At 37.2% G+C, this 122981-nt stretch overlaps 1 protein-coding gene across 2 annotated transcripts; it reads left to right on the top strand.

Moving 5' to 3' along the window:
* Nucleotides 1-41731: 41731 nt before the first annotated feature.
* Nucleotides 41732-113568, top strand: LOC115217326 (serine/threonine-protein kinase PAK 5). Of its 2 annotated transcripts, XM_029786979.2 has the most exons (10): nt 41732-41918; nt 73198-73408; nt 82839-83393; nt 94937-95083; nt 99331-99519; nt 103875-104008; nt 105512-105638; nt 107061-107186; nt 108207-108341; nt 111075-113568. In XM_029786979.2, the coding sequence occupies exons 2-10, from the start codon at nt 73208-73210 to the stop codon at nt 111234-111236; spliced, it is 1776 nt and encodes a 591-aa protein (XP_029642839.1). In that variant the 5' UTR covers nt 41732-41918; nt 73198-73207; the 3' UTR covers nt 111237-113568. The 2 variants fall into 2 exon arrangements, with proteins under 2 accessions (XP_029642839.1, XP_029642841.1); XM_029786981.2 differs by lacking the exon at nt 94937-95083.
* The last annotated feature ends 9413 nt before the right edge of the window (nt 113569-122981 follow it).

Genomic DNA, 122981 nt, shown 5'->3' with positions numbered 1-122981 from the left:
CAAAATTTAAACGAATATATTTTTATATATAAAAGTCAAGTTGTGTGTCTGTCTACGATGAGTCTACGATTTAAAAAATAATTTACCATAATTTTTTTCCATTTTAATGCATTTTTCGCTATTATATAAGGGAAGTAACTCTCTAAAAATGTTTATATAGTTATTTCCCTTACAAATCCGAGCAACGCCGGGCGATACTGCTAGTTTTATATAAATGTTTTTCTCAGTGAAATGGATTTGGTGCCTTTCGCTTTCGATGTTCTAATTGTAAAGTTTCTTCGCATCAGTTTATTTTATTGTGAACTATTTTGATAATTATCATTGATAGTTCTGGAGTTATAAAGTAATATTTTACGGAGATGTACTTGCATAGCAAGTGACTTGATCTGAGATCGTGTGCTGGAACGAAAACAATTGCAGCGTGGAAGGTGTTTATAAGCCTTGTGTGTTTCTTAAATGGCTTATAAACACCTTCCACGCTGCAAAGTAATATTTGTTTTCAGGCAATTCGATGTGGTATTTGTCTTCAAGTAACCCCAAGAGAAAAGTAAGGAACAAAACAGAGAGGATATTTGGTCGACTTTAATAAAGTGTTCGACACTGTGAGAAGGAAAGGTCTGCAGGAAATCATAGAACGACTAGGATGACGCTTCGAATTCCTAAACATGGTCATCCAACTCCCTGAAGCTCAGCGTAGCCGAGTTAGGCACTACGAACTCTTAGGGACCTTCCGAATAACAGTCAGTCTAAAAGCAAGCATGTGCAAACTTTTTCGTGAAGCAGCCCCCATGAAATATGGCACATCATTAGGCAGGCCGCACTGCTAAAGAATTTCAAGGTAATTTTTCTTAAGGTGTGCCATTCAGAAAGTTCCGGGGGTCGCAGATGCCCGTGATAGTATTAAGTACTGCTACGTATTCGCGTTGACTCTCTTCCCCATTTTTTTCAACATGATATTCGTAAGGGCCAGGTCATAGGCCTTGATGAAGAAGGTGACCTCTGATACTGCACTAATAAACAGCCTGTTCAACTTGAAGTGACTACAGTCCCTCCCTGGGACACTGGAGCAACTCATCCAGTAATTACGTACAATTTATCGACGAAGCTGCCCTTATTACACCCACTGACTGCCCTGCATCAGCCCAAACTTGAAGAAGATCGCCATCCTCCCTGCATTACCTTCGGCGAGAGAGATTTGGAAACAGTCTACCTTGGTGGGTACCCCCACATCTTCAGATTTTGAGAGCGACAAGGAGGTTGACTGGTAAACAACGTATTCCGCGGGCTGTTTAAAAGCATATAGTATAACAAGTATCCTATTGTCTTTTTTAAAAATGTACATTTTGGACCATGCAGTCCCAGATATCCAAAATAAGCCGTTCGTGTCCGGATTGTCTTTGATCATACGTCTGTGTGATGTATGCTGACTTAGCACAAAGCAAGAACTTTCACTGTATTCTTCGATGAACACCTTGCGATAGAGTAACATTACTTTGTAATTTGGATGAGAAATCAGAAGAGAAACTTCTGGATTCAACGATCTTAGTTTCTACATTCACCATGTACAGTGGGTTTTCTAGGAAACTCCAGATTAGAAAACTGTCAAGATTTGTCTACCTTCTTACACACAACAGGTATTTTAGCTTTGAGACGAAACAGCTGGATAGCTATATGCATTAAGACCGTTAGGTATAAGTTAATATTATTCAGTTCTATGTTTCCTTGATAAAAGGGAAAAAAGGAGCTAAGTGGAGATTTTTTTTTAGAGTATCTCTAAAAGAGCATTAAAAAAATGAACTTTATATAATAACCACCTGTCATGATTCTACGTTAAGTTGGTAGACTTTCTCGAATGAAATTAGATATTGGCCTTTTATTGAACATATTTGAGTGACACTTTAGTTTATCAACCTGGAAAAGTGAAAGACAAAGTTGATCTCTTCAGGATACGAATTCAGGGCATTAAAAAGACCCTTAAGGTTTGATGCTCCAACGTTTCCTAAATTAAGACGGGACGATGTAAGGGCGATAACTGTAGTTAGACTATAGAAACGTAATTTTTTTTGATTCCGTAAGGTTATGAACGAGAAGCAACTAAATACTTCGTTATTATTTCTTAAAACTTAATTTCGATTTACAGTAGCAGTTAATTTCGTTCCTAAAAGAATTGGAATCTGTACGAAATATCTAATTCTCAAATTTTCATCCTCCTGGGGTCGATGAAATATCAGTCAAGTACTTGGGTCAATTAATATCTCTATACAAATTTCATTTAATCTTTATGGAGATAATAAAATGAACAACCAAGTCACGGTTGACTAAGTTTCCACACTTAAAATTTGTGATTTTGTAACAATAATTTCTTTTCTTTCTTTTTTTTTTACTCATTCAAGTAAATGTATATTTGTATACTTCCTTTATTTCTCTTTCACTCCTGCAGCATTAAAGGGTTTATTTTCTGACATTATGGTTATTTGGATGGTACTGAAAAATTCCATGTTATATTTATCCTTCTTTGAAGAATGGGAAATGATGCTCAAATCAACTTCTTTAGCAAAAATCTTACCATTTCCATCTTGGCAAATGTTATAAGTATTGAGACAAATCTCTCTATATATATAAAGCTGAAGTTATCTGTGTATGGCAGGTTTGGTAGCCTTCAACTAACACTATCTCCTCCGAGACCCTGCGGCGCAAGTTGACCAAAATTGAGAGTATGATAGAAGAAGGCTTGCTCTTCCTTCCGGAGAAGAAAAAATTCAAATCAGACCATGTTAACACCAAAAATTATTTACATCAAAACAGTGCTTTTTTCTGTGAAAATCCCTATTTTTTACAATTTTTTGACTGCTGTGTCACCATTTTTCAGTGTATTTCAATCAGAAAAATGTTCACTTAAAGAGAATAACAAGCTACATAATGCAAAATTTTTACTTTTTAAAAATTCCAATTCTAAAGGGTCGAAACAAACCCAAGCGGTACTGCTAGTTAAATGATAAAGTGATGGTTATAGATTGCTCGATACATGACATCTAGTGTCGGGATTTTTTTTCTGGCATAATTTGGACATAGAATCATCATCATGATTGTTTTTCATTTTAATGAGCATCTTTACATGCTTGCATGGGTTGAACCGAATTTGTTGAGGCAGATTTTCTATAACCAGATGCCTGTTGCTAACCCTCACCTCTTGTTTCTAAGTAAGGGGTTATTTCCCACTTGCATGTCAGTGATGCTCATTTACAACTATAATGTGATATCAAGACAAGGAAGTTTATGCCTTCCTTGTGAGTGAATTTGGTAGACAAAAAAGGGTAAAAGCCTGTCATATATTAAAGAGCTCCTTCGACCAAGGAACATCTTAAATTCCAGGATGGAAGTCTTCAGAGCCTGTGTGAATTACTCTTCTCTTCATTCATGTGAACTCATTTCACCCTTTTTGGATAGACTTGTGACTGGTGATGTAAAATGGATCTTCTATCAAATGTTAAATGTTGTAAACAGTGGCTTGGTAAAAGGAAAAAAGCTCAACCACAACCGAGAAGGGAACTTCATGGGAAAAAGCTTCTTCTCTCTATCTGGCGAGATTGCAAAGAGTAATTCACTTCAGGCCATTCTTATTGAAATCCTGGGACTTGCAAGCTGGCTGGGTGGATTCTTTATAGTTGAGTTTGATGATAAACTCCTTGAGGCATTACTTGAAGAAAATCTTGCATTATCAGTTGGAAAATTGGCAATAAAACTTAGTTCAAACCATACAGCTGTTCATCGTCATCTTCAACAACTTGGAAAGGTTCCTAAACTTGGAAAATGGATGCCTCATGAATTGTCCGAAAGCAACTGCAAATCCTGAGTTGGTGTCTGCTTTTCTCTCCATTCATGTGAACTCATTTTACCCTTTTTGGATAGACTTGTGATTGGTGATGAAAAATGGATCTTCTATCGAAATGTTAAATATCGTAAACTGTGGCTTGGTAAAAGAAAAAAAAGCTGAACCACAACCGAGAAGGGAACGTCATGGGAAAATGGTTCATCTCTCTATTTGGTGGGATTGCAAAGAGTAATTCACTTTGAATTGTTACCACCTAATGCAACAATCAATGCTCAAGTCTACTGTCAACAATTGGAGCATTTGAACCAAACTTTGAAGAAAAAAAAGACCCACTTTAGGAGTGATGTTTCATCAGGACAATGCGCAACCCCACACTGCAAAGATCACATCACAGAAGATCGAAGAGCTTGGTTGGGAAAAAATTCCTCATCCACCTTATTCTCCTGACCTTGATCCTTCAGACTACCATTTGTTTCGTAGTTTACAGAATCATTTGGTGGACTTAACTTTTGCAAGCCAGGAGGAAGTCAAAACTGACATGTCAGAGTTCTTCGCTTTGAAACCGAAAGAGTTTTACATTGATAGGATTAAAAAGCTTGTAAATAGATAGAAGAAAGTCACAGATAATCAAGGAAAGTTCATTGATAATCAAATTCCAATTAAATATAACATTTGATCACTTGTTTGCTTTATTCAAAATTCAGACAGAACTTATGGGATGACCTGATATACCAGTTGAATAAAGTTAAAACATGGTCTGGTTTTTGCGGTTTTTATTATGATATTTTAACATTAAAAAAATAAATTTAAATTAGCGCTTTCATACATTCGGGCGAGGTCGTTGCCAGTGCCACTGGACTGGCTCCTGTGCAGGTGGCACGTAAAAAAACGCTATTTGAGCGTGGCCGTTGCCAGTACTGCCTAACTGGCCCTCATGCCGGTGGCACGTAAAAGCACCCACTACACTCTTGTTGTTGTTGTTAAGCAACAAGACGGGTAAGGGTGATTAGGTGATGGTCTAGGGCTTAGGGGGCGGGAGACCCCAGACCTGGGAAAAAAAAAATTGGTCATCTTGTTGTAGTCGAAGGCTCTTCGTTAACACCCGACACCACTGGGAGGTGGACCTCGAAGTCGCTGGAAATGGAGATCTCCAGGTCCAAATTCTTGAACGGCCCCACTACACTCTTGGAGTGGTTGGCGTTAGGAAGGGCATCCAGCTGTAGAAACTCTGCCAGATCAGATTGGGGCCTGATGCAGCCATCTGGTTTGCCAGTCCTCAGTCAAATTGTCCAACCCATGCTAGTATGGAAAGCAGACGTTAAACGATGATGATGATGATGATGATGATGATGATACGTTCGTAGTAATCATCAAATTTCAACTTCTGTACTTCTTAGAATGCTCCAAAAAGCTAAATTTTTAGAATACCTTTTTGACCAATCCGCATGCATCTTAAACATCACGGTTTGCCAGGCGGGACCGATATTCTGTAACTTGTTTATATTTATATGCTAGAGATATTTTTTAATCCACATCATTAACTGGTTGTTATATTTTGCTTTTATTTCTGTTCAGAACAGGTTTGAACATTTTAATAAACCATTTTTCTTTATACATTCACACAAATCAAAACAATTTGTATGCATGTATGTTTGTATGTATGTGTGTGTGTGTGTGTGTGTGTGTGTGTGTGTGTGTGTGTGTGTGTGTGTGTGCATGCCTTTGTGTTCCTGTTTGTCCACCCCCACTGCTTGACTGATATTGGTTTGTTTACATACCCATGACTTAGCAGTTCAGCAAAAGAGAGTCCAATAAAAAAAAGTAGCAGAATTAAAAAAAAAATTGTACTGGGTTTGATTTGGTTGACTAAAACCTTCAATGTAGCGCTCCAGTATGGCCGCAGTCCAATGACTGAAACAAGTAAAAAATAAAAAATTATATGTCTACTCATTTTTTCTACACCAACTTTATTCAACATTTAACCCTTTTGATACCTACCCGGCTGAAACTGGCTCTGGCTCTGAGTACAAATGTCTTGTTAGTCACAATTTATGTTCCTAACACTAGCTTAATGATAACTAAGTTATTTTACTAAATTCTTTGTTATATTTAGAATAATTGAAAGAAACACAGAACATCTCAAAATAAATACAGTAACGAAAGGGTTAAGGCAGAGAGCTGGCAGAAACGTTAGCACGTCGGTCGAAATGCGTAGCCGTATTTCGTCTGCTGTTATGTTCTGAGTTCAAATTCCACCGAGGTCGACTTTACCTTTCATCCTTTCGGGGTCGATTAAATAAGTACCAGTTACGCACTGGGGTCGATATAATCGACTTAATCCCTTTGTCTTTCCTTGTTTGTCCCCTCTGTGTTTAGCCCCTTGTGGGTAGTAAAGAAATAGGTATTTCGTCTGTTGTTATGTTCTGAGTTCAAATTCCACTGAGGTCGACTTTGCCTTCCATCCTTTCGGGGTCGATAAATTAAGTACCAGTTATGCATTGGGGGTCGATGTAATCAACTTAATCCGTTTGTCTGTCCTTATTTGTCCCTTCTATGTTTAGTCCCTTGTGGGCAATAAAGAAATAAGAAAGGGTTAAAGACAGTTAAAAACAATATTATTTTCTTTCTATAATATGTAGCATATACCTTACCATATTGATAATGTTCTCACCAGCAATCTGTGTCATTTAAAAAATCATCGTTATCCTTAGTATTATTGTTGTTGTTGCTGTTTGTCTAACAAATGCCTAAAGGTACTTCTGCCTGACAGTTTCATGTGTCATTAGTTTGAGAAGCTTTGTTGGCTTTTTGTGGGATAGGCTGTCAGCCAAGCACACAGCTCTCATATATCCATAGAAGGGCATTAAGTCAACACTGCATGCAAACAAAACGTCGTCTACGTCTATGGCAATGAAATGTTCCACTGTGTTTTGAGTCATTCACTTAGAGTAAAGTGTCTTGGTCATGGAAACAGTGCAGTATTAATGGCAATGTGCAAACAACTAAACCTTCAACCGATTGTCTGATACCCTGGCAACTCAGCCATCTTGAATTTGGAAGGAATTTCAATGGTTGCTACTTCTTTTGTATCTCAGGATACCTTGTTATTTTCTAGATCATATCTCTACTGGAAAGATTACGTAGCAAACAGTCATATGAGAAACGTAGACATGTAATAAAATGTCAGGTCTAAGAAAGAAGCCAAGAATAGGCTTGCTGATGTTCTGCACTTTGAGAAAAAGAAGCATAAGTCTTTTCTGCTCTAGGCACAAGGCCCGAAATTTTGTGGGAGGGAGAGGCAGTCGATTAGATCGACCCCGGTGCGTAACTGGTACTTAATTTATCGACCCCGAAAGGATGAAAGGCAACGTTGACCTCGGCGGAATTTGAACTCAGAACGTAAAGACTGACGAGATACCTATTTCTTTACTACCCACAAGGGGCTAAACATAGAGGGGACAAACAAGGACAGACAAACGGATTAAGTCAATTACATCGACCCCACTGCGTAACTGGTACTTAATTTATCGACCCCGAAAGGATGGAAGGCAAAGTCGACCTCGGCGGAATTTGAACTACATTTGAGAATGGTAGAAATATCTGGCCCACAATCTGACTCATCAAAGCTCATACTATTGTTGAAGAGTCTTGTCACCTACATTGGTGGGTGACTCCAGGCAGCTCTAGTGTTACAGTGGAAGGAACTGAAACACTGCTTCATCGCCTGATGAGACATCGACTCCTACATTCGGAGATGGAGTATAGTGACTACCCTAAAAGTAGCCACCCAACATTACCCTTAAGAAGTTTATAGTATTGGTGAAGGCATGATCTTGTTGAACAGTAAGCAATACGAAAGAAAGCATATCTATTACTCTTTACTTACTTGTTTCAGTCATTTGACTGCGGCCATGCTGGAGCACCGCCTTTAGTCTAGCAAATCGACCTTGTGACTTATTCTTTTGTAAGCCCAGTACTTATTCTATCGGTCTCTTTTGCCGAACCGCTAAGTGACTGGGACGTAAACACACCACCATCGGTTGTCAAGCGATGTTGGGGGGACAAACACAGACACACAAACATATACACACACATACATATATATATATACGACAGGCTTCTTTCAGTTTCCGTCTACCAAATCCACTCACAAGGCTTTGGTCGGCCTGAGGCTATAGCAGAAGACACTTGCCCAAGATGCCACGCAGTGGGACTGAACCCGGAACCATGTGGTTGGTAGACAAGCTACTTACCACACAGCCACTCCTGCGCCTTTTATCTTTTTCTTCCTTTTTTTTGTTAGTTTTTGTCATGTAGTGTCCCACATTTTGAAATACTTGCAATTTGTATTTTTACTGCTTATGTTAGCTCTGCTTGATACATTTCCAAAATTAAACATTTTAATATGCAAAATATACTTCACATTATTACATCTATGCATTAATGCAAAAAATATTGTATTTATAGGCTATCTTCAAAATGATCACACCATCAATGGAAAATTTCAATGCCGACTTCCTAAGGCAGTTATGAAAGGCTATCAAGACCAAACACCCAGAAAAACTGATGAATAGGGTCTTGTTTCATTAGGACAATGCTTCAGCACACAAGTCCTTGGTTTCAATGGCTGCTGTGTGTGACTGGCTTTGAACTGGTTGATCATCCTCCCTATGTTAGTGATTTGGTTCCTTCTGGTTATTATCTATTTCCCAACATAGAAAAACACTCAGCTGAGCACCAGTATCACTATGATGAGAACATTTTATCTGTTGTTGATGACTATTTTGATCAACAGAAAAGCTTCTTCACCAGTGCGACCTAAGCACTGCAACTACTAATGGAAGTGTGTGGACAGTAAGAGAAACTGTGTTAGAAAATGAACTTCATTTGGTCACATTCCATTGAGAGTGTCTTGCTCGGATTATGAACATTTCAGCCGACCCTCATAATAATAAAAATTATTATTATACCTGCATTTGTTTTAATATTAACATTGGAAAAATCCACATTTTTCATTAAAAAATTAGGACCTGGGTTTGAAGCCCCCTAGGCAAATTTTGTGGCTGGGTCACTGGATGTGATTATAAATCTCATTTTTATCTAATCCTAGACTGTTTATAGTGTTGGTTTATTACCTCATTTTAATTCTGAAGAGCTCTATGATCAAAGGCATTCCAGCTATGACCAACCCATAGAACATAAGTCTAAAGTTTACATTACCCAATGTATTCTTTTTTAAGATGCTAGGGTGTGGTTTGAAGGGTTTTGGCTATTATTACTAACAGTCAAGATACCATGTAGAGGCTCCCTCATAGGATTGTCTAATTCTAGAAAATTTGCAACTCATGTAAAAAAAAAAAAATCAAGGAAACACCTGTTTGTAAATTTAGAAATGCTTCTACCTGTGCTGGGAAAGGCAATTACAATAAGATACATGACTAAAGCATTCTCAATCAGTAATGATGAATTTATTCTTAAACCAAGGTGTGATTAATTAGAACAACAAATAAAAAAAAGGTGATGGAATAATTACATCGTTTATCATCGATTCCAGAGCAACATGTAATTTAACCCGGCCGTAGCAATTATCCTGCTATGCGAAATCACACCTAAAACTAGACCGAATCACCTTTATTCATTGGGTGTTTGTCACCAAGTCTTTGAGGAGTGGTCGTGGTTTATTGAGTAATAAGAAAGCTTTTCTTGGTTTGGTTCAAACAAACTTCGTTGATATTTTATCAATAGTAAAAGGTGATTTCATTACTAATCGATTCTCTAAAGTATTCGAAGGCATTGTGAAAGACTTTGTTAAAATTATCAATCAACCGTGATACAAAACCTGAAAGACAGGCTGTGAAACAAATATTGTTTCGTGCAAAGAAATAATTAGAAGAAACTGAACATGCATTAAGACTGGATAGGATTGAAAATGTTAATGGCTTTCACAAAGGGGGTCTCACCGTTAGTTGCTGCTGCTCTACAAAATAATAATAATAATAATAATGAAATTATTGTATATAGCGCTCAGGTGCACCACAACAGATCTTTTCGGTTTGAACGGCAGTTTTTTCTAGCGGTGTCATATGAAATTGTCACCCATAATTATGACCCTAGTATTGATCTATTGCATTTCAATCTATTTTAGGGTTAGAGTTAGGGTTAGTTAGGGTTAGGGTTAGGGGTAGGGGAAGGGTATCTTTTTTTCTTCAGAAATGTAAATAAACCCAATCTATTTCTTAAACGAGGGATATATTCATACGGCACAGAATGTTTTTTACCTCAATAGACGTCATTGATTGGTTGAAATTGCAGAAATTGAAGAAAAAAACTACAAATATCTTACAAACTATAGAATTTTCTCAATAAAGCCAAGAGAAAATGATGTTTTATAAGCTCATTCTACCAGTATACGAAGTTTAAATGTGTTTAGTTACGTGGAAATTATTTTTAAAAACTGCCATTCAAACCGAAAGTGCATATAAAGCATATGCAGTAATGTACAAATGTCTGGAAAGTGAACAGTGTATGAGTCAGATACATGCTTGGGTGTGTATGGAGGGGAGAAAAATCAGGTGTAGTGTTGGCGAATCTCAGGAAGCATGGAAGTTTTGGAGGATGCAGTGCTCCGACAACTAACAACTGATGCCGGCAGTTTGTTCCATGCTTCAGCAACTCTTAGCGTGAAAAAATATTTCCGAAAGTCATGGGAGCTGTGCTGTTTTCTGACTTTGTAAACATGTCTACGAGTGTTAGACAGGTGGAGTTTGAAAAGGTGCTCAGAGTTATTGTTTGTAAGATGGTTAATAATTTTATGGGTGTCTGCCAAGTCTGCTGCCAGGCGTCGGAGTTTCAATGTATCCATGCCCAGGGAAGTAAGGCGTTCAGAATATGGCAAATGCCTGATCGAGGGTATTCTCTTGGTTGCACGTCACTGAATAGTTTCCATTCGATTAATATCCTGGGCAAAATAGGGGTTCCAGACGGGTGATGCAAATTCCAGGTGAGGTCGTACCATAGCTTTATATATAAAGCTGCAGATAGATAGCCGGAGAGCGACTCACAAAGGACTTGGTGATGGCTGCATTTAATTGCGTTTGAACCTACACAGAGCAAAATCAGTTAGCCAAAGTAGACGAAGATCAATACCTACTGTTGAAGAGATACTGGAAAATTTGAATGGATTAGCTTCTTTTCGAAACTTGATCTTAATATGGACTGTCGCCAAATAGAATTATATGAACCATTGCGTCATGTAACATACTTTGAATCTTTTCGGTTTGACTGGCAGTTTTTTAAAATAATTTCCACTTAACTAAACACTTTTAAACTTCGTATACTGGTAGAATGTGTTTATAAAACATCTTTTTCTCTTGGCTTTATTGAGAAAATTCTATAGTTTGTAAGATATTTGTTGTTTTTTTCTTCAATTTCTGCAATTTCAACCAATCAATGACGTCTATTGAGGTGAAAACATTCTGTGCTGTATAAATATGTCCCTCGTTTAAGAAACAGATTGGGTTTATTTACATTTCTGAAGAAAAAAAGATACCCTTCCCTCACCCCTAACCCTAACTCTAACCCTAACCCTAAAACAGATTGAAATGCAATAGATCGATATTAGGGTCATAATTATGGGTGACAATTTCATATGACACTGCTTGAAAAAACTGCCGGTCAAACCGAAAAGATCCCATACTTTTCCCAGCAAATATCTGTAGCAGAGGTTGGTTATTGGAATTTCCTCAGCATTTGAAGAATTTCCGGAATGTACTAACCTTTTAAAATCTGAAGCTAGTAGAAGTAATATTGCAGATAATATTCCAGACTAACAAATCGTAAAAATAGTAAAAAGGTTTGAAATGACGGTCGGTATTTGGATGATAATGTGTAACAGTGACCTTTCATTAAATCCCGTGAAATGTACTTAGGTGGGAAATAAATACAATAATTTTAGCTGCCACTAAAATAGACTTTCTATTGATATAAAAGGAACGAAAAATATGAGTAGGTAATGTACAATAGGAAGAATTATAGGAATTAAAACAATGCATAACATCACGTACAATAATATTACATCGACACCGGACACAGCTTTTAATGTTGATGTCAATCCTGTCGAATTGGACGCCATGCTGGTGCATGACTCCAGATGCATCTAAAAGCACTTTCGCAAATCGAACAAGTGTTGTCACATTAATAAAGGAAGGTCTTCCTGTGTTAATGGCAAGCGAAATATTCCACACATATTTGTAAAACAGAACATTCAATATACTCGGTGACCATCGACCAGTGATGGCCTTATTTAACTGTTGTCCAAAGTAATTAATTGTTAAGAATGAAGTTTGTGTTTGATTTGCCTAGTTTCTTCGTTTGTTTTATGTTTGATTTCATTCCTTTTGCTACATATTAAAGAATGTATATCTGTGTTTTAAATTCAGAAATGTGTGTTATATAGTAATGCTTATATGCCAACAGAATGTGGCAGCCCTATACAGGACGATGTTACTGTTCTTATAGCCCCAGGGAAACATCTTTTCCAGCGGGCTTTGCAGAAAAGAAAGATCAGATTTGGGGGCAAAAAGAAAACAAAGGAGCTATTTCCTCAGATTTGGGGGCAAAAGGAAAACAAAGGAGCTATTTCCAAATAAATAAATAAATAAACAAATTTTAACCCTTTCATTATCAACCTGGCTGAAACCGGCTCTGACTCTGTAATACAAATGTCTTGTTTTCATAAGTTTTGAATTAAAACCTTCCACCAAACCTTAGTCACAATTTATGTTCCTAACACTAGCCTAATGATAACTAAGTTATTTTACTAAATTCTTTGTTATATTTAAAATAATTGAAAGAAACACAGAGCATCTCAAAATAAATATGGTAACGAAAGAGTCAAGTACTAATCTTGTGAATGGTACCACTCCCAGCAGATCCCCAGGGTCCCACTCAACATGTCTTGCACTCAAGCTTGATCTTTTCATCTTGGGGGAATGACAGTGACATTGGTACATACAACTGTTTTGTGATCTGCACCCAGCAATTTCATCTGCTTCAGATGAAGATGAAAATTCTTATGTCTGGCTATGTGATGTTGTGTAGATCTCCCGCTTGTAATGGCTCTAAACCTTCCTGAAAGACCTTCAACTAATTGTATTTAAAATTTCCATCGTGGTTTCTTTCTATTTTCCTGAGAAATATTGGCAGAATCATATGGCCCAGAATGTTCATGTTTACCTGCCATCAACGAACACATATTGGAGGCACATGTCCTAATGGTAAGAGCAGCGGACTCATGGACGAGGGATCGCAGGTTTGAATCTCAGACTGGGCGTTGTGTGTGTTTATGAGTGAAACACCTGAGCTCCACGTGGCTCCGGCAGAAGGTAATGGTGAACTTCTGCTGACTCTTTCGCCACAACTTTCTCTCACTCTTTCCTCCTGCATCTTGCAGCTCACCTGCAACGGACCGGCGTCTCATCCAGGTGGGGAACCTATACGCCAAGGAAACTGGGAAACTGGCCCTTATGAGCCAGGCATGACTCGAGAAGGAACAAACAACAAAACGAACACATATATGTCACTGAGGTTATTCAACTCAGGTGATTGTTGCATTCTTCAGCAATTTCTGGCTTGAATTTTTCCCTTCCATATTTCCAGATAACTGCTTTTAAGTTTGCAGAACCTACTGATGACCAGAAAACATATTTCTTATCTTCATACCCAACAGCAAGTAGTGGATGAGATTGTGAACTGCACAGATAGTTCTCCAGCTGTTATGGTTAGTTTCTGTTGCCTAGGTAACATGATCAGTGTTGAGAGATTTTCTAATCATTAGAGGTATTAGCTGATTTGCTGCACTTGTGATTGTAAACCAGCCCTTATGAGCCATGCCTGGCTCATAAGGGCTGGTTTCCTGGTTTCCTTGGCATATAGGTTCCCCACCTGGATGGGACGCCGGTCCGTCGCAGGTGAGCTGCAAGATGCAGAAGGAAAGAGTGAGAGAAAGTTGTGGCAAAAGAGTCAGCAGTAGTTCACCATTACCTTCTGCTGGAGCCAAGTGGAGCTTAGGTGTTTTGCTCATAAACACATACATCGCACGGTCTGAGATTCGAACCCTCGATCCCTTGACTGCAAGCACATATGATACAAATAGATGATGAATACTAAGAGACAAAGATCTCAATAGAAGTCCTAAAGAAGGTTAAGTTGTTAGGGCTCCAAAAGAAGATGACAAAAGAATATGAGTAGAGAGATCCTGTAGAACATTCTTGTTTAAGATAATGAAGATAATTAAGGTAGCGGAAACTCCCAATGCTGTTAATTCATTCGTAGAACTCTAAGTAATTTGTTATGTAGTAATGGAGCTTTTATAACTTTTTTATGCCCTTACTTTTTCTATTGATCTTTACCTGTCTACCTTGGCTGATATATACCTGACAACAGACCGAGCACCTGTTATTCTGAGATTTCTACTCAGTAACCACTGTAGTCAGTCACATTAATCACCATTCTTTGATATACGTGCATATCTATCTATCTATCTATCTATCTATCTATCTATCTATCTATCTATCTATCTATCTATCTATCTATCTATCCATCTATCTATCTATCTATCCATCCATCCATCCATCCATCCATCTATCCATCTATCTATCCATCCATCCATCCATCTATCCATCTATCCATCTATCTATCCATCCATCCATCCATCCATCCATCTATCCATCTATCTACCTATCTATCCATCCATCCATCCATCCATCTATATATCCATCCATCTATCTATCCATCTATCTATCCATCTATCTATCTATCTATCTATCTATCTATCTATCTATCTATCTATCTATCTATCTATCTATCTATCTATCTATCTATCTATCTGTCTGTCGGTCTGTCTGCCTATCTGTCTGCCTGTCTGTCTGTCTGTCTGTCTGTCTATCTGTCTGTCGGTCTGTCTGCCTATCTGTCTGCCTGTCTGTCTGTCTGTCTGTCTGTCTGTCTGTCTGTCTGTCTGTCCGTCCGTCTGTCTGTCTGTCTGTCTGTCTATCTATCTGTCTATATATATATATATATATCCATCCATCCATCCAGCTAGCTGTCTGTCTGTCTGTCTGCACAGGTATGGTTGTGTGGTAAGAAGTTTTCTTCTCAACCATATAGTTCTGGTGTCACAATGTGGCAACTTGGCTAAGTGTCTTCTACTGTAGCCCCAGGCTGACCAAAAGCTTGTGAGTGGATTTGGTAGATGTAAACTGAAAGGAGTCCATTGTATGTGTGTGTGTGTTTGCAGTTGTATATGTTGGTTTGTTTATGTCCCTGTAACTTTGTGGTTCAGCCAGAGAAACCATTAGAATAAGTGCTAGACTAAAAAAAGAACACAACTACTAGGGTCAATTGGTTTAAGTAAACCCTTCAAGGTAGTGCCCCAGTATGGCTGTAGTCCATTGACTGGAACAGATGTAAGATATATATATATTATATATATATATATATATATATATATATATATATATATATATATATATATATATATATATGTATATATATATATATTACCTTAGATATTAAATATTTAACATAATAAATGTGTTGTAAGAAATAATCATGTTTTAAGTTTCAAATTTAGTTAATAGAGTTTCTTCTATAAGAAAAATCCTTATTTTATTTATTTTTTAAATAAATATTGTTTAACTCTATTTGCTTATTTATTTAACTATTATTGTTAACCTGAAGATTGACTATAATTTTAAATTGAATTTATTTAAATTAAATTTGAATTTAATTGTAATTCGAATTTAATTGTAGCCATGAAACGTATGTAGTTTTTTTTACTTATTATATATTGATTATTCATTTTTATACTTTTTGAGATCTAGTTATATGTTTTATAAAAATATATTTTATTTGTTATTTATGTTTTGGTTTGTGTCTATCACTGTCTGAGTTGCATAATAGTGGTTTTATCTCATTTATATTTTATATATATATATATATTAATAATAGCGATCACTGTTCAATGACTAAGGAAAATAGTCTAATAATGGGGCATATAAGCGCTCGCTTGACAAAAAACGTAGGCTTTCCTATCTGCATGGGATACAAACCCACATCCCTTTGTTAACATGACTAAGTGTGTTACCATATCACGCAGATAGGAAAGCTTACTTTTTTTCTGTCGAGGGCTTATATGCCCCATTATTAGACTGTTTTCCTTAGTCATTGCACGGTGATCAATATAAGCTTTAAGCTTATATAAATACCATTATCTACAGGATTGTAAAACATTGCACTGTATAACAAAACCATTCACATCGAAAGCATATATATATACCTATATCTATCTATCTATCTAATCTATCTATCTATCTATCTATCTATCTATCTATCTATCTATCTATCTATCTATCTATATATATATATATATATATATATATGGGAGAGTTCACAAAAAAAAAAGACAAAGACAGGTGGTGTACAAAACAAACAGATGAATTGAAAAAGTCTTTTACGTTTTGAGCCTACGCTCTTCTACAGAAAGGGACACAGAAAAAAAACAAGGAGAGAAAAAAATGTGTGTAGTGGCTAACAATCTATATATAGGGAGAGTTTAGGTAAAAAAAACAAAAGACGAAGGCAGGTGGTGTACAAAACAAACAGTTGTATAAGTATAATGCTCAGGAATTGAAAAAGTCTTTTACATTTTGAGCCTATGCTCTTCTACAGAAAGGGACACAGAAAAAAAACAAAGAGAGTAAAAAATGTGTGTAGTGGCCAACGATCTATCATGGTGACTCATGATAGTTTATATATATATAAATTCTAATCCATTTTGCCTGCACAAGATCTTTGACTTAAATCACTTTAGTGCTTTTAATTATTATCAACCCGTTTATGAATGTACAGATTAAGTTGGTCACATAAGGCTTTGATCACTAATGCTTTCAATTGCTCAAAAGAAATCAATATTAAGTAGATGAATGCAAATCAATATTTGCGATAGAACCTTTAGACAGTTCAAGACTAACATAAACTGTAAAGACGTTATGCATGTTTCAAGTTATTAAGTGCTGTCCATCATGCATTTATAAATGTAGTCTTTAAAACATCATAATCTGCTTATTCTTTGTAATCCATGGTGAAGATTAGCTTGGAAGGAATGCTTCTTATAATTTTAATAGTATAAAATATTATGGCTAATGTTTGACAGGGATAGACTGTTAAGGCAAAGCCATATGTTCAAGCTCAGCAACACTGCGTGTTTAGCATGTCTAGAGCAGTGGATCCATTTTATTCTTCTAATTCTTTTATTCTTTTACAAGTTTCAGTCATTTGACTGTGGCCATGCTGGAGCATCGCCTTTAGTCAAGCAAATTGACCCCAGGACTTATTCTTTGGAAGCCTAGTACTTATTCTATCCGTCACTTTTGCCGAACACACCAGCATCAGTTGTCAAGCGATGTTGGAGGGACAAACACAGACACACACACGTATACACACACACATACATACATACATACATATATATATATATATATATATATATATATATATGTACATATATACGACGGGCTTCTTTCAGTTTCCGTCTACCAAATCCACTCACAAGACTTTGGTCTGCCCAAGGCTATAGTAGAAGACACTTGCCCAAGGTGCCACACACTGGGATTGAACCGAGAACCATGTGATTCGTAAGCAAGCTACTTACCACACAGCCACTCCTGCAAGAAAAAAACAAAATATGCATCTTATATGCCATCAAATTCAGTAATTACTGAAATTTATGACAGAAAATCTATAATCTTTACATTCTGGACAATCACAGATTTTAATTTGATGGCTGTTTAATCCACAAACTGTGTAACTTCCTCAAAGATTGTTTTATATTGGTATATAATATATTGTTGATGTTGTTACTGCTGTTGTTCTGTTGCCGTTGCTGTTGAGCGAAGCGGTTTTTGTCTCAGTGGGAGAAGTCCGAAACGTGGTCCTTTGCTATTCGTAAGACGCACAGAAGAGAGAAAGCAGGCCAACCCCTGACACCGAGAGTATCGACGGATGGATGAATGCGCATCCAGGCTCAGCGGTTACGTAGGAAGTCAGGGACAAGAAACAGGAAGAAAGAGTGAGAGAAAGTTAGAGCGAAAGAGTACAACAGGGATCACCACCACCCCCTGCCGGAGCCTCGTGGAACTTTAGGTGTTTTCGCTCAATAAACACACACAATATCCGGTCTGGGAATCGAAACCGCGATCCTCCGACCACGAGTCCGCTGCCCTAACCACTGGGCCATTGCATCTCCTGTTACTGCTGTTGTTCTGTTGGTTATGTATCCCCCACAACTGACATGATTTATTAATTGTTAACGATGTCTTTGATTATTAGTGGTTAATTATGTGTTTGTTGCTGTTAGTTTGGATAGTTTTAACAGTACTAATTGTATTGGTGGTTTTACTGATATTGTTGAGATAAGTACTACTGCTGTTGATATGGCTTGTTCTTGATGTTATTGTTGGTATCGGTGACATTGTTATATTACTGACAACTAGCAGGCACTCTTAATACAGCTGAAAAAGTTGTCATGAACTATAGAGGTTGGTAGCTTGGCTGGTCTGAAAAATACAAAAAAGCACTAAATACTAGATATTGTGATTAACTGACACGGTCGTCCAAGTATGTAGGGGACTATAATGAATGCCATTAAACTCCTTTTTATCATAGGCACAAGGCCTGGAATTTGTGGGGAGAGGGATAGTCGATCACATCAACCCTAGTACTTGACTGCAACTTGATTTATTGGCCCCAAAAGGATGAAAGGCAAAGTCAACCTCTGTGGAATTTGAACTCAGAACATAAAGACAGATCAGCATTTTGCCCTGCATGCTAATGATTCTGCCAACTTGCCACATGTAATACCATTAAAATAAAAGGTAAATATGAGGAATGGGATCATTTATTACAAGGGGCTAACACAGAGGGGACAAACAAATGGATTAAGTTGATTACATCAACCCCAGTGTGTAACTCGTACTTATTTAATCGATCCCGAAAGGATGAAAGGCAAAGTCGACCTCGGCAGAATTTGAACTCGGAATGTAGCGGCAGACGAAATACCTATTTCTTTACTACCCACAAGGGGCTAAACACAGAAGGGACAAACAAGGACAGACAAACAGATAAAGTCGATTATATCGACCCCAGTGCGTAACTGGTACTTATTTAATCGACCCTGAAATGATGAAAGGCAAAGTCGACCTTGGCAGAATTTGAACTCAGAACGTAATGGCAGACGAAATACTGCTAAGCATGCTAACATTTCTGCCAGTTCGCCACCTTATTACTTATCTTTTATTGCTTACTTGTTTTACTCATTGGACTGTGGCCATGTTGGGACACCACCTTAAAAGGTTTGGTCCAGTAGTTCTCAGCCAGGGTCCACATGACCTTTGTGGGTTCATATAAGATTTGGTTGTTAAAAATAGGGTCTGATAAAACTGGTTGTACTTCTACAACACACAAAATATTTTAACAATTTTTTTTCTATGCAGTTCCTGGACAATTTCTATCCCAAATCATTTCTAGTGATTTATTAATTTATTCTTTTGTGATGTTAAATGTGTGAGGGACAAATTTCCACATGTATTGCATGATTTCTTTCACAAGTTAACTTCTCACATAAATTGAAATGTGTTTTCAACCCTGAAGAATAAAACTGGCACCCCGTCAAATACGATGGCAATGATTCCAGTTGATCTGATTAACAGAACAGCCTGTTTGTAAAATTAATGTGGGGATGATCTGGAAGAAGAGGGTCATGATGTCAAAGGTCAAGGGGCTGACTGGAAGAGGAAGCACGAGGGGAGAAGTAGGGGCAGAGGGGCAAGCATCGGCCTCTTTTGCCCCGTCAGAGACATCATCGATGGACGTTAGTGAATTCGCTCCCAGGTTGGTCATATAGCAGCTGGAGGCACATGGCCTAGTGGTTAGAGCAGTGGACTTGCAGTCGAGGGATCGCGGATTCGAATCTCAGACCGGGCGATGTGTGTGTTTATGAGCAAAACACCTAAGCTCCACACGGCTCCGGCAGAAGGTAATGGTGAACTTCTGCTGACTCTTTCACCACAACTTTCTCCCACTCTTTCCTCCTGCATCTTGCAGCTCACCTGCAACAGACCGGTGTCCCGTCCAGTTGGGGAACTTATATGCTAAGGAAACCGGCCCTTTTGAGCCAGGCATGGCTCGAGAAGGAACAAACAACAACATATAGCAGCTGATTATACTGGGTGACAGGGGTAGGGCAGGATCATCGGAGAGATTACCACTAGACAGGTGTCAACAAGAAGAAGGTAGGTGAACCTCTTTTCATTTTCCCATGCATGACAGTTAACATGCAAGTGGCTGAATACTCCACAGACAAAGCATAAAAACATACATACATTTTTATATATATTCCTCTTGATGTAGTTCTCAGGGAGATTCAGTGTGATACAGAATGTGACAAGGCTGGCCCTTTGAAATACAGGTACAATTCATTTTTGTCATGCTAGCATGGGTTGGATCATTTTGACTGAGGGCTGGCAAACCAAATGGCTGCACCAGGCTCCAATCTTGATCTGGCAGAGTTTCTACAGCTGGATGCCCTTCCTAACTCCAACCACTCCAAGAGTGTAGTGGGTGCTTTTACGTGCCACCGGCACGGGGACCAGTCAGGCGGCACTGGCAATGACCTTGCTCGAATCTTTTTACACATGCCACTGCCACAGGTGCCAGTAAGGCGACGTTGGTAACGATCATTGAAATATCAAAGCTCTGTGATAATACAGGATTAATTCAAAACTATATGAATAAGAATAAATAAGTATTACATTTGACAGAATAACCTGAATACTAAAGGGTTAAATATGTTTTTAAAAAATGCTCTAGTTATTTTAGTTGTAAATCTGAAGGTTTTTGCAAGTATTTTTAAAGTGTATTTTTTTTTTCTGATATATTCGGTGGATGATTCCTAACACTAGAATGTTCTGGAAGAGTAAACTTTAAGAATATATTTCTCAGCAATAAATAACCTCATAAAAACTTCAGCTATAAATAGAGAAAAAAAAAAAAGAAAAAAAAATGTCTTCAAACATGATATGTTCAGATTTTTGTATAAAAACTATGTCAAGTCTATTCGAAACACCTTAATTACACAAAAAAGCATTTTAAAAGACCTTCTGGCTCGTATTGTATGTTGCTTGATTTCTAAGCAGTAGTTGTTTGTGTAGACAGATTAAACTTGAAATACTACTGGTGAGAAAGAGTAGTTGGCACAGCTAAGAATGACAAATAGGGTGAGGGTAAGAATAGGAAAGGAGAAATAAATAAATGCGTGAATGTGTGTAGGTATGCCTCCATATATTTGTATGTACAGATATATTTTCATATGTATGTATGTATGTGTGTGTGTGTAATGTGTGTGTTATATAATATACAATATATATTATATATTTTGTATAATTTGTACATTGTGTATTATACAATATCATACTATTTTGCTCTTTTACTTGTTTCAGTCATTTGACTGTGGCCATGCTGGAGCACTGCCTTTTTTTTTTTTTAGTTGAACAAATCGACCCCAGGACTTATTCTTTGTAAGCCTAGTACTTATTTTAACGGTCTCCTTTGCCGAACCGCTAAGTTACGGGGACGTAAACACACCAGCATCGGGACAAATACAGATACACAGACATACACACACACACACACCACACACACACACACACACATATATATATACATAGATACGACGGGCTTCTTTCAGTCTCCGTCTACCAAATCCACTCACAAGGTTTTGGTTGGCCCGAGACTATAGCAGAAGACACTTACCCAAGGTGCCACGCAGTAGGACTGAACCCTGAACCATGTGCACACACATATATATATATATATATATTATTCATATCTCTCATTTGGCCATTTGAAGGTTATATAAACACATATGTAGAATGTATTGGGTTGTCCTGAAAGTTCATGCCGATTTATAGTAGCTTACCTTTCAACTTATTTTAGAACATGGTTGAGTCCATAAAATAGGATTTGACTACACCTCCATTTAGAGCACAGTTTAAGCTATTTTTTCGTGGAAGAAGGTTTATGTTCCTATAACCTCTGATAAATTATGTCACCCTTTAAAATGGAAGATAAGAAAGTTCATTTTCAGCACTTGATGCTTTGGGAACCAGACAAAAATTGCTGCAGCTCAGCTGGGATGTGTTACCCCACCCGCCATATTCGCCAGATATTGCTCCTTCGGATTTCCACTTATTCAGGTCTCTGCAGAATAGTCTTAATGGTAAAAATTTCAATTCCTTGGATGACATAAATTGATACCTTGATGAATTCTTTGCCATGAAACCACCTCAATTCTGGGAAGAGGGTATTTTCAAGTTAAAGGAAAGATGGAGATGCACTGTGCAATAAAATGGTTCATATTTGGTTAATTAAAAATGTAATGGCAAGTATTTATTGACCTTTTTATTTCCCTTAAAAATCGGCATGAACATTCTGGACAACCCAATATATATGTTTATATGCTTTGCCATGTAAAAATTAAAAGAGAACTTGATATGCACATGCATTGAAATGTATCTAAAATATGAGGGCCAAAGGTCCTTTCCAAACCATAGGCTAATAAGACCGGTTTCCTGGATTCTGTGGTGTATATATTCCCCCTGAATGATACACCAGTCCATCACAGAGTTTACTCACTTACAGTTGCGTGAACTGGAGCAACATGAAATGGAGTGTCTTGCTCAAGAATACAATGCATTACCCAGTCTAGGAACTGAGACCACAGTCTTATAACCATGAATACAATACTCTAATCACAAAACCACATGGCTCTACTGGGGAATGTATAGCCAACTATATGTCTCTCTGTGAAATGCTTATTTCTGATATATGTGTATTTATGAAGTGTATAGAATCAGTTCTGTATCTGTTTATGAGATGCACAGAGTATGTTATATGTTTTTACAGGAATGTTTCTTTGACTTGTTTCTGCCATTTGACTGCAGCCATGCTGGAGCACTGCCGTTAGTCGAAGAAATTGATCCCAGGACTTATTCTTTGTAAGCCTAGTACTTATTCTATCGGTCCCTTTTACCGAACCCCTAAGTCACTGGGACGTAAACACACCAGCATTGGTTGTCAAGCCTAGCAACAGCTTGTCTCCTACCTTTCAAGCTTGGTCTTTCTGCTTCTTCCCTTCTGAACCAATGAATTTCACTGAGTTAGAAGGGAGGAAGAATGCTATAGCTTTTTGTTTTTTTTAAAAGGGACATCCTTTATATATGTTTGTATAGAAAAGAATTATATATATATTTGTGAATAAAAGCATCATTGATTTATAAGTTTACAGTGAGCCAATAACTGTTTCATGGTATTTCCAACAATGAGAGGGACAAGTGAATGCATGTGTTTGTACATGCATGTGTGTGTGTGTGCTGTGTGTGTGTGTGTTGTGTGTGTGTGTGTTGTGTGTGTGTGTGTGTGTGTGTGTGTGTGTGTATAACTCAGGTGGAATAAACACAACAGGATATTTTTTGTTTGATGCAGCAATTTATTGGCAGTTATTTATTGATGTGTATAATTTTCATTTATATACACCACACATGCAACAATGTGTATGTATGTGTATGTATGCATGTATGTAACTATCTATGGATATATATATATATATTATATATATATATATATAAGCGAATCTGAATTGACAGTACCTTGGTAGTTAAAGCAATCAAGAGTATGAGGACAGGGAAAGCCCCCCGGCCCATCAAGAATCACTGCACAGATGCTCAAAATATCTGGCAGTGTCGGCTATAGCTTAGTCACCCATATAGTTAACCAGGTGATACACAAAGGAGTCATACCCAATGACTGGTGTAGCAGCATAATAGTCAACTGCTACAAAGGTAAAGGTGACGCTTTAGATACAAATAACTACAGAGGTATCAAGTTGTTGGATCAGGTTATGAAGGTCATGGAGAGAGTCATAGCACAACTGATTAGAGAGAGAGTCAGTTTAGAGGAGATGCAGTTTAGGTTCGTGCCAGGGAAAAGCACCACTGATGCCATATTTCTGGTAAGATAGCTGCAGGAGAAATACCCAACCAAAGATAAACCTCTGTACCTGGCTTTCGTTGACATGGAGAAAGCCTTTGACAGGGTCCACCGATCCCTTATCTGGTGGTCAATGAGGAAACTAGGGATAGATGAATGGTTAGTGAGAACTGTGCAAGCCATGTACAGAGACACTGTCTGTAAGGTGAGGGTTGGCAATGAGTACAGTGAAGAATTCCATGTAGAGGTAAGGGGTCTACCAAGGTTCAGTCCTCATCCCCCTCCTATTTATGATAGTCCTCCAGGCAATAAAGAGGAATTCAAGACAGGATGTCCCTGGGAGCTCCTCTATGCTGACGACCTTGCTCTAATTGCTGAGTTACTATCAGAACTCAAGAAGTTTCAAGTGTGGAAACAAGGATTAGAATCGAAGGGCCTTAGAATCAACCTAGCTAAAACCAAAGTCCTAATAAGTAGGATGGCAGGCAAACCACAAATCCCTTCAGGTAGATGGCCCTGCTCGATCAGTAGAAAAGGCATAGGTAGAAACTCTATAAGATGTACCCAGTGCTATGGGCACATAAGAGGTGCAGCAATATCAAAGGATGGCTAACTGGGAAGATAGTTTTTGTATGTGGCAGATGCTCAGGGGCAATAAACAGTGAAAATATGCAGAGAACAACTTCCGCCACATTCCAAGGAGAAAAACTAGTAAGCTTAGTACTTATTCTATCGGTCTCTTTTGTCGAACCGCTAAGTTATGGGAATGTAAACACACCAGCATTGGTTGTCAAGCGATGTTGGCGGGTGGGAGACACACACAGACACACAAACATATACACACACATACACACACATATATATATATATATATACATATATACGACGGGCTTCTTACAGTTTCTGTCAACCAAATCCACTCACAAGGCTTTGGTTGGCCCAAGGCTATAGTAGAAAACACTTGTCTAAGGTGCCAAGCAGTGGGACTGAACCCAGAACCATGTGGTTGGTGAGCAAGCTACTTACCACACACCCACTCCTACACCTATATGTGCATTTATATTTTATTAATATGGCTGTGTTTGCTTCACAAGCATAAAATACAAGGTTTAAACCCATTGGTTTCTTGAGCAATGATCTATTTAGCTTCCTTTTTTTTCTCTATTGAGTCCATATCTTATTAGCATATATAAGTGTATGTATGTATGCATGTATGTATGTATGCGATATACATATATAAAGATATAACCATTTACACACACACACACACACACATGTATCTATGTGTGAGTCCTACATATATGCGTCCCACATCCATAAATGTAGGACACAGCATAAAATCAAAACCTGAGACATGTGTAACGCAAATAAATTGACAATTATTTATTTATGGAGAATGCTGATGATGTAAAAAAAATTCTCTTTGTTCTCTTCAGTAGGCAGAAAAGTAGCTGATGATGTTTTTCCAGGTAAATGACTATAGATTTATCTACATTAAATATTCCAGGTATGTGTGTACAAGTGTGTATGTGTGTAAGTGTGTGTATGTGCATGTGTGCGAGTGTGTATATGTGCGAGTGTGTATGTGTGTAAGTGTATGTGTGTAAGTGTATGTGTGTAAGTGTGTGTGTGTGTGTATGTGTGTAAGTGTATGTGTGTAAGCGTGTGTGTGTATGTGTATGTATGTGTGTGTGTGTGTATATCTGTGTGAGTGTGTATGTGTGCGAGTGTGTATGTGTGTGTATGTGTATGTGTGTGTGTGTGTGTGTGCGAGTGTGTATGTGTATGTGTGTATGTGTGCGAGTGTGTGTGTGTGTAAGTGTGTGTGTGTATGCGTGTAAGTGTGTGTGCGTGTGTGTGTGTACACCTATATATAAGAAATAAATGTCTCTTGACCCCAGACAGAAGACAAACTGTTTTTATTTCAAATTGTTATAGATTGTTACTGATATTTGACAAGATTAGATGCATCGAAACCGGGAATATTTTCTTTATATGACTTTTATTCAAATTCCCTCCTAAATTGAAATGTCTTATACTTACTTCTGTGCTGTTTCCACCTCCATCTTTTATATATAAAAATTTGATTTGTATAGATCTCTTGTCTTTTCCAGCACTTCAGCAAAAGAAACCGATAGAATAAGTACTAGGCTTACAAGGAATAAGTCCTGGGCTCGATTTGTTTGACTAAAGGTGGTGCTCCAGCATGGCTGCAGTCAAATGACTGAAACAAATAAAAGAATAAAAGAATATATATATAACTTGCTTACTTTAAAAACAGATAAGAGATAGTAACAAGAAGGACATCTAGTTTTGTTTATAAAAAAGAATATCATCATTATCATCATCATCATCGTTTAACGTCCGTTTTCCATGCTAGCATGGGTCGGACAGTTCGACTGGGATCTGGGAAGCCAGGAGGCTGCACCAGGCTCCAGTCTGATCTGGCAGAGTTTCTACAGCTGGATGCCCTTCCTAACGCCAACCACTCCGTGAGTGTAGTGGGCGCTTTTTATGTGTCACCGGCACAGGTGCCAGAGGAGGCTGGCAAATGGCCACGATCGCTTAGTGCTTTTTATGTGCCACCAGCACAGACGCCAGTGAAAACGGCTCTGGTATCGGCCACGTTCAAATGGTATTTTTTATGTGCCACTGGCATGAGTATCACAACTACAATTTCCATTTGATTTTCATTTTGATATTGATGTTGACGTACTTGACACAAATAGGTCTCCTTAAGCACAGCAGGTCACTTTATGATCCAAGGTTAGCACAGCAGGCCGTCCTGCGAACCACGAACTCACTTCATTTGTCGGGTCTTCTCAGTCTCAGCATACCTCAGAGGTCGCAGTCTTTCGTCATTTCCTCTGTGAGGCCCAACGTGCCACCGGCACGGGTACCACATCTACAATATCCATGGTAGTACAGACAAGGCAGCAAGCTGGCTGAATCATTAGCATGCCAGGCTAAATGCTTTGCAACATTTCATCTGTCTTTATGATCTGAGTTCAAATTCAGCCAAAGTCAGCTTTGCCTTTTGTTTTCAGAGTTGATAAAATAATCACCAGTTGAACACTGCAGTTGATGTCATCAACTTACCCCCTTGCCCGAAAATGCTGGCCTTGTGCTGAAATTTGAAACCAATATATGGTATCATGTGGAGATGCGTGGCTTAGTGGTTAGGGTGTCAGCACCATGATTGTAAGATTGTGGTTTCGATTCCTGGACTGGGCGACGCGTTGTGTTCTTGAGCAAAACACTTCATTTCACGTTGCTCCAGTCCACTCAGCTGGCAAAAATGAGTAACACTGTGATGGACTGGCATCCCGTCCAGCTGGGGAACACATACGCCATAGAAACCGGGAAACCGGGCCCATGAGCCTGGCTAGGCTTTAAAAGGGCACATTTATATTATTATTTATATATTACTATTCATATGGTATCATAGATAAAAATATTTAAAAAAAAAAACAAAACAAAAAGATGAGCGTTAAACAAACAAACAAAAAATACACCCACACTCTTGCCACATGTCTTTCTGATTAAAAGCAAAAAAAAAAAACATGAAACCCTTTCAGCCATGTTTGCATTTAGTCATCACTCATTCTATAAATCAGTGAATGGGAAGATCTGTTGTATTGTTCTAAAGCTACATTGTGAAGTAGGAAGGGCCAAGCATTTTATGATATCATTGGATGCCTTCATCAGAGCAAAGCACATTAATTACATTGTGTTAATATTTTTATTATGGGTTAATGAACATCAAGGAAGAAGGGTGGTATGTTGTCATTTGTTGAGTGGGTGTGCACTGCAGTGTTCTGAGATTCTTTAACAAAGGTTAATGTGTTGTTGTTTAAGTCCAGCTAAGTAAGCTCTGAATGAATAGATCTATGTTATGAGGCATTCCAGCCATGACCATCTGCTCTTTGTTTCAGGTGCTGTCTCTATAACAATGGTATCCAAAGGCTACAAATTTTAAAACTATCTCTCTTTTACTCTTTTACTTTGTTTCAGTCATTTGACTGTGGCCATGCTGGAGCACCGCCTTTATAGTCGAGCAAATAATCGACCCCCAGGACTTATTCTTTGCAAGCCTAGTACTTATTCTATCAGTCCCTTTTGCTGAACCGCTAAGTTACAGGGACGTAAACACACCAGCATAGGTTGTCAAGCAATGCTGGGGGACAAACAGACACACAAACATATACACACACACATATATATATACATATATATATATATAATATATATTACATATATATATATATATATATATATATAATATATTATATATATATATATATATATATATTATTATATATATATATATACATATATATAATATATATATATATATATATATATATATATATTATATATATATTATATATATATATATATATATATGCATATACGACGGGCTTCTTTCAGTTTCCGTCTACCAAATCCACTCACAAGGCTTGGGCGGCCCGAGGCTATAGTAGAAGACACTTGCCCAAGGTGTCACGCAGTGGGACTGAACCCAGGACCATGTGGTTGGTAAGCAAGCTACTTACCACATAGCCACTCCTATGCAAAAAATTAAAATAAGATAAAATAAAATAAAAATAAGTAGGTACAGGTGTGGCTGTGTGGTAAGAAGTTTGCTTCCTAACTACATTGTTCCTTGTGAGTATATTTGGTAGATGGAAACTGAAAGAAGCCCATCATTTGCATGTATGTGTGCGTGTGTGTGTGTGTGTGCATAAACGCACGTGTTTGTGTCTGTGTTTGTCCGTCATCACTGCTTGACACCTGATGTTAGTGTATTTATGATCTCATAAATTAGCAGTTTGGCAAAGAGACTGATAGAATTAATACCAGACTTAAAAACAGTGCTAGAGTTGACTAAAATTCTTCAAGGAGGTGCCCCAGCATGGCCACAGTCTGATGACTGAAACAAGTTAAAAAAAGTTAAAAAAAGCAACAAAAAAATGTGTATTTTATGCATCTTCCTTGTTTTTAAAATTCCAAATTCAAATGTTTAATCCCACCAAATATTATGAAGTGATTATCTCCCTTGTATTAACTGTCTGGTTTGGGCACTCCACATAGAGGTAAGGTATATTTGAGGAAGATTTGACCGCTACCTTCTAGCCGATCTTGTGACCTTGTAGTTCTCTCTTAGAGGTCTTGTTCATCAGCATGAAGGTTAACGTGTGTGTGTGTGTGTGTGTGTGTTTTCTTGGTTGGGGCGAAATGAGAAGCAAGGCGTGATTGATTTGTTTGATGTAGGATATGAGACAGACAGGTGATGGAATGAAAAGGAGCAACGAAGACAGCAAATGAATTCCTCGGAGAGACTTTAACTGAAGCTAATTGGAAGATATTGTTGAGGTGATCCAGGACAGAGAAGTGTGTTACAGAGAAAGTGGTTTCTTTATGTTTGCAGATATCACTTTTCAGAGGATAGCATGTAACCTGATCATCAGGAAAGCGATTAGATTTCCAAATCAGAAATGAATAACATCTGTTGTTTTTTGTTATAGTTATGTCATTGGTCAACCCTAATCAAGATTTGCTGTAAAGAAGCCTACCAGTAATTATCATCCCGTCCTTTAGTAATATATAGTATTACATTATATAGTACTACATATATATAGTAGTACATAAGGCGGCAAGCTGGCAGAATCGTTAGCATGTCGGGCGAAAGGCTTAGCAGCATTTTGGCTGCCATTATTATGTTCTGAGTTCAAATTCTGCCGAGGTCGACTCTGCCTTTCATCCTTTCGGGGTCGATAAATTAAGTACGAGTTACGCACTGGGGTTGATGTAACCGACGTAAGCCCTTTGTCTGTCCTTGTTTGTCTCCTCTGTGTTTAGCTCCCTGTGGGCAATACAAAAATATATATAGTACTACATAAATATACAGGGGTTGGACAAAATAATGGAAACACCTAACATCATAGCATCATAATTTCGATATATCTATAAAACTGTCAAAAGCTTGTTTATTTTTGTTGTTTGATTTATTATTAGTGTTGCTTAATGTTTTGCTAAAATTGCAGTTTCGTTTCAGATATCATCAGAAAAAGGTAATTAAAATTCATTAAAATTACAAATCTATTGGACCTTCAAAGAGGTCAAATTGTTGGTTCTTGCATGACAGGTGCTAGCATAACGAAAACAGCTGAAATTTTTAGTGTATCAAGAAGTACTGTCTCGAAAGTAATGACAGCCTTTGAGAAAGAGGAAAAAACCTCCTCGTCAAAACAAAACTCTGGAAGAAAACCAAAACTTTCAGATAGGGACCATCAGACTCTTACACGAATTGTTAGAAAAGATCACAAAAGTACAGCTTCCAAAATTACTACAGAGTTTAATGACCACCTTGTGAACCCAGTTTTCACAAAAACTGTTTGACGGGAGCTGCACAAAGCCAGATTTCATGGAAGGACTGCAATCATAAAACCACTACTTTCAAAAACAAACGTTGTAAAGCGTTTAGAGTGGAGTAAAAACCTACAGTATTGGTCTCTAGAGCAGTGGAAGAATGTTATTTTCTTGGACGAATCATCCTTTGCTTTGTTTCCAACCACCAGCTGAATATACATGTGGAGACAGCCAAAATAGGCATTTGATCAATGTACTTGTGCTGGGGCCATGTAAAAATCATAGATGCTTGTACCATGTAAAAAGCACCTGTGTTGGTGGCACATAAAAAGCACCCAGTACACTTTGTAAAGTGAATGCTGTTAGGGAGGGTATCCAGCCATAGAGACTTTAAACGACACTTGCATTTACTTGTTGTATACACAAAATATTTCACTACATCACATTAGCAACTTGCTTTGAGCTGGTCAAGAAGAAATTAACAGGGTAAATACTGTGATGTGATAAGGTAGAACCAGACATGTTTTGTGTCTGTGTGTGTGTATTGGTCATTCAGTGGTGTGTGTTTATGTTCTGCGACTACTGCTGTCGGTCATGTTGAATATCTGGATCTGTGTTGCCTGCTTAATTGGTGAAGTTACTGGCTGGCTGTTTCTTTCTCTTTCTTTGACTGTATCTCATCCTTTGATGGACTGCTGTATTTATTATGGTCGTGACAGCTAGAAGGACAGATATACCTATAAGGGGCTAAACACAGAGAGGACAAACAAGGACAGAGAAACGGATTAAGTCGATTATATCGACCCCACTACGTAACTGGTACTTATTTAATCGACCCTGAAAGGATGAAAGGCAAAGTCGACCTCGGAGGAATTTGAACTCAGAACGTAATGGCAGACGAAATACCGCTAAGCATCTCGCCTGACGTGCTAACGTTTCTGCCAGCTTGCCACCTTAGAAGGACAGACATACCACAGGACAAATTCCTACCTATGTAGGTCGCCTCCGGTCCACTTGGACCTTAAATGACACAGCTGAGGTTGAAGGTCAAAAGGAGACCATCCATAATTTTTTGACAGGAGAAAGAAATTTCTTTCGCACCTGTTTGGTCAGTGGTGGATCAGATGAGCGAGAATCCTTAGATTTGGTTTTGAATCCCAGCTTGGAAAAAAGAAGAGTTAGTTTTCACAAGACCATGCCAAAACAGATAATGGAACCTGGTACAGCTCCTGTCAAACCATCCGACCCATGCTAGTATGGAAAACAGACATTAAATGATGATGCTGATGCTATATAGATGAACAAGCAGAGAAACAGAGACAAACAGAAAGACCAACATGGATTCATGGACAGATGGACAGACAGACGAACAGATGGATGGGCAGACAGACAGACAGACAGATTGGTTAGTAGGTTAGGAATACTAGATAGACTTATTCATTGGTATCACAAATGAAATGCCATTGATTGAGGTCAACTTGTCTTATCAAAGTGTAGGTCATTAAACTGCACCAAAATTGCTAAATACCATGTAAATTTAGTGAGGCAGTCTGCGGCCTGGCTTTTTCTTTTGCTGTTCTGATATAATTAGGTCTTCCTGGGTTGCCGCAGGAAGATTTGTGAAGTGAAACTCGATGAGATAATTGTGTATCATTGTGGCTCTTCCTAAAGTCCAACAATCAGCGGATGGTTAACCATCATCATCATCAGCATCATCATCATCATCATCAGCAGCAGCAGCAGAAGCAACAGCAACAGCAGCATCAGCAACTGTTTTCCATGCTGGCATGGGTTGAACAGTTTGACAGGAACTGGCAAGTCAGAAGACTGCGCCAAGCTCTGCTGTTTCCCTTTGGCATGGTTTCTACAGCTAGATATACACACATATACATATGTACATACATACATACATACATACGTACATATATAATATATATATATATATATATATATGTGTGTGTGTGTGTGTGTGTGTGTGTGTATATATATATACATGTATGTATGTGTATATATATATGTATATATATTATATATATATGTATGTGTATATATATATATAATATATATTTATATATATAAATAAATATATTTATATATATATATATATATTTATATATATATATATGTATATATATATATATATATATATATATATATATACATGTATGTGTATATATATATGTATGCATGTATGTGTGTGTGTATATATATATATATATACACACACACATATATATATGTATGTGTATGTATATGCATACACACACACAGACACACACATATATAATATATATACACACATACACATGCAGATATGTGAAGATGATGATGATGATCATCATCATCTTCATCATCACAGTTTATTGAGGTAGATTTTTTATGGCTAGATGTATGTGTGTGTATCATTTTGTTACGTTTGAAGATTTAAAAAAAAATATAATTAATAACTTTTAATTTAGAAAAAAAAAATTGTCTTCAAATATTATGACTGTATCAACAATCTTTTCTTAAAACATTTTTTTCAAATATATGTGTGGGTGTGGGTCTACTTGTCTATGAAAATATGCAGATATGCAATATGTGTATGTGTGTGGGGGTTATGCATACGTGTGTATACATATATATGTATGTATGTCAGCAAAGTTAAAAAAACGTTACTGTGGTTGAAGTTAGTTGTTGTTTGGCAGTCATAAAAAATATCACTTCCAAAATAAATAAAATATAAAATTCTTAATTGACAAACAAGAAACTTGAAAATGTTAAACTCCAAACTGCGTCTTCATATTTGTATCATCTTCACCAGTTGGAAGAGCCTAAAGGTTATGGGCACACACCCACCTTCTCTTACTACGTGATAATTAATTTTAAAAAGAACCAAGCTAAATGTTTCAACCTCCATGTTGAAATGTTAAGCTTCGCTAAATTCACTCTGTGAATAAAATTGCCGGTGGCACCTAAAAAGCACCATCTGTATGTGGCTGATGCCAGCGCCGCCTTGACTGGCTTCCGTGTTGGTGGTATGTAAAAACTGATCGTAGCCGTTGCCAGCCTCCCCTGGCACATAAAAAGCACCATCCGTATGTGGTCGATGCCAGCACCACCTTGACTGGCTCCCATGTAGGTGGCACATAAAAGCCACCAACTGATCGTGGCCATTGCCAGCCTCCCCTGGCACCTGTGCCAGTAGCATGTAAAAATCACCATCCGTACATGGTTGATGCCAGCACCACCATGACTGGCTTCCGTGCCGGTGGCACGTAAAAAGCACCAACTGATCGTGACCGTTGCCAGCCTCCCCCGGTACCTGTGCCAGTGACACATAAAAAGCACCAACTGATCGTGACCGTTGCCAGCCTCCCCCGGTACCTGTGCCAGTGGCACATAAAAAGCACCAACTGATCGTGACCGTTTGCCAGCACCACCTTGACTGGTTTCCATGCCAGTGGCACGTAAAAAGCACCCACTACACTCACGAAGTGGTTGGCGTTAGGAAGGGCATCCAGCTGTAGAATCTCTGCCAGATCAGACTGGAGCCTGGTGCAGCCTCCTGGCTTCCCGGACCCTGGTCGAACTGACCAACCCATGCTAGCATGGAAAACGGACGTTAAACGATGATGATGATGACACTACTGTGTGAACAGGTTTGGATGACACTCTCTTCAATTCCATGCAAAATTGGTTATTATCTGACATTAATTTTGCTTAGGCAAGATGCATGGCAAGGTGCAGGCATAGCTGTGTGGGTAAAAAGCTTACTTTGTAACCCATAGTTTCAGGTTCAGTCCATTGTATGGCACTTCTGTTATATCCCTGAGCCAAGCAATGACTTGTGAGTGAATTTGGTAGACGGACACAATGTGAAAACAAGTCATATATGTATGCTGGCCACTGATAAATCATTAGATAATGATTTTATCCTAATTTCGTATATGTGTGTGTGTGGAGGTGCAATGGCCCAGTGGTTATGGCAGTGGACTCGTGACTGTGGGATCATGGTTTCAATTCCCAGACCGGGCGTTGAGTGTTTATTGAGCGAAAACACCTAAAGCTCCATGAGGTTCCGGCAGGGGGTTGTGGTGAGCCCTGCTGTACTCTTTCACCATAACTTACTCTTACTCCTTCTTCCTGTTTCTGTTGTACCTTTATTTCAAAGGGCCAGCCTTGTCACACGCTGTGTCACGTTGAATCTCCCCAAGAACTATGTTAAGGGTACATGTGTTTGTGAGGTGCTCGGCTACTACACTTACCGCACTCAGTTGAGGTGTCTTGTCTTGTAAGTTACTTGGTGACCTCTCTGGTGCTGGTGCCACATAAAAAGCACCCTGTAGACTCTGTAAAGTGGTTGTATTTAGGAAGGGTATCCAGCCTTAGAAACCATGCTAAAGCAGATATTCGCCTCTGCAGTCAATCGGTCCAACTCATGCCAGTAAGGAAAACAGACATTGAATGATGATGATGACGATGGTGGTGGTGGTTGTGGTGGTGGTGATGATGATGATGATGAAGAGGAGGAGGATAATGATGATGATGAAGGGGATGATGATGATGGTGGTGGTGATGATGATGATGATGATGACGATGAGGATGATGATGATGATGACGACGACGATGATAATGATGATGATGGTGGTGGTGGTGATGATAACGACGATGATGGTGGTGGTGGTGATGATGATGATATTGACGATGAGGATGATGACGACGACGACAATGATGATGATGATGAGGAGGAGGAGGATAATGATGATGATGAAGGAGATGAAGAAGCTATTTTATACACATATCCAGCATGTAACTCTACATTGTTGCTGTAGTCTTAATCTTAATAAGTATCATTGTTTCTGAAGATTGGTTTCGTATAGAAATGCAAAGATTATAAACTGAAAAAGCACACAAGCACAGAGAGAGAGAGAGAGAGAGAGAGAGAGAGAGAGAGAGAGAGAGAGAGAGAGAGAGAGAAAGAGAGACGTAAGAAGATAGGGAAACAAACATTCAGACATAGATGTACTGGCAGATTTCCATGAAATATATCGAAAAGATAACACTTCCTATGATCTTGTAACTCCCTGACAAGACTATTTCCAGCAGAGTGTGAAAAAGAACTCTTCATATCAAAAGATCAAGTTGTTCGTTAGCTGAATAAATAAAACAACAGAGGCAAAAAAAAAAAAAAGAGAATGTTCTTTTGTTTCTCTTGAAAAATCGCCTGTAAACCTAGAACTTAGAAAAATGATCTTTTGCCATCCAGAAAGTCCATTATGAATCTCACGAACAAGAGAAATAGACAAGAGAAATAGACTTGGCTCTTGAACCTTCAATGAGAATTGTAGTAATTACTATGTGAAGATAATGACAACAGAAGTATATATATTTTTATTGTGTGATATTTATAGTAAGGATTAGTATAAGATGTGTGTTTGTATGTATGTATGTATGAATGTATGTGCATGTATTTGTGTGTGTATGTTTGTATATATGTATGTATGTATGTATGAATGTCTGTATGTATGTATGTATGTGCGTGTGTGTGTATGAATGTATGTATATATGTATGAATGTGGGTGGGTGTGTATGTATGTATGAATGTGTGTGTGTGTGTATGTATGTATGTATGTATGTAAGAATGCGTGTGTATGTATGTATGTATATGTATGTATGTATGTATGAATGTATGTATGTATGTATGAATGTATGAATGTATGTATGTATGCATGTATGTATCTATGTATGTGTGTGTGTGTGTATGTATGTACGTATGTATGTATTAATGTATGTATGTGTGTGTGTATGTGTGTGTATGTATGTATGTATGTATGTATTAATGTATGCATGTATGTATATATGCATGTATGTATGTATTAATGTATGTATGGATGTATATATATGCATGTATATATGTATGTATGTATGTTTGTATTAATGTATGTATGTATGTATGTATGTATGTGTGCATGTATGAATGTGGGGGTGGGTGTCTTTGTGCGTCTTTATTATTATTATCATTGTTGACCCAGTGTCTTAAGCCTCTTGATTGAGTGAAGAATCGTAATGGCCGGACCGGTCTTCATCCATCCTACTTCAGTGATTACAGGTATTAATTTAAGTTTGTGTTCATACATAAAGCAATAGATACACTTAGTTATGAGAGCTGTAGCCGTCAGAGACAACAGGGAGCCAACCTACCAGTTTGAGTGTCCTTGGTTTGTCAACAGTCCTCACCACAGCTCTGAATCCCAAGGAAAGACAATAATTTCCCACTAAACAGTAGTAAATAGATATGAGGTAAGCAGCAGAAGCACTGCGTGATTGATGCATGTGTCATTGCAAATGATTGTCCCAATCGGCGCAGGAGTGGCTGTGTGGTAAGCAGCTTGCTAACCAACCACATGCTTCCGGGTTCAGTCCCACTGCGTGACATCTTGGGCAAGTGTCTTCTGCTATAGCCCCGGGCCGACCAATGCCTTGTGAGTGGATTTGGTAGACGGAAACTGAAAGAAGCCTGTTGTATATATGTATATATATATATGTGTGTGTTTGTATGTCTGTGTTTGTCCCCCTAGCATTGCTTGACAACCGATGCTGGTGTGTTTATGTCCCCGTCACTTAGCGGTTCGGCAAAAGAGACCGATAGAATAAGTACTGGGCTTACAAAGAATAAGTCCCGGGGTCGATTTGCTCAACTAAAGGTGGTGCTCCAGCATGGCCGCAGTCAAATGACTGAAACAAGTAAAAAGTAAAAGAATGGCTCTAAGTACTGTGAGACAATTTCCTGGTGCTGGTGGTACCATAAACATAATATCTTGGTCGTTCATTTTTATCCTTTATCTTTTACTTGTTTTGGTCTTTGGACTATGGCCATGCAGGAGCACCACCTTGGAGGGTTTAGGGAAACAACTGGACCCCAATGTTCAGGTTTTCGAAGTCTGGCACTTAGTTTATGGATCTCTTTTGTCAAACCCCTATATACATACAGCTTTAGGTGTTCTTGCTCAATAAACACTCACAACACCCAGTCTGGGAATTGAAACCACAATCCTATGACTGCAAGTCCACTGCCCTAACTAGTAGGCCATTGCACCTCCACTCTGTTATGTACATATGTATGTATGTACGTACGTATGTATGCATGTATGTATGTATTTGCATACATACGTACATACATACTCACAACATTCACCCTTACATACTTCTGATCCCTTCTACCATTATTACTATACACCTCACACTCCCTTCCACTCACTTTACTCACCCACCTGCATCTGTCTTCTCCCTATCTCTCATCCTTCCCCTGTCTATCAACTGTTTTATTATTAGTCTGCTGCTCTTCACCCTTTCTGTACTGCCAGTCATCACCTCCTCTCCCCTGGATCATTTTATTTGGCATTCGTCCTTCATTGTTACCACTTTCCCCAACTCATGTTGACCGCATCAACAAATGATCCCCTCCATCCTGTACCCCAACTCAAATCACCCCTCACTCTCACTCACACACACACATACACACACACACACACACGCACGCACGCACACACACATATTGGTCAGTAGTTCATATATCTGGAAAAAAAATTAGACTCTAACACATAAGTATAGAAATATTTAGAAGGTTGCGTGTTATGGCTGGTCAGAGAGTGATCATTAGTTCCGCTAAGCACCTTTATATGTGTGAAACCAATGGTCATTTACTGACCAGCCATAACATACAATCTTTTAAATATATATATATTAGGCGCAGGAGTGGCTGTGTGGTAAGAAGCTTGTTTCCCAACCACATGGTTCTGGGTTCAGTCCTACTGTAAGGCACCTTAGGCAAGTGTCTTCTGCTATTTCTACTATAGCCTTGGCCCAACCAAGGCTTTATAAGTGAATTTGGTTGACAGAAACTGAAAAAAGTCTGTCATATATATATATAATAAAAAGCTCCCAAATAAGGAAGCTAGTGCTAGAGACACAAAAAGGGATAAATTCAAGGAAGGAATGAAAATCAAAAACATTTACCATTACAGATAAATGTTTTGATTTTCATTCCTTCCTTGAATTTATCCCTTTTTGTGTCTCTAGCACTACGCTTCCTTATTTGGAAGCCTTTTATTATATATATATATAATATATATTGTCTGATGACTAATTTGTCTTTTGTGCTAGGCCACTGGTAATAATAATTTGTTATTACCCTATTTGATTATATATATATATATATATATATATATATATATAATATTATATATATTATAATATATATATATATACATATATATATATATATATTGGTAAAAACGGTAAGATAACAAAAGAAAGAAAGAGACCTCAATATTAAGTAAATAGAGGAAATTTATCTGTAAATATAATATGTGACATTATTTGGTAGCCAAGGTAAAACTCTGAGTTTTGGATGCCTAGGTGGAAATCCACGCTGCTATCCCTTCAGTTATCTGGCCATTTGAAAAACACCTTTTTTCCGATGGCCAGATAACTGAAGAGATGGTGGTGTGGATTTCCACCCCAGCATCTGAAACTCAGAGTTTTACCTTGGCTACTGAATAATTGTCACATATTATATTTACAGATATATATATATATATATATATAAATAAATCAAAGAATGGAGTCGAACGACAATTTAACAAAATTCCTTTATTCTCGACATATGTTTCGAAGACTGCATATTCCCAATTCCGAGGAATAAAGGGTGCACGTGATCTCTGCCCTTGGCATGTAGCTTCAACCGTGTTTTCTGACGTGAATTTGCCACCCGGGTATCGGTTAACCGAATATCCATACTAGGATAATTCATTCAACTACTTAAATATATATATATATATATATATATGAATATGTATATATATATATATCTATATATGAATATGTATATAAATATATATATATATATAATATATATATAATATATATATATATATTATGTATGTATGTATGTATGTGTATTTGTGCTTGACAACCAATGTTGGTATGTTTACGTCCCCGTAACTCAGTGATTTGGTAAAAGAGCCCAATAGAATAAGTACTAGGCTTACAAAGAATAAAGCTTGGGGTCAATTTGTTCAATTAAAGGCAGTGCTCCAGCATGGCTGCAGTCAAATGACTGAAATAAGTAAAAGAAGCTCGCCGGCTTCTTTGCCTCTATCATTCTTTAACTTATCATCTGGCACAATGCCACCTCCCTCAGTATTACTCCCCCCTCTTAGTTAAGGGGTCTTTGTCTTGCAAGCTACTTTGGAGACTTCGACGGTGCCACGTGAAAAGTACTCAATACACTCTGTAAAGTGGTTGGTGTTAGGAAGGGGATTCAACCTTAGAAACCATGCCAGGCAGTCGGCGGAGGTAAAAAAATACGCACACCATCCGTTTTCGGCATAACCCTAACTCTAAACCTGACCCTAAACTTAACCCTAACCCTAAACTTAACCCTAACCCTAAATACCGAAAGTGGGTAGTGTGCGTATGCTTTACCTATTTCTTCACTACCCACAAGGGGCTAAACGTAGGTGACGAACAAGGACAGTCAAACGAATTAAGTCGATTACATCGACCCCACTACGTAAGTGGTACTTAATTTATCGACCCTGAAAGGATGAAAGGCAAATTCGACCTCGGCGGAATTTGAACTCAGAATGTAACGGTAGACGAAATTTCGCCTGGCGTGCTAACGTTTCCGCCAGCTCGCCGCCTAAGCGTGCGTATTCTTTACCTTCGTCAGACATCCGAGCTTGGTGCAGTCCTTTGGCTTGCCAGCGCCCGTCAAATTGTCCGACTCATGCCAGCATGGAAAACGGACGTTAAATGGTGGTGAGGATGATGATGTGTATATGTGTGCGTGCGTGCGTGTGTATGTCTGTGTATGTATATATATATACATACATTATGTAACTATTGTGTTTACAGTACATGTAAAAAAAATTATAGTTTACAGTGCACTGCCAGTTTCACACACATCCATACGCACAACCACCCACACGTACGCACGCACGCATTCACACACACCTAGATTATTTCAGTGTAAAACATGTCTATATAAGTTTGGAGCGTTTGGCTTTCTTTTTCCTGATTTACTTATATTTTAGAAAGTCTGATTGTAAAACAATGTTTTCGAAAAGAACTTGTTAAAGCTGGAAGGGAAAAGAAAGCAGACATTCCTGAGTGCCGAGGGAGAGCATTTTCCTCGGAATGTGTAGAATCTTTCCATACAGGAAACAAGAGTGGGTAAGAATGAGCAAGTGCATAGAAAGCTTATTACAAGTAAAGATTTAAGATTTAAAGAAAAATAAGCAGAGCAAAAAAAAAAAGGTATCTAAATATAGTTTCTGGAGACTGAAAGAGGAAACCTCAGAGGAAAAGAAGTCGTGTAGTATTTTCCTAAAATGCATTTCAAGGTAATGTATGTTGTAACAATTGGGTAAGAATGAAACAAGAGTAACACCTAGTGTAGGAAGGAATGCAAAGCAATATAGATGTAAGATTAAGAGAGAAATTAAATAGGGGCGATGTGGCGGCGATGTTGGTAGTGGTGGGGGATACTATACAGCGTTAGAGTAGGAATGAGGAGGAAGGATTTGATTATATCGTAGGAGGATGAGTAAGAGATAGAATAGGTGGGATTAGGAGTATAGAAGGAGGGGGAATGAGAGGTAGAATAGATAGGATTGGGACTATAGAAGGAGGGGAAGTAAGAGGGGGAAATAGATAGGATTAGGAGTTTAGAAGGAGGGGGAATGAGAAGTAGAATAGATAGGATTAGATCTATAGACGGAGGAGGAGTAAGAGGGGGAAATAGATAGGATTAAGGTTGTTGAGAAGTAAGAGATAAAATAGATAGGCTTAGTAGTATAGAGAGAGGAGGAGTAAGAGGTAAAATAGATAGGCTTAGTAGTATAGAGAGAGGACGAGTAAGAGATAAAATAGATAGGCATAGTAGTATAGACAGAGGAGGAGTAAGAGATAAAAAAGATAGGCTAAGTAATATAGAAAGAGGAGGAGTAAAATAGATAGGCTTAGTAGTATATAGAGAGAAGGAGTAAGAGATAAAATAGATAGACTTAGTAGTTTAGAGAGAGGAGGAGTAAGAGATAAAATAGATAGGCTTAGTAGTATAGAGAGAGGAGGAGTAAGAGATAGAATAGATAGGTTTAGGAGTATAGAAGGAGGAGGAGTAAGAGGTGAAAATAGATAGGCTTAGTAGTATATAGAGAGGAGGAGTAAGAGATAAAAAGATAGGCTTAGTAGTATAGAGAGAGGAGGAGTAGGAGATAAAATTGATAGGCATAGTAGTATAGAGAGAAGAGGAGGAGGAGATAAAATTGATAGGCATAGTAGTATATAGAGAGGAGGAGTAAGAGATAAAATAGAAAGGCTTAGTAGTATAGAGAGAGGAGTAAGAGATAAAATAGATAGACATAGTAGTATATACAGAGGGGGAATAAGAGTCAGTTGATAGAAGGTGGAGTGACGAACGTCAGTCACGCCTCTCCCTTCATAACGAAGTTTGTTCGTCAAAAGTACCCGGATCAAAACATGGCGTCAATATCATTTTCCCAGTCCTGAGACAAACAGATAAAAAAATAATTGGATTTATAACTTAAACGTACTTAATTACAAAGTAAGTTTGGATGTTCGTAATTAATTTTCCACGGTTACAGCTTACCTTTTTTTCAATTCTAAATATTTTATTTACCCTTGTTTATGTTTTTTTTTCTCCCTAATTTCGCACTGTCCGAATGGCGAGTCTGTATATGCAGGTATGTGTCAGAAACAAATGTCCCACTTCGGATCTAGGTTGTTATTGTTTGTTTTCTTTCCTTCTTACTGTCATTGCTGGGATGTTAAACAGAATTTTCATCTCTCTTCAAACCAAATACAACCTCAAATGATTTACTACACCACCAAACCACATATATATATATAAATATTCATAAATATATTACAAAATTCTGTCCAATTATTGTGACCGAGGACAATTAATGTTTTGACCTACGGCTATTAAAACGGGACTCTTTGCTCTCACGACTATTTTATACCACTTATGGGACTATTTTTTATCTCAATTTTTCTTTCGTTTAAATCGTATTTCTCTTCTTTTTGCATCAGACTAGTGCTTCGCAAACCATGTGTTAATTGATGTTTGTATCTTTTAATTCATTTGTGCGTGGCATACAATCGACGTCTCCAAACATTCTTGCAGGTGGTTTCTTTTCGAAATATAGACCCGCGATAAACCCCTCCTAAAGCTGAACTATCAAATATCTGCCTGGATTTAAGAGATTTATTTAGAAAAAAGAAAAAAATTAATATTAAAACTGACTTTTTTAACACACAGATCACCAAATTATTTAAGTTTTCATTATTTTAGTTGATATAAGATTTAATTTGAACACGTTTCTAAAGAAGAACTGGAATGTATTCGTGTAGCCCCCATACCTTTTACTAATTATTAAATACCACATATTTGAGGTTTGGCTTTGTATTTTAACTCATCTCAAGTGCCGATCCCATAACAAAATCACTTCAAAAGGTAAGATAAAGATTGTGTGTGTGTAAGCAAGTGGTTAGCAGTATAGAACATGTTTTGAGTTGTCCGTGAAATTAATTGTCCTAGAAGTAGATGCAGGTGCGCTGGTCAGTGTCTTGTAATTGATGCTACCGCCTTTTTTCTCTCTCTTTTTTTTTAACAGGTGTTCTTAACATATACTTTTCCAGAGCTGTATTATTATTATTTTTCATTCTTTCAAAATATAGAAATAGTTCACGCTGGGATCCCACGATTAAACAGGCGGCGATTAAACTAGTTGTCAATACTTTACTTGTAATTTCAATAAGATACCTATTCGATTGACCTCACCTGACATATTTATTTTCTTTTCGGTTGTTTTCTGTCAAGGTAAGACATACGTGTGTGTGTTTGTACACACATTCACAATAAGTAGGCTTTGTGTACTACTAGTGTATGTATTATATAAATGTATAATTAAACAATCTTTCCTCCCGTGAAAGTATGTAAGTGTGTGTGTGTGTAAGCAAGTGGTTAGCAGTATAGAACATGTTTTGAGTTGTCCGTGAAATTAATTGTCCTAGAAGTAGATGCAGGTGCGCTGGTCAGTGTCTTGTAATTGATGCTACCGCCTTTTTTCTCTCTCTTTTTTTTTAACAGGTGTTCTTAACATATACTTTTCCAGAGCTGTATTATTATTATTTTTCATTCTTTCAAAATATAGAAATAGTTCACGCTGGGATCCCACGATTAAACAGGCGGCGATTAAACTAGTTGTCAATACTTTACTTGTAATTTCAATAAGATACCTATTCGATTGACCTCACCTGACATATTTATTTTCTTTTCGGTTGTTTTCTGTCAAGGTAAGACATACGTGTGTGTGTGTTTGTACACACATTCACAATAAGTAGGCTTTGTGTACTACTAGTGTATGTATTATATAAATGTATAATTAAACAATCTTTCCTCCCGTGAAAGTATGTAAGTGTGTGTGTGTAACAGTCTTTCTTACTGAACTCTGACTGCAGTTCAGTTGCTGATTAATTTCTACCTGAAATTAGCTGTCGTTGGTCACTAAGCAAATTTAATCTTTCTCCTTCGGATCGGCCATTGACTATTATACTTGGGATAAAAGCTATTGTGGAATATCATTCACTGAAGTCTTGTGGATCACAAAGAACCGACCAAGACTTCTAAAAAGACCTACAATAAATCTTAAGTGTATATTACGTATTGCGTACGGAGGGGGACGAGTGTAGGATGAAAAAAAAAAAGGTGTTGGGCTGTCTGATCTAATATTTCCGAATAGAACCCTTTATACTGCGCGCAAATACATACACAAACACACGCACACACGTGTGTAAGTGTATACTTATGCACACACACTATATATATAGTATGTGCATAGATACTTAGATATGCCCTGCATAGGTGGGTGCCTTTTTTTTCGTGTATGCCTATTTATGTATATTGCCTGGGGATCAGTATAAAGCCCCGTTGTGCATGTCAGTATATGTTTATAGACAACCTGCATACCTGTGTATGTGAGTGTATATTGACGTCTGATGTTGCAGTGCGTTGTATTGTATTTCAATTACATGTGTATATTTATACAGTGTGCGTTTATAAAATATATTTGTTGTTTGTCTGCATGCACACACACACACACACATATATATATATATGTGTGTGTGTGTGTATGTGTATATATATATATATATATATATGTGTGTGTGTTGTGTATGTGTGTGTTGTATATGTGTATGTGTGTGTAATATATTATATATATATATATAATATATATATATATATATATATATATATACATAGTCGTGGGGGTGCATCTTTGGTTGAATATGTTCGCTCGTTGGGCACTCATTAGGTTCTGAGGGAGGTTAATCCTGTTACCAGGATCTGTCTGATTTTACTTGGATCGATGCAAATCTTAAATATGGAAGGACAAAAAAAAATAAATGAAACTTGTCAGGTAATTATGTGTACCTGTAATTTAAAAAAAAAGTTCGTTACACTTCGTCAGGCAGAATTTGACAGAGGATCTCCATAAGAGTACAAGTGTCTTTGTATAATACAACGAGTAGATACATTGATCGACTTGAGATACACTCATATATATATATATATACATGCACACCCTCATGAGTGTGTATACATACATACAGCGAGTCCGTGTATATGTTGTTTGTTTAGGCCAGCCAGTCATATTGCCCATACCCTAGTTTTAGGAGTATCTAGGACTGGGTGTACTTCCTTGATAAGACGGTGATTGGGTGGACCGTGTACAGGTAATTTGAAGATATTTTGCTGCTATTTCGAACGACCACGTAGAAGTTCCCTCGCACATATATAGAGTATTTTGTTTTTGTTGATCTTATCACGGAACAGTACACTATATATATATATATATATATATAGTCAATAATAAAAGGGTAAAATTAATTAATTATTAATTAATTTTACCAAGTATGTTCAGTATGTAAAAATTATTTTACTGAACCCTAATTATATAACGTAATGTTTTATATATATATATATATATATATATATATATATATATATATTAGGTTTGGAGGTGATGTACAGGTATTTTATATTAGAAGAAATGAGGTACTCAGAAATTCGGATGGTTTTTATATTTACAGATATTTATTTGTATATTACATGTTTTTAGACATCATAAATAGCGCTTTCGTCCATTCTAGTGGAGTTTTCAAACTGAACTTAGTTCTTGGGGGAAAATTTGACCATTTTTATAGTATTATTGAGTGTGTAGTGGTGGGGAGGGATATAAAATAGTACAAGAGGGTGATGGATGGACTGGCATCCCGTCCAGCGGGGGGGGACACATACGCCACGGAAACCGGGAAACCGGGCCCATGAGCCTGGCTAAGACGAAGAAAGAAGAATGGAGTGGTCGTGTGGTAAGTAGCTTGCTTACCAACCACATGGTTCTGGGTTCAGTCCCATTGCGTGGCACCTTGGGCAAGTGTCTTCTACTATAGCCTCGGGCCAACCAAAGCTTTGTGAGTAGATTTGGTAGATGGAAACTGAAAGAAGCCCGTCGTATATATGTATATGTATATATGTGTATATGTTTGTGTGTCTGTGTTTGTCCTCCCCCAACATCGCTTGGTGTGATTGCGTCACCGTAACTTAGCGGTTCGGCAAAAGAGTACTGATAGAATAAGTACTAGGCTTACAAAGAATAAGTCCTGGGGTCGATTTGCTCGACTAAAGGCGGTGCTCCAGCATGGCCACAGTCAAATGACTGAGACAAGTAAAAGAGTATACGTATATGCATTCTTTACACACACACACATATGTATAAGTGTGTGTATGTGTGCATCCGTGTGTGTGTATGTGCTTGTGTATTATATAGAGGGTGCACTGTCTTCTCTTAATGATATTATGTGTCAACGAAAGTGTATACGCTCATATGTTTCAGCGCATGTGTTTCTATAATGTTTACGCTTCGCGCTCGCACCTTTAGCATATTATCTGATATGTGCATGTAGGCGCTATTTGGCCAAATCGTTAAGAAGAATGGCCCACTTTGCAACCACGGGGTCTCTGGCTCGATCCTATCGCATGGCGTCATCATTGATAAACGTCATTTTGTGTAGTCTGTGTTCAGCAAATACTTGGTGAGTGAAATTGGGTAGACGGAAGCTGTTTAGGAGTCCGTCGGATGGATTGTGCATGCCCAGGGTACTACTTAAGAACAGCGGTCCCTGTGCGCGTACTCGCGTATCCGCGCTAGCTAGTCATGACTAGTCGATCCTTGCTTTGTGTTTTTGTGTTAATTACTTTGTTTAAAAAATTATTCACTTTGTGTTTTATTTACTTTGTTTAACAAAAATTATTTACTTTGTGTAAAAAAACTATTTATTTTGTGTTTATTAACTTTGCTAGGTAGTCGTAGGATCGACTAGTCACGACTAGCTAGCGCGGATGCGCGCACCGGGACCACTGTTCTCAAGTAGTACTCTTGCCCAGCTGATTCTGTCTGTCTGAGAATTACGTTAAGAGTACACGTGTCTGCAGAAGGCTCAGCTAATTTAGACGTTAATTAAGGAGCAGATAATTCAGTTTAATCAAACACCTGAATCTTCATTGTCGAACGACTGAGATCCACCTTTGCAAATATGTACATGTGCTTATAAATGACTTTGTACATCTCTCTCTCCCTCCCTCTCAGGTGTGTGTTATGTACGTCCACTTATCTATTTATCCTACCTATCTCTAGATGCAAGCATGGTCGAGTGGTTAAGAAATTTGTTTCTCACTCATAAGATCTCGTATAAGAGCTTCTGAAGGAAATTGAATAAATGGAAACTATGGGGCAACCCGTGAATAGATTTCACCTGTAATTAAAACAGTTCAGTTTTGTCTCATACCGTGCCTCGGCATTTCAAGATACCTGTGTCTTGCATATTTTGAAACCAACGCAGGATTTTTTTCATTGTATATGATGTATAAGAAAACCGTATATAATTTATATTATAATTAAATTATACATACATGCATACATAAACGTGTGTGTAGACGTTAAATGATGATATATACGTGTATGTGCGCATGCACGCACGTACACACACACACGAATGATAGTTACCTCAGTAACAGGTATGCTTATTGCTTGTTAATGTAGATCCACTTGTTTGTGTTAAACCATTTTAAATTACCTGTGAATTTCTGTGTGCGCTTGTGTAAATGTGTGTAGATTTCTCTCTCTCTGTATGTATATATATATATATATATATATATATATATATATATATATATATATATAGAGAGAGAGAGAGAGAGGAGTGGTTGTGTGGTAAGTAGCTTGTTTACCAACCACATGGTTCTGGGTTTCAGTCCCACTGCATGGCACCTTGGGCAGGTGTCTTCTACTATAGCCTCGGGCCAACCAAAGCCTTGTGAGTAGATTTGGTAGATGGAAACTGAAAGAAGCCCGTCATATATATATCTATATATACATGTGTGTGTATGTGTCATGTTTGTCCCCCACCATCGCTTGACAACCGATGCTGGTGTGTTTACATACGTAACTTAGCAGTTCGGCAAAACAGGCCGATAAAATAAGTACTAGGCTTACAAAGAATAAATTCTGGGGTCGATTTGTTCGACTAAAGGCAGTGCTCCAGCATGGTGGCAGTCAGATGACCGAAACAAGTAAAAGAATATATATATCCTCATCATTTTACATTCACCTTCAATGCTGGTAGCAGCCTGCACCAAACTTCTGTCTGGTTTGGCAGGGTTTTTATGGCTGAATGCCCTTTCTAATACCAACCACCCAGTGGAGTGGGCTGAGTGCTTTTTATGTAGTACAAGCACAGGTGAGGTCAGTTTGGCAAGGTTTTTACAGCTGGATCCCCTTCCAAACGCCAACCACTTTACAGTGTGGACTAGATGCTTGGTGGGTGGAACCATCACTGGCAGGGTCACCACGTAACTTGCAAGACAAAGATCCCTTGAGAGGGGAGGTCAACTTTGCCTTTCATACTTTCAGGGTCGATTAAATAAGTACCAGTTACACACTGGGGTCGATGTAATCGACTTAATCCATTTGTCCCCTTTGTGTTTAGCCCCTTGTGGGTAGTAAAGAAATATGTATTTCGTCTGCTGCTATGTTCTGAGTTCAAATTCCACCGAGGTCGACTTTGCCTGTCATCCTTTCGGGGTCGATTAAATAAGTACCAGTTACGCACTGGGGTCAATATAATCGACTTAATCCGTTTGTCTGTCCTTGTTTGTTCCTTCTGTGTTTAGCTCCTTGTGGGTAGTAAAGAAATAGGTATTTCATTGTGACATGCATATGATTCCCTAACCGCTGCCATAAAAGATCCCTCTGTCTAGCTGTGGCTTCAATCCTAACTTGCCCTAAACTTGAATTGTAATGAAGGAGGCCTACACTGGATGATCAACCTCACTTTCTTGTGCCTGACTCCTTAGGCCAGTGACAAGGCAACTGGATGAATATCCAGATTACAGTAGGATAACCAGGATGTTCTATGTGTCTCATTGTGCTCTGAAATGGGTCACACACAGTGATGTTGCTGTTGTGCGAAGTGGACTTCGTCCCAGAGCTCGCAGTGGGAGAAGTCCGAATTGTGGTCCTTTGCTATTCGTAAGACCCGCAGAAGAGAAAGCAGGTCAACCCCCGACACCGAGAGCATTGACAGATGGATGAATGCGCATCCAGGCTCAGTGGTTGTGTAGGAAGTCGGGGACAAGAAACAGGAAGAAAGAGCGAGAGAAAGTTGGGGCTAAAGAGTACAACAGGGGTCGCCACCACCCCCTGCCGGAGCCTCGTGGAGCTTTAGGTGTTTTCGCTCAATAAACACACACAACGCCCGGTCTTGGAATCGAAACCGCGATCCTCCGACCGCAAGTCCGCTACCCTAACCACTAGGCCATTGCGCCTCCACTGATGTTGCTGCTTATTGCTTTTCTGTCCTATACACGTGCATATACACTTATACATTTTGTTTTGGGGAAAATTTAAGTAGCTGTTGGTAATTTATCCTTGATCTAAGCTTAACCTTTTTGATACCAACTCACCTGACACCACTGTTGTTCCTATCATACAAATTCCCTGTTATAAAGTGACCTAGATTAAAACCTTCTGTCAAAATTTCTTGTTAATTATTCTAAACACCAATTTAACAATGACAATTATTTTGATAAATACTTCATTATTTTCAAAATTAATTAAAATGAAAGGCAACATATTTTAACAGATATATGGTAACAAAATGGTTAAATCACAATGCCTATGTATTATAATTGTGGAGTCATATGGCTTAGTGGTTAGAGTGTTGGACTCATGATTGCAAGATTGTGGTTTCAATTTCTAGACCAGGCAACATGTGTTCTTGAGCAAAACACTTCATTTCACATTGCTCCAGTCCACTCAGCTGGCATAAATAAGTCAACCTGCAACAAACTGGCATCCTGTCCAAGGGGCAAATATATATACGTCATGGAAACCAGGAAACTGGCCCTTATTAGTCCATAGGGCTCAAGAAGGATGCATTTTTTATGTATTATCATGAGGCATTCTCTCTATTCATTTGTTTTTTTTGCCATTCATTAAGGTCTCCATTTTGAAATCCAATTCTGGATCAGTTAGGACATTGCATATGTTCCTACATCTAATTATGCAAAATATTGGCTTTTCGGATTGCCTTTGTTCAGTCCACTGCAGGATGAAGCTGTTCTCTCCACCAACCACAGTCTGATGTGGAGGCTGTGAATTTTAGCTTGAGATCATACTGGTTCGATGAGCTTGCTCTGCCACACTGGCTCAACATGGCTTGTCAGAGGGATGCAGTTTTTATACTCATACCCAGTTGCAGTTATTTCAATTACGTGCAAAACATATATTCATATAATGTATTCCATACTCAAATAAATGCTATCATGTTTGTGTGTCTGTGTTTGTCCCCCTAGCATTGCTTGACAACCGATGCTGGTGTGTTTATGTCCCTGTCACTTAGCGGTTCATCAAAAGAGACTGATAGAATAAGTACTGGGCTTACAAAGAATGTATGTGTGTGTATATGTTTGTGTGTCTGTGTTTGTCCCCCTAGCATTGCTTGACAACCAATGCTGGTGTGTTTGTGTCCCCGTCACTTAGCGGTTCGGCAAAAGAGACTGATAGAATAAGTACTGGGCTTACAAAGAATGTATGTGTGTGTATATGTTTGTGTGTCTGTGTTTGTCCCCCTAGCATTGCTTGACAACCGATTCTGGTGTGTTTATGTCCCCATCACTTAGCGGTTCAGCAAAAGGGACCGATAGAATAAGTACTGGGCTTACAAAGAATAAGTCCCGGGGTCGAGTTGCTCGATTAAAGGCGGTGCACCAGCATGGCCGCAGTCAAATTAACTGAAACAAGTAAAAAGAGAAAAAAAATAGAGAAAGAGATTAACGTACAATATTTGCATAGACATGCAAATCTTGCTCATTAACTAAATGGTATAATAAATATTATTTTCCTTGACATCCGTTAACCATAATTGCATGTATTCCTATAAATTCAATATTGTGCTTTCACACAAATTGCACAGATTATATGCGTAATGTATAATTGTCTGGCTTGCTGCTTAGTTTCAGTGGCATTCTGGCCATAGTTTACTGTCTTTATGTCAGATGTTGGAAAAGACACCTACCATATAGGCTCGGGTGTGGCTGTGTGGTTAAAAAACTTGCTTCCCAATCATATGGTCTTCGGTTCAGTCCCACCGTGCAGCACCGTGGGCGAGTGTCTTCTAAAGGCCTGGGCTAACCAAAGTCATGTGAGCTGATTTGGTAGATGGAAGCTGAAAGAAGCTCAACGTGTGTGTGTGTTTGTGTATGTATATATACTAGCAGTATTGCCCGGCATTGCTCGGGTTTGTTTCGACCCTTTAGAATTGGAATTTTTGAAAAGTAAAAATTTTGCATTATGTAGCTTGTTATTCTCTTTAAGTGAACATTTTTCTGGTTGAAATACACCGTAAAATGGCGACACAGCAGTGAAAAAATTGTAAAAAATAGGGATTTTCCTAGAAAAAGAAAGCACCTTTTTGATGTAAATAATTTTTGGTGTTAACATGGTCCTATTTGAATTTTTTCTTCTACTGAAGGAAGAGCAAGCCTTCTTCTATCATACTTCTCAATTTTGGTCAACTTGCGCCGCAGGGTCTCAGAGGAGATAGTGTTAGTTGAAGGCTACCAAACCTGCTACACACAGACAACTTCAGCTTTATATAAAGAGAGATGTGTGTGTGTGTTTTTATACTATTGTTTGTCTCCCACCACAACTTCACAATTGGTGTTGGTTTGTTTATGTTCTCCATAATATCGCAGTTCAGCAAAAAAAAAAAACAAGAGAATAAATACTAAGGTTGATTTGTTTGACTAAACCCTTCAAGGCAGTGCTCCAGAAAGGTCCTTACATTATCAGGAATCTATTTCTTAAATATATTAATTCACCAAACTAAAGTTTTAACTGAAAATATTTATGGCCAACATGCTGGAATTAGAATAAACGGTAAACAGCAATTCTGACGAGCTCTCAGCCACTTGTTTTTACCAGTCTGTAGTAGTAAATATTTGCATTTTTGTCTCTACCCAATTAATTCCTAGATTTGGAGAGATTTGTTTTCAAACTTTAAATATTGACTTGTTTACAGTCTGTGGTAGATATATAGACATGTTTATTAGGCATGCGTGTTTGTGTGTGCTTGCACACCCACCCACCCACACAAACACACACATGCACATACACAAACTCTCTCTCATTCACAGATGCCTACATGGCTGTGTGTTTTGAGAAGTTTTCTTCCCTACAATGTGGCTTCAGATTCAATCCTGCTTCTTGATAACTTGGGAAAATGCCTTCTTTTATAGCCCCAGACCAACCAGTGTCCTGTGAGGGAATTGGTAGGTGGAGTGATGTCACAGTACTTCGGCTGCAGTCAGTGGATGTTTGTCAACATGCCTTGCCAATAAATCATCTGCCAGATTTGTGTGTTTGAATTCCTCTAGAATGTAAAATAAAAAAATTCCTTACTTGAAAAATAGTTATGGTTGGTGACTGAAAGAGAATCTGACTGTAAAAATCATACCTCAAATACTTCCACCTTATAAACTCTGAAAATATGGTAATACAGATGTTAAAGAATGAGAAGGCTGTGTTTGTGTGTGTGTGTGTGTATATATATATATATCCCTTGTGTATGTGCATATATATATATATATATTTATATATAGTTAATCCAAACATGAAAACACAAGGAGAAAACAGAACAACGCGAGGACGTGGAACAAATATAGTATTATTGGACGCTCAGGAAGGAAGGGAAGAAGGAGGGTTTAACGCTTCAAGCGGAGCTCTTCGTCAGGAACATAGGAAAAGGAAAGATCCAGAGAAGGGAAGGCGGTCACATAGATATGCACACACACACACACACACACACTTACAAGGGATGCTGGAGAGTTCCTGGCTTTGGGCAACAAAAAAATCCAGGAGGATCAGTTGATTATGATTTCATTCAACATATTCCTGTTTCAGATTAAGATGCTTATTGCAGCGGTCCTTCAGTTTTTCTAATCCCCATAAAATAACTCATGGAGAGTCCATTATTTTGCACAGTCCTTTTTCAGGGAAAAGTTGACTGGAGAACAATTAAAAAAGTGCAGAGTTTTACATCCTTTAAGTAAATAACCAGTTTTTAATAGCTTGCAGGATATAAAACTCTGCACTCTCTCTCTCGCTCTTTAATTTCTCTCCTGTCAGCTTTTCCCTCTAACCACCAGGCCATGCATACATGTGTGTGTGTGTGCATGTGTCAATTTATGGTCGTTGCCAATGCTGCTGGAGTGACTCCTGTGCAAGTGGCACGTAAAAAACACCATTTTCGAGCGTGGCCGTTGCCAGTACCGCCAGACTGGCCCTTGTGCCGGTGGCACTTTAAAAGCACCCACTACACTCTTGGAGTGGTTGGCATTAGGAAGGGCATCCAGCTGTAGAAACTCTGCCAGATCAGATTGGAGCCTGGTGCAGCCATCTGCTTCACCAGTCCTAAGTCAAATCGTCCAGCATGGAAAACGGACGTTAAATGATGATGCGTTGGGTCTCACTGAGGCGATGACAAGTGACTGAGATCTTTGGAGATATTCTGCGCTTCAGAAGACCCGGCAAGCCAAGTGAGACCATAACCATGGCCTATGCCAGTGCAGCATAACCAGCCCATTTATGAGTACCCTTCAATCATTGGGCAATAAACTGTACTTGCGAAGACCTGTTGAGGCAAGTGAAATCACTGTCATGGATGATGACAGTACTGCCTGATTGGCACATAAAAGGCACTATTCAAGTGTGGTCAATGCCAGTGCCTCCTAACTGGCTCCCATGACAGTGAAACGTAGAAAGCACCATTCAAGTGTGGTCAATGCCAGTGCCAACTGACTGGTCCCATGCTGATGGAACTTAAAAAGCACCATTCGAGCGTGGTTTTTGCCAGTGCTGCTGTGTGTGTATGTGTATATATATAATGTGTCTGTGTATATGTATTTGTTATTTGTGTCTGTGTTTGTACCCCCACCATTGCTTGACAACCAATGTTGGTGTGTTTATATCCCTGTAACTTAGCAGTTTGGCAAAAAGAGACTAATAGAATAAGTACTAGTCTTACAAAGAATAAGTCCTGCAGTCGATTTGTCTGGCTAAAGGTGGTGCTCCAGCATGGCCGCAGTCAGATGACTGAAACAAGTAATAGAATAAAAGAACACACACAATTAGCATAGGCATTATATTGCTTTAAAACATGTTCGCTTAATATAGATTTTTTCCCCCAGCCGTCTTCCGTTCCTCTTCCTCAACACACACTCTGAATTACTATCCAGATGTAATGTCCATTGTCTGAGAATTAATGATTTCAGGCTTTTCATTCCAGTGTTTGGATAAATTGAAATGGTAGAGGTGTATTAATTACAGTCGTTATTAAAAGGAAATAATCTTATTGGCTCCTGTATTGCAGTGATTTCATATATAAGTAACATTTTGTTGTGTTTGTCAACACTTTAAGGTGGAACCATTCGCACGAGAGCTACTTGCTGGGAGAGCCGTTAGTAAGTAATTGTATTAGCAGTATTTTGTCATTTATTTTGTAATTTCTATTAGTAAATTTGAATATTTCTAATTTGTTAATTCAAACCTTTGACATATTTGTTTTACTAATATTCCAGTTGATGAAATATCAAGATTACTTTACTGTTTTACTTGTTTCAGTCATTTGACTGCGGCCATGCTGGAGCACCGGCTTTAGTCAAGCAAGTCGACCCTGGGACTTATTCTTTGTAAGCCTAGTACTTATTCTATCGGTCTCTTTTGCCGAACCGCTAAGTTACGGGGACGTAAACACACCAGCATCGGTTGTCAAGCGATGTTGGGGGGACAAACACAGACACACACACATATATATATATATACATATATACGATGGGCTTCTTTCAGTTTCCGTCTACCAAATCCATTCACAAGGCTTTGGTCGGCCCGAGGCTATAGTAGAAGACACTTGCCCAGGGTGTCACGCAGTGGGACTGAACCCGGAACCATGTGGTTGGTAAGCAAGCTACTTACCACAGTAATAAACTTTCATATGTCTTCGTAATTCTTAATTCATTTAATTTCATATGCATCCTACTTTAAAATGCCTATCAAAGTTTTAGATATCAACCTGCCTGAAACTCTCTCTGCTGCCCTAACACAAACCCTTCACCTGTTAAAGTGTTCATATTTCATTTAAAATTTGCCATCATAATTTTAAATCAACTTTTTTATATTCCAAATATCAGTTTAATAATGGAAAATATTAGGTGCTGTTCCATATCCCTCTGAGTTCCTATTTTTCAAAATTAATTAAACTGCATAAACGTATTTTGTAAGAAATGTTATAAAAGATTAATTTGATTGTCATAAACATCTTTCTATTTAAATCAAATCCGTTTTATTACCCAGCCACTGAAGAATCACTGTATGATTTATTGTATTGTATCTCTTCAGTTAGTTTTTTTAAATAAGTTTTTTTTTCATTAAGAATCTATTTATCCTCTTCATCATCATCAACCAGATTTTCTACAGCCCAGATACCCTTCCTGTTGCTAACCCTCACCTGTTTCCAAGTAAGATAATATTTCCTGATGGCAAGTTATGTTTCTGCAGAATATCAAAAATAAATCACACAGCTTGTATGACACACTGACTTAAAAAAAAAAAATCTATTATAAGATATCAATACAAGGAAATGCAAACATGCACACAAACATATTGTACTTACTTGTACTTGTGGCGACATTCACTCTGGGCAGTTTGAGTTGGCTTCTTCTCATGGAAGAAGTTTTGTGGGAATATGTGGATTTCACAAGCGGTTCCCAACAATTCCGCATGTGGAGACATCCTGTTTGCCATAGATTGTCTGCATACACAGGGACAGAACGACCGAGGAGCCGCCAGTTGCCGAAACAGACACTCTGAGGATTTTCACCAGAGCCCCATCAGCCGGGTTGTGGCCCTAATACCACTTGGTGTCAGACCAATCCGCCTTCGGTGGCCCTACCAGGAACCGAAGTTCCCGACTGCATAGCTCTGACACTACCCGTTGCCAGCGTCCCCACTGCGGTGAGGAGGGGATGGACTTTGGGGACGACACAAACATATGCATGCACACAAACACTCACACAGCCACACAAACACTCACACTCATGCATGGACACAAAACGCACACATGCACACAAGACGAACATATGCACACAAAACACACATACACACACAACAATAGGCTTCAGTCAGTTTCTGTCTACTTGATCTACCTATAAGACTTTGGTTGCCCTAGGTCTCATCATCATTGTCATCATCATCATCATTTAACATCCTCTTTCCATGCTGGCATGGGTTGAACAATTTGACTGAGGACTGGCAAGCCAGGAGGCTGCACCAGGCTCCAATCTGATCTGGCAGAGTTTCTACAGCTGCATGCCCTTCCTAACGCCAACCACTCCTAGAGTGTAGTGGTTGCTTTTTACCTGCCACCAGTACTGATGCATAACAATTGTGGGTTTGTTGTTTGTTCCTTCTCGAGCCATGCTTGGCTCATAAGGGCTGGTTTCCCAGTTTCTTTGACATATAGGTTCCCCTCTTGGACGGGACACTGGTCCGTCACAGATGAGCTGCAAGATGCAGGAAGAAAGAGTGAGAGAAAGTTGTGGCGAAAGAGTCAGCAGAAGTTTGACATTACCTTCAGCCAGAGGCATGTGGAGCTTAGGCGTTTCGCTCATAAACATACACATGGCTCGGTTTGAGATTCGAACCCGCGATCCCTCGACTGCGAGTCTGATGCTCTAACCACCAGGCTGTGTGCCTCCACAAGTATCTTGTTTGGAGATGGGTGAAGATTGATGACAGGAAGGATATCCGGCTGTAAAAAAATCTGCTTCAATAAACTGCATCCAACCCATGCAAGAATGGGAACAGTAAGCATTAAAAATGATGAGGATGTTTTAGCCTGAATTTGAACTAATTGAGGTTGCAAGTTGTTAATTTCATAACTTTTTATTATTTATTTAATTTGGAAGTGTTTCTGGGTTATACCAGTAAAGATAATAGTTATACAAGTTAATCATGATACATATTTCATGTAATACAATATAAAGAGTAAAATTCTTTTATATTCTTCCGTTTATTGAATATAGTATTTAAAATATAATCGCAATCACCTGCACGTCTTACCGAGATTGTCTTTTCTCATTTTACCAACATTTCCACCTGCAGCTCTTCTATGAAGATTTCAATTATCTTAAGTCTGTTTCCTGAGTTTCCTTAGCCTTATTTTCCTTTGTACAGCTGCTCTTAAATGCTAAATTGAATTGTACTTTACCTTCAAATGAATTGATTCACAAAATTATTTTTTATTATTGAATATAAAGCACAAATAATGCAATTATTGATAACAACAGTTTTTAGATTTACAGATGTAACTTCATTTGCTAATTAACTGTTTAAAATAAAAGCAATTGTTTAATTCCTTTTGTCTGGAGTAGTTGCAGGTTCCTGACAACTTTTCTTTCAAAAATAGGTTTATGCAGTAATAGAAACTTTTGTATTGTAATCGAATTCTTTATTCTTGGGTAAAAAGATAAGCGATCCTCAACCTTTGTTTATTTTTGCTTATAAAAACATTCAGCATCTAAAGAATTCTGAACTTGGATCATTAACCACATCTTTTCTGTAGAATATATCCCTTTATTATTTAGAAATGCTTGAAACAGAATGCAGTTATCTTGATAAATTGCATTCTGTTGCCAACAAACTTTGACTTTGCTTATTTTGATCTACATATCCCGAGACAGTTTTATTTTAATTAGACACAAAGGCTCGTTATTTTAGTTGATCTAGAAACAAGATCATGTGACATTCATGCTTTTCTAATAGTATTAAACAGTGAAGTGAAATTCTACTATATGGCTCAGAAACCTGGATGTTATCAAAGAAGCTTGAGAGGCAGTTGGATGGAACTCATACTCGCCTCCTTATGAGAACTCAAAATCTCTCGTGGAAGCGTCATCCAACCAAAGTACAAATATATGGGAAATTACCACCTACCTGTATCATCTCTTGTGAAAGGTAGAAGAGTTCAGTTTGCTGGACGTTGTAGAGCTGAAAACGAGGTAATTTCTACTCTTCTCCTCTGGAAGCTATCTGCTCGCGATACCAGAGGGCGCACACACTCCTACTCTGATGTAATCTCCAGGGATACAGGCATCCAGCAACAGGACCTCAGTAATGCTATGATGGACCGTGAAGTCTGGCATAACATAGTAAATTCCATTGTCTCGACCGCTGTCGAACAATGATGATGTAGTATTTTTCTTGAGCTCTTTTTCTTTATTAGTTTTATAGAATAGTGCTATGGATACAAATTGTGACTGCATATATTATAAATTCTAACTACTTTTCTATGCCAGACTGAAATCTATAATCTCATTTGATTAGATGTTTCAACGAAACAATGGTAAAAGCCATGAAAATCACTGGGTTTTAGTTGAAAACTGGTTGGCAGTATCATGTTGATTGACTGAATTATTACTCAGTCAATTGATTGGTTAAATTGTGAACCAATTGACAAATAAGAAAGAAGTAAAATAGAACCAGTGTATGTGTTTCTTATTGGCATAATGACCCTCCAAAGCTACAACAAAATATAGTGGTTCAAATAAAACTTATTTTTTTATTCTACAGATGTATACTGTCTAGTTTTGAGGCACTGGTCTATATTTTTTTAATTACACTTTATTCCGTGTTATTGGAGAAGGAAAATTAGAATGGAACAGAAGAAATTTTAAATCAATGAAAACAATAAAAATTTGAAAATATTTTCAATGTTAGCTTGAAAAATAAACTATTTTAACATTGCTTCCTTCAGTTTTGAGTCTTAAAGTAAAGTGTTTTCTAATAAAAAAATTGAAATATGTAAGAAGCAAAATAAAATGATGCATTGATTAAGTAGTCTTCTGCCAAACAGGGATTTTTTTCATGGCTGGCTGAAGGAATTTCCATTAAAAGATAAATTATATAGTCACAAAAATAAGTGTTGGTCAGTATATTATTTACTAGCCTCAATTAATCTGAAGCAATAATTAACTGAAACAAGAGTTTTTTTAATTTTGAAGGTATAAATAGCAGTGTCAATTAGAGAGGGGGGGTAAGTCTGAAATTGGAGAAAACTCTGTGCTTTTTAAATCGTTAAATAAACATTCATGCAGTGTCACACTGTATGGTCTGACTGTTCATTTAATTTATCAGAACAGCCTTAATCTTGGCTCTATTTGTCTTCAAGAAAGATGGTATTTTTAAGGCCAGCCATAAGAGTTAGATAGCAAGATCAAACTAAAAATAAAACAGTTACAGTCAAAGTAGCTACTTTTTAGTTCAGTAATCCAATCAGATATGTCCCCGTAATAGTTGACATTGTGCTTTAAGTAGTTAAATTTTTTAAAAAATATTTTAATGGCTTAGTCAGAGGAAGAAGAGTAGTGTTCATGACATTTTTTTATGTGTTGGATCACTGAGACTAGTTCAAAGAAACCATGAATTGTAGATTATCCTTACTCAGGAAACCTGGTCTCAAAGAATGCAACAGGGTCAAATCTGCTTAGGTTAAGTCTACCTCCCCAAAACAGGTACAGTACAGTCAATGTGCTTCTACATAATTTCTGAATACCCAGTTTAATTAATAAGGGTTGAATTGACTTAACCCTTTAGTGTTCAGATTACTCTGTTAAATGTAATGCTTTTTTATTTAAATTGTTTTGAATTAATCATGCATTACCTTATAGCTTTGAGGTTTCAATGATGTGATTGTTTATTTTTAGAATGTCAATGTAGGTTAGGTAACAGTCATTTTAACTCTTTAGTGTTTAAACTGGCCAAATCCGGCCCAATATATTCTACATATTTTATATTCAAAATGGCCAGTTTGAATATAAAATATGTAGAATATATTGGGTCGGATTTGGCCAGTTTAAACACTAAAGAGTTAAAATGACTGTCACCGGTTTTGTTATTAACCACAGGGATTTAATAATTCTACAAAGGAAGATGAGATAAGACTGATTGATCAATGAGTTCATTTAATCTGTAAATCTAGATTGATTGCAAAGGACATTGATGGTGTTGGAACGTTGCATCTCCTGGATTTACACAAATTTTAAGGTCCAGAAATATTCATAGTTTAGTAGATTTTACTTGAAGAATGTATGTGTAATATATATGTAGGTGGGTGGGTATAGGCAAGTGTTTCAGCCTCAGAACTAGGAACTGATTAAAAGACGATAGGGTCATTATAGAAATCAGAAACTGAGTATCTAATTTATAAATGGTTAACTTTGGTAATTTATTATAACATCTTTTTGTTATATCCTTGGTTCCAGAATTAGAAACTGGGTTCAACACTTTAAATATTACAAATTCGTTTGAGAAAATATTTGATTGTTATATTCTACAGGGCGAGCAGTGCCAGCGTCGCCTTACTGGCACTTGTGCCCATGCTAGTAGGGTGCCAAGAGCACTATCCGAGCGTGATCGTTACCAACGCTGCCTTACTGGCACCTGTGCTGGTGGCATGTGCAAAAGATTCGAGCGAGGTCGTTGCCAGTACCGCCTGACTGACCCCGTGCCGGTGGCACGTAAAAGCACCCACTACACTTTGAGTGGTTGGCATTAGGAAGGGCATCTAGCTGTAGAAACTCTGCCAGATCAAGATTGAAGACTGGTGCAGCCATCTGGTTCGCCAGCCCTCAGTCAAAATCGTCCAACCCATGCTAGCATGGAAAGCGGACGTTAAACGATGATGATGATGATGATTCCACAGGGCGAGCAGTTTTCATGCATTATTCAAAAATATGCTTAAAAACTGTAAAACTTTCTAAACAGCTTCCACTTAATTTACTTACTACTATAGTACCACAGGCCCTTCGACTAGCACTAGTTACGTTACCTATCTCAATGGTGAGGGGAGGACGCTGCGAATATTGAAAAAAAAGTGGTTAGTAAATTGCCATGTTTAATAAAAAAAATTGAGGAATTTAAACTAATTAAACTTGTCCAACGTATGGCAAAGAATAAAAAGTATTGATGCAAACTCTTGTTTTCTCTTTTCTTTAATAAAGAGGAGGGTGGAGTAGGAATATTTCGCTAATATGAGAGGTGGGGCTGATATGTGTCAGTTTGAAAACTGCTGACCGAGTTTAAGCTTCAGATAAACCACTGCAAGGACTGTTAATATGTTTGTTACTTCAGAAATGTTGTCTTGTCAAACTATCTGAAATACCACTTCTTTCTTTCTTTCTTTTCATTAATTGTATTGTCTGCAGATTATTGAGTTACATTCTATACATTTCTGACATTTTAAGCAAGCTCTCTTACTATCATCATCAAGTTCTCACAAGGCCCTAACTGTTTGTTGAATAACTATTATGATTTAAACAAGGCGGAGAGCTGGCAGAAACGTTAGCGCGCCGGGCGAAATGCTTAGCGGTATTTCGTCTGTCGTTACGTTCTGAGTTCAAATTCCGCCGAGGTCGACTTTGCCTTTCATCCTCGCGGGGTCGATAAATCGGCTTAATCCCTTTGTCTGTCCTTGTTTGTTCCCTCTCTGTTTAGCCCCTTGTGGGTAGTAAAGAAATAATTATGATTTAAACATGTACTGTTATTTTTTTAAAACTCAGGTCTCTTCTTTCAAATACAGTTTAGTATTGACTTTTTTTTTAGCCCAAAGATCTCAATAAACCAACCTAACCAAAGGCACTTTTGTGAGACAGTGAACTTCAGACTTCATTATTCAATCATCATCATCATCATCGTTTAACGTCCACTTTCCATGCTAGCATGGGTTGGACGGTTCAACCGGGATCTGGGAAGCCAGGAGGCTGGACCAGGCTCCAGTCTGATCTGGCAGTGTTTCTACAGCTGGATGCCCTTCCTAACGCCAACCACTCCATGAGTGTAGTGGGTGCTTTTTATGTGCCATGGGAGGCTGGAAACGGCCACGATCGGTTGGTACTTTTTATGTGCCACCAGCACAGAAGTCAGTCAAGGCGGTGATGGCATCAGCCATGTATGGATGGTGCTTTTTACGTGCCACCAGCATTGAATGTGTCTTTTAATTTTTAAAATGGTTGGTGTGATTTGGAGGAGATTGGGCTGTTATTTCTAACAGGTTGAGCAACCATGTTGAAGCTCCCTCACTGGTTTGTTATTCTTTTATTCTTCAGATAATGTCATATCAACAATATTTTTGTTATTCATTTACAGCAAAACATATGTTGCTGTTATTTGTATTCCTTGAATATTTTAGCATCAGATGAACAAGAATTCTTCTATACATTTTATATTTAGATAAGAAAAAAAACAAACAAAAAGGAAAAAAAAACATATCTGGTAATAAGTTTTGGAAGATTTCAGTATTTTCAAGTATCATCATCGAAAGCCTATCTGTTTACAAAGCAAAGATATGACATGTGTATGGTGTAAATATGATGTATATTTACTATGCCTACACAAACATGGATAACACTGGATCATATCCAAGAAGCCATTCACTTGATAAACAAAACTTCACTCCCTGCCCAACACACTTGAGTCACCAACCATCATGCTCTGTTGTTCATTTGCTTTTCCTGCTCTATAGTTTAACTTTATACCATCCCAAGTTGAAGCTATTCGATATATCTACTTATTACCCATGCTGTCTCACTAATCCCTAGATACTGTGGAACTCCTCTCCTGCTCAGATTTTTCCTCCACTGACTAAACACTAACAGTTTTGCATTTATTACTACTAATTATCCTTAATGTCCCATGAGTTTTTTTTTTTTTTTAAGTTTAAAGAAGCTCCTCCCCTACGCCTACCATTTTCGACTGGCAAACTGAAAGAAGCTATTCAAATGTAACTAACACTTTTGGAAAGGAAAGAACTAAATACAGTAAAGCATTTTCGTCTACTGTGTTACTATTTCTGCCAATTTTTGATATTGAAATCAAGGTGTATAGGCAAGCTATTAACTATAATACCAGGTAGCTCTCAGTTACACATTAGACACTAAAAGTACCTACTTGTAACAGAAAATAGCAGCAAGCAGCCGACTGTTGTGACACAAACCAGGTTTCTAATCTAGCACATGTTGGGTTACTTGTAACATCTTCTCAAAATAGGTACTATAAAGTGTTTTTGTTATCTTACCATCATAAAATAATGTCAGATATTTAGCGCTTAGATTACAAGGACAAGCATTCTACTAATTAATGTCCAACATAAGGAGAGGTCCCGGATCTAATTCAAAGTTTGGAATGATAGTTATTAAAATTGAACCCCGTCATAGAAGCATGTTGCTCTTATTTTTTTAATTTCTACAAATTGTCACCTATAATATTTTAATATCACTTACTTCAAAAATTTTAGCTGTTCATTAAATTCTTAATGCTTGGCTTGTTTGAACAATACTTTATAACTGGTCTCAGGATATTTTGTGTCTTTACTTTAAAATTGATGCAAAACAAATTTGAAACTGAGAAGCTTTTGCATATATTTTTATTGTTTCTGCAGCCTTGTTTCTGGTGCTCTATTCCGAGTTGATATTTAAAAAAAAAAATTACCATCAATGAAGAATTAGTGATTTACAGTTCTACATTTGTAATCATAGTGGAATTTCTTCATTGAAAACTACTTAAGACATTTATTTAATTTCATTAATTAGTACCTACTGTTTTCCTTTTAGTTTTCTTATATATATATATATATATATATATATATATACATACTATGTGTGTATATAACCTGTGGCTGTTCCAGAATATCAATCTAATTGAAGGAGCTCCCATATGGGCACTCAGCATGTTAGAAATAGCTGCTAAATTCTAAACAAAATATACTTTACCATATTAAAAATCAGAGGACACATAATACAATCTTGGATATATTATGTAAAAAAAAAGAAAAAAATGGGACAGCCATGGTTAGAATCTTTTGATCATGACTACCTGATCAGAGCTGGTTTGGAGTTAAACAACTAATACTATCAATCCTACCATTGCAGCCCTTGTTTGTACTTCATAGTTTGTGAATGATGAAATTTGATGCCTCTACCCCCATCTATATATCCTGCTATAATATTATTTCATCCAGGCGGTGAGCTGGCAGAACCGTTAGCACGCCGGGCGAAATGCGTAGCCGTATTTCGTCTGCCATTACGTTCTGAGTTCGAATTCCGCCGAGGTTGACTTTGCCTTTCATCCTTTCGGGGTCGACAAATTAAGTACCAGTTACGCACTGGGGTCGATGTAATCGACTTAATCCCTTTGTCTGTCCTTGTTTGTCCCCTCTGTGTTTAGCCCCTTGTAGGTAATAAAGAAACATATAATATTATTTTATCCAGGTTCTTGTGAAGTTTGAATGTGTTAACATCTACTTCATATCGTTGAAATTTATAGAAAAACAAAAGATAAAGACAGGTGTGTGAATAATAAATAAGCAAGTGTATTAGTTTGACACTCGGGAAGGTGAGATAGTCTTTTACATTTTGAGCCTATGCTCTTCAGCAGAAAGGAATAAGAGGAATTAAACAGCGAGAGAATTTTCAGGAGTGGATATGGGGGTGGGTTGGGTGGAAACTGAGGTTATTTAGCTGAATGCAATACTTAGTTGGAAACTGGGTTGGAGAGGATTGGTATTTTTGACTCAATGCAATGGTGCCTATTTTGGGTATTTGCACATCTTCCAGTATTGAAATTTGAAGCCAGCTTTCCAAGGTTTTCTACATGTAAATTATTCTGAAGAATTGTCTTACAGCTTTGTCTCTCCCATAAGTATTAGCCAATACATAGAAGCATTCACATTGTGTAGTCATTAAAATGCTTTCAATTCTATATGAGCCTGATATTGTGTGTGTGTTTGCATGTATATTATTCTAGTTATGAGAGAGTGAAAGGGTTCATGATTGAAGTCCTCCCAGCTGATGTTAAGCTTGGACTTCTAGAGTTGTGGTAAAAATATTAACAGAAGGTCAATTCCAGAGAACTGCAGTTGTAAGTAAGAAGGATTGAACAAAAATTTTTGTGAGATCTCAAGGTAGGCTTGGACAGTTGGGGTGATACACCTGTGTCTTAGAATGCAGCAAGTAGACCAAACCTGGACAGGGTGCAGTACATGGCCGGCCACCAATAACAACACAAAGCACAAAAAAAAAGAAAACAAGATACCAAACAGAAAATATGGCAATGTACTCTCAGAGAAACAGAACACCCATTCAACTAGATACTTAAGGAAATGAGTCGTTTAAACAAGACCACCCTCAGTTTGATTCCTCCGACCCATCACTTTCACAAGAGCAACCGACCAATGGCATCCTAAGTGCAATAGTCCAGGAATTTCAAATCAGGAGAGCTAGGAGGTCACATGATGTTGGGAGTCACTTGTTTATATGAGACTTACCAGATAGAAACTTACCTTTCCTCTTGTAAGACTTAAACCGAACATCTGGTTGTAGACTCTATTACCTTGAGCTACTCTGTAATGACCCTTATTGGTCTCACTGGAGGTTGTTGATGACATCTTGGTCCCACTGGAAAGGATGAAAGGTGGAATTTGAACTTGGAGTGTAAAGTGCTGGTTAAAATATTGCAAGGCATTTTCCCTGGCATCCTAATGATTCTACCATTCTATCACCTTTGTCTAACATAGGCATAAGGTTTGAAATTTTGATTGAGGGTTATATAGCTGATTAAATCAACCCCAGTACGTAACAGGTACTTCGTTGTACCAACCCCAAAGGGATGAAAGTAAAGTTGGCCTCTAAGGAATTTGAACTTACATCATCATCATCATTGTTTGACCGTGGTCGAGACAATGGAATTTACCATGCTACACCAGACTTCACGGTCCATCATAGCATTATGGAGGTCCTGTTGCTGGATGCCTGTATCCCTGGAGATTACATCAGGGTAGGAGAGTGTGCGCCCTCTGGTATTGCGAGTAGATGGCTTCCAGAGGAGAAGAGTAGAAATGTAAACACCGGGAACAAATATCACAAAGCAATTTTTCCAACACGCAAATGATTCTGCGAACCCACTACCATAATAATAACTATAATAATAATGGTAAAAATAATACATCCAAATTTGCTATCCTACAGCTGATAAAAATGTAATTCTTACAAATATATATTTGTTGTTTTGGCACAGCAATAAACATATTTGATTAAATTACAAAGTAGGTATTTATAGACATCTATTTTGATATAAAAGTCATCATCTACTTGGAAATTATCTGCGTATTAACGTCTACAAGTGGCTGTGTTTTTGTTGTTTTGTCTTGTTTTCATGATAAAATGTTTTCTTTTTGCAGATGCATTACCTACATAACCTGGCACCATAACATTATTTGTACCTTTCTCCTCAGAGGAAGTATCTAAATACTGTCTAGTTTATAAACAAATACACATGTTTGTAGGTTAGGCTTTTTATCTTGCAGTAATCAGTATTTTCATTATATGGAATAACAGTAATTTCATAATTGCAAAGATTAATTAAAACAATTTTTTTCAATTTTTTCATCTCCTGCTTTATATAAATTGTTTCTTCAGTAAACAAGGTGTACTTGTTCAGATCAGGTTTATAATGGTGAAATGTCATTTTGATCATTCACTCAATGCTGAAATTAAGATGTTATCTAATTTTAATTTCATTGGAGCAAATATGATTCCATTTGGATGTAAATAATTTTTGGTGTTAACATGGTCTGATTTGAATTTTTTCTTCTACGGAATGAAGAGCAAGCCTTCTTCTATCATACTCTCAATTTTGGTCAACTTGTGCCACAGGGTCTCGGAGGAGATAGTGTTAGTTGAAGGCTACCAAACCTGCCACACACAGACAACTTCAGCTTTATATAGAGAGAGATTTAGAAAAATTAAAATGAAGCAGATTTGAAACGAGTTTACTAATTTTATGGGTGAATCAAACGAACATCAGCTAGAAAAGTAAAAAATAGATAATTAAAATATTTATACATTTTATATATTTATTATTAAAAAGAAATTAAATGAAGTAATTTCGAAAGAAGCTTATTAATTTTATTGGTGTTTTCCTTGTTCTTATTATATATAACTTTCTTTGTTGTAGATCTCAATATAGTGTAGATCGCATACCAAAGCAGTTTCATGACATGTAGATCGCATACCAAACTAGCATTCAACTGTCTCCCCTGCTCCTGTCCCTCTCTCATTCTTTCATATCCCTCAATACTGTACCTCATTCAGTTGAGAGGTTTTGTCTTGCGATTACTTGGTGACTTCACCAGTGCTAGCATCACCAAAAGAAAAAAAAAAAAAAAGCAAGAAAACATCTTGTAGACTCTCAGAAATGGTTGGTATTGGGAAGAGCCCAATAAGGTGGCGAGCTGGCAGAATCGTTAGCACTCCGGGCGAAATGTGTAGCCGTATTTCGTCTGTCGTTACACTGTGAGTTCAAATTCTGCTGAGGTCGACTTTGCCTTTCATCCTTTTGGGGTCGATAAATTAAGTACCAGTTACGCACTGGGGTCGATGGAATCGACTTAATACCTATGTCTGTCCTTGTTTGTCCCATCTATGTTTAGCCCCTTGTGGGTAATAAAGAAATAGGTATTGGGAAGAGCCGCCAGCTGTCGAAATCACACCAAGCAGACATAGTCAGTTTATGCTGAATCACACAACCCATGCCAGCATGGTAAAGGACATTCTGGTGATGTTCCTAAAACTTTTAATTGCCACTCCATTTTCCTTTCAACTACAAATTCGTAACTGTGTAAGACAAATGTTCACTGCATTGACCTTATTCACCTTTCTTATATTACTTTCCATTGTAGTTGAGTCTAAGAAAACTCTGATCCCTGAACAAACAAAAGAATGATACATTTGATCAAGATATACTATACAATTACATAATCAATGACAATTTATTTGTCTAAAGAGTGGTTCAATCCATATGAAATATAATATTGTGCAGTGTATTTACTTTACTAATGTAGTTTCAGTATAAATCCTTAGGTTTAGTCATTGGAATATCAGTGTAAAGTTGTTGCATTTATACCTTTCCTCTTGGTATTAGTATTGTGAGATATTAAATACTTATGATCATTCAGGTGTTTTATATAACAATATAGAAAAATATTTACATCCTTTTCCAGTTATGTAATGATTTATATAGAAAAATATGTAGTTATTAAGGTGGTGCTCCAGCATGGCCACAGTCAGATAACTGAAACAGGTAAAAGAGTAAAAAAAATAATAAAGCTTTTTTTTTCATTATTATATTGCAGATTTATTTTAGTAATATAATCAGACATTACAATACAGCTTTTGTTTTCTACCTTAGTATAAGCAAATATATATGATTATTTTACAGAATGCATTCTAAAGTAATTATTGTATCGAAATAGAATTTTCTATTTTTAATTTTTATCTTGAGATATTTATATTGACTGCTTTAAATGAAGGAAGATTTATCTAACTTAAGATATTATTTGTGGAGGAACAATTTGTAAGCTGTTGCAACAGATACTGCAAGAGTGCCTGGCAACAAATTTGGTTTGGTGACTCAAACTTTTTAGACAGAAAATAATTTGAAAGATCTCCAAGATTCTTAACTTTATGAATATTTCTTGTGTAGTTATTAAACTCGGCTGTAAGAGCATCAGGTTGTTTCGTGGTAATCATTCTGGCTTTCTGTTCCCTGAGTTCAAATCCTGAGAGAGGGTATGTCATTGATGAGGTTGCAAACGACAAAAAAAACGAATTAGACAAGCCTGATTGTGTAATTGACTGAATGATTAATCAAACAATTTGTTAATTGGTTAAATAGTTAATCAATTAACAAATAAATAATAAAGAAGTGAAATATAACTCTAGTCTTGGTGGCTTCTATCTTTATTTGTTTTCGTGGACTTTAGCCAAGCTGGGGCACCACATGGAAGGGTTTGTTATATGAATCAACCCAGCACTCTTTCTTTTATAAAGTCTACTACTTATTCTATCCAAGTCTTTTGCTTAACTGCTAAGTTAGGGAGAGATAAACAAACCAACACTAGTTGTCAGGCAGTGGAGGGTGCCAAACACAAGCACTCACACACATTAGGTTTTTTTCACACTTTCCATCTCCCAAATCTACTCATAGGGTTATAGAAGACATTTTCCCAAGGTGCCATACAGTGGGACTGAACCGGGAAGCAACCTTCTTAACAACTCATCTACACTTGTCTTAATTATTTTGGGATATTAATTCAATGTCTGTGTGACAAATTTGAAATTTGGACAAATCTGAATTGCTCTTAAGAGATCAGATTAGAAATTCTTTTGTTTTGACTTTATATCCACTTGCAGTGTAATATTACTTTGACAATACAGAGGGTTTCCGAATAGTTTCTATCTCTTGACCCAAGGGACCATAGTGGAAGTCACTTACTCAAAGTACTGTGAGGTGAGATCAGACCAAGAACCATGTTGCAAAGCAAACTTCTTAACAATACAAACATACCAATTAATAATTCTTTCTACTTACAAGGCTTAAAAATATGAAGGGAGGGAGCAATCGATTGCATTAGCTGCAGGGCTGTGGACTCAGGATCAGAGTTATGGGGTCAGTCGAAAATCATTAAGGGGTAACTGGAGTCAGAGTTGCTAAAACTATCTCAACTCTGACTCCAACTCACAATATCTTTATTCTTGAATATAAACCAGTTATAACATAAAGGCCTATTCAAAGTACAAGCGTATGCATATGCTTTATGAGATATGCAGACCACAATCACTTAATTACATAAAGAGGAGTCGGAGTTGAAGTTTTTGGTTTCGACTCCACTGCCCTGCTTAACTGGTACTTATTCGATTGACCCCAAAAGATGAAAACTGCAAAGTAAATCTGGTGATTTGAACTTAGAATGTAATGCTCAGAGAAATGTCGACTAGCATTGTATCCATTGTGCTAATGTCTCAACCAGTTCCCCCACTTCACATGCCAATTAATAGTACTTCTTCATTAGGCATCAAGGCATTTTTAAGAAGAAATAAGTGATTAATTTTATCCAAACTCTGTGTATTGGTTAGTCCACATTTCTCCATAAGGAGCATAGGATCAGTTTCCTTGTTTCACTGGCATATATATCCCGCCACTCCCTGGACAGGCTGCCAGTCTATCACTGGATCACTCCTTTTTGCCAGCTGAGTGGACTGGAGTCACATGAAATGAAGTGTTTTGTTCAAGAACACAACACACTGCCTGGTCCAGGAATTGAAACCACAATCTTACAACCATGAGTCCAATACTCTAACCACTGAGTCATCTACCTCCACAAGCTCTGTATATTACTGGTACCAATTTCAGGAATTCCAGTGTTGTAAAAGGTAAAATTGGACTTTAAACTTAATAGCAGATCTTTGAAGTTTTGCTATAAAAAAAAAAAATGTTTTTTAAATTTTGACCTGTCAGAACAGGATTAGATGTCACGTTGTTGAAATTCCTCAGCCATTTTAATTCTTTTTCTTTTTTTAAAAATTTCTTAGTTTTCACTTTAACAGACGTTTGTTTAAAATAACCCCTCTAGCATTAAATTTGGTATGAAAGCATATTTAGTCTTGCTGTTAAGTAATGTTTAGTTTAAAATTCTGAGAGCATGAGATCAGTAATCACGACTTTGCTAGTTTTGACCTGTACTAGTTAGTCTTCAGCTGCAATGTAGCTGAAAATCCATGCTCTCTTGTTTATACTTAATAAATACCTCATGGAATTCTAAGATGACACTGTGGTACAGTTTCGAGGGGGGAAAAAGACTAAATATGTCTTATGTATTCAATTTAGTAGGATTTTTTGTTTTGTTTTTTGTTTCATGTGTGTGTGTGTATGGCAGTTTCTAAAAATTCATTGAGGTTGATGCAATCAGTTAGCCCCCTCTGCAAAATTTCAGGCCTTGTGTGTAGAGAATAGTACTGAACCCTTAAAATATTCAGCCTCTTCCTAAATACTTAACAACAATACAAGTGACCAGTAATGACATAAAAGACACCAATTTTAGCAATAGTGCCGACTCATGAAAAAAGATTTTAGCATTTTAAAGCATATATATATAGGTTCAATTTCACATATAGAACCTAGGGATTTTTTGTTTTGTGTGTATGTATGGTGGTTTCTAAGAATTCACTAATCAATTAGCCCCCTCTGCAAAATTTTGGGCCTTGTGTCTAGAGAATAAGGGATTATTAACTGAAGAAAGATGAGTTTTTATTCCATCAATAGTGCTGAACCCTTAAAATATTCAGCCTCTTCCTAAATACTTAACAACAATACAAGTGACCAGCGATGGCATAAAAGACACTTGGGTATATTAGTTGCACACCAATTTCAGTACCTATTCATGAAAAAAAGATTTTAACATTTTAAAGCATATATATACAGGTTCAATTTCACATATAGAGCCTAGGGTATTTTGTTTCGTGTGAATTCTAAAAAATTCTGTCAGGTCTGGTTACTATTAGCCTAAATCTCTCTCTATATAAACGGCAGTTTGTCTGTGCGTGTTTCTGTGTGTCTGTTTGCTTGTACCCTCACCCTGACCACGGCTTTCAACCGATTCTGATGAAACTTGACACACACATAGCCCAATGTCATAATTCAAAACTAACGCAGCGAAAATTTTGAAAAGTTCCCCCAGTTCTGAAAAAAATCGATAAATTCGACATGGGGTCGAGAATCAGAAACACGAACCACAAACTGTCTAGGGACGCAACTCCACCTTTTTAAATCCCCCCCAAAAATTTACCATAATTTTTTTCCATTTTTTTGCTATTTTTTGGCTATAACTCTCTAAAAATGCTTTATAGTTATTTCCCTTACAAACCTGAGCAACGCCGGGCGATACTGCTAGTAGCTTGATAAACAGTTTCTTTGATTTATACTCAACCCAAATGTTCAATTTATGCTAGCAAAGTCATTATGATCATTTAACATGTGTTTTTCTTGCTGATATGGGTTGGATGGTTTGATAGGATTTTGCAAGCAGCAGGGACGCATTGAGCGCCAACATCAGGTTTGACATGGATTCTTTATGACTATGCCCTTCTTAATGGCAACCTCTTTACAGTGCTTGCTAGGTGCCTTCTTTGGGCCACTAACTTGCAAGACAGGAAAAGAACAGGAAAAAGCCCTTTAACTAAGGGGCTAATGTCCGAGAGGGAAGTGGCTTTATGCTAAACAGATAGGATGTTACTAGCCTCTTAACAACAAAATAGGCAAGACCAGGTTAAATTTTTTGTGTTCAGTTTTACTCTTTTACTTGTTTCAGTCATTTGACTGTGGCCATGCTGCAGTACCGCCTTTAGTCAAGCAATGCGACCCCAGGACTTATTCTTTGGAAGCCTAGTACTTATTCTATCAGTCTCTTTTTCCGAATTGCTAAGTTACGGGGACGTAAACACACCAGCATCGGTTGTCAAGCGATGTTGGAGGGACACAGACACACGGACATACACACACACACACACATATATAGTTTGCAAATTTTTTAAAAACAAATTTGTCCACTCTTAATATTCTGATTAACTAGATAGTAAAATAGTAATTAAAAAAACTTTTTTATAGTTATTTTTTGGGATGTAGATGAAAAACTGCAGTACAGAGCAAAATGCCTTGAAATATTTTGTTTAAATTTTTTTACATTTTGGATTCAAATTCCAGTACACTTTGCCTTTCTGTTTGATGAAGTTTGGCCTTCTAATGCAATTTATGACATTTGTCGATTGTGATGCATTGTTATTTAGGCTAATAGACAATACCTATTGGTTTTGCATCCTTTTTTGATTCTTGTAATTGATATTCAGCTTATACAAATTGGTGTATGGAAGGAAATATCAGGAGAGAGAGAGAGAGAGAGAGACTGTTAGGAGAGGCAAAGTATGAGTGCACAACCCAGACAAAAAAATCACCAAGCTGTTGATAGTATCCAGAATGGCTGTGGATGAGAGTGGTGTACAGTTGGCTAGTATAGAGAAGCAGAGGTCATTGTAACAGCATTATCATAATTATTCTAATATTAAATTAATGTAATTTACTTTGTCATGGATATTACCTGGTTGGTATTTCATTACATGATCTATTTTTAACCATCTCTTATATAAAACTTTTGTCTTTACCTGTATTAATACTTAATTATAATTGTCATTTTAAGACAAAAAATGGTGCTGTTTGAACATTAAGGAACATGCTATATGTTTGAAAATGTTTTTCTTTCAGAAGAGTCCAGATGTTTAAAAAGAAGTCGAAGAAGCCAGAGATCTCGAATCCTCTGAACTTTGAACATCGAGTACACACTGGCTTTGACCAAGAGCAAGGACGTTACATTGGTTTACCTTCACAATGGCAAGGGATTATTGGTCCAGGAGAACGGCGGCGGCCCATTGTCGATCCTGCACATATTACCCCTACAGATATGGGTAATTATAAAGTAAGTAATGAGTTTGGTTTTAAGACTGGTTATGGGAAAAGAAAACATCTTAATAATAAGTATCTATGGCAAGAATTTGCAAAAAGAATTTAAAATATAATCTTTGATGTTTCTGTTCTTAGTTATACTCAGTTTAAAGGTTCAAATAATGTTTAAAAAAGTCCTAATAATTAAATGGATAGGGTATTATTAGCCTCTTAAAGGTAACAAGCTGGCAGAATTGTTAACATACTGGACAAAATACCTCACAACATATCTTCTGGCTTTACGTTCTGAGTTCAAGTTCTGCCAAGGTCAGCTTTGCCTTTCATCCTTTTGGGGTTGATAAAATAAGTACCAGTTGAGCACTGAGGTTGATGTAATCAATTAGTACCCTCTGCAAAATTTCAGGCCTTGTGTCTAGAGAATACAGGATTATTAACTGAAGAAAGATGAGTTTATATTCCATCAATAGTGCTGAACCCTTAAAATATTCAGCCTCTTCCTAAATACTTAACAACAATACAAGTGACCAGTGATGGCATAAAAGACACATGGGTATATTAGTCGCACACCAATTTCAGTACCTATTCATGAAAAAAAGATTTTAACATTTTAAAGCATATATATACAGGTTCAATTTCACATATAGAACCTAGGTTTTTTTGTTTTGTTTTGTTTTGATTTTTTTGAGAAAGAGTGCATTTGCTGGCATATAATGCCATCAAATATGACATTAGACTTTATTTTGCAAATTTTCTAATGACAAATGTTTCCATTCTTTCTGGTTTATAGCCAATCTGGATTTCATGTTATCTTTGAATAATATATTGTTACTGAGTGTTATTTATTCATTCGTTCAACTAAAGGCAGTGCTCCAGCATAGCCACAGTTAAATGACTGAAACAAATAATAATAATCGTAATAATAGAGAACTCCTAAATTACATGACAGTCCACAAAATGTATTACAACTAAGTAACATATTACTAAAACAAAGATTAGTACATTTTGTACTGCCATGCAAACTGCAAACTGATATGCTTGGGAACAGTCATACAAGTTGTTTTCTATTATCTCTGCTCTTCAACAACTTATGAACCTGTGATATGGGACTGTTGTAGTAAATGAATCGGCCAAATGAGATAGTAAAATATTAATTTGGTTGCCAGCCTTGCCTGGCCCCCGTGCCGGTGGCATGTAAAAAGCACCATCCAACTGTGGCCGTTTCCAGCCTCCCCTGGCACCTGTGCCGGTGGCACGTAAAAAGCACCCACTACACTCACGGAGTGGTTGGCGTTAGGAAGGGCATCCAGCTGTAGAAACATTGCTAGATCAGACTGGGCCTGGTGCAGCCTTCTGGCCTCCCAGACCCCAGTTGAACTGTCCAACCCATGCTAGCATGGAGAACGGACGTTAAACAATAATGATGATGATAATAAGTCTTAGCAAAAATCTACAATTTACATTAGTTCTAACGGCTAAATATACAGTATTCAGACGGTATTGTTGTTAAATTGGTGTTAAAAGTTTTATGTTTGAAATTTTGTTGTATATTATGAAAAACAATTGGTGAAATGGTCCAATCTCATGCTCTTTTGTTTTTGGTTTTTGTATGTAAACTGTATTTAGCCCTCCTGTTAGGATGATGTAAAACTGTGAGAATCTACAAATGCCACTAACAGGAATTAGGAACAGAAGAAAATAACCTTGACAAAAACTGTTAAAGATTCCAAACTATCAAACATAAAATCTCTCATTTGAAGAAACGAGCATACTAAAAATTATCATCATTGTCATCATCGTTTAATGTCCATTTTCCATGCTGGCATGGATTGGATGGTTCGACTGGGGTCTGGGAAGCCAGGAGGCTGCACCAGGTTCCAATCTGATCTGGCAGTGTTTCTACAGCTGGATGCCCTTCCTAACGCCAACCACTCTGAGAGTGTAGTAGGTGCTTTTTATTTGTCACTGGCATGGGCCAGAGGAATCTGACATCGACCATGTTCAGATGGTGCTTTTTACCTGCCACCAGCACGGGAGCCATTTAAGGTGGCGCTGGCACATTCGGATGGTGTTTTTTACGTACCACCAACACAGGGGCTAGTTGAGGTGAGGGGACTGGCATTGACCATGTTCAAATGGTGCTTTTTATGTGGCGCTGGCATCAGCCACAACCACAATTTCCAGCAGTTCCTTATAAATGTATTTGGCTTATGCAAAGCAATACTAATAACCTGCTGTTAGTACCCAGTATAGTTATACTTCAGAAAGAAGTGTGAGTTGAGTTCAAAATGTAATAAGGGATTATATAAATAAGAGAACAAGAAATCATGCAATGAATTTCATTAGCTTACAGCTGTTTCTGCTTTAAGATGTAATGCACTAAAAGTTGAGTGCTTGTGTATCATCTTATAGCTTCATTGGAGTTTCATATTATATATATTATCATCATCAAACTATGCAAACCGTACTGTTTTCTTCTTCTTCCAATCAGGACTCGCCCCATTAACCACAAACAATAATCTCTAATTCGAGCCTACTCTAAGCTACTAAGAATGTGTGTGGCAACTTGAAGATCCACCCACCACACGTGATAGACTGGCGGTTGCACGGGTGTGAAAGCTACGTTGTAATCCTCATTCCATAAACGGTGGCTTTTAACTGGTGGAGAGCTGAACCATCCTGGGGTACAGAGGATTCACAATCTAGACTAGGGTCTGAAGGTTTACCACACCATAATGGGTTACACCATGGTTCCTCTGCTTTGTGGAAGAAGTAGGAAGAAAGAGTGAGAGAAAGTTGTGGTGAATGAGTACCCCCCCCCCCCCCGCACCGGATCCTCATGGTGCTTAGGTGTTTTTACTCAATAAACACTCACAATACCTGGTCTGGGAATCGAAACTGTGTTCTTATGACCGCATGTCCACTGCCCTAACCACTGGGCCATTGCACCTTCACCCGTGCTGTTGTTGCTAGCATGGGATGAATGGTTTGACAGGATACGATGAACTGCAGGGCTGCATTGAACTCCAGTGTCAGCTTTGACATGGTTTCTACTGCCCTTCTTAAGGCCAACCACATTAGTGTACACTGGGTATTGTTATTTATTCCTTCTCGAGCCATGCCTGGCTCATAAGGGCCGGTTTTCCTGTTTCCTTGGCATATAGGTTCCCCACCTGGACACCGGTGAGCTGTGAGAGAAAGTTGTGGCGAAAGAGTCAGCAGAAGTTTGCCATTACCTTCTGCCGGAGCTGCGTAGAGCTTAGGTGTTTCGCTGATGAACACACACATCGTCCGGTCTAAGATCCGAACCCGTGATCCCTTGACCACGAGTCCGCTGCTCTAACCACTAGGCCATGTGCCTCCACACTGGGTATTGTTTTCATGCTACCAGCACCAGTGAGGTTGCCAAGTAACTGGCAAGACAAAAAAGGAAAAGGAAAAAAATGTCCTTGCTACTTTAGAAGGATAGGTGGACTTATGCCAGGTATTGAAAGTATAATAGATGGACAAGCACAGGTGTCTTGCTATAGAGGAGATAAATGGCTATTCTTTCATTTTTATATCCGTTTTCCCATGCTAGCATGAGTTATATGAATATATTATTATGTTATTGACACATTGCGCTCCAGCTGGATGGCTTTTTGCTAACTCTCAGCTGTTTTTCAAGTAAAGGAGCTTTTATTTCACACGTCATTGAAGGTGCAAATGCATTCGGTGATTTGATGATGGGAAACAACAGCAATTTTTGAAGTAACTCACATGTAAAGACATCCATGTACATGCAAACACATGTTTAATATATGTAAAATTACACAATGGGCTTCTTGTCAGTTACACACCTCTCTTTAATTTGTTTATTCTAGAAGAATATAACGTTTTTCTTTGCATATTCCTGATATTTGTACTCCTTATTGAATATTATTATAATATTTATTATAAGAAAAATAACAGAAAATTGAGATTTTATGATGCCTAAGTCAAAATATTTTCCATTTTTTTCCAATTTCCTCTTAAAATACACAACTTTCATTGATTGAGAAGTTCATTTAAAAAATAAATGCGGTAAGCAGCTTGCTTTCCAACCACATGGTTCCGGGTTCAGTCCCACTGCGTGGCACCTTGGGCAAGTGTCTTCTGCTATAGCCACGGGTTGACCAAAGCCTTGTGAGTGGATTTGGTAGATGGAAACTGAAAGAAGCCTGTCGTATATATGTGTGTGTGTGTGTATATGTTTGTGTGTTTGCGTTTGTCCCACCCAACATTGCTTGACAACTGATCCTGGTGTGTTTACGTCCCCGTTACTTAGCGGTTCGGCAAAAGAGACCGATAGAATAAGTACTAGGCTTACAAAGAATAAGTCCTGGGGTCGATTTGCTCGACTAAAGGCGGTGCTCCAGCATGGCCACAGTCACATGACTTGAAACAAGTAAAAGAGAATATGAAATAATCGTCTGAAGCACCACTTTATGTTGGTTATGAAGGACAGGTCTGTAATACAACAGGCTTCTTCATGTCCTCATTCTGAATTTTCTCTTCTCTGCGCTCCAGTACTCTTAGGCCTGTCCTAATCACGTCCGAGACATCACGTAGAATAACTTTTACTATGGGTCATGCTTTATCTTTACAACTATTTTTCATTTTTTTTATTTGTATTAATGTATATACATTCATACCATATCAGGAGTCAGTCAGTACATTACCTATCCTTCAAAAGAGAGGCTAGTAGTTTTGTTTTGCTGTCGGAAAAATTACTCCATCTCTTGGTGCCAGAATCAATTTAATTAATTGAGTGTTTCAGCTAATAACACTTTGCTCAAATAAGGTTTGATTTCTGTAAACAAAACAGACTGGAAAATTACAAATGAGAATAGCTTTCTCTCATATTACAAAGCAATTCCTGTTTACAATTTACAATAGGCAATTAGGCATAATGACATTTATTTGATGAAAATAATTTAAAAGAAACACAGCAGTAGACTGATGTATATTTATAAAATTAAATTATTTGAGGTATGTTGATGGCTTTTACTGTTTATCTGTTAATGACTTTATTCAGGAATTTTGTATTTTGAAAATTGTCTTATTTTAATTAATTCTATTTTGGGTTAGCTTTATTTGAAGTAATGTCTGTGCACTCTTGGTATTTGTGTTAGTGGTAAAGTGATTGAGTCTTCAGAAAGATTTAAATAATGAAACAAACACTATATATTAAGTTCGATCAACATCAATGGAAATTGCAGCTGTGATACCAGTGCCAGTGGCACGTAAGAGAACCATCCGAACGTGGCCATTGCCAGCGCCGTCCCGACTGGCCCCGTGCCGGTGGCACATAAAAAGCACCATCCGTTCGTGACCGTTGCCAGCCTCGCCTGGCCCCCGTGCTGGTGGCACGTAAAAAGCACCATCCGATCATGGCCATTTGCCAGCCTCATCTGGCATCTGTGCCGGTGGCACGTAAAAAGCACCCACTACACTCACGGAGTGGTTGGCGTTAGGAAGGGCATCCAGCTATAGAAACATTGCCAGATCAGACTGGGCCTGGTGCAGCCTTCTGGCTTCCCAGACCCCAGTTGAACTGTCCAACCCATGCTAGCATGGAAAGCAGACGTTAAACGATGATGATGATGATGATAGGAGGTGCAGACTTGGCTGTATGGTAAGAAGTTTGCTTCCCAACTACATGGTTTCGAGTACAGTTCCATTGCATGGTATCTTGGCAAGTGTCTTCTAGTATAGCGCTGGACCTACCAAATCTTTGGGAGTGGATTTGGTAGATGGAAACTGATAGAAGCCTATTCTGTGTGTTACTGATTTCCTTACCTTGATATCGTGTGTTAGTTGTAAACAAGATGTCACCAAATGGCAGTGCCCCAGCATGGCCACAGCTCGTGAGCTGAAACTAGATGAAATGAAAAAAATTATACAAGCAGTGTTCTTCATTTCCAATTTTCTGTGAAAACATGTCTGGTCATGTGAAAATATTACTTACTTGCAAGCAGGCGAGGGTTGGCACCAGAAAGGGCTTCCAGTTGTAGAAAATCCATCTAAACAAATTTTGTCCAAACCATGCATGTGTGCATGGGAAAGTAGATGCTAAAATGATGATGATAGTTAAGTCTGGTGGGTATATATATATATGAGTATTGGGTTATCTCATTGCAAGTTGTACACCCTATGGCTCAAAAGCTTTGTACTGCAAAGTGATGAATCTCTCAGCAATTACAGAGTGCTTTTGCTACTTGCAATAATGAATTGATCTCCCTAAAGTAGCTAGTCATAGATAAATGGACAGGCCCAGCAAGGTAAAATATCTTAATCATGTACATAACATACTACTGGTACAATAGTTTAAGCCATCACTTCTCAACTAAAAAAAACCAGTAACCTATTCATTTGACCTGCTGAAATTCTCTCTTGTTTATGTATAGTTACTCTCTTTTACTCTTTTACTTGTTTCAGTCATTTGACTGTGGCCATACTGGAGCACCACCTTTTAGTCGAGCAAATCGACCCCAGGACATATTCTTTGAAAGCCTAGTACTTATTCTATCAGTCTCTTTTGCCGAACCGCTAAGTTATGGGGACGTAAACACACCAGCATCGGTTGTCAAGCGATGTTGGGGGGACAAACACACAAATATATACACATACATATATATATATATATATATACATACATACATATATATACAACGGGCTTCTTTCAGTTTCTGACTACCAAATCCACTCACAAGGCTTTGGTCGGCCTGAGGCTATAGTAGAAGACACTTGCCCAAGGTGCCACGCAGTGGGACTAAACCTGGAACCATGTGGTTGGTAAGCAAGCTACTTACCACACAGACACTCCTACGCCTATATTATTTAGTTATTAAGTTTGGTGCATGTATAAACAAAAAAAGTAGATTTTATAATGGAATTTTTAGTTTAAATTCCCAAACTTAGTATCATTGTATCAAGATAAACACAGCCATATCGAAATGTGATAGCATGAAACTTAAATTATATTGGAACTGATAAAGATTCTGAGAAGTGGTGGAACCATACTTTTTGAGGTCTTAACTCAAAACTTCCTTCACAATGTAACTGTGTTCTCACATGCACACACGCACACACACACACACACACACACTTGTAGCTTGGTTATGACCCCCAAGATTATTAATCATAGAAACACAGACACGTGTCTAATCTTTCAGGTGACCGCAATAATGGCTGAGGAAGTTGCTAACCACTAAACTACAAATATAGTCATGTGGTGTTGGGTACTCTTTACTTTCTTTGCAACGTTGTATATATAAACTAGCACTATGACCTGGCAACGCCGGGTCATAGTGCTAGTGCATGCATATACAGCAGCGTGCGTGCGAACATACACGCGGGTACTGTCCAAATCTCCAACCAATCACATACAGCTAGCTGGTATTCAATTGGCGTATCAAGTTTCAGGCATTTTGATTGGGTTTTGGATAGAAAATTCACAAAAAAGTCACTTCAATCGATTTTTTTTAATGGCTTTGCGGGGTGACTGGGGAAATGTAAAGATGTGCACGACCACCCTTGGATGGTTTTGAATGACCATAGAAAGTGCGAGCCCTCTAACTGAAAAATTGTGGATTTGTATAAAGGACACACACACACACACAGACATTTTGCCATTTATATATAGAGAGATACATGTAGTTTCATTTTGAAGCTGAAGCTTCATAAGTTATAACTACTAGTTTTATATTCCTAGAATGTGTATGCATTTCATCATCATTTAACATCTATTTTCCATGCTTGCATGGATTGGCTGGTTGCACAAGAGCTGGCAAGCCAGGGGACTGCAACAAATTCCAGTGTCTGCTTTGGCATGGTTTCTATAGCTGGATACCCCTCCAAATGTGAACGACTTTACAGAGTGCACTGGATGCTTTTTATGTGGCACCAGCACTAGTGGGGTCACCAAGTAATTCATAAGACAAAACCCCCTCAACTTAGTGGAGAGTAGTATTGAGAGAGATGGCTTTATGCCAGGTGATGAGAGATTAAAATATAATAGGTAGGTAGGAACAGGTGTTTTGTTGTAGGGAGATATATGGTTACTCCAGATAGAAAAGGGAAATGGTAGTGAAAATGTATCAGGGCACAAATCCTCAGATCAGAAAAAATAAATCTAAAAGAAATTCACTGGAGTGTGAAGGAGGGTGGCACATGGATAAGGATCGGGTTAGAGGGAAATGCAGTGAATGGTGAACATGGTGGAGGCATTTGTGTTTACAAAAAGACGGTATTCCATATATATGATAATTAATTGGAAGTTAAAGCTTCTGTCTATTACTACCTTGTGCTTCACTTTCCCACTGTTCTAAGTAACTTGAAATGTGAAGACACAAAATTCAGAAGTGAGGGGAAGAAAATTGAAAAATAAATTATACACACACATGTAGTTATATATTTATATTGTGTGTGTTTGTGTTTATACAGTTGATAAACATATTGCTATCATCCAGTTTTAGAATTTCTGTCACAGTTTGTTAGTCATTTGTCTTTCATAAAAAAATTATTTTAGGTTTATAAATAGAGTGTAGGAGTGGCTGTGTGGTAAGTAGCTTGCTTACCAACCATATGGCTCCGGGTTCAGTGGCACCTTGGGCAAGTGTCTTCTGCTATAACCTCAGGCTGACCAAAGCCTTGTGAGTGGATTTGGTAGACGGAAACTGAAAGAAGCCTATAGTATATGTGTATATATATATATATATATATTTCTTTACTACCCACAAGGGGCTAAACACAGAGAGGTCAAACAAGGACAGACAAAGGGATTAAGTCGATTACATTGACCCCAGTGTGTAATTGGTACTTAATTTATCGACCCCGAAAGGATGAAAGGCAAAGTTGACCTCGGCGGAATTTGAACTCGGAACGCAATGACAGACGAAATACAGCTATGAATTTCGCCTGGTGTGCTAACGTTTCTACCAGCTCGCCTATATATATATATATATATGTATTTAGGTATGTGTGTGTATATGTTTGTGTGTCTGTGTTTGTCCCCTAACATCGCTTGACAACCGATGCTGGTGTGTTTACTTCCCCGTCACTTAGCGGTTCAGCCAAAGAGACCGATAGAATAATGAGAAAATGGATGTTAAAATGACGATGATATCAATGATGATTATATTGCTTGAATTGTATGTAATATAACACTAATATTGGAAATGTGTAATGGGAGAAAGTGGTTCACATGATATAATTAAAACTTGCAAATAGCAAATCATATTTTCTCTACCAGAGTTTTAATTTTAAAAGTTGTGTTCATTTTAGTAGTTATAGAATGATTATTAAACATGGTTAGATTTTTTTTCTTGTCTATAAAATATAAAATTAAATCCAAAGATCTTGTTTATTTTTATATGGTCTTTTTAAGAATGAGATATACTGAATTTTTTTTCTATTTATTTCAGACTATTGTGCGAGGTAATTCAACATCCAGCATCAATGGTTATGCAGGTGATAGCAAAAGTATCACAGTTGCAAGATCCAATTCTTTACGAAAAGAAAGTCCACCATCATTACGACACAAACGGTATGTTCCTGACAGTTATTACGCATCGGTACCTGAAGATGAACCAGTTAATTATAATAATCGGCCACACTCCACTCATCTCAATCATTCGTACATGAGAGATCACATGAACAGTCCTTATCAAGACAGAGATTTTAAAACCTTACCTCATGAACCAGTTCATCAGAAAAATTACATTGACAGCCAAAATCGTCCTAGATATTCAGATAGTGGGCATCCCGATCATAGATTCAATGATGAACGCTCTCGTGAAGGTCCACCACCTTATTCTACAGTTGGACCGGGACACAATCGAGAAGAGTACCGTCCACCAAATCCGATGAATGGAAATATGATGGTCCCTGTTCTTCCAAAGCACAACAACTTTCCAGCTCCACTCAGCAATGTAAACCGAGTAATTCCAAAACACCATGGGCGGATGGATTACGATAAGGTTTGTATGATTAAGCTGATTTATTTACTAAACTGTTATTGTAATGATTATTGATTAATTGATAAACTAAGTCAAGCAAATTAGAAATATTGAATTTCTAAATGTCTCAGAGAGACATAAGCGATGGTTGTATACTGTCAACATAATGTGACAGTCCCGTAAAGGCAATTACACCACCGCTGAGTCAAATAATATTGTCCATTTGGATGCTGACAAACTTGTTATTATGTCAGAGAAAGTGAACACTAGGGAGATATTTTGAACAATCAAAAGATGATGTTTCTGATTCTCAACAGGGGAAAACAATTAGCAAGAACTGACATGCAAATATTGTAACATTTCTATTAGTGATTGGAGCAATTGTTAGATAAAGAACAGTGAAATGATGTGGCTACTGATCTCTAGAGAATAGTTTTAAAATTATTGACTCTTCAGATGAAATCAAACCTGTCTCATGTATGGAAGCATTGGCAGATACAATTAACAAATCTCACGTTTTGGTTTTTTAAATGTAACTATTAAATTTTGTAGGAACATTATAAACTTCTATGATTTCCTTCATAAATGTCATCTATTTGCTACTTTCACACAGTGTTTTTACTATCATTTCTTCGTGTTTAGGATATTGTACATTTGACATTTGCTGTTGGTTAGTTTCAGGGCATTCTCTTCAAAGAAATGCCAATATTGCATAAATATGAATACAGTTATGTTGGTAGGCTGCCTGACTGGCGTCCGTGTCGGTGACACGTAAAAGCACCAACCGATCGTGGCCGTTTGCCAGCCCTCTCTGGCCCCTGTGCTGGTGGCACATAAAAAACAGCCACTACACTCTCCTCGGAGTGGTTGGCGTTAGGAAGGGCATCCAGCTGTAGAAACACTGCCAAATCGGACTAGAGCCTGGTGCAGCCTCCATGGCTTCCCAGACTCCGGTTGAACGGTCTAACCCATGCTAGCATGGAAAATGGACGTTAAATGATGATGATGATTGTGTCTGAAGACAAAATTATTTTTTTATTCATTCAGTTAAAGACATGTTCCTATACTAATAAGCTTCATTTGATCTTAAATTAAGCTTCCTTCACAGTTGCTACATATTTAGAATATTTCAGGGTGTATGTTAAAATGTAATCTTAAATTGTGTGTGGAGGTGCAATGGCCCAGTGGTTGGGGTAGCAGACTCGCGGTCCAAGGATCGTGGTTTCAATTCCCAGAGCGGGCATTGTGTGTTTCTTGAGAGCAAAAACACCTAAAGCTCCACAAGGCTCTGGCAGGGGGTGGTGGCGACCCCTGTTGTACTCTTTCGCCCCAACTTTCTCTCACTCTTTCTTTCTGTTTCTTGAGTAACGTTGCGATGGACTGGCATCCCGTCCAGCTGGGGGGAACACATACGCCACAGAAACCGGGGAAACCGGGCCCACGATCCTGGCTAGGCTTGAAAAGGGCGCATAAAATAAAAAAAAAATTGTAGAGTGGCTGTGTGGTAAGTAGCTTGCTAACCAACCACATGGTTCCGGGTTCAGTCCCACTGCGTGGCATCTTGGGCAAGTGTCTTCTGCTATAGCCCCGGGCCGACCAATGCCTTGTGAGTGGATTTGGTAGACGGAAACTGAAAGAAGCCTGTCGTATATATGTATATATATATATATATATATATATATATATATGTGTGTGTTTGTGTGTCTGTGTTTGTCCCCCTAGCATTGCTTGACAACCGATGCTGCTGGTGTGTTTATGTCCCCGTCACTTAGCGGTTCGGCAAAAGAGAGACCGATAGAATAAGTACTAAGCTTACAAAGAATAAGTCCCGGGGTCGATTTGCTCGACTAAAGGCGGTGCTCCAGCATGGCCACAGTCAAATGACTGAAACAAGTAAAAGAAAGAATGAAAGAATATTATTTATTACTGATAGATAGTTCTCAATCAGACTGTGCGTCTATCAGATGATTAAGGAATTGATTACTTTTTCAATATTGTTTTCATTAAGAATTAAAGTATTTTGCTTCAACATTTACAAAAAGCCCATATATAGGCGTAGGAGTGGCTGTGTGGTAAGTAGCTTGCTTATCAACCACATGGCTCTGGGTTCAGTCCCACTGCATGGCACCTTGGGCAAATGTCTTCTACTACAGCCTCGGGCCAACCAAAGCCTTGTGAGTGGATTTGGCAGATGGAAACTGAAAGAAGCCCATCGTATATATATATATATGTGTGTGTGTGTGTGTGTGTGTGTTTGTCCCCCCAACGTCACTTGACAACCGATGCTGGTGTGTCTACGTCCCCATAACTTAGCGGTTCGGCAAAAGAGACCGATAGAATAAGTACTAAACTTCCAAAGAATAAGTCCTGAGGTCGATTTGCTCGACTAAAGGCGGTGCTCCAGCATGGCCACAGTCAAATGACTGAAACAAATAAAAAGAGTATATGTTTCAGTTATTTTCCTCTGAAATTATAGTTGTTTGTTTTTCGAAGCATTCTTACCATGCTGTCCTGAGTTCTTCAAATTTCTACAAGTAAATTAAGTGCTGACATATGATGCCTACCTTTAAGCACTTTAATTCTGAGGTTGGAGCAGTAACTTGCTTTTATATGATTTCAATTAACCCTTTGGCATTCTCATTACTCTATCAAATGTAATAGTTATTTATTCATGTTGCTTTGAATTGATCTGGCATTATCTCATAGCTTCGATATTTCAATGATGTGATTGCCTATTTTTGCAATGACATTGTAGGGTACAAGCGAGAGGTCAGATCCAGTTGGTTTGACCATAAAAACAAGTAGAATATTTTGGGCCGGACACGGCTGGTTCAAATGCTAAAGGGTTACAGGACAGAATAATGTTCCTTACAAGGCGGCGAGCTGGCAGAAACGTTAGCGTGCCAGGCAAAATGTCGAGCAATATTTCGTCTGCCGTTATGTTCTGAGTTCAAATTCCGCCAAGGTCGACTTTGCCTTTCATCCTTTCCGGGTCGGTAAACTAAGTACCAGTTACACACTGGGGTCGATGTAATCGACTTAATACCTATGTCTGTCCTTGTTTGTCCCCTCTATGTTTAGCCCCTTGTGGGCAATAAAGAAATAAGAAAAATGTTCCTTGTTTTGAGACAGGTCATAGAAATATTAGCATTAATGACTTTCAGATCGTTAGGTTTTATCATCAGCCACAGCCTGTAAATCACATATTTAACTCATTTTTATCAGCATCTGACTTCTTTTTCATTGAATCACCAAATTATCTAATTTAATGTTCTAATTCATTGAATTGCCAAATTATCTAATTTTCTAATTGATTTTCTAATCAATGTTTCTAAAAGTCAGAAATATTGCACTATTTTGTTAAAACAATATCTTTCGTGGGTTTTTTTTTTTTGTTACTTTACTAGTCTAGAGGTAAATCAACATCATCTCCCTTTTAAAATATGTTTTTGCTTGTCAAATAAATCTAAAGTATTGCCTTGTTAACTATAGTTGCTGGATTTATATGTGAGTATTTTCATAACTTTACTGTATGCCACTTACATGTAGCTGTATATATTGGTTAGTTCCATGGCACTTTAGTCCAGAACTATAGTGGTAGTCTTTCTTTTAGCTCTGTTGGTTACTACATGATTTAAGCATTCAGACATTCTATTTGTATTTCAATTAGTTTAATGAACGAAACTTGATTTTCAGTACCTAGGCTGGTGATCTTCAAATTCTTTTTAATTTTGTAACTTAATTTTTCATCTGATAGCAGTAATATTGGTCAGATGGGAATTTTGATTTAGTGATTTAAAAAAACTAAGCATGGAGGCGCAATGGCCCAGTGGTTAGGGCAGCGGACTCGCGGTCAGAGGATCGCGGTTTCGATTCCCAAACCAGCGGTGTGTGTGTTTATTGAGCGAAAACACCTAAAGCTCCACGAGGCTCTGGCAAGGGGGTGGTGGCGACCCCTGTTGTACTCTTTCGCCCCAACTTTCTCTCACTCTCTCTTCCTGTTTCTTGAGTAATGCTGCGATGGACTGGCATCCCGTCCTGCTGGGGGGAACGCATACGCCACAGAAACCAGGAAACTGGGCCCATGAGCTTGGGCTACGTTTGAAAAGGGTGAAAAAAAACCAAAAAAAACTAAGCAGTATTACAATGTAAATTTCTGTTGCAGTTCTATAATGTGGCACCATTTCTGTTGATTTTAGCAGTATGTTTCCTTCAAATGCTAAATAGATTTAGAATATATTTTTTTAGCACTGCGAAACCATATCAGGCTTTATAATGCGAATATCCTGGCAGTATATTTCTGAATTTTAACTATAATGATAATTAAACTCCTTTGTTGAAGGATGTTAGTACTTGTTTGTTCCTTCTCGAGCCACGCTTGGCTCATAAGGGCCAGTTTCACAGTTTCTTGGCGTATAGGTTCCCCACCTGGACGGGATGCCGGTTCATCACAGGTGAGCTGCAAGATGCAGGAGGAAAGAGTGAGAGAAAGTTGTGGCGAAAGAGTCAGCAGAAGTTCATCACTACCTTCTGCCGGAGCCACGTGGAGCTTAGGTGTTTCGCTCATTAACACAAACATCGCCCGGTTTGAGATTCGAACCCGTGATCCCTCAACCGCGAGTCTGCTGCTCTAACCACTAGGCCATGTGCCTCCACAATGTAATATTTCTCAAGGGGAGCCTGAGAGGATTGAAAAAGGCGGAAAACCAATTGTCACGTTTAATAAAATTAAGATAATTTTAAGAAAGAATTAAATGAATGTAAACTGAATCTCCTATACTCATTAACAAAGAGGTGAGGACCTAAAATTTTCATTATGTGGGCGGGGACAAATTATACTTGTAAACTTGTTTAAACATTGACAAATGGGAGGGGGGGCTAAAAACTTCAGTATTTGGTGGTGGTTGGTGGCGGTGGGGGAAATATTATTTGCCTGTTTGAGAACCACTGATACTAATAGATTTCATTTCAATTACAGAAGAGTGAAGAGCTGTTCTAAAACTCTCACAGGTTGAGAATTAGAGCTCAGAACCATAAAACACTAATTAGTGACAGGATATACTCAAATATAATAAATTTATTACAGGTGTAATGTGTTTATTGTTATAGCAATATTTTCTTTTTTTTTTTTACTTTGGTAGTATTTTTAAAAGAACGTTATATAACGTGATACACCTTAGTGTTATAAAAAGATTGATTCTTATTTCTAAAAGTATTTTATATATTTTTATTTATGTTTTTATTAGCTTTTTATCAGCTTTTAAAGACGGCTTTTTTTTTTATCAGTTGACCTTGGCATAATTTTTCTTTTTTTTTTCTTTTTTTTTTTTTACTTTGTATTGTCAGTTCTATTTGTTGATTAAATATTTGTTAAAAGGTTAATTTTGGTAAATTATTTGCGGGAGGCTGATGTCAAGATTGCGGAGAATAAGAACACTGATTTTGGAGATATTCTGAGGAACTTTTACACAATAGAATGGCGGTGCCCCAGCATGGCCACAGCTCATGAGCTGAAACTAGATAAAATGAAATAAAATGAAAATAAGACAATCAAAACAATCAAGATAGGGTGTTCAATCCGCCCATCCTGTTCATCATGGGAAGTGTTGGTAGTGTTAGAATTTCAAATACTTATCAGATGGCAGTGCTCCAGCATGACCACAGCTCAGTGGCTAGCACTACTTATATAAAGTTTAGGTCATATTTGGTAGAAAGATTTGAGCAGAAAAGGAGAGAAAGGTTCCCAAGGACTACAGTTGGAGGTGTGGAGGCACATGGCCTAGTGGTTAGAGCAGCGGACTCGTGGTTGAGGGATCGCGAGTTCGAATCTCAGACCGGGCGATGTATGTGTTTATGAGCGAAATACTTAAGCTCCACGTGGCTCCGGCAGAAGGTAATGGTGAAACTTCTGCTGACTCTTTCACCACAACTCTCTCTCTCACTCTTTCCTCCTGCATCTTGCAGCTCACCTGCGACGGACCGGCATCCCGTCCAGGTGGGGAACCTATACGCCAAGAAACCGGGAAACTGGCCCTTATGAGCCAGGCATGGCTTGAGAAGGAACAAACAAACACAACAGTTGGAGGTGGGTGTTAAATGTTTGATACGAAAGTTAGAAATGTGAAGAAGAGAGATATATGTGTTTAACCTTTCGTTACTGTATTTATTTTGAGATGCTCTGTGTTTCTTTCAATTAATTTTAAATATAACAAAGAATTTAGTAAAATAACTTAGTTATCATTAAGCTAGTGTTAGGAACATAAATTGTGACTAAGGTTTGGTGGAAGATTTTAATTCAAAACTTATGAAACAAGACATTTGTACTACAGAGCCAGAGGCAGTTTCAGCTGTGTTGGTAACGAAAGGGTTAAATGACAAGGTAGCAACTGGTGTAAATTATAAAAAGTAGACGCACCATGGCAATGAAAAGAAAGTTAAAAATTCTTGTGTAGTTTCAACTAAGGTTGTGATGTAGATTGTTACTGTTGTTGTTTAACCCCAAGTCATTCCTGGTTGAGCAAACACATGATCATTGTGTCTTTTTAGGGGTATCTAAAACTACATTCTCCAATGTGTCTTTCATTTTCTTTTATGATGGTAATAGTGATTTGAAGGGAATTTGGTGGCTATACTAAGCAGACCCTGTGATTGCATAGGGGCTCTCCATTAGGGAGGCTGATTTCGTTAAGATGTTACTAAACTTGTTAAAGTCTACATTTCCAAGTATATATATTTAGGATTTAACCCTTTCGTTACCATATTTATTTTGAGATGCTCTGTGTTTCTTTCAATTGATTTTAAATATAACAAAGAATTTAGTGAAATAACTTAGTTATCATTCAGCTAGTGTTAGGAACATAAATTGTGACTAAGGTTGGTGGAAGGTTTTAATTGAAAACTTAAGAAAACAATACATTTGTATTACAGAGCCAGAAGCGGTTTCAGCCGGGTTGGTAACGAAAGGGTTAACAGGTTTTTACATATTCTGCCAGAAAACTTGGTCTGTAGTTGTATTTTGGAGTTTAATAAAATACTGTTAGATTAACTAAACAGCACTATAGATTTTTTTTTTATATCTTTAGGTCTTTAGGTACACAGAGTTATCAGTATTTTTATTGAAAGATAAAAGAAAATATCAGCTTAGCAATATAAATTATAGAAAAGGCTTTTGTGAAGAGGAAAGGAAAAAGTATGACTTAAAGCAGTTAGTGATGTTGGATAGAACCCTATATGTTAATAGGATGTTTAAACACTAAGTACATTAAACTATCTACAGAATCAGAACTGTAAAGACTATACAATAAAAAGTAATTAATCAATCTCGAAATTAATCAATTAATCTAGAAATTTAAAAAAAAAGAACAAGAAAAAAGATTTTTTAAAAATTTGAGTCGTTACTATTTTTGAAGAATTGAAAGTTACAAAAACTCTTCTTCTTACAAGGTTAAGTATGTATTTGAATTCAATGACTTGTGGGCGGGAATAGTGTTTAGTTTCCTCGAATATTTAGAATTAAACCAGACCACATTTAGGTTAATTGCTTTATATATATATATATATATATGTGTGTGTGAAAGTACATGACCTTGTGGCCAAGCTTGTTTCACACATGATCTCACTATTGTGGTTTTGATTCCCAGATGGACTGTGCATTGTGTTCTTGGGCAAAACACTTGATTTCACAGTCCACTCAGCTGTAAATAGGTGACCCTGAGACAGACTACCCTTCCAATCAGGAGGAATGTTGGCCTGCTCACCTAGCCAGTGGGGGTGGCATCATTCGATAGCTAAAACAATGCAAAGCGCATTGTGACCAGTGATGTATAACATCCAATGTTTAGTTTGGTTAATCATATGATGTAAATAATGCAAAGTTTAAAACCAACACAAAAGCGAGGTAAAAAATACAGTGTATTAGGTTTACACTCAGGAAAAATAGGAGGAAAAGCCTTTTACATTTCAAGCAAATGTCCTTCTACATAACATCTTAGAAAGATTATTTTTAGCCATTTAAGAACACACATTGTTAGATTCACTTTGTATTTTGTTCTTTCTTCATTAGTTCAGACTATTCTGAAATATCTATTTTACATCTTTGTTGCCAAGTCCTACAACATTTGGTGGAAATTTTTAACAAATACAATGAAATTGATAGTCAAGGGTTTGTAGGTCATATTCTAAATAAGGCCTGTTGTATCATAAAGATTGCATGAATGAGAAGAACAATCTAGGACAGTGGTTCTCAACTAGGGTCCACACAGGATTTTGTTGTTAAAATTTATGACTGCGGCCATGCTGGAGCACCGCCTTTAGTCGAGCAAATCGACCCCAGGACTTATTCTTTGTAAGCCCAGTACTTATTCTATCAGTCTCTTTTGCCGAACCACTAAGTGACGATGACGTAAACACACCAGCATCAGTTGTCAGTGCTAGGGGGACAAACACAGACACACAAACATACACACACACACATATATATATACATATATACGACGGGCTTCTTTCAGTTTCCGTCTACCAAATCCACTCACAAAGCTTTGGTCGGCCCAAGGCTATAGTAGAAGACACTTGCCCAAGATGCCACGCAGTCTGACTGAACCCAGAACCATGTGGTTGGTAAGCTAGCTACTTACCACACAGCCATTCCTGCGCCTATACGTGCAATAAATTTCTTGTATTTGTACAATACACAAGATATTTCAACAGCGTCTTTTATACAATTCCTTATAATATTTAATTGTAAAAGTAAAATAGGATTTTATCTAGACATTGAACAGCCATGTAGGGTCCAGTAGAGCAAAATAGGAATCAAAGGGGTCCATAGGCAGAAAATGGCTGGGAACCCCTGATCTGGAACAATGTAGAGGCTGCTGAGAAAGATCTAGATAGCCCTGGCTGAAAAGTGGTGAGTAATGGGGTCAGTTGAAAGCTGATTTGACACAGGCTTAGGTTTGATCGGTTGAGGTCAAATTTTCTGGATGAAGGTTGTTGTAAGACTGGAAACACCCAGTGACTCCAGGATGCAATACTGATGATATGCCCGAGTATTGCGTCTGTAGATGTATGTTGAACTTATAAGAAACTAGCAGTATTGCCCGGCGTTGCTCGGGTTTGTTTCGACCCTTTACAATTGGAATTTTTTGAAAAGTAAAAATTTTGCATTATGTAGCTTGTTATTCTCTTTAAGTGAACATTTTTCTGGTTGAAATACACCGAAATATGGCGACACGGCAGTAAAAAAATCGTAAAAAATAGGGATTTTCATAGAAAAAAAAGCACCTTTTTGATGTAAATAATTTTTGGTGTTAACATGGTCTGATTTAAATTTTTTCTTCTACGGAAGGAAGAGCAAGCCTTCTTCTATCATACTCTCAATTTTGGTCAACTTGCGCCACAGGGTCTCGGAGGAGATAGTGTTAGTCGAAGGCTACCAAACTTGCCATACACAAACAACTTTCAGCTTTATATGGTGAGAGATAAATGAAAAGTGAACATACAGTTTATTTGTTCTCTTAAAAGTTTTTAAGTGACATCTTCCATGATGTCTGTTGCGATTAAGACACAAGTTTTATATCAAATCACTTTTCTAACGAGCATAACTCTGCAATATATATATGTAATGCATACCGACATGTGTTCACCTGCTAGTAATTTCACGTGCTACACTGCATTGCCAGTTTCATAGTTCTGTTATTAATGAATTGGCAAAATTATGATGGAAACATTTTCCTATCTATCTAAAGAAATCTATACATTGTTTTTGTGATCCAAAATATTTAAAATCTTTGTTAATTAGCTGTTAGTATTTGTATGTGCTTTTCCATTTTCCTATTTCGTTAGTTTCTATATTCATTACCTTCAGTATTCAATACTTTACACATGAATTTACTCCCACAATTACCATTTTAGGTTGATGCCATTGAGATAATCACTCAAGTAAAGCTATGTGGTTATAATATTGATATTGTTTACTTACATGGATTTAGCCCTTTCGTTATTGTATTTATTTTGAGGTGCTCTGTGTTTCTTTCAATTATTTTAGATATACCAAAGAATTTAGTAAAATAACTTTGTTATCATTCAGCTAGTGTTAGGAACATATATTGTGACTAAGTTTTGGTGGAAGATTTTAATTCAGAACTTATGGAAACAAGACATTTGTACTACAGAGCCAGAACTGGTTTCAGCAATTTCAGATGCTCTGAGTTTCTTTCAATTATTTTAAATATAACAAAGAATTTAGTAAAATAACTTTGTTATCATTAAACTAGTGTTAGGAACATATATTGTGACTAAGTTTTGGTGGAAGATTTTAATTCAGAACTTATGGAAACAAGACATTTGTACTACAGAACCAGAGGCAGTTTGAACCGGGTTGGTATTGAAAGGGTTAAACACACCTCTATATTTGGGCTGATGCACATTAGAAGCAATTGGAAGGGTGTGGATTGAAGGAAATTTAGGCTATTATTTCTAGCATATAGAGTGACCACATTGAGGTCTCCTCTTACCTCTTCTGCTGATTCTTAACCCTTTCGTTACCATATTTATTTTGAGATGCTCTGTGTTTCTTTCAATTATTTTAAATATAACAAAGAATTTAGTAAAATAACTTAGTTATCATTCAGCTGGTGTTAGGAACATAAATTGTGACTAAAGTTTGGTGGAAGATTTTAATTCAAAACTTATGGAAACAAGACATTTGTACTACAGAGCCTGAGCCGGTTTTGGCTGAGTCAGTAACAAAAGGGTCAAACATATTAATATAATATTAATAGTGATATATTATTTATGGGATAAAACATATAAATATATTTAGAAATACAGGGTAGTCCAAAATGAAAGGTACAAAAAAAAAAACCTACATGTGACTGTTGTGATGAATATATTGCAAAAATGCAGATGTAACATGAAAGGTTAACACTTCGAGTTTCCAATGATAATAGAGGCGAGATTTTCAGTGTGGCCAAACAAAACTTGGAGAGTTAAACTTTTATGTTACATCCATATTTTTGCAATATTTTCATTATAACACTCACAGGTGTGTTTTCATTTTTTGTACCTTTCGTTTTGAATTACTCTGCATATGTAATTTAATTTCAGTTTTTCCTATATTTGCATCATCGTAGTCTATAATTTGAAATTGATATTTCTCCTTCCATTTGTACACTTATAAAAATCCATTGGTTATATTCATTATATTTTAAGTGCTGCAGTTTTGTGACACCTGGAATTGTATATCATTATCTCATTAGCACAGACTGTGTACATTTTGTTCTTTTGAAATATCGTGTATTTGTTATTCACATTCTCAAATTGTATGCACATGTTTGGTATCAAAAATGCTATCAAATTTTGAATTAAAACAAAATGTGTATTTTATAATTGCGAAATTCAAAATACCTTCAAAAAAGAAATCTAAAACATCTCTATCAAAACCTAGCATGTTCATTTTGTTTGATTTTTCTGGAATGATATTGTTTTTATTTCATTGTATAATGCATGCTGCATGTCCTTTATCTGACCTTGTGTTCCCTTTCCTGTGAATGTATTCTTACCTAAAGGATCCCTATAGCAACAGGAATGCAGGGCCCCCTGCGACAGGACCTAATTTGTCACCTAGTTCCAAGTCTCCTCAACCAACCTCTTATATTGGAAACTTTCCATCCAAACCACCTTTTACTGAACAGCAGCGGCTGACTCATGAGCAGGTACTAGATATCCATTCTCCTCTCGTTGCCATACTAACATCCATGCTGCTAACATTTCAAATAGATAAATGTAGATTTTTATTTATTTACTTGACTGTTTGGGATTTTAATTTAGTTATATATGCGTGTGTGTGTGTATGATGCTGAATCTTATTGCTATAATAGTTGTATAAAAGCCTCAGCTGCAGCAGCTGTAAAACTTTGTCTGACATTATATTAATTAACACCTGCTAAATAATCCTACTAATTGCTTTAACTGTAACTAACTGTGTGAATGAATATATATATATATATATATATATACTTTATTTAAAAGCAGTAGAAATATAACAAAACCTGTTACTCGGGGTTTCATGTTCCCGTTCGTCAGACAGTTTTTTTAACGATACTGTCCGACGAACGGGAACGGGAAACTCTGAGTAACAGTTTTTGTTATATTTCTACTGCTTTTAAATAAAGCATATTACTCTACCACTGGTATTTGAGTACTCTTTTTTCCACCTTGTTTCACATTATTTATGTGCTTACTCCGGTATATATATATATATATATCACTAACCATTATGCCTAACCAATTCTAGTTCACTAATAAATCTCTACACGACTTTGTTTTGGTGAGTGAGTGTTATTGTTATTTCAAATATTGGACATTTTGCATGATTATAAGTTACTAAAACATATTTATTTTCCTACTAGAATCGTTAATAATAATATTTGTTTTATTGATATAACAGGCATTATCCTCATGTTAGAAAATATAGTTTGCATATTAAAACCATGTTGATTTCACTTTAGTTTGCTTCAAATACATGTAACCTTGATGATCACTGATTCGTTTATCACTGATCGTTTATCACTGATCTGGGATAAAACATGCTTAGTTCTGACCCGTGTTATGTTTATCACGGATTGATCTGTGATAACGCAGGCCAGTGATCAAAGATTCTGCTTGTACTGCAAAAACTTGTCCCAAAAGTCACCCACAATTCTCAGCTACTCAGAATGCACTGATTATTGCTTGTATTTACATGACCATCCTGCAAGATTGGGCGTCTTTTAATTCAGGCTTACATACTCGTATCTATCAATGTGTGACCAGTGAACAGAAAACTTGTGTAAGTGCTTGATCCTAACAAACGATGCAGACGATTGTATTCTCTACAGGAAAAGATAGAATTGATAAAAAAAATACGTATCTGTGAAAGCTTCACTGCTGTGGTCCCTGAGTTTGGTGTCAATGAATCTACCATTTGTTCCATTTACAGAGTGTTTGGAGATGATTCGTGATGATTCATTTATCACTGATTTTTTTTGTCATAAACAAGGATAAATGTATTCTCTTTTTCATTATCTTCCTTTCATTATGCAGTGATGATATTGCTCAATACAGTCTATTTTCTACTGCGGAGATAAAGTAATCTATGTAAATCTATCAACTTAGCTTTATTATCCCACGCTTAACGATGACTTGTGCCCATGGCTTCAGATTTAAGAGGTTTATTGAGGTTGTGTGGTAGGCATTCCATTTGCATTATAAATATAGTGAAATAGCTCCAACCACACATCAAAAGTAGATTGCACACTTGACACAGAAGCTTCCCTCTACAGTAATCTAAAATTTCAAACATTGCCAAAAATCTGATCTGCACATGAGAACCTTTTAAACTGTTGCAAGTTTAGTGAGTTCCAATATTGATAGATTATAAGCTTACATTCTTCTTTTTCATTGCTATATTATGATAGAAATTATTAATTTTATAGAGGTAAAGATATCTGCAGCAGTAAGATACCAAACAGGAAGCAGTTGTATATATGTATCATCTCTTCACTTCATTCCTCTGTAACTTTCCTCTCTTTTCTTATGTAATAAAAAAAATACTGCATCGTTATAGAAATTACTAGCAGTATCGCCCAGTGTTGCTTGGGTTTGTTTCGACCCTTTAGAATTGGAATTTTTGAAAAGTAAAAATTTTGCATTATGTAGCTTGTTATTCTCTTTAAGGGAACATTTTTCTGGTTGAAATACACCGAAAAATGGCGAGACAGCAGTAAAAAAATCGTAAAAAATAGGGATTTTCATAGAAAAAAAAGCACCTTTTTGATGTAAATAATTTTTGATGTTAACATGGTCCGATTTGAATTTTTTCTTCTACGGAATGAAGAGCAAGCTTTCTTCTATCATACTCTTAATTTTGGTCAACTTGCACCGCAGGGTCTCAGAGGAGGTAGTGTTAGTTGAAGGCTACCAAACCTGCCATACACAGACAACTTCAGCTTTATATAGAGAGAGATTAGTTATATTTTGACCTTTATATGTAAGATACTCTGATGCTCATTTGATATAAGGAATTTTTGTTTATCTCTATCTCTATCCGTCTGCCACTCTCCTTCATACTCCTGAAATGATGATGTTTGTCCGTCGATGTGACGAAGACCATCTAGTTATCCTGGGGTGGGGGTGGGCTTGTTTTGGGAGTCTGCAGATGGCTAATGAGGCCAATCTGTGCCCGAAAGAGTCTTTGACACTGTGGACAGGGAATGGTAGCGCCTGCTACAGGGCTGTGATCTCTGTTCTTCCTGGCTTGTCTGCAATCTTCTGCAGCAGCGATCCTATTCACACTCCTATGATCTTACTCACCCATGCAACTTCTCTTGTATTCACCTTCCTGTAACTTCAGGGTGTACCCTGACACATCTTTGTCTTTCTTTTCCAACTGGGGTAACCATATATCTCCCTATAGCAAGACACTTATCCCTGTCTTTCTATCATATTCTACCATTTCATCATCTGGCATAAAGCTACCCCTCTCAATACTATTTCCCCTTCAGTTTAGGGGGCCTTATCTTGAGCTTCTCGGTGACCTTACTAGTGCCAGTGCCACATAAAAAGCATCCAGTACTCTCTGGAAAGTGGTTGGCATTAGAAAGGGCCTCTAGCTGTAGAATCTATGCCTAACATTGGAGTTCAGTGCAGTCCCCTAGTTTGCCAGTTCCTGTTAAATTATCTATCGTATACTAGCATGGAAAATGGATGCAATATGATTATGATGACGAATGTTTATACTTTTGAGCTGCTGGTATCAAAAATATTTTGAAACATTTTAGAACATAGGAAAATAAAATATAAGATAGCAAATAATTTTCTTTTTATCTATTGAAAACATAACTTCATAAATATTAAAAATAAATTACTTTGCTCTTGTTGATCAACTTATTCCATACAGGATGTAATCTTTTATCCTTGATCCTACTTCCTACCAAGCAATAAATGGTTTGAAAATGTCAAGCACTTACCAACTTATTCTATAAAACTGAAATAAACATTCTGACATTTGAGAAGGTGAAAGCTATCCTTGTTGATAAATTCATCAGATAACTCTTGTGAACATTTATAATATTAATATTTACGTCTTCATTTCTAAGATTTATTATTTTTTTTTCCATAGATATTCCAAAGCTTTGTCTTGAATTTAATTTCATGCTTCTGGAACTTAGAGAAAATGTATTAATATCTCCAAATCTTTCCTCTTTTGCTAAATTGCTCTGCTTGGTTTTCTTCAAGATTCTTTTATTGTTTTTGCTTTTGTATAAAATTTACTCAAATAAAAACTGTTTTATTTTCTTAAATCTTAAAAGCATGTTTAACCCTTTTGATACTAACTCATTCGAGACACCCTCTGGTTTTAAGATCCTCTCTTTTAAAGTGTTCATTTTAAAATTTAAACCTTCCACCATAATTTTATCTAAGAACTTTTTGTTGAATTGTTTAAAAAACAATATAAAAATATAAGAGAAAAAAAAGTTATCTAAACTAAATCCCTCCAAATTCTTGATTATTTCCAAAATAATTTGAAACACTTGTCTTAATTTACCAGAGAAATGTGGTCGCTTGTCTGTGTGTTTGCGTATCTTGTTTCAGTGCAATTAACTTCCTGTTAAAATTGAAACGTTTCTCAAAATTATGTAATTTTGAGCAAATAGCCATTACTCTCTGGTAAAAAATAACATATTTATTGTACTGCATTTTGTTTATTTTTGTCCATTTGTTACATTTAGTTAATGTTATTTTTGTCCTGTTTGAATACCGCTCCTCATCAGTAGGAAAATATTCAATTTGCATGCACAAAATGCTTTAAGTATTTCTCTTTGAAACGATCGGCTGATAATAACTAACATGTTTGAAAGTAAGTCTGCATTGTGGAAGTTACTTGGAATCTAATTTTGATTTAATATTTCATCCGTTCTAGTTTCGAGCAACTTTACAGACAGTTGTCTCTCCTGGTGATCCACGCGATGAATTGGATTACTTTATTAAAATTGGTGAGGGTTCTACTGGAATCGTATGTATTGCTACAAATCGATCAACAGGTTACAGAGTTGCTGTTAAGAAAATGGATCTTGGGAAACAACAAAGAAGAGAATTGTTATTTAATGAGGTTAGAGAACATTTTTTCCTTTTTCCAACAATTTACATTTTACGAAACTTAAGAGTTTTAAAAAATAAACCAGTTTTCTTTTTATTTTTTTTCAATGTTTTGTTGATATAAATGTATGTTTAACCCCTTAGTGTTCAAATTACTCTGTTAAATGTAAAACTTATTTATTCATATTGTTTTGAATTAATGATGATATGGCCGGTTTAAACACTAGAGGGTTAAGCTAACACTCATATACTCAAAGAGAAATTAAAGCAACCCACACATGTGGCAATGCATGGAACTGGCCTTGGGTCATTCTGTAACTTCTGCTGATTATTGATAATTAAAACCATTTATATATTCTGTTGTGTCTGGGGAGAGTCATTTTCTTTTTGTGCTTTATAATGTAACACACTCACCGGTAAAATTTCCACTTTTATCATATTTTTATTTTCCTAAAATTTTCGTTGCGTCTTGCAACCTTTTCAATAGTGAGTGTGTTACATTATAAGGCACAAAAAGAAAATGACTCTCCCCAGATTCAACAGAATATGCTTCAACACACAAACTCTTATAAAGAATCTTGCAAACCAAATCCAAAAACAAAATTTATATCTCTTTACTCCTTTACTTGTTTCAGTCATTTGACTGCGGCCATGCTGGAGCACCGCCTTTAGTCGAGCAAATCGACCCCGGGACTTATTCTTTGTAAGCCCAGTACTTATTCTATCGGTCTCTTTTGCCGAACCGCTAAGTGACGGGGACATAAACACACCAGCATCGGTTGTCAAGCAATGCTAGAGGGACAAACACAGACGCACAAACATATACACACACGTACATATATATATATATATATATATATATATACATACATATATATGACAGGCTTCTTTCAGTTTCCGTCTACCAAATCCACTCACAAGGCATTGGTCGGCCCGAGGCTATAGCAGAAGGCACTTGCCCAAGATGCCACGCAGTGGGACTGAACCCGGAACCATGTGGTTGATCGGCAAGCTACTTACTACACAGCCACTCCTGCACCTATATATATATATATCATCATCATCGTTTAACGTCCGCTTTCCATGCTAGCATATATATATATATATTCATTTTTGGATATTTTCCATTGCATCACCAAACCTATACATACATATTTGAGTGTTTTTATAGGCATTTTTCCATGGTGATATTGGTTAGACAAAACTTCTTTTAAGGCGGGTTTTCTATAGCTGGATGTTCTTCCCGTCACTAACCCTCGTTTTTCAAGAAAGCTATTTTTCGCTCCACCAGCTGTCACACATCTGCTGAATTACTGAGCATTTGTTGTTCACCAGAGAAAGTAAACACTCTCCATTTTTGACCTAGACAGTATTAACGACAACATTTATTAATTGCATATACATGTGTACACCCCACACACACACACACACACACACATACATGAGATACCTCCTTGCAGTTTCTTCTGTCTACTCATTTCACTCCAAGTCATTGGTTGGCCTTGGGCTACAGAAACTACAGAAAACAACACTTCCCCCAGGTTGCTGCACAGTGGGACTGAATCCTTAACCACATGGTTGCATAGAAAGTTTCTTAATTACACAACCACACCTGCATGCACACACCACATACTCACACACACATGCACACACACACAATCATACACACATGTGACAGTAGTTGACAGAATTCTTAAAATATTTGGAAAAATACCAAAAGGTTTTTGGTTACCTACAGAATTCAAATCCCAACACTGTTCTATTCTACCATTCTTTGTAACTAGTGGATTGCCAGAGTAGTTAGAATCCAGAATAGTTAAAAAGCTACTAGAGTCCTGGACCATAGTTAGAATACTCTTTTACTCTCTTACTTGTTTCAGTCATTTGACTGTAGCCATGCTGGAGCACCGCCTTTAATCGAACAACTCGACACCGGGACTTATTCTTTTGTAAGCCCAGTACTTATTCTATCGGTCTCTTTTGCCGAACCGCTACGTGACGGGGACGTAAACACACCAGCAGCATCGGTTGTCAAGCAATGCTAGGGGGGACAAACACAGACACACAAACACACACCATTGCATATATATATATATACATATATACGACGGGCTTCTTTCAGTTTCCGTCTACCAAATCCACTCACAAGGCATTGGTCAGCCCGGGGCTATAGCAGAAGACACTTGCCCAAGGTGCCACGCAGTGGGACTGAACCAGGAACCATGTGGTTGGTTAGCAAGCTACTTACCACACAGCCACTCTGTGGATGCAATCCTTACTTTCCATCATTTAATTGATAAAATAAAGTTACCAGTCAAGAATTGGAATAAATCCCTATAATGTGTCCTAGATGTGAATTGAATTATAATAGACCTTTAGAAGGTCAATAAAAGAGGAACTGAGATTATTCTAATTGACAATATCCTAGGTGGTGTCCGAGAACAGTCACAGTCAAATGGCTGGAACCAGTAAAGGAAAATTAAACAAATGTATATTCCCAGCCAGTCAACTCCTTTGCTGTGGGTTGTGTTACATAATTTTATTCATCTACTTATCTTGAAATTACTGCTACTAGAAAATTACTTCCACATATCTCTAAAGTGCTGAAGTGATGTACACAACCTGCCGCGAGAATAAATCTATTCTAGCTGCATCAAAGTAGAATAAGACTAATTAGGTTGAAATTACAATCCTTTCATTGTCAGACCAACATATTTGCTGTCTGGTCGTGTTTTCACTGCAAAATTACATTCAAGAACTGGGCTGAATGTCTACAGTATTTGTTTAGTTGCAGTAGTATTTGTGTGGATGTGTGAGAGAGAGAGAGTATATGTCAGCAATCAGTATGTTATTTTTATTTTGTTTTTGTATAGAGTGAAGGCTTTTTTTATTTATTTATTTATGTATTCCAAATTAGTAAAATCTTAACGTAGCAAAATTTGGATATGGATCTATGTAATTTGAAGCCAAGAATGTTCTTAATATAAGTTAATGAAATTCCTTTCATGCTCTACGCTTAACACATTCTGATAGTTATCATACTAGCTTGTGATTATTATAATGTACTATTTTCATACTGATTATACAGTTACTTTGTTATTGAAAATAAATTACAAAAAAAAAAAAAAAAAGGCTGTTTTAACTTTTTTCATATAAAGACCCAAATTTGTAGAGCTATTCTTTTTTGGTATGAAGATAATATAGAAAGTATCAAATAATAGGTTCCTTAAATCAACCCTTTTTTCCTATCATATTTCTGTGGCAATACACTTCTTTTGTCTCAGTTGATTTTGAAAATGATTTGGAATTTAGTAAAATAGCTTTGTCATTATTAATCTGATGCCTGGAACATTAATTAACAGGAAATTTTGATGGAATGTTTGGATTTAGATAACTTTAACCCCTTTTGCTACCATATTTCTGTTGAGATGCTCTGTGTTTCTTTCAATTAATGTTCAATATAACAAAGAATTTAGTAAAATAATTTAGTTATCATTCAGCTAGTGTTGGGAACATAAATTGTGACTAAGGTTTGGTGGAAGATTTTAATTCAGAATTTTTTAAAACAAGGCATTTGTATTACAGAGCCAGAGGCGGTTTCAGGCGGGTTGGTATCAAAAGGGTTAAGACAAGAAATTTGTATCTTAAAATTAGGGGTGGTCGCAGATAGTATCAAAAGAGTTAAACTCAACAAGCTTGACATTTACACATTATTCTACAAAGGAAAAAATATTTAAATGGAACTCTGAAAAAGTAATCTGTTTCTTATTTCTTTACTGCCCACAAGGGGCTTCACACGGAGGGGTCAAACAAGGACAGACAAAGGGATTAAGTCGATTACATTGACTCCAGTGCGTAACTTGTACTTAATTTATCGACCCCAAAAGGATGAAAGGCAAAGTCGACCTTGGTGGAATTTGAACTCAGAACGTAGCAGCAGACAAAATACTTATTTCTTTACTACCCACAAGGGGCTAAACATAGAGGGGACAAACAAAGACAGACATAGGTATTAAGTCGAATACATCGACCCCAGTGCATAACTGGTACTTAATTTATCGACCCCGAAAGGATGAAGGGTAAAGTCGACTTCGGCGGAATTTGAACTCAGAACGTAACAGCAGTTGAAATACCACTAAGCATTTCGTCTGGCATGCTAACGTTTCTGCCAGCTTGCCGCCTTGAAAAGTAATCTATTTCTGTTAAGTTAAACCTTGAGTAAATATTTCATTAATTTTAGCATTTTTCATGTTCTGCTACTTAACATTTGCTTAATTACAGGTAGTTTGTGAATTAGTATAATTTAAAATTAATTAGCATAATAATTCAAAATGACTTTTGTTTAATTTTAAAATTTCCCTCTTTCAGGTTGTGATTATGCGAGACTATCACCATGCCAACATTGTAGATATGTATGAAAGTTACTTGGTTGGTGATGAACTATGGGTCGTCATGGAGTACCTTGAAGGCGGAGCCTTAACAGATATTGTCACTCACAATAAGTAAGCTATTGTGTTCCACTCTCAACATAATCTTCATTATTCTTTGCACTTCTTGTGTCTTTGCGTCTATCTTGTCCTTTTTATTTTTATCATTTTTTCTTCGTCATTTTCATTATCACCATCTCATTTATCTTCACATATCCACTTGCTTTATTTTCATTTAAATCAAATCGACCTCGGCGGAATTTGAACTCAGAACGTAACGGCAGACTAAATACGGCTACACATTTCGCCCGGCGTGCTAACGTTTCTGCTAGCTTGCCGCCTTCGTTTGTCTTTTGTTATCATTAACATCTGTGGTCCATATTGGCATAGATTCCATTAGGATCTAATGGGTCCAAAGATTGCTTCCTGCTTCAGTGTCTGCTTTGGCATGGTTCCTAAGACTGGGTGCCCTTCTTAATGTCAACCACTTCTCATCATGTATTGGGTGTTTTTTCATGCTACCAGCACTAGTGAGGCCATCATGCAGTTTGCAAGACTACAGACTGAGTGGGGTGAGCTACAGACTTTATGCTAAGAGATGAGGGGCAAAAGATAGGTGAAAGTATGAGAGAAGGGGCAAGAACAGAACAAACTCCTTGTTGTAGAGGAGCTGCATGACTACTCATATTTTAGAAGAGAAAGGGTGGAGACGACTGAGTGGAGCCAGAGAGTGATGAGGTGGGGATGGGTAGGAGAGTACTGACAGTGCTGAGCAGCAATTTATCGCTAACTCTTCAACATTCAGATTGCTCTGTCAAATGTAATGATTGTTTATTCACATTGTTTTGAATTAAGCATGGATTATCTCGTAGGTTTGAGATTTGGATGATGTGATTGTTTATTTTGCCAGAGCAACAAGCTGGCCTTTGTGCCGATGGCACGTTAAGCACACCATTCGAGTGTGATCGTTACCTGTGTCACCTTACTAGCACTTGTGCTGGTGACACGTGAAACATTCGAGCGAGGTCGTCGCCAGTGCCGCTGGACTGGCTCCTGTGCAGGTGGCACGTAAAAAGCACCATTTGGGCGTGGCCTGTTGCCAGTACCACCAAACTGGCCACGTCTCGGAGTGGTTGGCGTTAAGAAGGGCATCCAGCTGTAGAAACTCTGCCGGATCAGATTGGAGTCTGGTTCGCCAGACCTCAATCAAATCGTCCAACCCATGCTAGCATGGAAAGCGAACGTTAAAAGATGATGATGATGATGATATTGTAGGGCAAGGATGAGAGGCCATATCTGGCTGGTTTGAACATAAAGCAGGTTGACTGTCTTGGTCTGATATGGCTAGTTTAAATGCCAAAGGGTTAAGCTTGCAAAATTTTAGAATCAATTTTTTTATTTTCAAAACATTTCAAAATATTCTTCATCCAGATTACATTTTGAAGCAACTTGTCTCCATTTCCTTAAACAAGTAAAAAAAAAAAAAAACACAGGGAAATTATTTATTTTCTGTATTGTGAATTTCAGTATTGGATAAATTGAAGCTAATTCTGAGTATGTTTTTTTTTTTTTTTTCAGAATGGATGAAGTTCAAATTGCAACAGTATGTCGAGCATGTTTGCTGTCTCTTGCTTATCTCCATTCTCATGGAGTCATCCACCGTGATATTAAATCAGACTCCATTTTATTAGCCCGTGATGGCAGAGTAAGTGGACTTTACTTACAAAAACTGTATTTCAGTAAAAAAGTTTTTTTATTTTCTTGATGTTTTTTTTCTTTCTTAAGATTTTATTTTCTACTAGCAGTATCACCCGGCGTTGCTCGGGTTTGTAAGGGAAATAACTATATAAGCATTTTAGAGAGTTACTTCCCTTATATAAACCGAGCAAAAAATGCATTAAAAATGCGGGAAAATGATGGTAAATTTTTTTTAAATCGTAGACACGCACTAATACCCAGAAGGGCTCGATATAAATGACGACTATAAGATAGCCAGTTTTGGTTAAACTGCACCGCAAAATGTGGGAGTAGTTAGGAATCTAATTCAGAGTAGACAGACTCTCACACAACTTCAGTTTTATATATAAAGATTAGACATCAGCCACCCTATCTGAAAGTTTTGGTTTTCTTCCAGAGTTTTTTTTTTCTTCTTTCTCAAAGGTTGTCATTACTTTCAAGACAGTACTTCTTAATACACCAAACATTTCGGCTGTTTTCATTACACTAGCACCTGTCATACGAGCACCAACAATTTGACCTCTTTGAATGTTCGATAAATCTGTCACTTTGATGAATTTTAATTACCTTTTTCTGATGATATCTGAAAAGAAAAAGCAATTTTAGCAAAACATATTAAGCAACACTAATAATAAATCAAAAATCGTAAAAATAAACAAGCTTTTGACAGTTTTATAGATATTTCAAAATTACGATGCTACGGTACTAGGTGTTTCCATTATTTTGTCCAACCCTTGTATATGCTTTACTAATTTATTTGTACTCAGTGTCTGTCTCTATCTTTCTCTCTCTCAAATATCTATTTTATCTGCAACTAGCAGTATTGCCCAGCGTTGCTCGGGTTTGTAAGGGAAATAACTATATAAGCATTTTTAGAGAGTTATAGCCAAAAAAAAGCAAAAAAATGCATTAAAAATGGAAAAAAAATTATGGTAAATTTTTTTTTAAATCATTGACTCATCGTAGACATTTTTAGAGAGTTACTTCCCTTATATAATAGCGAAAAAAATGCATTAAAATGGAAAAAAAATGATGGTAAATTTCTTTTTAAATCGTAGACTCATCGTAGACGTGCGCTAATACCCAGAAGGGCTCGATATGAATCACGACTATAAGATACCCGGTTTTGGTTAAACGACTATAAGATACCCGGTTTTGCACCGCAAAATGTGGGAGTAGTTAGGAATCTAAATCGTAGGAGACAGACACACAACCTCTCTTTTATATATAAAGATTTATCATGCCTTATTCATACCTCTCTTTCTCCGAGCCCGTTATGTATGCAACATATCTTACCTCATTTTTTTGCCAGTCTCTTATATCTTCTGGTTATTTTATTACCTTAAATACTTAATCAACACAATTAGAAACCATTTGTCATTTCTTACAGGTAAAATTATCTGACTTTGGCTTTTGCGCCCAAGTTAGCCCAGAACTTCCTAAAAGAAAATCGCTGGTTGGCACTCCTTATTGGATGGCCCCAGAAGTTATTTCTCGACTACCTTATGGACCTGAAGTAAGTAACCCTTTAGTTTAATCCTTTATACATCCTATTTTCATTTTATTTGTATATGTTTCTTTACTACCCACAAGGGGCTAAACATAGAGGGGACAAACAAGGACAGACAAAGTGATTAAGTCGATTACATCGACCCCAGTGCATAACTGGTACTTAATTTATCGACTCCAAGAGGATGAAAGGCAAAGTCGGCCTCAGCGGAATTTGAACTCAGAACATAACGGCAGACGAAATACCTATTTCTTTACTACCCACAAGGGGCTAAACATAAAGGGGACAAACAAGGACAGACAAAGTGATTAAGTCGATTACATCGACCCCAGTGCATAACTGGTACTTAATTTATCGGCCCCGAAAGGATTAAAGGCAAAGTCGGCCTCGGCGGAATTTGAACTCTGAATGTAACGACAGACAAAATACCGCTAAGCATTTCGCTGGTGTGCTAACGGTTCTGCCAGCTCGCCGCCTTTATTATTTTATTTGTTTAATAAAGGAAGAATGCAGGATAAATAATCAAAACTATTGGCAGTGCCATGTAAATGGTACCTGTGATTCATGTCACTGCTGGTGCCATGTAAATAGCACGACACCTGTGAGTCATGGTTACTACTGGTGCCATGTAAATGGTACCTGTGCATCATAGTCATGATCATTGCCAGTGCCATGTGAATGGCACCCACCCATGAATTGTAGTTGTGGTCGTTGGCAGTGCCACTGGCACGGAAAAGCACCCATTACATTCCTGGAGTGGTTGGCATTAGGAAGGGCATCCAGCTGTAGTAACCATGCCAAATCAGACTGTTAATTGGTTACTTGACAAATAAGAAAAGAAGTGAAATAGAACCAGTGTATGTGTTTATTATCAGCGTAATGACCCTCCCAAGATGCAGCAAAAAGTTTATTTTGCTTCCCAGAAAACAAACAAGGTTTATAGTTTTACATAGTTTCCTTTAATTTTTATTTGTTTATCATTTGTTTGATGCAATGTCCTTACTTTCTTGATGTTTCTGTTTCCAGGTTGATATCTGGTCTTTAGGAATTATGGTTATAGAAATGGTTGATGGTGAACCGCCTTTCTTTAATGAACCTCCATTGCAAGCCATGAGGAGAATTCGGGACATGCCACCACCTAGAATTCGCAATGATACAAAGGTAAGAAAAACTAATATAATTTTTACGAACTGACCCCTCTCTTCCTAAAAATCTGCATTACTTTCAAGAGTCTTTTACAAAGTTCATAGACATTACAAAGTTCATAGACACCGTTGTACCAATTCTTCACAGCTAATTATAAATATGAACTCTCTTTACACAGTCTATCTATTTTTTAATATTTAAAAAATAGCAAACATATGTATATAAACAAAAATAATTGTAATGATTTATTTATTGGTAGTTGTCATTTGATACAGCAGAATAGTCCACAGTTTTAATCATATGTAGGGGCTGGAACAAACTACCTGCATCATTTGTTAGTTGCCGAGACATTGCATCCTTTAAAACCTCCATGCTTCCTGAAATTCGCTCTGTCAACGATCACACTTGTATGGTGCTCTTTGCACCCCGTAGCCAATAAACCTGAAGTGTTTGGCGTCTGAAAATGAAAACCTTTTCCTCATATTTGTAAAAGTTGAGATGTAATTAGATAACCTTTTTTACCGTTTATTAGCTGCTGTTCATATATTTTTAAAAGCCATCTGTTATGAATTGCTGAAATATGTTTGTTTGTGGTACTTGTGAAAAAACAAATTAATTTGAAACTTGCTTAGTAATATTATTCTTGCTTTATATTATGTCAAAATCGTGCCAAGATTAACTTGACCTTTCATCATAAAGTACTCTAGGCATGCACTGAATTTGGTTCAATCATCTGTGCTCCACCCTACAAATCTGTGGCCTTGGGCCAATGCCAGAAATTCATATATTTGCTTAATCAGTTGGTTGTTTTGTACTCTTTGATAGCCTTAATCCTATACACAAAGGGAAAAGTCCTGTTACTGGTCTTGCCTGTGCCCACTACACTACTTGGGTTTTGGTGTACCCCAGTCCATTGGTGACCCTTTTTGACCCTCTATAAATTTCTATTGCATAATATAATTTGTACCTCTCTCTCTAGCTATATATATATATACACATGTATATATATATATAGCTAGAGGGATAGCTAGCTATGTATGTATGTATGTATGTATGTATATATATATATATATAGTTAATCCAAACAAGAAAACACAAAAAAAAACACAACAACGTGAGGACGTGGAACAAATATAGTATTATTGGATGCTCAGGAAAGAAGGAGGGTTTAACGTTTCGAGCGGAGCTCTTCATCGGAAACATAGGAGAAGGAAAGATCCCGAGAAGGGAAGACAGAGGAAAAAAATCGCCAACGGTACATACAAGGTCACATTTATATATATATTTATATATATATATATATATATAATATATATATATATACATACATACATACATACATACATACATACATATTCATACATGTATATGGTTGGTATATTTGTAGACAACTCTGTTGTGATGTATAAATATCAAAAATAGATTCTAATTAATTGCAGAGTGTATTTTTGATCTGCAGACCTCTGGCTTGTGGATCCAGCATGTTTCCACTGTGCCACCTTTCCTCAATGAATAATTAAGCAAATATATATTGTATTATTTCTTATCTTGTCTGCTCTGGGTTACATTGCTTTTATTACATCATCCATCATATGTTATTTATTTATTTCTAAGCTTTGGACTGTTACAAATGTATGAAATATAGTAACTACACATTACATCCTACAGCACTGAGATGTCAACTTATTTACTGAAAAGCTGCAATACTGCTGTTACTCTGAAAATCCCATTTGACAAACCACATGCATAGATCTATGCGTTGCTAATTTTTCTGGGTGTATCTTGATTTGCTATTTTCAGATTAGCTAAAAGCAAATCAATTTTGTAACTGTTTCCCAGCATAGCAAGCAATCTTGCTAATAAGTTAAGTTAGTTAAGTTAATTTTTTGGCTCAAAAAGCAAAAAGCAAGGCCATGTAGGGGGACATGGAGTTATGTACAGGGAGGATCTTCATGCAAAGAGTTCAGGCCATTTGTGGTCAAGGGAGACTTTGAACAAAGCGGTCGTCGGCATCTTCACTATCTCGTCCAGCAGCTTATTCCACGGATCCGCAACCCAGACGGAGAAAGCCCCTCTCCTTCGATTGAGATGAAATCGGCGCAGTTAGAGCTTTTCGGAGTGACCCTGCAGCTTAGTAATATTACATCTTCAAATGTTGCAGTATAATCATCATCATCATTGTTTAACGTCTGCTTTCCATGCTAGCATGGGTTGGACGGTCCAACTGGGGTCTGGGAAGCCAGGAGGCTGCACCAGGCCCAGTCTGATCTGGCAGTGTTTCTACAGCTGGTGCTTTTTACATGCCACCGGCACAGGTGCTAGGCGAGGCTGGTAACGGCCACGATCGGTTGGTGCTTTTTACGTGCCATCGGCACAGAAGCCAGTCGAGGCGGCACTGGCAGCTGCCACGTTCAGGTGGTTCTTTTACATGCCATCGGCACTGGTACCACAACTGCAATTTCCATTGATTTTTGATCGATTTCACTTGCCTCGATAGGTCTTTGCAAGCAGAGTTTTGTGTTCCAAGAAGGAAAGGAATGCAAAGTGGACTGGCTACGTCCCAGGCAGAGGCCACGGGTTATGGTCCCACTTGTCCTACTGGTGAATTATTTCAAATTGTCACAAATTTCAGAGTTTCTAAAAAGTTGTTTTTATCTTTAGTTTTTTTTGTTTTGCTTTTGGTTTATTTTTACTTCTCGTTTTTATATTGACGTTGTTTAATCGTCTTCTTTTACACTCTCATTTCAGGTATCGCCACGCCTACAAGCTTTCATTGAAAAAATGCTTGTGCGGGACCCATCAGCACGAGCGACTGCCTATGAACTATTACAGCATCCATTCATTCAACTTGCTGAACAACCTAGTTGCTTGATTCCATTAATTAGGAATTTACGGCACAGCCCTTGTTAATTAGTTTGGCTTTTGCGAGAACCTCCCCTCTGAAAAGAAATGCTAAATTCTAATGCTTGTTTGAATGCATTCATTGCTGAGTTGTGAATACCAGCTATAGATTGCTACATTTAATGAGCAAACCAAAGTTAATGTATTTTTGTACCACATCTGACATATTTACATATCTAGTTTTCTGACGAGAACAAAACAAACCAGGTAAAGGTCGTGGTCGGAAACCATTTACAAAACGAAATAACCATGCTCGATATTTTTCTTAAATTTTTTTTTTTTTTCAAAGAAGTAAAAAGAGATGCAAACTAAAACGAAATCTATTATTTTGAGTAAAGCGGTATTAATGTATTTCAAACACTGTCCGAGACGACACCTAGTATTAATTCCATTATTTGAGAGATTTCTAAATATGTAATCCCCATGTTTTTAAATGTTGGGTATATCTTCTTTTTCCTAAAAATATACATGGTTCTGAGCATAGCGTTCTGTGGGGAAGAAAATGGTTCTATACTGTGAATAGTTACATCTAAGGAAGTGTAAACTGGAAAGGCCAACATATTTGCCAACTGGAACTATAATGAAATTTTATATTCTGAGAAACATTTTGTTTCCATCTCGACTTTTTATATTATTTTTATACTAATTGATATGAAAACATATAATTTTTTTTTATTTCACTCCTTGCATTTCATATTTCCTTCATTAAGCAAGAGTAACGAGTACGTAAAGAATATTACTTTTAAATTGCCCACATACACATTTTTTCGATAAAAACACTGATCGAATATAATATTCCCTTTTCTATTTAATAGTCGTTCATTAATAAATATTTACATTTCTATTTGAATATGCAAGATAAATTTTTATCACAATTTTATGAAAGCTATTTAAATATTTCTGGAAATCAATCTATTGTCTTGTGCCTTTGACGAAAAAATAATCTCTGCTTTTTAAGCAGACAAACTTTTCTAAGCAAAAATAGTAATTAAAAAGCTACAATAGACTAAAGCCTAAAATTTTACATTTTAGAATCTTTCTTCAGATTTTTATATTGAAATCTATATATATATATATATATATATACATATGTAAAATCCACAACCTACGTAATATAATTTACAACAAAGTTTTCTTTGTAATTCCAGCTAAGCAATACTTTATACTTTTCATCCATCACTAAGCACACACACAAACACAAATGCACCCTCTTTCTCTTGCTCCCATAATTGTAACTGTGCTGATAAACTAGCATACTATCATTCCATTTATAATAATATTCTACCAACATTTCAAAACCTTTATAACTGATTCCTTGCACCCCATCAGATCTTTCTGAAGCCTTATTATAACTGGTAATTTGCACACCACTAGAATCTTTATATATTTCCCTGATTTAGAAAGAAAATGCAAAGTAGAAAAGCGTGGACAGACAAATGCGCACAAACTTATGTATGCACACTCAACTATGTATGCACACAAACATGTGCAGTGATATATAGATGCACATCGTATGGATGCTACAAGGAATATTCCAGTTGTTTGATCAGCTGAACTACTTATTAAATTCTAGTGTGAGTGGCCGAGTATTCCACAGACACTAGTAGCCTTACCATAATCCTCAGGTAGAATTAGTGTGAGAGTGTGTGGCCAGGCTGGCCTGTTATATTATTACAGGTGAAGTTCATTTGGTAGGCTTCCACACAGTTTCCGTCTACCCAGTTTTGTCTACAAGGCTTGGGTTCACTCGAGACTATGATAAAAAGACACTCGTCCAAAAATGACACACATTGAGATTGAACCTGAGTCGTCCATCATCATTGAGAAACTAACTCCTTAACCACTCAGCCATGCTTGTGGTCACACGCTTATTTTAGAAAAGACTTACACATTTATAATGTACAAAATCTCTTTTTTCAAATTTGTTTGAATAATCTTTTTTCTGTAGATTCCTGCAGACTCAAAGCATTAAACTCCTGTAGATAAATTCTATAAATATTTTCAGACCCGACTTAATCTTTTGAAAAAAGTACTTTATATTAGTGTTATGTAGATGAATGATCTAGCAGTTATTACGGCTGCTAGCCATCTTAATTGTCATAACTGAATGTAAACTGCCTTTTTTTTTTTTTTTTTTACAAACTATTATATTATATTTAATTATTCTATTCAATATAAACCCTTTCAACAACTGCTAATGAATCATTCAAACCTGTGAGCAGAAAACTTTTCTGACAATATTCTAAACCATTTTTGTAAATATTTACATGGAATTTTGTTTAAAGCATTCTAAAAGTCATTAGCAAAAAAAAGAAAGAAAAATCTTAGAAAGATGAATAACTCGAAGAAGTTGAAGACTTTAGTGATTTGGTTTCGGTAGCATTAATCATATCCCCTAAAGGACATGATCAAACCATCAGACACCCATTAATACAGATTTCAATACTTTTTTTTTTTTTTCAATTATACATCATTGTGAAAGGGAAAAAAACTATATATTGCCTTACGTTTTTTTTTTATATATACAAAACTTATATACTGTGTATAATTCTGACTTTTTAATATTTTTATGAAAGAACTTGAACAATCATTACATTCAACCATTTGGAATGGAATTTCCAACACAGATAAGCGTGAGGATTAATTATTTGGATCCTAGTTTATTATCTCTTTGGATAAATCAATAGGCTACAAACACACACACACATACATACACACACACACACCTTATCAAAAAGTTATTCAAATGTCTCCACAAAATATATTCTAAATATCTAGTTGAATTATTATTATTATTATTATCAAGGTAGCAAGCTGGCAGAATTGTTAGCATGCTGGGCAAAATGTTTAGCATCATTTCGTTCATTCTTAGATTCTGAGTTCAAATTCCACTGAGGTCAACTTCGCCTTTCATCCCTTTTAGGGTCAATAAAATAAGTATCAGTTGAGCATTGGGGGGGTCAATGTAATCGACTTGCCCCTCTCCCTCCCCAAACTTACACGCCTTGTGCCAAAATTTGAAACCATTATTATTATTATTATTAATAATAATAATAATAATGTGTCAACCTGGCAGAATTGTTAGCACACTGGACTTTTAGCAGCCTTTCTTCTGGCTTAACATTCTCGGTTCAAATCCTGCCGGGGACAAACTTGCCTTTCATCTATTTAGGGCTGATAAGATATCAGTTAAGCACTGGGGTCGATGTAATTGATTAACCCACTTTCCCCAAAATTTCAGGCCTTGTGCCTATAATAGAAAGAACTACTACTACTACTACAGTAGTGTATTGACAGAATTGTTAAGGCATTGGCAAAAATTCCTTGCAGTATTTTTTTTTTTTTATGACTCTTTTACTTTCTGGGGTTCAAATCCTGCTAAGTCAATTATGCCTTTCCTCCTTTTGGGATCAATATAATCAAATACCAGAGTCGATGTAATTGGTTACCCCCCCCCTTCAAAAATTGCTAGCCCTGTGCCTAAACTAGAAACCGTTATTACTACTGAGCAACAAGCTGGCAGAGTCGTTAACAAGCCAGGCAAAATGCTTAGCAGTATTTTGCCCATTTTTACATTCTGAGTTCAAATTCCACTGAGGTTGACTTTGCCATTCATCTTTTTGGGGTTGATTAAAAATAAGTGCCAATTGAGTACTGGAGGTCGATGTTATCAACTAAACCCCGTACCCCAAAACTTTCAGGCCTTCTGCCCACAGTAGAAATGATTGTGGTTATTGTTATCAGAGTGATAGAGTGATAAAAACACATACCTGGACTAGAATTCTTGTGCTATTTTACATTGAGTTTGAATTCTGCCAGGATCAAAAACATTGCCTTTTATTCATCCAGGAGTCACTAAAATGTGTATCAGATATGTTCTGAGATGGACCCAATGTATCAAAGCATTCCCCTAAAACCTATCTGGCCTTGTGACAATGTTAAAAATCATTATGGTCCTTTCCAAGGAATGTCTTTTATCAATTTTGGTAGATTCTTTTTTTAAATTCAAATTCACTCTATTTCAGTATATAATTTTCACTATAAGAGAGTACAGAGCACACCTTAAATTTTTATACACTAAACTAAGTTAGGCTTAATATATTTAAAATCATTCAACATATACTGTAAATCCTCAAGTATAATCCGCATTTTTTCCCCAAATTTTAATGGTCAAAATCCCTAGTGCGTACTACATACGAGGTTAAAAATGAAAAATATTTTCTAAGCAATGTCCGAGTCTCTATTTGTTGCCCGGCAATGTTTATTCAGACGCATTTTGTGATGTCGGGTGCGAAAATACCTTAAGCTAAGCCTGAAAGCAATGAAGTCATAAAAGAATCATCCATAACTTGCAGTAAGCAACATTTATTAAAATAAATGTATTCAGAACACAGAATAACATGTAACAAAAACAATTTGCAAACATATTTACATTCCCATATAACAGTTAAGAACATCACCATTATTGTATTACGCATGCGTGGAAGTGTTTGTTTGACTAGGTGCTGCTGGCTTAATTACGCATGACTAAAGTTAGAGAAGGGGTGCATATTATACACAAGGTTTAGGTTTTTCAGAGGTACGCCCCCACCTAAAAATCTCCTGCGTATTATACTCAAGGGCAGACTATATTCGAGGATTTACGGTAGTTAACCTATTCATGAAGCAATTGAAAAAAGTTTTTTTTTTATTTTGGAGGATTAGAGAGAAGCTGAAAAATTTATGATTCAAAATCAAGATCTAAAGTACTTGTAGTTTTAGTTGGGGTTTTTTTTTTCTTTCTTTCCCACCCCACCCCCATGTTCACATACTCCGAGTTGCAGATCAAACATGTATATTCTGATGACTAAACTCTATATTATTGTAAAACATATTTTTGACTGCTGCTCTCCTAAAGCCATCAAATATTGCCATTATTAGTTTGGCTGCCTATCATCTATAGGAATAGCAATAATAAACTGCTTGCTACTATTTGTAAATAAAATATATTTCTTTAGGAATAAAAATAAACAAATACAATCATATTTTTAGACTGAACTAATTTCGAATAAAAAAACCAAAAAAAAAAACCAGAAGCTTATCCTCTTCAGCTAAACATTTTGTTAGCAATATAATATTGTTGCAACGTGTCGGCAATATAGTGCTGCAATCATCACATTAAAGAAACGAATAAAGTTTTTTTTAAGAAAAAAAAGAAATCTGTCTTGTGTATTTTTTCTCTTTTATTTTCAAGAACGATAAATTTATTTTGAAAGACTTTTTTCTCGTAACTTTAACCTTTCCATTTTAGCCATTTTTCACCAAGTAGCTTTTGATTATATGAGCTCAAGCTGTCCTACAGTGACCACTGTTAGTTTAAAACTAGTAGAGTTTTAAAAAATTTGTATAATTTTATGGATTACTAGCAGTATCGCCTGGCATTGCTCGGGTTTATTTTGACCCTTTAGAATTGGAATTTTTGAAAAGTAAAAATTTTGAATTATGTAGCTTGTTATTCTCTTTAAGTGAACATTTTTCTGGTTGAAATACACTGAAAAATGGTGACACGGCAGTGAAAAAATCGTAAAATATAGGGATTTTCATAGAAAAAAGCACTTTTTTGATGTAAATAATTTTTGGTGTTAACATGGTCCGATTTGAATTTTTTCTACTATGGAAGGAAGAGCAAGCCTTCTTCTATCATACTCTCAATTTTGGTCAACTTGCGCCGCAGGGTCTCAGAGGAGATAGTGTTAGTTGAAGGCTACCAAACCTGCCACACACACACAGACAACTTCAGCTTTATATATATAGATAAACTAAAACAAAGTACCCAGTATATGCTGTAAAGTGGTTGGCATTAAGAAGGGAATCCAGCCATAGAAACCAAGTCAAAGCAGACACACTATGTAGACCCGAGGCTGTTTTCAGATATTCATGTGAACATGTATGGTGTTTTGTGAGTGCCATGCCCATTTACTTCAAAGTGCTTGAGATGTTAACAATTACCAACAGCTTTTGTCTGTACAAGTCCAGTCTGTTTGTTATCGTCAACTGTAGTCACTTGGTATTTGGCCTCTGACTGTCTAAAGAATTCTGCCTTCTCTTGAGGACATTTTTGCAAGCCTGTCACTTCTAAAGCAATCATAGCTACCATGCCTCTGTAGGTGGGAGCCAAGAAGGTTTTTAAAATGAATTGACCAATTTTCTAAACACTTCTTAGCTGATCCCCCTTTGATTCTAATTGAGGACCCAGAATTTTTGCCTGATAGATCTTTGATGGATTTCCAGGCATTTTTTTGCTCGGGTCCAACCCCTCTAGTTTGACCAAATTTTGGATCTTTTCGGTTTGAACGGCAGTTTTTTCTAGTGGTGTCATATGAAATTGTCACCCATAATTATGACCCTAGTATCGATCTATTGCATTTCAATCTATTTTAGATTTAGGGTGGGGGGAAGGGTATCTTTTTTCAGAAATGTAAATAAACCCAATCTGTTTCTTAAACGAGGGACATATTCATACGGCACAGAATGTTTTCACCTCAACAGACGTCATTGATTGGTTGAAATAGCAGAAATTGAAGAAAAAAAACAACAAATATCTTACAAACTATAGAATTTTCTCAATAAAGCCAAGAGAAAAAGATGTTTTATAAACACATTCTACCAGTATACGAAGTTTAAAAGTGTTTAATTACATGGAAATTATTTTTAAAAACTGCCGTTCAAACCGAAAAGATCCTTAGTCTACAGTAGTAAAAACGAATTGGTGTGTTTGTTTGGCTTACTGGTCCATAGATTCATACCCTTGGATGTCTCCCTCTACACAGAACACAAATCTGGAATCAAAGTAGCACCGTGTTCCTATACAACTCTGGTCCACCGGTCTAAATTCAGACCCGTAAAATGCGAACTTACAAGTATAACAATGAAAGAAGCTGTATATAGGTTAAGAAATTATATTTGACAGATTCAAAAATTGGATGACAGCCAAGGAGAATAATTATCATTTTTGGAATTCCTTGAATCCATTCTCCAAGAAGAAATATTTTTCTTTTCTTTTTTTTTTTCTTTTTTACTTGTTTCGGTCATTTGACTGTGGCCATGTTGGAGCACCGCCTTTAGTCGAGCAAATCAACTCCAGGATTTATTCTTTGTAAGCCTAGTACTTATTCTATCAGTACTTTTTTGCAGAACCGTTATGTTACAGGGACGTAAACACACCAGCATTGGTTATCAAGCGATGTTGAGGGGACAAACACAGACACACAAACATACACATATATACGACGGGCTTCTTTCAGTTACCGTCTACCAAATCCACTCACAAGGCTTTGGTCGGCCCGAAGCTGCCACGCAGTGGGACTGAACCCGGAACCATGTGGTTGGTAAGCAAGCTACTTACCATACAGCCACTCCTGCCGCTACGTTCTGAGTTCAAATTCCGCCGAGGTCGACTTTGCCTTTCATCCTTTTGGGGTCGATTAAACAAGTACCAGTTAAGCACTGGGGTTGATATAATCGACTTAATCCGTTTGTCTGTCCTTGTTTGTCCTGTCTGTGTTTAGCCCCTTGTGGGTAGTAAAGAAATAAGTATTTCGTCTGCCGTTACGTACTGACTTCAAATTCCGCCGAGGTCGACTTTGCCCTTCATCCTTTCGGGGTCGATTAAATAAGTACCAGTTACGCAATGGGGTCGATATAATAGACTTAATCCGTTTGTCCTTTTTTGTCCTCTCTGTGTTTAGCCCCTTTCGTCTGTCTTTACATTCTGGGTTCAAATTCCGCTGAGGTCGACTTTGCCCTTCATCCTTTCGGAGTCGATAAATTAAGTACCAATTGCGTACTGAGGTTGATCTAATCGACTGGCCCCCTCCCCCAAAATTTCGGGCCTTGTGCCTAGAGTAGAAAAGAATATAAACTTCTATTCACAATAGTATTCTTCCAGTATGTGTATGAAGGGAAATAACTCCATATTTTAAGAATTTGTTCACCGCTGCGATATTACGAACGATATTAGAATATCACAGGTAAAAAATTGCAAGACAGATTTTTCAAGCCAAGCCAACTGGCAGGGGACATAAGGGTACACAAGTACAAAATGGTTAACAAATATCTGTAGTCTCAGTTGCTCGTTCTTAGAAATCCAGCCGGAAAATGTAAGGACGGTTGCTTCTGATCGGACCCTGTGGAGGAGGTACATGAAGATTCTACCTCTACGAACCCCCTTAAGAAAGTCAGCAGAGATGAATGGATATTTTCCAATACATTTTAATATTCGTGCTTCTGGCAGGATCGTTAGCACGCCGGACAAATTGCTTAGCGACATTTCGTCCGTCTGTGTGTTTTAAGTTCAAATTCCGCAGAGGTTGATATTTGCCTTCCATCCTTTTGTGGTCGATAAAATAAGTAGCAGTTAAGATCTGGGGTCGATGTAATCGACTTACCCTCACCCCCGTACTGGCTGCCATTGACCCCAAAATTTGACCAACATTTGTGCCTCTCTCTCTCCCTCTTTATGTGCGTGAGTATCTAGGTGTTTGGAAGTATGTATATATTTCTTTAATGCCCACAAGGGGCTGAACATAGAGGGGACAAACAAGGACACACAAACGGATTAAGTCGATTACATCGACCCCAGTGCGTAACTGGTACTTTATTTATCGACCCTGAAAGGATGAAAGGCAAAGTCGACCTCAGCGGAATTTGAACTCACAACGTTGCGCCATACGAAATACCGCTAAGCATTTCGCCCGGTGCACTAACGTTTCTGCCAGCTCGCCGCCTTATACCTCATCGCGCGGTCTGAGATTAGAACCCGCGATCCCTCGACCGCTCTAACCCCTAGGCCATGTGCCTCATTTGGAAGTATGTATATATCTCTCAGACTCTCTCTCTATGTGTTAATGTCGACGCGTGCGTGAGAGAGAGAGCTCGAGCTCCCAGTGCCAAAACAGGTTGAGTATCCCGTTAGTGGTACCAAATCTTCTCAATCCGAATTTTTAAACATTAACTTATAACTAAAATTGAATACGATATACTGATAAACTACATGTTAGCCACGATCCCAGTGGCGAAATCAATAGCAGCAACAACAACGACTATAAATCAGAATGTAAAAGCAAATTTCAACCGGTAGATTCGAGGTATATATATATATATATAAAAATTACAAATTGAGATAGGGGTTGTGAGTGCAACCCACCATGGGATAACATATATCCAATATACTGCCAGTAAAGCACCCAACAAAGTTAATACATAAATGTTAAGAATTGCGATGCAGTTAATTCATTTACTGTATTATATGGGCGAAGGTAAAATGTTTTACCACAAATTCATAATACAAAATAAGAAAATGGAGAAATACATCCAAATCAATTATCAACTATCAGATAATACCCAATCACATAATTTATTAACCAACTACATATGAAAATCAAGGTCAAACATAATAGTACAGAACAAAACAATGCATATCAATGAGTAATATGATATAATAAGTATAATATGTATAAGTGAATATAAATAAATATAAATATCTACATCTTACAGCTGTTTCAGCCATGTAGATATGGGTGCTCATTATGCTCATTAGCCAGGTGTGCTAAGTTATATGTGTTTATAAATGAGACACTTACAAAAATATCCCAAGGCCTCTTCAGAGATTATAAAGTACAATCTAAATACGAATATCAGAGGAGGTACACCCATACAAGAGTGGGTACATACCCATAATATATAATATACACATACATATGAGAGCATATACCCATGCTCCTATATATATATATACACATATACATAATAATATACAACAATAGACATACATATATTCTATATTCAAGGTTACAGTTGGTGAAATCAATATATTAGAATATTACAATATACAAACATACACATATCTATATCTATATGAACATTATATTAAGTTACAAAATGCCATTAATATTACTATCATTATTATTACCATTACCACTATTGTTACTAATATTATTATTATTAATAATAATAATAATAATAATAATACCATCAAAACAGTATGTGCATCACGCGGTTCACAGTACATATTATATGGAAAAAATCAGGTAGAATACATCCATATATATATATATATGTGTGTGTGTATATAAATCTATAAATAAGGATAATATCGATATTATCAAGTGGCCAGCATGGGAATATATATATATATATTGATAAAAATGGTAAAACTACAAAAGAATGAAAGAGATCTCGATATTATGTAAATAGAGGAAAATATCTGTAAATGTAATTTGTGACAATTATTCGGTAGCCATGATAAAACTCCGAGTTTTATCATGGCTATATATATATATATATGAGTCTGAGTTTGGCTGAAATCATGTGTGATGCGTCAAATATTCGCTTATAGAAGGGTGCTGCAGTGTTAAGAAGTACTAGGAACTAAATTATACTGGCTTAATACTACAAGATGAACATTAAAAAACGATGGCGTTAAATCGCATCAAGGGGGTTTGCAAAACGGATCTGTAAAAGGAAAAAGAAGGTAATTGATATAATAAAAAAAAACAAAAACATTAAGGCGGTGAGCTGGCAGAAACGTTAGCACACCGGGCGAAATGCTTAGTGGTATTTCGTCTGCTTTACGTTCTGAGTTCAAATTCCGCCGAGGTCGACTTTGTCTTTCATCCTTTCGGGGTCGATAAATTAAGTACCAGTTACGCACTGGGGTTGATGTAATCCACTAAATACCTATGCCTGTCCTTGTTTGTCCCCTCTGTGTTTAGCCCCTTGTGGGTAGTGAAGAAATAGGTATTTCGTCTGCCGTTACGTTCTGAGTTCAAATTCCGCCGAGGAAGACTTTGCCTTTCATCCTTTCGGGGTCGATAAATTAAGTACCAATTACGCACTGGGGTCGATGCAATCGACTTAATACCCATGTCTGTCCTTGTTTGTCCCCTCTGTGTTTAGCCCCTTGTGGGTAGTAAAGAAATATGTATAATAAACAAAAAAAATGAAATTGAAAATGGAATGGACAAAGCATGAGGAGACACATGGGACAGAGACCCATGTTAACGAAAGAACTTTGACGGACAAATAAACGAAAACCAAATAAACAGTGCGCGTTTTTAATTGCCAAAAGATGACCATCATCATGGGCAACAGTTTGAGAAACACTGTTTTATCATATCTATCTTCTATCTTTATATATAAAGCTGAAGTTGTCTGTGTGTGGCAGGTTTGGTAGCCTTCAACTAACACTATCTCCTCCGAGGCCCTGCGGCGCAAGTTGACCAAAATTGAGAGTATGATAGAAGAAGGCTTGCTCTTCCTTCCATAGAAGTTAAAATTCAAATCGGACCATGTTAACACCAAAAATTATTTACATCAAAAAGGTGCTTTTTTACTATGAAAATCCCTATTTTTTGACTGCTGTGCCGTCATTTTTCGGTGTATTTCAACCAGACTAGTCTCTCTCTATATAAAGCTGAAGTTGTCTGTGTGTGGCAGGTTTGGTAGCCTTCAACTAACACTATCTCCTCCGAGGCCCTGCGGCGCAAGTTGACCAAAATTGAGAGTATGATAGAAGAAGGCTTGCTCTTCCTTCCGTAGAAGAAAAAATTAAATCAGACCATGTTAACACCAAAAATTATTTACATCAAAAAGGTGCTTTTTTACTATGAAAATCCCTATTTTTTGACTGCTGTGCCGTCATTTTTCGGTGTATTTCAACCAGACTAGTCTCTCTCTATATAAAGCTGAAGTTGTCTGTGTATGGCAAGTTTGGTA

The sequence above is a fragment of the Octopus sinensis genome, linkage group LG11 (assembly GCF_006345805.1).
Source record: "Octopus sinensis linkage group LG11, ASM634580v1, whole genome shotgun sequence".
NCBI lineage: Eukaryota > Metazoa > Mollusca > Cephalopoda > Octopoda > Octopodidae > Octopus > Octopus sinensis.
This window is presented reverse-complemented; position numbering and strand designations above follow the sequence as displayed.

What these genes read in the sequence shown, in the direction of transcription:
- LOC115217326 (XM_029786979.2), top strand. Translation starts at nt 73,208, where the DNA reads ATGTTTAAAAAGAAGTCGAAGAAGCCAGAGATCTCGAATCCTCTGAAC. An exon ending in CAGATATGGGTAATTATAAA is followed by an intron (nt 73,409 to 82,838) that starts GTAAGTAATGAG and finishes TATTTATTTCAG; the next exon opens with ACTATTGTGCGAGGTAATTC. An exon ending in AGCGGCTGACTCATGAGCAG is followed by an intron (nt 95,084 to 99,330) that starts GTACTAGATATC and finishes CATCCGTTCTAG; the next exon opens with TTTCGAGCAACTTTACAGAC.